This window comes from Silurus meridionalis, chromosome 10 (assembly GCF_014805685.1).
Source record: "Silurus meridionalis isolate SWU-2019-XX chromosome 10, ASM1480568v1, whole genome shotgun sequence".
Classification (NCBI taxonomy): Eukaryota; Metazoa; Chordata; class Actinopteri; order Siluriformes; family Siluridae; genus Silurus; species Silurus meridionalis.
Window position 1 is genome coordinate 19,453,086 of NC_060893.1, and position 144,179 is coordinate 19,597,264.

The following is a 144,179-nucleotide window of genomic DNA, read 5'->3' on the forward strand; positions in this document are numbered from 1 at the left end:
AAGGATGCCTGAAGAGTCGGCACAGAAGCGTCTGAGGAGTTGTCACCGGACCTCGATGAATGATGACAGAGGGGAACAGGAACCGATACACGTCTCCTAGAGAACTCATGGGGATGTCAAAAGGCTATGCTTCTGTAACATAAAGAAAAATAGTGATACACAGGGAACATGTACACACTAGAGGAACACTTCCAGTGGGACATTTCTTGATTCTGGTAGCATGAATCCACTGTGGAAAAAGGTCAGTTAATACAGGAATGACAAGTATAGATTTAGAGATCAGTTCATAGTGTTTTTACAGTGTGTCAATCAGGGCAGCAGAATACTCAGCGATGTGCACATCCAGATCAGCCATGACAGGAGTGGGTATTTTTCAGTACATAAGTCCTGCGTTACCTGCGTTACCTTTGCAGTGAATAGTGTTCCTTTGTCTGAATCAATCCCGTGAGGAACACCATATCTTGGTATGATCTCTTTGGCTAGGATATGTGTGACGACCTTAGCATTTTCACGTTGACAAGGGAAAGTTTCAACCCACCTTGAGAATTTGTCTACCATCACCAGGAGATACTTAAATGGCCCACAGGGAGGCATGTGAGTGAAGTCAATCTGCCATTTAGAGAATGGAGCAGTGGGTAGTGGGAAGCATTCATGTTGCGCTGCACTCTTAGTGATGTTATTCTGGTTGAAATCGGTTCATATCTTCCCTCACCCCCCTTTGCACGCGATGTGTAACACCGTGAAACTCACGCACGAGGAAAGGAACACAGTGAGACGGAAGGCATAGGCGACCATCTGCACTATACCAAAGGCCATCGGAGGCCACGTAGGCATTGTGTGATTGCCAAAAGGCAGAATGATTCGGGGTGGCTGAGGATTGGACGGATGGCAAATGTAAATCAGGAATGAGAGTAAAGGAGAGGAGACAGGTGTTAATAGGAGAGCTTTTTGCCACTCTGTCAGCCAAGGAATTGCCTTTGGCCTCCACATTGTTGTCACATGAATGGGCTTTTCTTTTGACGATGGCCGGTGTGTGAGGAAGACAGCAAGCAGTGATAAGGTCATGAACTAAGGACAAATGAGAAATGGATTTCCCTTTAGCCGAGCGGAAACCACTGGAATGCCAGATGCGGCCAAAATCGTGTGCAATACCAAAGGCGTATCGTGAGTCAGTGTGGACCGTGACATCTTTTCCTTCAGAAAGGACACATGCACGAGTCAAGGCGAAGAGTTCAGCGGCCTGTGCAGAAGAAAAAGGCAAAGAGTAAGCTTCAACAGTGACATCAGGTAAGGAATAGACAGAGTAACCACACAGAAATTTACCATCATACGGCTTCGAACATGAGCCATCCACAAAAAGTGACTCACCCCTGTCTAAAGGAGTGGAAGACAAATCTAGGCGTATACTAGTGGAGTGAATGACCTCGGAGCAGCAATCATGTGTGGTGTCGTGCAGTGTGTCATCTTGTACATTAATCAAACGAGCAAGGGCATGACCTGAAGTGTCGAAAGAGGAGGTGGCCTTGATTTCCAGATTACTGGTCGAGCAAAGGATAGTTTCATAGCCGGATCTTCTCTGAGCTGTCTTGTGTTGTGTGTGTAAGTTCTGAAGGACCTATTTCACCTGATGTGGAGAATGCAAGCTCATAGGATGAGACAACACAAATTTTTAAGCGTCTTGAACCACCACAGCACAGGCAGCCACCGCACGAAGACACGCAGGTAAACCCTAAGCCACGGTGTCAAGTGTTTTGGACAGGAACGCACATGGTCTCATGCCCCTTCCATGCTCCTGCACCAAGACAGCAGACGCAGTGCCGTTCTGTTCACACGCATAAAGGTGAAAAACCTTATGATAGTTTGGAAGTCCGAGAGCAGGAGCTGAACACAGAGCCGAACGGAAAGCCTCATGTGCCTTTCATCTCGGGTGTCCACGTTAGCAGGTGCTGCAAAGGATCGTTGTGTGAGATCGCAGAGCGGAGGCATTTGTCGTGGAATGAGCAGTCAGATATCCACGGACGGCAGTAGTTAATCAGTCCCAGGAAAGCCATGAGAGCATGCTTTGTGGAGGGACGCCTTGTGTTAAGAAGACCTGTATACGGTCTTTAGAGAGCCGTTTGCTGCCCTGAGAGAGTTCGAACCCTAGGTATTTCACAGTGGTTCTACAAAACTGGAGTTTGGTTTTGGATACCTTGAATCCTTTTCTTGCCAGATGATGCAGGAGGCACAGGGAGGATTGTTCACAGAGGTCCTCGGAGACTGCGGAGATCATCTGCATAAGACAACAGAGTCAGAGGGGAGGGCAAGATCACAGAGTGCGTCCCTTACCACAGCGGAAAAGACTGCCGGGGAGTCAATGAATCCTTGTGGCAGATGTGTCCAAGTATATTGGTGCCCCCTGTGCGTGAAGGCGAAAAGAGGCTGCGTCTGCTCTTCTACAGGAATGCTAAAAAAGGCAGAACACCAGTCAATCACCGAGAAGTGTGTATGATTGCATGGAATTGAAGTGATAATGGAGGCCACATCGGGCACAACAGGTGCAACAGGAACCACATCATTATTTATTTTTCTCAAGTCTTGAGTGAAGCGCCAAGTGCCGTCTGTGCTTTACAATTCCTTACACTTATAAACTGACATTCAAGTTCTATTACCACATCACAACCCTGACCAAGATGAAAATTAAGGAAGGTTAATTTCTTTCTATGCTCGATTTGTAGTAGAAAGTATCTCAAAGAATGTCTCTAGGTTACGTATGTAAGCCTAGTTCCTTGAAGGAACGAGACGCTGCGTCAAAACACTTTGGGAACGTGCCCGAGTGTTCATGCTCTAAAATAATTTGTGTAATCAGTTAAAAATTAGATGCTGGCTATCACCGATGAGGTGATGTCACGACCAGGAGTATAAAGCACATATGAGTGAAGGCAGCGGCAGCTTCTATATGGGAGAAGGAAGCGCTGCAGGTTGGTCCACCCCGCTGACCTTTGTCTGTTTTTATAACCTTTCGTTCCCTCAGGAAACTAGGGTTACATATGTAACCTAGAGACATTCCCTTTCAGAAACTCGAGCTGCGTCGAAACGCTTCGGGACCAAGTGTCCAATCACGACAGACTGCCCAGTCACTGCCCAGTCTGTGTCTGTCAACACAGCTAGAGGAGGACCGATGGGCCAGGAGTGGCACTGCGGTCTAGGTTATAAAACCGCACAAAGGTCAGCAGGGTGGACCAACCTGCGCCGTCACATATGTTTTGGAGGGGAACTCAAGAGGACCAAGATTTTGAGGCAGCCACACTTCAGGTGGAGTGAGCTCTGACACCGAAGGGAGCGGGAAGACCAGAGGACTCATAGGATGATGTGATAGCGTCAACAATCCACCTGCTCAGTCTGCTTATTAGCAGGGAGGCCCTCTTGGGCGGGCCGTAGCAGACAAGCAGCTAATCAGTCCTTCTCCAAAGACCCATTCTGTAGACGTAGGTGTCCAGTGCATGCACCAGACAGAGCCAGTTCAGTTTCTCCTGGTCTGGGGCCTGGAACGGAGTAGGATAGAACGGCTGTAATCTAATGGGTTGTGGGACAACCGAGGGCACCTTGGGGATGTAACCCATAAGGGGGTACAGGAAGGCACCAGCCATACCTGGAGTAAATTCCAGGAACAAGGGGGCCTTCTGATAGAGCAGATGGCCAACAAGAATGAGGTCTTGATTTAAAGGTGCCTTTAAGATGCCTCAGAAAGATCCCGCAAAATGACGGCCAGGCACTCTAGGACGTACCGGGGGCCTCAGCCTCCGGGTGCCGAGGAAAAAAATCTTTAAAATTGGGTCTCTGCCCAGAGTTTGCCCGGCCACAGGGGCATGACATGGATGCCATATTTCACCCCCACCCAGAGCTGGGGACGCTGTGGCTGTGGCCCTTGAGGGGGCACAGCTCCGAGGTTCTGGTCTCTCCGCTGAGGTGGTAGAGACCATTCTCCACAAGGAGGTCTTATGCCACCAGGTGGCGTCTGTTCTGCTCATGGATGTAAACCGGCCTCGATGAGAGGAGTTTCCCCTGGTCCCAAAGGAGGATCTGGTGCGACAGCCTGCACAGAGGGTGCGAAAGCAGTCCTCGTTGATGGTTGATGTATGCGCCCACTGCAGTATTGTCTGTACGGACAAAAATGTGGTGACCTCTGAGGTCATTGAGGAAATGCTTCAGTGCTAGAAGCACGGCCAGCATCTCTAGGCAATTGCTGTGCCAGCGTAGATGGGGCCTTTCCCACAGACCTCTGGTGAAGCGACCACTCATAATCGCTTTCCACCCCATGAGGGACGCATCTGTCGTTAGAATTAAGCGATGACCGGGGACTCCCAGCACAGGGCCCAAAGATAGGAACTGGGGATCTCGCCAAACATCTAAGGTCACATCTCGATGCCGGACCGCTAACTGCTCTGTCCTGTGTCAGCACCTTTTCGTCGAGGCCTTCCTGTTGAAGATAACAGTCCTCAGATCTGTCACCTCACAAGGCTTTAACGCCGAGCGCTGCGCAGGATCCCTCACAGGGGGGGATCGCGGCGCTGCTTTTCTGCACCTCCCGACGGAAGACGGTTGAGGCTGTGCCCACCGAGCAGCCTCCTGTGAGCAGCACCTGTTTCTTCTTTTCCTAAAACTTCTTGAGCACCAAGCTTACAGAATCGCCAAAGAGGCCAGAAGGGGTTAACAGGTGTCCAGCAGTTCAGCCCTGTCTCTATCAGACATATCTGACAGTGTGAGCCACAGGTGCCTTTCTGTAGACAGTAAGAGGCTGCCCTTCCTTGACCTTCTTGACGGCTGTAAGGATGGCCACAATGCAGGCAGGGGAAAGCTGCGCACGCAAAGTAGTCGAATCCGATATGACAACTAGATAGGTGGTTCTCTGTAATAGAAAAAGCACACTCTTCCCGGTGTTCAGACGAAACCCCAACACCTTCATGTGGGCAAGAACCACATCTTGATGCCGGACCGCCAACTGCTCTGACCGAGCTAGGATCAACCAATCGTCGATGTAGTTGAGGATATGGATGCCCTGAGACCTCAAACAAACCAGAGCCGCATTCACACATTTTGTGAAGGTACAGGGTGAAAGGACAAGGCCAAACGCAAGAACCAAGTATTGGTAAGCTTCAGCCCCAAAAGTGAACCTCAGGAACCTCCTGTGAGAAGGTAGAATGGATACATGAAAGTATGCATCCTTTAGATCTACAGTGACAAACCAGTCCTCGGATCTGATTTGAAGCACGACCTGCTTAAGGGTCAGCATCTTGAACCTGAGTTTAATGAGAGAGCGGTCCAGCTGACATAGACCTAAGATAGGACGCAACGATCTGTCCTTCTTGAGAACTATGAAGTACCGGCTGTAGAACCCGGACTCTCGTTCTGATGGAGGAACCACCTCGATGGCCCCCTTCCTCAGGAGAGTGTCTACTTCCTGTTCCATGACCAGAGCCTGCTGGCCCTGTGAAAGACCCGAACTGAACGGAGTAGCCTCGCTCTACAGTACGCAGGACCCACCGAGACACATCTTTCCAAGCTGCCAGAAAGTGCCTTAAGGGTATCAGTCTATCGAGACTGACCTCCAGTATGCCCAGAGCCAAGGCAGTGCCCTGAGATGGCTCTAGAGCAGGCGAGATCTCCGGGAACACAACGATGCTGGGTGGAGACCAAGAAGAGAGCTCGCTGGAGCTGGTCATGCCCTGAAGCACCGAGGGTGGCAGGGTTAACAAACCAGGTTCCTAAGGGGCTGGGACAGGGAGGGCACCGGATAAAGCCATGCGGCTAATTACCCCTTCATGTGTCAGGGTTAGCGGGGCTCCAGTAGTACAGCCCTGTCTCTATCAGACATATCCAATAGTATGAGCCATAGGTGTCTTGCTGTAGACACCAGGGCAGCCATAGACTGGCCAATGGCCCCAGCGGTCTCCTTAGTGGCTCTGAGATCCAGATCTATTCTACACAATTGCGGCAACAAACTTGTCTAGCCAGTATTTTGTGCCATGATATTCCAGTTCAATGATGTTTAGATGTTAGCAGACTGCCTCACTGCCAAAGTCAAACATGGAGGTGGAAGCTTAATGGTTTGGGGTTGTTTTGGAGTAGGAAATGTTGAAGACTTATTCCAGGTGGAAGAAATCTTTAACCAGCACGGCTACCATTCCATTCTTCAACACCATGCAAGTCAACATGAGCTGAAGATAACTGAGATTTCACCATACAACAAGACAATGAACTGAAGCATTAAAAAACAATCTGGATCCAAACACGCTATCGAATTACAGACCAATTTCAAATCTCCCATTAATGTCTAAGATTTTAAGAAAAGATTGTCGGTGCCCAGCTATGTTCCTACTTGCAAGAGAACAATATCTTTGAAGAGTTTCAGTCAGGTTTTAGGCCCCATCATAGCACAGAAACTGCCCTAGTTAAAATCACTGTGACAATGACCTGTTTTTAGCTTCAGACCAAGGCTTCATCTCGCTGTTAGTTTTACTAGATCTTAGTGCTGCGTTCGACACTATAGATCATGATCTTCTCCTAGATCGCTTACAGAATTACATCGGCATTCAGGGACAGATATTAAGCTGGTTTAAATCCTACCCGTCCAATCGTTACCATTTCGTAGATTTAAATGGAGAGCTTTCCAGGCTAATGCTAGTGAACTATGGCGTGCCACAAGGTTCAGTTCTAGGACCCCTGCTCTTCACAATATACATGCTTCCCTTAGGAAATATTATTAGAAGGCATGGAATTAGCTTCCATTGTTATGCTGATGATACCCAACTATATATCTCATCTAAACCAGGCAATACAGCTATTTAGCAGCTACGCTAATTGCTCTCCACTGCTTCTCTTTCTCTCCCCATCCGGAGGCTTCCTGAGGTTTGGCCAGCTCCAGTCACCTCCCACCTCGTGAAGATTATAAACTTTAAAGAAGTACTCGCAAACTCGCAAACATCCAGAACTATCTAGGGACGTACCAGTGCCAATTGGATCCCATTACATATGTGAAGTTTTGACATTGGACCCCCAGGAGTGTTTAAAGGCTCTGGCATGGAAAAGGTGTTGCTGGATCTGTGATGATCACAAATGTTGAGCTCAGTAGCTCCTACTTTTATACCAAAGACTGTAGAAAGAACATTTACTTATAATCTTATACTCCTGTACTCATGTTAGTTCTCACTCACCAGTGTTCTGTATTGTTGAAAGATTTATGTTCAAACTCTTGATGTCACCCAAATGAGGATGGGTTCCCCTTTTGAGTCTGGTTCCTCTCAAGGTTTCTTCTTAATAACATCTAAGGGAGTTTTTTCTCGCCACAGTCGCCATGGCTTGCTCATCAGGGATAAATGCACACCATTCACCTTGACTGCTGATTTCTGTAAAGCTGCTTTGAGACAATGTCTGTTGTGAAAAGCGCTATAGAAATAAACTTGACTTGACTTGATGCGTATGTCCAAGTGTTATTCAAAGAGTTAGAATTTTTAATGCTGATAAACGTGTACATGTCTCTGACTGTGAAGGGAGAATACGGAGGCTCTGTCAAATGTACTTGTTCTTGGCTATTCAAGACCACACTATTTTTCTCATGCCTAACACAGAGACAATACTCGTGACAGCAAAAATTCAAAACTGTTTGTCTGCAGTCGTTTTTTTTCAGCAAGCTAAAAGCTTAATGCTTTAAATAAAATGTAAACATCAGTCTGTAAATGTAATGCATATGAATACAATTCTGAAATTCACAAGGCGCAGATTTATAATATATATTTTTATAATTAGGCTATAATTAGGCTGGTGGAATCAAACAAGCCGTTTTGTGACCACCTGCAATTTGATTAAGCGCATGAGTCAAACCGCAGTGTAAGTACACCTAACATCCTGTGTATATGTTTTGCTTGTTTATTTGTTGATTTTGATTAGTTGAACTAATGTGTGAGATCGGTGGCAAGTGCCAGATGACAGAGCAGCAATGCAGTTTGTGCTTGGAATATCTGGGTCACAGAACATGGATTCAGTCCGAAAAATGCTACTGCGTACTGGGGTTTGGGTTTCTGTTTATTTATTAATTATTATATTTATTAACCATTAATTAATGTTTTTAGTTATTTCGGTGCATGGTTCCCTGGTGGTCTAGTGTTTAGGATGCGGTGCTCTCACCGTTGCGACCCGGGTTCGTTTTCCCGGTCAGGGAACCAACCCCAGCCATTAGGGTTGCACAAACCTTAGTGCCGGTATCAAGCCCGGATAAATGGGGAGGGTTGCGTTAGGAAGGGCGTAAAAACATGTGCCAAATCAAACATGCGGATGATCCGCTGTGGCGACCCCTAATGGGAAAAGCTGAAAGAAAGTATGTATAGTTATTTCGGTGCATGTTTAGAGTATTCCCTCCTGGGATAAACATTCATCCCTCTCTCTGTCTTAATTCTAATTGGTGAATAAAAGGTTGGTGATTTTTTTTAAATAATAAAATTGGTAAAAAAAAACTGGTGGTTTAGCTCTTCACGTCACGACTGAGAGCAGGGTGCCTGCAGTGCACATCTCTCAAATCTAAAAGTAAATGTGTGCTCTATAAAATTTGAAGGTATTACTCTATTGAGGCTTGACCCTACGGAAGCACATTGCATTCAAAAAGAGAAAAAGAAATCAAAGAAAGGATCTCATAATTATGACTTAGTATCTCATAATTACAAAATTCTTATCTCATAATTATGACTTAATATCTCATAATTATGAGATCCTGATCCCATAATTATGACTTAGTATCTCATAATTACAACTTATTATTTCATAATTATAACTTAATATATCATAATTATGATATCCTAATCTCATAATTATGACTTACTAACTTATAATTATGACTTGGTATCTCATAATTCTCACACTGGTTCCCTAAACACAATCCTGGTATCTGTTCGGTGTTTAAAGGGTCTTTACGATGTGAGCATCCCAGTCAGCAAACAAATTTGGCCCAGACTTGGCATTCATCTGGCACAGATGGCATTCATCCGGCACTGGCATACAGCATGTGGGCCAAACATGGCTCAGGTTTGGCAGAGGTGGTACCGATTTTAAGGCGGCTCACAAGACATGGGCTAGATGTCATTTGTAGTATTCGGCCCAGATGGTTTTGGTTTCAATGTCATACTTTGACCTGGCCCAACATGAGATAGGGTATACAGGAAGTTTTTATCTGGGCTTACACATCTCCGGTTATTATGTCTTCTTACCCAATCAGGAACAGTTTTAGCTCAGTTTTTTTTCCAGTGTGTGTATATACTGTATACTTGTCTGTTATGGAAAGGTAGAAAGGTACTTGGTGTGACATCTGGAAATAGAAAGGAAGACAAAGAGAGGTGGTGGTGGAATGAGGAAGTGCAGGAAAGCAAAAGGAGAAAGAGGTTGGCAAAACAGAATTGAGATCGACAGAGTGATGAGAAAAGTAGACAGGAGTACAAGGAGATGCGGCAGCAGGTAAAGAGGGATGTGGTGAAAGCCAAGGAATAGGCATATGAGGAGCTGTATGAGAAGTTGGACACTAAGGAAGGAGAAAAGGATTTGTACCGATTGGCCAGGCAGAGAGACAGAGCTGGGAAGGATGTGCTGCAAGTTAGAGCAATAAAGGATGGAGATGAAATTGTGTTGACTAGTGAGGAGAGTGTGTTGAGAAGATGGAGGGAGTATTTTGAGCAGCTGATGAATGAGGAAAATGAGAGAGAAGGGTGGATGGTGTGGAGATGGTAAAGCAGCAAGCGGATAGGATTAATAAGGAGGAAATGAGAGCAGCGATTAAGAGGATGAAGAGTGGAAAGTCAGTTGGACCAGATGACATACTGTTTGAAGCATGGAGATGTTTAGGTGAGATGGCAGTGGAGTTTTTAACAAGATTGTTTAACAGGATTTTGGAAGGTAAGAGGATGCCTGTGGAATGAAGAAGGAGTGTGCTGTACCAATCTTTAAGAACAAGGGAGATGTCAAGAGTCAAGAGGCTTTTTTTGTCATTTCTACTATACACAGTGGTACACAGTACACAGTAAAAACGAGACAACGTTCCTCCGGAACCCTGGTGCTACACTAGCCAACACAAGCTACATAAAGTGCATTGAGTGCAACCTAGTGCAAACAGTGCAGACAAAAAACAGTACAGACAGACAGTGCAGACAGAAAACACAAGACAAGACAAAAAACTAATATAGCGACGACTAGTAAACCTACTGTAAACTCAAATTATACAGTACTGTGCGAGGTGAAATGTTAAATATAAAAACTATAACTGGGAGTAAATATAAACAGAACATACAGAACAAAGTAGTGCAAAAGAACAGCAGCAGTCAAGAGGTGCAAAGACAGCATGTAAACATTATACTATAATACAGTCAAAGGTGCAAAAACAGCATGTAAACAGTATAATAGTGATAAATGTGCAAAAAAACAGCAGTAAAGGAGTGTAGTACGGTCAAGTATAATAAATAATAAATAAATGAATGGTTGTGGAATGGATTGAGATGAGTGTGTGTTAAGTGTTTAGTCCAGGTTGTAAAGTTCGGTACACACACTGAGTGAGTGTGTGTGTGTGTTCCGTTTCATTTCTGTGTATTCAGAAGCCTGATGGCTTGGGGAAAGAAACTGTTGCACAGTCTTGATGTGGCGGCCCGAATGCTTCAGAACCGTTTTCCTGATGGCAGGAGTGTAAAGAGTGTGTGTGACGGGTGTGTGTGATCGTCCACAATGCTGTGTGCTTTGCGGATGCAGCGTGTAGTGTAAATGTCCATGATAGAGGGGAGAGAGACTCCGATGATCTTCTCAGCTGTCCTCACTATCCTCTGTAGGGTCTTGCGATCCGAGACAGTGCAATTTCCAAACCAGGCAGTGATGCAGCTGCTCAGGATGCTCTCAATGGTCCCCCTGTAGAACATGGACAGAATGGAGGGAAGGGAGATGAGCTTTCCTCAGCCTTCTCAGAAAGTAGAGACGCTGCTGGGCTTTCTTCGTGATGGAGCTGGTGTTAAGTGACCAGGTAAGGTTGTCTGCCAAATGAACACCAAGGAATTTGGTGCTCTTGACGATCTCCACTGAGGATCCATCAACAATCAGTGGAGATTGGTCGCTCTGTTCTCTCCTGAAGTCAACAAACATCTCTTTCATTTTGTCCACGTTCAGAGACAGGTTGTTAGCTCTACACCAGGCAGTTAACCGTTGCACCTCCTCTCTATATGCTGACTCGTCGTTCTTGCTGTTTAGACCCACCGCGGTCGTGTCATCTGCAAACTTGACGATGTGGTTCGAGCTGTGCATTGCTACACAGTCGTGAGTCAGCAGAGTGAACAGCAGTGGGCTAAGCACACAGCCCTGAGGGGCCCCAGTGCTCAGTGTGGTGGTGCTAGAGATGCTGTTCCCGATCCGGACTGACTGGGGTCTCCCAGTCAGGAAGTCCAGGATCCAGTTGCAGAGGGAGGTGTTCAGGCCCAGTAGGCTCAACTTCTCGATCAGGTGCTGAGGAATGATGATTGTGTTGAATGCTGAGCTGAAGTCAATAAACAGCATTCGAACATATGAGTCCTTGTTATCTAGGTGGGTGAGGGCCAGATGGAGGGTTGTGGAGATGGCATCGTCTGTGGAACGGTTTGGACGATACGCAAACTGCATGGGGTCCAGGGAGGGTGGAAGCTGTGTCTTAATGTGCCTCATGACGAGCCTCTCGAAGCACTTCATCACGATGAAGCACTTCATCACGATAGTCATTGAGGCAGGAGACAGTCGATTTCTTTGGCACAGGAACGATGGTCATTGTCTTGAGGCACGTGGGAACAACGTTACTGCTCTGGGAGATGTTGAAGATGTCAGTGAAGACATCTGCTAGTTGTTCTGCACATTCCCTATGCACTCTGCCAGGAATGTTGTCAGGACCAGCAGACTTCCATGGGTTAACTCTGCATAGAGCTTTCCTCACTTCAGCTGTGGTTAGACAGAGCACCTGGTCAGTGGGAGGAGGGATGGTCTTCCTCGCCTTCACGTTGTTCTGTACCTCAAACCGGGTGTAGAAGTCACTCAGCGCATCTGGGAGGGAGGCGTCACGGTCACAAGCAGGTGATGTTGTCTTCTAATTCGTGATCGCCTGGATGCCCTGCCACATGCGCAGAGTGTCTCCACTGTCCAGGAAGTGGTCGTGGATTTTCTTCGCGTGTGCACGCTTCGCCTCTCTGATGGCACGAGACAGTTTGGCCATTGCTGTTTTTAAGGCCGCCTTGTCCCCTCTCTGAAGGCAGAGTCTGTTTTAACAGCACACGCACATTTGCAGTCATCCACGCCTTCTGGTTGGAGCGTGTAGTGATGGTCTTGGAGATAGTCACATCAACGCACTTGCTGATGTAGCTGGTTACTGTTGATGTGTACTCCTCCAAGTTTATGGAATCGCGGTCGGTTGCAGCCTCTCTAAACATGTCCCAGTCAGTGCACTCAAAACAGTCCTAAAGAGCAGAAGTAGCTTCTTCTGGCTAGGTTTTCACTTGTTTCAGAACCGGTTTAGAGCGTCTGATGAGCGGTCTGTATGCTGGAATTAACATAACAGAGCAGTGGTCTGAGTATCCGAGATGGGGCGGGAGCTCCGCACGATACGCGCCGGGGATGTTTGTGTAAACAAGATCCAGCGTATTCGCTCCTCTCGTTGCAAAGTCCACATGCTGATGGAGTTTAGGAAGCACAGTCCTGAGATTCACATGGTTGAAATCTCCAGTGATAATAAACAATCCGTCGGGGTGAGCATTCTGCAGGTCGCTAATAGCACCATAAAGTTTACACAGTGCCTCCTTAGCATTAGCGCTGGGAGGAATGTACACTCCAACAATGTAAACAGTTGTGAATTCCCGTGGTAAATAAAAAGGTCTGCATCTAACAGTCACAAACTCCACTAGCGATGAGCAGTAGCATAAAACAAGCACAGAGTTCTTGCACCATTCCGTGTTCATATGAACACACACGACACCACCGTGAGTCTAACTGCACAGTGCTGCGTTTCTGTCGGCTCGAAACACGGTTAGCCCGTCTAGCTGGATGGCGACTTCCAGAAGGTAAGTACACTTTAAGGCTCTTCTCTGTTCTGGCACCGAAGTGGTGGAATGAACTTCCCCTAGATGTCCATACAGACTGAAGACCTACCTCTTCCTGAAATACTTAAATTAGCACTTTCCAAGTTTGTAAAATTCAAGGGTTATATTTATATTAAGTTTGTAATCTGACGTACCAGTATAGATTTATCCATTACTAGAGACTCAAAGCACTTTTGTACGTCGCTCTGGATAAGGGCATCTGCTAAATGAAGCAAATGTAAATATAAATGTGTGCAGTAGGAACGACAGACTGGTTCAAGGTGGAGGTTGGACTGCATCAAGGATCGGCTCTGAGCCCTTTCCTGTTTGCAGTGGTGATGGACAGGTTGACGGACGAGGTCAGACAGGAGTCTCTCTGGACTATGATGTTTGCGGATGATATTGTTATTTGTGGTGAGAGTAGGGAGCAGGTTGAGAAGAGCCAGGAGAGGTGGAGGTACATGCTGGAGAGAAGGGGAATGAAAGTAAGTAGGAGTAAGACAAAGTACATGTGGGTGAATGAGAGGGAGGGCAGTGGAGTGATGCGGTTGCAGGGAGAAGAGGTGGAGAAGGTGGAGGACTTCAGGTACCTGGGGTCAACAGTGCAATGTAATGGAGAGTGTGTTAGAGAAGTGAAGAAAAGAGTGCAGGCAGGGTGGAGTGGGTGGAGAACAGTGGCAGGAGTTATTTGTGATAGAAGGGTATCTGCAAGAATGAAATGGAAAGTTTATAGGACTGTAGTGAAACCTGCGATGTTGTATGGTTTAGAGACAGTGGCATTGAGTAAAACACAGGAAGTGGGGCTGGAGTTAGCAGGGCTGAAGATGTTAAAGGTTTCGTTAGGAGTGACGAGGATGGACAGGATTAGAAATGAGTTTATTAGAGGGACAGCTCTTGTAGGACGTTTTGGAGACAAAACGAGAGAGGCAAAATTCAGATGGTTTGGACATGTTCAGAGGAGGGAGGACATGGCGTATATCGGTAGAAGAATGATGGAGCCGCCAGGAAGGAGGAAAAGAGGAAGGCCAAGGAGGAGGTTTATGTATGTGGTGAGGAAAGACATGCAGGTATTTGGGTTGAAAGAGGCAGATGTAGAGGACAGGGTGGGTATGGAAATGGATGATCTGCTGTGGCGACCCCTAAAGGGAGAAGCTGAAAGAAGAAGAAGAAGCCACGATGCCACAAATGTCAATCTGCAACCCCATATGACGTAAGTTTTTCTCATGCATTCAAGACACTGTTGATTTAAGGACAAATAGAAAGGCATTTAACATCATCATGTAACTAAGGCGACTTCAGGAAGAGCAGAAGATTCTTGTTGCAGAGATGAACCACCATTGGAAATATCTTACAACTCGTGCTGAGACCCTCTGAGAACTATCCTGTTTGTTTGCCAGAGAGAGTCTAAAAAAGTAAGAATTTGTAATATATGGCTCAAACATAAGCATAAACAAAGGGCTGTCCCTTTTTGTTCTGGAAAATGAACTCAAAACACAGTTCCAGTTCCATAGCTGAGAAATAATGAGGCTGTTACCTGCATGTTTTGTCTGAAGCAGAGAACATCCACTTCTTAAACAAATCATCAGCTGATGACTATGACAGTGACAGTGACTTTGAAATTTCTGATGATGAACTGTAATAAACAAGACTGTAACGCATTTTTTTCTTGACAGTGAACCTGGCCTTAACCCTGAATCTAAAGCGTGTTATAAAATTTGCTTTTTTATCACCTTATAAATGTAGTCTATTTTTTCACATACAAATAAATACAACCAGTCAGAGATGGAAATAAAGTGCATTGTTGTAAGTCTAAGTACTGTACTGTACTAAAGTATAGATTGAGGTATTGAGGTACTTGTACTCTAGATGATTTGTTATTTCTCATGCCTCTATGTAGTTGTAAACTACTAGGTAGCAAAATACTTTTTACTGAGCTTATAAAATACAACATTTTGGTATGAATAACACTATTTAGTAGTTTACTTATATATAATAAGTACAGCCAAAAGAATTAGTTATATATATATATATATATATATATATATATATATATATATATATATATATATATATATATATAAAACTCAAAAATAGTCATTAGATACAGTTGTCTACAAAATAGTCCAAAATGACCTCCACCTCCACCAACTCTAACACTAAATAATCATGAGTTTAATGAGTAATAATAATCAAAGGAAATTAGATTCATAGGGGAGTTCAGATGTGAAAGCCTCTAAGTGCCATTTGGAAATTTTCTTCAAAAATTTGCATTTTTTTAGGTGCTAATTTTTATGTTAAGTTCACTTTAATGGCAATGAAAATAACCTATTTAATGCCATTAAAGTGGAATTAATGGACAGACACAAAGGAGCCTGAGAAAATGCCCATTTCAGAAGAAATGTTTAAACAGCAGTTACAGGCTTTTGCATCTAAACACTTTAAATTAAATTTTAGGTCTTCAGCCCTGGGCTGAGGAAAAACAACTGTGGCCACATGCCTGTGTTCTTGTTTAGGGTACTGTATAAAAGCTGAAACCTGTTTAGAGACATGAAATAAGCAGATTATAATAGGGACAAGACAAGCAAGACAAATAAATCTATTATGATAAGGAAGAATCCTTATTTCCCAACTCTAAATGCAAGTGGATGCTGGATAACTTTCTTCTGCTAAACTCAGATAAGACAGACGTACATTTACTAGGACCACATGCACCTAGAAGCAAACTTTCTGATTATGTAGCATCTCTGGATGGTGTTTCTGTTTCAGCGTGTACAGCAGTCAAAGACCTTGGTGTGATTATTGACCCTAGTCTTTCCTTTAAGGCTCATGTGAATAACATTACCAGGATCGCCTTCTTTCACCTTAGAAATATTGTTAACATTAGAAATATGATGTTGTTACAGGAATCAGAAAAACTAGTTCATGCTTTTGCTACATCTAGATTAGATTACTGTAACACTTTACTGTCTGGGTGTTTATGTAAGTGCATAAATAAACTTCAGTTAGTTCAGAATGCAGCAGCAAGAGTCCTCACTAGATCTAGAAAATATGACCACATCACCCCTGTTTTAATCAGTCTACACTGGCTCCCCATGAAATCTCGCATTGATTATTAAATTCTACTTCTGACATAAAAAGCACTTAACAATCTCATGCAGCAGTATGATCCTCCATGCTTAAATCAAAAGGTGCAGGCTATTTGTTGGTACCTCAAATAATGAAGACTACAGCAGGGGGCAGATTTTTTTTCTTATAAAGCCCCACAGTTATCGAACAACCTTCCAATCAGTGTTTGGGACTCAGACACAGTCTCAGTGTTCAAGTCGAGGTTGAAAACTTATTTATTTAGTCGTCTTTTATCAGTGTATTTTTCTTAGGTAAAGTAGCAGATATGGAGGGATCATGAATAGAGTGTTTGGTGAACTGGGATATTTGTATACGTTTGTTGACGGTGGTGTGGTGGGTCATCTCTTATCCCAGAGATCCCTAATGTCAGTGTTCTGGTTCTTCCTTTTAGCTATGCTGCCATAGCAAACCTTGCCAGAGTCCAAACTGCACTGTGACATTAACTTTCATACAACTATAAGGACACATAATAATCCATATCCTTCTCTTCCTGTCACCCCTCTTTCTCTCTCTCTCTCTCTCTCTCTCTCTCTCTCTCTCCTTCTCTCTTGCTCAGTTGAGTTAAACATGCTCCTGAGGTCCAGTGCCTGCCTTTCTTCTCTCTGTGAATCTTCCGACTTCGTTCAGCACTTTGTTCAGGTCTGCCTCTGGATAGTGTTCTCTTTGACTGGAGGCCACTTTGTGCAGCTTGGGACGGTTTCTCATCAATGCCTTTGGTGGTTCCATGAAATTCCGGAGTAAGAACGGGAGCTTTAAGGATGGATTTGGACTGTAGTTAATGTCAACAGACTGCTACATTGACTTAGGACTAGTGCTTTGCTTCTGATTACCATCACTGTACCCCTCCCTCAACATCGTATATCTGCAATAAATAGACATGGGATTTAGATCTGGACTCATTGCTGGCCACTTCAAAACTCTCCAGCGCTTTGTTGCCATCTATTTCTGGGTGCTTTTTGAAGTATGTTTGGGGTCATTGTCCTGCTGGAAGACCCAAGATCTCAGACGCAAACCCAGCTTTCTGACACTGGGCCCTACACTACGCCCCAAAATCCTTTAATAATCCTCAGATTTCATGATGCCTTGCACACAATCAATGCACCCAGTGCCAAAGCAGCAAAACAACCCCAAAACATCTTTGAACCTCCACCATATTTGACTGTAGGTACTGTGTTTTTTTTTTTTGTAGGCCTCATTCCATTTTCGGTAAACAGTAGAATGATGTGCTTTATTAAAAAGCTCTATCTTGGTCTCATCTGTCCACAAGACATTTTCCAAGAAGGATTTTGGCTTACTCAAGTACATTTTGGCAAACTGTAGTCTTGCTTTTTTATGTCTCGGTGTCAGCAGTGGGGTCCTCCATAGCGTTTAATTTCATTTAATGTTGACAGATAGATCACACTGACACTTATGCTCCCTGAGCCTGCAGGACAGCTTGAATTTCTTTGGAACTTGTTTGGGGCTGCTTATCCACCATCCGGACTATCCTGCTTTGAACCCTTTCATCAATTTTTCTTTTCTGTCCATGCACAGTCCATGTCTCAGGAATAAAACAAAACAAACTATTGAAAGAAAATATGTATTGAACTCAACTGACAAACATGTCAAGACCCTATATCAATTATACAATGAGATAAAATAAACATTTAGTGTCACTTCTTTTAAGCTTCCTGGCTGGTTTGTTTAAAATTAGTAGCTTTTTACACAGTGTTAAAGCTAACATATATCTCAATATATAAAGCTACGTAAAACTGCCAAAACGTAAAAGTAGTGCAATAATGAAAGAGCACCCCATACAATAAAGATTGTTCCTATCAGCATACTGTAACATTTCCCTGTCATCTACCCTCATTCACTGGACTACATCACCCATCATCCTTTGCACCCCGTCATCCACCATGTTTGTTTCCCGTCTTCACCTGTCTGTTCACCCGGACTCTATTTATACTCATCACCACTGTCTTCACTCATTGTCGGTTATCATCTTTACTACGTTGTATGTATGTGTGATTTACCTGCTCTTTATTATTAAAGTATTTAGTATTTAATGTTACTATTCATGTCCTCGTCTCTCCGTGTACATACCATGACACACAAAGTTAAACATGCTGTAAAATCTCATTTCAACATTATCTTTGTTGTAGCTCCCCCCAGTAATTTCACGAGCACAAGGATTCTCTGATGACAGGCTATTTATTGACTGCTTCCAACTTAGGATGCCTTGAGAACTAATTACACAAAAAAAAAATAAGAATGTATAAAAACATAAATAAATAAAACAAATAAACATTGTCTCTGTAACCCTTTTAAACAAAGTTAAATTAAATTTAAACAGCCTAACTATAGACTTTGCACAGATATCGCTCTTTTCCACATAGCAACACAATCCACATTAATCACATTTAAATAAATGAAAAACTTACTTCATTGGCTGCTTATTACCAAAGGAGAACTTAATCTTGCATCAGCTGTCCTTTTTTACTCCAGATGAATAAAATATAAACATTTAAATGTGAAAACGCTTCATCTTTACATGTGGTGCAGACATCTTTCCACTTGAGTCGCTCTGAGCTTTTCATAATAAAAGTCTCTATTCAACAACTCTGGTTAAGCAGTTTTAAAGTGAAAAGTTCTTTAACAAAACATTAATAAAAAATTATTAAATAAGCATAAAATATATACTGACTTCTTTGTCAGTTACATTTGTTCTTATTTGAAGGGTTTTGATAACACACTTGTTAAAACAAAAGACGTTATAAAAGAGTTTAAGGAAAATACACAGAAAAAAAGTGAACGTTTGTCCAAGCAGCTATTTTTCCTTATAATCCTTTAAATCCTTTAAAACTTGCTAATTATTCAACAAGAGCAACAGGTAGAGTTACTAAACATTGTGTAACACATTTCGGATACCATATGCCAACTTACACTGCTTGAATTTTTTGTAAAAAGGGAGTGAAGCGTTTTTTGCCGCTTTGAGCTCATCGCAACCGTAAGTTGGAACCATAAGTTGGAACCGCGGAGGCGACTTGAGCTACACTACTAGGGCGCGTGATGATGACGTGACAAGTGAGTGACTGATTGCCATGGATACGTGAACGTCATGTATAGACTATCTTGTCTCTTTGAATTTTAAATCACTCTGCATTTATATACATTGCTCCATTAAAACCTCAACATGTCGTGAACACAATTTTTCACTAAAAAAGTGAGGGGGACGAATTTACTTTTTATAAAAAGTCCCCCGTGTAATCTACACCCCTGACTGTAATGCATTACTGAGTAAATGTCCTGCTCAATAAATATGCTTCAGCTAATTGTGTATGTACAGGAGCAGCTTGAGTACTTGACTACAAACCAAAAATATGAACCTTTTGGTCAGATTTTTAATACAGTTGAAACCAGATATTTACATACACTTTAAAAAACACAAAAACTTTTATTTCTTTACTGTCATACATTAAATCAGAGTAAACCTTTTCTGTTTTAAATCAATAAATATTAACATATTTTTTGCATTTGTTAAATGTCAGAATCGAGCGAGGGAGAATTTTTATGTATTTTTATCACTTTCATCAAAGTCAGAAGTATACATACACATCCATAGTATTCGGTGGAATTGCCCTGAAACTGTTTCACTTGGGCCAAAGGTTTTGGGTATCCTTCCACAAGCTTTCTACAATAGTTTGCTGGAATTTTGGCCGACTCCTTTTGACACAACTGGTGTAACTGGGTCAGGTTTGTAGGCCTTTTCAGTGCCGCCCCCAATTTTCTATAGGATTGAGATCAGGGCTTTGTGATGGCCACTCCAATACCTTGACTTTGTTGTCCTTAAGCCACTTTGTAACTAATTTGGAGGTATGCTTGGGGTCATTGTCCATTTGGAAGACCCATTTGCGCCCAAGCTTTAACTTCCTGGCTGATGTCTTCATATGTTGCTTTAATATATCCACATAATTTTCTTTTCTTATGATGCCATCTATTTTATAAAGTGCACCAGTCCCTTCTGCAGCAAAGCAGCCCCAACATTATACTACCACCCCCATACTTGACAGTTGGGATGGTGTTCTGAGGCTTCAAAGCTTCGCCCTTTTTCCTCCAAATATACCGTTTATCATTATGGCCAAACAGTTCAATTTTTGTTTTGTCAGACCACAGGACATGTCTTCAGAAATTAAGATTTTTTCCCTCATGTGCAGTTGCAAACTGAAGTCTGGCTTTTTTATGTTGGTTTTGAAGTAATGGCTTTCTCCTCCCAGAGTAACCTTTTAGCTCATGGCAGTACAGTATTCGTTTTACTGTGGATAATGAAACTGTCTTACCAATTTCAGCCAGCATCTTCATAAGATCTTTTGCTGTTGTCCTGGGATTGATTTGCACATTTAGCTACAAAAAACCTTCCTCTCTGGGACTCAGAATCTGTCTCCTTCGTGAGCGGTATGATGGTTGTACATTCCCATGTTTTTTATACTTGCGTATTATTGTCTAAACGGATGAACGTGGGACCTTCAGGCATCTGGAAATTGCACCTAAGGATGAGCCATACTTGTGGAGGTCAAAATTCTTTTTTTGATGTCTTGTTGGATTTCTCTTGATTTTCCCATAATGTCAAAGAAAGTGGCTCTGTGTTTGAGGTGTGCCTTTATATGCATCCACAGGTGTGCCACCAATTAACTCAAATAGAATCAATTAACCTATCAGAGGCTTCTTAAGCTCAGAATGGAAACATCTGGAGTTTTTCTTTTTGTTTAAAGGCACGATAAACTTAGTGTATGTAAACTTCTGACTTTAATGAAAGTGATAATAAAAATACATAAAAATTCTTCCTCGCTCGGTTCTGACATTTAACAAATGCAAAAAATATGAAAAAAAGTTTACTCTGATTTAATGTATGACAGTAAAGAAATAAAAGTTTTTGTGTTTTTTCTGAAGTGTATATAAATATCTGGTTTCAACTGTATCTTAACCACGGCCCATGTAAATCATGCAAAGGTCATTATTCTGACATTAACAATAATTGAAGCTCTCCACCTGCATCTTCCTGTATAATTTTACACATTACGCTGCTGCCACATGATTGACTGATTACACAATTGCATCAACAAGCAGTTCTACAAGGGTTCCTAATCAGGTGTTCTCTCTATGCATTATGTTGCTTGGGGTTTTTTTTGTGTTTATTAATATTAGTGATAAATTTCACTAATGCATATAAACCACATAGCTACCGACTCCATGGAGTGCACAGATACAATATATTTGATGTTTGTTTTCAAATACTCTGGAGTTTGCTAAAAATAAGTTTATAGAACTGAACTTAACTGAAGCCTCTGCAAAACAGTGCTACATTTGTGCTACACCATGAAAACACCAGCCATACAGTAAAGCATGGTGGGAGCATAGTGTCCACTCAGGCCTCTACAATGCTGTAAATGTTGGACTTCTGATCGGAAGTCCGAGTAGTCATGAGTTCAAATCCTACATCGATAAAGATGCCACTGCGGTGCCCTTGAGCAAGGCCCTTAACCATCAACTGCTCACACAGATAGAAAAACTGATTGTATTTCGCTATGGAGAATGTACATGATTATTATTACCTGCATCTAGTCTCATCACAATTACAAGTGCTTATGTAATGTGGCCTTGATGGACACTTTGGAAAACATTTTGGGTACATTTTGGAAACAATTAGTGTAATTGTCAATGGCAGTAAATGACAGGATCTGATTCTGTAGTTTGGGCTACACAGATATCAGCCCCGGTCTTCACTTCATATGAGTTTTTTTCTTACCACTACTGTGGGTTCTTTTAATTTGGTTTTATCAAGCCATTTATTAAGACCAAGAAAACTATCTATTTGTTTCGATTTGTTGAAAGAAATTGAACCACCTGGACCTGACTAATTATTTTTATGCCTTTTGCTAGAAAACTGACATCTGATTATTTCAGCTCTTGAACTGATGGAAAATCAATATTCATTTGATTCTGATTTTCACTGAAGCAGCAACATGTGAGTGGAAAGAGTGAATAAGAAATTAGGAAGGTTAAAAAGACTCTAAATCTCTGATGGTTTTATGGCTAAACTCTTATCTCTTCTTCAGTGGCCACATGGCCAACAGGGTCAGCAGTCAGCAGAGTCAGCAGCTTGTGTTTTTTTTTTTTATAAAGCACCTCAGCCTGTGGGGCAGAGTGAGAGAAATAATTTAATAATCAAATAATTTAATAAAATAAAGCAGTCAAATACCTTGGTGTGATTGACTAATCATTAATTTGAGGTATATAACCTATAATCATGTAAATAACATTAAATAGAAAGACTTCTTTCACCTAAGAAATATATCTAAATTAAGAAATATGATTTTACAGGATGCAGAAAAACTAGTTCATGCTATTATCACATCTAGATTAGACGACTGTTACACTTTATTGTCTGGGTGTTCTCGTCAGTGCATAAATAAGCTTCGTACAGCACCAAGAGTCCTTACCAGAACATCACCTATTTTAATCAGTCTGAAATGACTCCTAAATATATTTCACATTGATTCTAAAATACTACTAATGACGTATAAATCACTGAATGGTCTCGTGCCACAGCATCTGAGCAAACTTCTTTACCATTATAATCTCCCATTCCTACATAGATTTCAAAAAATGGCTTTTTCTCTTATGAAGCCCCACAGATATGGAACAGCCTTCCAATTAGTGTTCAGGACTCAGACACAGTCTCAGTGTTCAAGTCACAGCTGAAAACATATTTAGTCAAGCCTTTTGTCAGTAGATTTTTCTCAGGTAAAGGAGTGCATTATGCTGGTCAGCATCACACTGAATTCTGAGCTTATCCCAGGAATACTGAGTATAAGATTAAAAAAAATACACTCAGAGATCATATTTAAGTAGCGTGATAGACACATTATCAGCCTGTATTCCAACAGAAAGTAATGTTTGTGTGACTATATTTTAATAAATACTGCATAGGTAAACACAGCCTTAAATCCAACCCTGAAATCTTGGATAGACAGACAGACAAACAGTAATATTGTTTAGACAGGCAAATAGACTGACTTTCTGCTGAAAAGATAGACAGACAGATAGAACAGACAGTTCATAGGGGACAGTTTCATATTTTTAGAGGCTGCTGTGTGTGTTTGTGTGTAAGCAAACAAGTTTCAGCAGTATTAAACATCACTGTCCAATTAATCAAGTCTTTATTTATTTATTTTTAGTATTTGAGATCCATCTGGAATCCAATAATTAATGTTAGAACACCTGATATTTAGATATCCTTTAATGGCTTTTTCTCTCTCTCTCTCTACGTTAATAAGACATCTGTCATTAGTCAAAGAACAAACTCCTCTCTCTCCTGCCATACAAACTGACTATTAAAAACTCTGACACCAGAGACTATCATCTGTCTCCTCGTTATTTGAGGCACGGTAAATCTCTGGCTGAAGTTCTTTCGATTAAAGATCAATCGCTGCTGCTGAGGATGGTTCCTCATGAGGTTAGTGTGGAGTGTTAAACTCAAGAACCATGAAGATGGATTTAGACTGTAATTAATATAAAGTCTGCTACAAAGGCTTAGAATCACCATGAACAGTTTTACACTCAAGTCTCCATCAGTGACCTGCTGATCACCTCAACAATGATGCAACTATAATAAAGACATTGAGTGTCACCAAGATGAGTATGGGCTTCTTTCTGAATCTGGTCCAGATTTCAGGTTTTGTACTCATACCATCTCAGAGTTTTCCCCTGCCACCATTGCCACTGGATCGCTCATTAGGTATAAGACTAATTCATAATTTTTTTATTTATATTACTAATCTATTTCTGTAAAGCAGCTTTTTGAAATATGCATTGTTAAAAGTGCTTTACAAATACAAATGAATTTAATCAAAAGGTAAGACTGGGAATGATCCAGTCTTTTTTTTCTGATCTCACCTTATCTGTGATTTGGAAGAACTGCAGGTAACCAAACAGAAGTTTTATGTCGTTCAGGCCGGCAAACGCCTGCTTATTCTGATCGAGAGATAGAGAAAGAGATGTGTGCAACAGAATAACTGATGCAAAGATAGACAGAAAGTCACAAATAAAGAGGAATGCAGACAGACAGAGAGAAAGGGAAAAGAGAGAAAGGGAAAAGAGAGAGAGAGAGAGAGAGAGAGAGAGAGAGAGAGAGAGAGAGAGAGAGACTCACCCTGCATACTGACATACTCCCCAATCTGATCAGCCACATCCTCAGAAAGACCTTTTTTGTTGATTAGTTCACTTTTTATATCTTCTTATTGCAACTACACACACACACACACACACACACACACACACACACACACACACACACACACACACACACACACACAGTCAATTTAAATACTGCATATTTAAAACAATTATCCAAATATGTAAAACAAAAAAATGTTCAAGTTCTGATCCCGAAGAGCTGAAACACTATACATGCTCTCTGCTTTATTTACTCAATCACTCTCACTAATTAGTGAATAAGTACGGGGGGGTCACGTGACCCTGAGCAAGATGGCAGCTAAAGAGTTTTGCTCCGCTTTAAAACTCTGTATTATTTTTATACAGCCCTTTCTTTTGTATAATTTGTGCTTATTTAATAACGGAAGGAGATGGAGGTGGGGGGGTAAGGTTTTTCCAATTTTTTTGTCATCAAGATCACAGAAAAGTAAAGAGAAAAAGAAAAACCCCACCACATGTGATGGAGAAGGGGAAGAGGCTAGTGCTAGCCTAAAACCAGACACTTCACTTATTTTGAGCGAAATTAGGGCTGTGGGTACACGGCTGGACGGTTTCAAGGGGCATCTCAGTCAACACTGAACGCGCCGCCGAGTGTTATTGTGCGGTTCCTACGCTTCCCAGTTTGAGAGGCAGTTTTGTGAGCTGCCAGGAAAACACCAGTTAACCATAGCTTTTGGAAACAGCGAGCGCTTGGAGGCGTGTGGAAAAGAATGGTGGATCGAGGGGTATACCGTGTGTTTGCTTATCCAGCTAGACTCCGTTGTTCACAGAAAGGAAAGATCATTTTATTTGACACTGTGGTGGCAGCTACTAACTCTCTGGTGTGCAGCCGAGTGATCTCTTGCTTTTTTCCCATTTCTTTCCATTTCTTTCAATCATTTTAAGGGCGTTTCATATTTCTCCTAGTGAACTTGAACACAAATTATATAACAGAGTTACGTTGTCTTAATCTTACTTCTGTCAGTCCATGGCATTCAAATACTTTGAACCGCATTGATATATGTCTGATCTGACTAGGGTGGTTACATGGACCGTGAAGGGCATGGTTAACATAGTCAAAAGAAAGAAAATTGTAACATCTTTGAAAAAGGAAAAGGTAACTATTGCACTCCTACAGGAGACACATTTGTCAGATACAGAACATTTAAAGTTTAAAAGAGACTGGGTTGGTGAGGTATATTTTAGTTCTTTCTCATCAAATAAACAGGGCATGGCCATTCTGATACATGTACATTTTCCTTTTATATTAGAGCTGGTTGAAAAGGATCCTGAAGGAAGGTTTGTTTTGATTACTGGTCACATCGTGGGAAAGCCTCTTACTGTTTTAAATGTGTTTGCCCCAAATCAGGACAGCTCTGACTTTATATCAAAGATGGTCCTACTGTTTAATCATAGGTGTAATAGTCTGGGGATTATGGCTGGGGATTTTATTTGTGTCATGGATAGTAGGTTAGACAGATTATCTTTCACAAAATCATCTGCCCGTTTTTTTACGAACTCTGCAAAATATGTGTCATGCTTCAGGCTTAGTGGACATATGGAGAGAACTACACCCAGGGGTCAAGGACTATACATTTTATTATTCTCCCCATAACTCTTATTCCAGATTAGACTATCTATTTTTGCCTTTTGGGGTTGTTAATTGTGTAAGATCCTGTGAAATTGGTCCAATGGTTCTTTCGGACCATAGCCCAGTCTATTTAGATTTAACGGAACTTTCAATCACAAAATCTTCTTACTGGAAATTTAACAGCTCTCTTCTTAATGACAATGCTTTTTGCCATTTTTTTAAAGAAAAGATATCCCAGTACTGGCAGCATAATGAATTCTGTCCAATAAACAGCGCCACCAAGTGGGACGCAGTTAAGGACACCTTAAGGGGCCACATTATCTCTTTTACCATGTGGCGTAACAAACAAAGGGCATAGGACAGGAAAAAATTGGAAGAAGAGGTTAAAAGTTTGGAAATAGTTCATAACATTTCACCCACACAAAACAACTGAAATCTTCTGGCTAGTGCCAGATCTAAATTAAACTTAAAATTTCAGAACATGTGAAGAAATTGGTGATGTTCAGCATGCAGAAGTTTTATCAATGTGGGAATAAACCTGGTCTCCTCTTGGCAAATCAACTCAAATGTGAACAGGGTGAAAGGTCCATTAGAGCCATTAAAACCGCTAAAGATTTTTATGAGAATCTGTACACCTCCTCTTGCGCACCCCAAGACCCTGCCGCTCTTTTGGATAGGATACCCCTGCCCTTAATCTCAGACGAAGACTTTCTCAATACCCCTCTAACAAAAGAAGAAATCTTTGCAGCTAATCAATCTATGCCTAGTGGGAGGGCACCAGGGTTGGATGGCTTCCCTCCAGAATTTTACAAGAAATTCTGGCATATGCTGTCCCCTATTTTCTTGCCAGTAGTTGATTATCTTTTGGAAGACAGTCTTACTCCAGATTCCTGGAGGACTGCTTCTATTCGCTGGATCCTCAAAAAAGGAAAGAACTCAATAGACTGTGCCTCATATCGCCCAATCAGTTTACTTAATGTAGACTTCAAAATTGTGGCTAAAGCCTTTGTTCCAGCTCGTCATCTGAAAAAGATTCTACCTAAGATCATTAAACCAGACCAGACTGGATTTATTAAATCCCGTTATGGTTCAGACAACGTTCGTCGTCTGTTGAACATTATACAGCTTTTGACTGTAGATGGTGAACCAGCTGCTATAATATCTCTGGATGCAGAGAAGGCGTTTGACAGGGTTGAGTGGAGGTTTTTATTTCAAGTGTTGGACAAATTTAATTTGGGCTCTAGCCCATTAGCTGTGGATAATACTAACGATTTATTATCAAGTAGGCCTCTGCCGGAAAGTATTCGCGTGCATATTTTTACTATGTTACCGCAAAGAGCCACATTATACACATGAGCACACATGAACATCACCCATCCCTTTCTCTTACACACACACACACGCACACACACCTCAGCTCAGCCAGATTTATTTATTGATTTATTCACACACCAACATAATGACAGAAATTGACTCCTACAGTTATAAGACCACAGGACAGTCATTTTCGACAATGAACATTGTGTGTCTCACACACAAACTCTTAGTTTAACCAAGACCACAAACAAAAATATAATAATTTACAATAACGTTTTTCTTTTACTATGCATGTTACTTTGGCATTCCTTGCCTTCAACAATCCCCTTCAAATCTGGCTCGTATTCCGTTGTTGCCACTCAAAGCAATTCTTTCATATGGGTGTCAGTCAGAACAGATCGATGCTTTGATTTCACGTGTTTCAGGGTAGAAAACACAGACTTTGTGGGTGCGTGTTCACTTCGCTTGAGTTCAATACGGTATTTTCGTCAAATGCGCATGTGCGTGAAATGAATATACCGCAGTGGTGGGCAATTAATTTTTACAAGGGGCCACATGAGAAACCTGAATTGTGTCAGAGGGCAACACCAACGATTATATTTTAGGGATGCACTGAAAATGAAAATTCACTTCAAAAGGCAATGAAATCCATAATTTTTTGTGTTATGCCTTTTGCCTTGGCACCATCACTGGAAAACTTTCCTGCCTTTTTAAAAACGTCCTCTACAGACGGAGTGCGCATGCTCGGATTGACTTTACTTTTCTGCGCCGCGTTCTACTCATATTTAGAATGGCATTTGGGATGTTTGGATTTCAGGTGATAAATTAAACCCGACTTGGAGAAACTCTTTACACATACACCCCCTCTTGAAATTTTAGCATTGCATGTTTTGCAAATCGCTATCTGCACACCGCAGACATGTTGGCTCTTATCCAGATAACCGTGTGCTGGCTGCGCTTTTTTATTGCGTCATTACAATTGTGTTTCTGCTGTGTTGTTTCGGTGATTTAGGTATTTCGGCCGAAGATTTTCGGTGCATCCCTGTAATTTATGATTGGCCTCACGGGGGCCGGACAGGGACGTACAAAGGGCCGGATGTGGCCCGCGGGCCGTAGTTTGCCCAGGTCTGATATACCGCAAAGTTTCTCAGTAGGGGCAAGCTCATTTAAGTCTTAAAAATACCGTATTAAACTCAAGCCAAGCGAACACACACATTAAAAAAACAAACAAACACAAACTTTGATATGAACGTAAGAGCCGCATGAAACCAGCCAAAGAGCCGCATGCGGCTCGTGAGCCGCGGTTTGGCCACCCCTGTTATATGCGGACAATGTTCTTCTTTACTTGAAACAACCACAGTTATCTATTCCCAGTCTGTCGGAGACAATAAATCTATTTGGTCAGTGTACTGGATATAAAATACATTTTGGCCATTTTTTTGAATACCCCACAACCTTTTAAATCGCAAAGTCCAACATGCAGCTCTTTTATTGGGATGCTCAGATTAAATAAATGCTTAGATGGTTTTTAAATGACAAGGACTTGTTGTGGGTCGGTATGGAATCTCTTGCGTGTGCGCCAATAACGTTAACATCCCTTCCATTTATTCGTAACTTTAGGGAGGTCTACCCGGTAGCTGGGAATTTTTTGTTATTGAACAATCTTTTGGTTCGGGATGATGCCAGGAAGTATCTTAATGTCCCCAAGAATTTGTCCATGCAATCCCCAATCGCTTTAAACCCTGATTTCCCCGACTCATTAGCTGGTATTGGCCTTCGGACCTGGGCAGAAAAGGGTGTGTCTAATTTGGCTAGCTTATTTACTGGGAAGGTTTTTAAATCTTAAAATAGATTACCAAATAGACACTTAAAATAGATTACCAAATTCCCAAGACAGATTTTTTCAAATTTCTCCAATTACGTCATTTTAGTCAGTCTGAAGTGAGACAGGGGAAAATTTGTTGGGAACTTTCTGATATCGAAAATAATCTTCTTCTTCCAGGGGCACTGCAGGGTGAGATTTCCAACCTGTATTCTTAGCTATCGGAAGCCTCTTCCCCTTTAGATCCTTTGAGAAATATTTGGCAAAGGGATATGGGCCAATGATTTACTGATGATGAATGGCTCTCTATATGTAAGGAGGTTTTTCATAAATCAACCTCAAGCTCTGTGCATGAGCAAAACTTCAAGTTTATATACAGAATGTATCTTAACCCCGTACACCTCCATAAAATGTACCCAAATTTATCTCAGATGTGTTTTAAATGTAAATGTGAAATAGGAACTTTGTTGCATTTATTTTGGGACTGTAAGAACATTAAACCTTTTTGGCGTATGGTACATGATATGGTTCAGAAAATTCTGGCCAGAAAATTCACTATGTCTCCAACTATATATTTACTAAACTGCAAAGCAACGTTGGATTTCTCTACTGACTCACACTCTTTGTTAAATATCATTACTTACTTGGCAAAGAAATGCATACTTATTCTATGGTCATCCCAACAGGTACCAACTTTACAGATGTGTTTGGCACAAGTGGCTAATCTTCTCCCTTTGGAAAAACATACATATGGCTTGCAGAATAAATCCGATATGTTCTGGTGGGTATGGGCCCCGTTGTTGTATTTACTTAAACAAGCAAGACCCTCGCCCTGACTTATATTCTTCTTTATTTCTTCTTTTTTTTTGTTTTTTTTTTGTTTTTTTACTCTTTTGTAATTGTTTACCTAACGTTGATTTGCCCTTTGCCTTTCCATGGTCATCTTCTCGTATCAACAATATAATGTTGTTATATTGTTATTAATATGCTTGAGTGTATGCTGTGTGTGTTGACTAATCGGCTCTGTTGTTGTTTTGTTTAAGTTTTAACAAGAAATTAATAAAAATATAAATAATAAAAAATAAATAAACACCACAGATGTGGACTGGAGTGAAGACTGAACGTGTCCTGTTGCTGCAATATCTGGTTTAAGTGCAACTTCTTGAACTCAGTTGAAATCTGTTGACCAGGGTCTTCAAAATTACAATTACATCTATATCATCTAAAAGACCTAAATAATCTGACAGATCCCCTTATCCATAGCGACTTACAATCATCACATTTATACAACTTTTAGTTGAGGGTTAAGGGCCTTGCTCAAGGGCCCAGCAATTGATCAAGGACTTGGTGGTACTGGGATTTGAAATCATGACCTTTCTATTATTAAGTCCTATGTAGTTATAAAAGCCTGTAGCCACACCAGGCCCTCTGCAGGCAAGACTGAAGACCCCTGATCTAAATCTTTGTCCTGTATTAGAATTTAAGAAATTGCAACAAAAGTATTTCTTGAGCAAGCCCCCTAACCCTCTGTGCTCCCATTTAGTGGAAATGCAAGTATGTGCATACAGAAAGTGTACAATGTAATTGTACAGTATCTACATATTGAACATGTTCAGTGTGTGATGGAAACATGGAGAAAATGCATGTGCAAAGTTCTGCAGAAGTAAATTCAGTAGTCCATGTATTAATTCACATTTGTAAAGAACTATAAAGAATGATGGCCTCCGATTGGACATGATTTGGAAAAGCTCACACCTCACTATAAAAGCTGTGTGCCTTTCCAAATTAAAGTCAATAAACCTTTACCCAGGTGGACTCTAATCAAGGTTTAGAAACATATCAGCAACGATCAAAAGAAATTTTAGGCACCTGAGATACATTTCATGTGATATTTTTGTTCTTTTTTTTTTTTTTTCTTTTCCAAAATAATTTCTAGAATTCTTTTTATCACTTTGTCACTATGGCATAGTGAGTGTAGATTCAGGATAAAAAAAAATTTGTAATGATTGCAGTTTTAGGCTGCAACATAACAAAATTGAAAAAACTGAAGGGGGTCTTAATAAGTGTTGGGGAAAGTTACTTTAAAAAGTAATGCATTACAATATTGAGTTACTCCCCAAAAAAAGTAACTAATTGCATTACTTAGTAACTTTTTATGGAAAGTCATGCGTTACATTACTTTTGCATTACTTTTGCCATACTTTTTCTTACCTGGCTAAGGCTTGATCTCTTTCAGGCCTTACAGGTGTAACAGGTGAGAAGTTCTTGTACTAGTGTTTAATGCAGTAATGCATTAAAACAGTGTAATATAGATAATTGCCATTAAGAAATAATTTATATTAGGGCAAAAGACATTTCTTAAACATTTAAAATGTTTAATAACTCCTTAGAGAACAATAATATTGTTACGCGGCGGATATGGAGGCGGAAGCCGGAATAGAAGCACACGTGTTTATTAAACAAAAAGGCAGAGCCAACACAAAATACCCGCAGAGATCAGGATAATCCGGCAAAAGGCAATCCAGTAATAATATCCACGGTGCGTTATTGGAGAAAGCGCGGCGACGGAGAAGCGTCGGTAGTCCGAGGTGCGCTGGGGAAGGTAAACGCAGCTGTGGTAAGAGCGAGGAGTCCGGGAGGAGAAGGTATGTAGCGGGAGAAGCATACACACAAACACATACCACCATGAACCTACAATAACGGACCGGGAGTGTGGGTGAATGTGGGGTTTTTATCGGAGCTGGGGATGAGCGAGTGAAACCCGATTGCGAGCAGCTCTGTGCGGGCGGGGCACGCACAGGAGAAGGAGCAAGGTGCTTTGGGGAAACCCGAAGTTTGACAGCCGCCGAAGGGGGCATGGCAGGGGAATTCCTGGCCCCCCTGGTGGGCCAGGGCACTCGGAGGAGGGCCCATCTATCCGTCCAGGGCCTATAGGAACCCGGTAGGCATTGCCACGGAAAGCAGGGCAAGGCCCTAGGCGGAGAGACCACCCCTGCGGTCTATTATGAAATATAGAGGTTGGTGAAACAGCGTTTGGATCGGCAGATAGATGAGAAAAGTAGGTAGGAGTACAAGGAGATGTGGAAGTAGGTGAAGAGGGATGTAGCAAAAGCCAAGGAAAGGCAAGAGAGAACTATTTGTACCGATTGGCCAGACAAAGGGACCGAGCTGGAAATGATGTGCTGCAAGTTAGAGCAATAAATGATGGAGATGGAAATGTGTTGACTAGTGAGGAGAGTGTATCGAGAAGATGGAGGGTGTATTTTGAATAGCTGATAAATAAGGAAAATAAGAGAGAGAGATGGTTGGATGATTTGGAGATGGTGAAGCAGGAAGTGGATAAGCTTAATAAGGAGGAAGTGAGAGCAGCAACTAAGAGGATGAAGAGTGGAAAGTCAGTAGGACCAGATGACATACCGGTAAAAGATGTGCAGATGTACAGACCTGCAGTAAATACAGGGTAATAAAGTTGATCAGTCACACCATTAAGTTAGGGAAAAGAGTAGTGGAAGCCAGTCTGATATAAGAGCTGACCGTCTGTGAGCAACAGTATGGTTTCATGCCGAGGAAGAGCACTACAGATGCATTATTTTCCTTTGAGAATGTTGATGGAGAAGTACAGAGAAGGTCAGAAGGAGTTGCATTCTGTGTTTGTGGATTTAGAGAAAGCGTATGGCAGGGTGCCGAGAGAGGAATTGTGATATTGTATTAGGAAATCTGGTGTGTCAAAGAAGTATGTGAGGGTGGTGCAGGACATGTATGAGGACAGTGTGACAGCAGTGAAGTGTGCAGTAGGAATAACAGACTGGTTTAAGGTTGAGGTTGGAATGCATCAAGGATCGTCTCTGAGCCCTTTTCTGTTTGCAGAGGTGATGGACAGGTTGACGGACGAGGTCAGACAGCAGTCTCCGTGGACTATGATGTTTGCAGATGATATTGTTATTTGTGGTGAGAGTAGGGAGCAGGTTGAGAAGAGTCTGGGGAGGTGGAGGTACACGCTGGACAGAAGGGGAATGAAAGTCAGTAGGAGTAAGACAGAGTACATGTGTGTGAATGAAAGGGAGGGCAGTGGAGTGGTGTGGTTGCAGGGAGAAGAGGTGGAGAAGGTGGATGAGTTTAGGTACTTGGAGTCAACAAAGCAAAGTAATGGAGGGTGTGTTAGAGAAGTGAAGAAATGAGTGCAGGCAGGGTGGAGTGGGTGGAGAAGAGTGTCAGGAGTGATTTGTGATAGAAGGGTATCTGCATGAGTGAAAGGGAAAGTTTATAGGACTGTGGTGAGACCTGCTATGGTGTTTGGTTTTAAGACTTTAGAAGCCTTCTATAGAGAGGTGTGTGCCTTTCCAAATCATGTCCACTCAATAAACTTTTACACAGGTGGTCTCTAATCAAGGTGTAGAAATAATCAAAAGAAATGGTTGGCACCTGAGCTAATTTTAATTTTTTCTTTCATTTTAAAACATTTCTAGAGTTCTATTTATACAACAAGGTCTGAATGAAGTACATTGGACACTTTCATACACACAAAAAAAAGCAGCAGTGACTGATGTCTCTTGAGCCATTATGCCACATGCTCCCAGCTCGTGTCTGATGAGAAGGAATAATCACCAGCCATTTGCAGATATAATTCATGACCAATCATTTTCTCTTGTTTAAAAGGTCAGTTTGGTTAAACTTCATGATTTCAGTTATATCTGGACAGGATTTAAAGTGCTGTATTAATGTACATTGAAAAGGGCATCAGCAGGGACCCCTTGATAAAGGATATTCAAAAATCAATTTCGTGTTTGTGGACACCTACTGAACATTTAATGCTGTGTTTAATGTAGAGTAAATACAGGTTCACTTTAAAAGCTGTTCTGAAGCTTGGTGTTTTGTAATATTAAAGTTGTGTTTTGAATTTTGTGCTTACTTTAAACTTCAGGTCAATTTTTAAATCATCAGATCTAAGAGGAGCATGCTGATCTTTGGATATTGTACTGGTTGATATTTTAGGAGTGTGTCCTCCTGTGCACATTATTGTTTTCTCATCCTCAACTAACGGTTAATTAACTGACATGAACTCATTAGATGTTAATGTATCATTATGTCGTGACTTTACTTAAAGAGGCACATAATTGCTAACTAATTCTTAACTTAATTCTCATGAATTATGATGTCATTGCTTGGAGGGCCACATCATTATAAAATTATCAATTACACATGTACTACACATATTCAGTTAATCTAAATCACTTATTAAGTGCCATTAAGTGGTTTGTCAAGAAGTTAAAGAGCAGAGTTGCTGTGCTTACGGATAGACTGTTCATTATGGTATGAAGACAGGAGACTTGATTAGTATTGACACAAAAAGCTCGTCCACAGAATAGCCACAGTAAAGCAGGAGAAAACCATCTGTAGGCTAAACCTGATTTGTAATTTGGAAAGTAACATCTGCTTTATGAATACATGTTAGTGTTTTACTTCACCCATGAGGACAATGAAGCAGTGCCTTGGGGCCCAAGCCACTGTAACCCATCATGGTGGGTAGATTTGATGATAAAGGTATGAATAAACAGGTGAAAACAGGTGTTTATAATTGTGCCTTTGTGCATTCCAAGAGAAGGAAAATTTGGCATCATCCAATGGTGTTTGTAATGTTTTGTAAATAGTGCATTTTTGATTCATATTCTTTCTCATATAGCAAGTTATATCTAGGTTAACCTAAAGTGTTTATTAATACATTAATTACAAGCATGTATTAACATGTAATTAAGGTGGACATTGTTCATGCATAAATTCATGTTACCAAAGTTTCTCCACTTTTGCTCCAGTTGCTCCAGAGTCCGGACGAGAGCACCATTGCACCCCCAAGCATTGCTGACTATGACTTACCCCAACCCCGTGTTTCTCCAAGGTGTTCGCCTGGACTACGGTGGCCGAGAAGTGCAAAACACATTAACAAATCCGAAAACAAAACAACAAATGCAAAAACAAAACAACAAATTTGAAAACAAATTAACAAATGCAAAAACAAATGAGCAAATCCAAAAACAAATGAACAAATCCAAAAACACATTAACAAATCCGAAACACAATGACAAGTCACACAAAACAGAAAAGGTAGGTATAGTTTTTTAATGGAAACTTGCACAAAACACATTAAAAAATCCAAAAACACAACGACAAAATTCAGACAAAAAAAGGAAAGGAAAAATGGGTAGATGCACTATATTTTTATTATTTCGAAAGTGACCAATAATTTGTGACCAATACTTTATATGTAAATAGATTTTTTGTCACTTTCTAAAAAATAAAAGTATAGTGCATCTACAAATAATTATATATAAATAAATTGGTTTTACTAGGGGGTTTTATAGGACTGTGGTAAGACCTGCTATTTTGTATGGTTTAGAGACTGTGGCATTGAGTTAAAGACAGGAGGTGGAGCTGGAGATAGCAGAGCTGAAGATGTTGAGGTTTTCGTTGGGAGTGATGACGATGAACGGGATTAGAAATGAGTTTATTAGAGGGACAGCGCATGTAGGACGTTTTGGAGACAAAGCGACGGAGGCAAGACTGAGATGGTTTGAAGATGTGCAGTGGAGGGACATGGGATATATTGGTAGAGGAATGCTGAGGATGGAGCCACCAGGATGGAGCAAAATATGAAGACCAAGGAAGAGGTTTATGGATGTGGTGAGGGAAGACATGCAGGTAGTTGGTGTGAAAGAGGGAGATGTAGAGGACAGGGGGGTATGAAGACGGATGATTTGCTGTGGCGACCCCTAATGGGAGAAGCCGAAAGAAGAAGAAGAAGAAGAAGAAGAAGAAGGTTTTACTAGGGGTGTAACGGTACACATTTTCATACCCAACATTTCTCATTTCTGGCCATTGCTAAGGCTATCAATGTGGATTCTTTAGCATTTTATGTACAGGATCAATAATTGCTTTAAAAGGAGAAAACCTGACAATTCTGTATATGAATGGTGTGAATGATTAAGGGATGGAAAACATTTGTTAAAGTATGCTGAAAAAAGTAGTTATATAGAACATATTTATAGAAATTAAATATTAAGTGTAAAACACACACACACACACACACACACACACACCCAACAAATGTAAACTATTTAATTCTTTGGTAAAAATTTAGTTTGTGATAATTTATTCAGTAACTTAATTGATTCAATATAATACAAATTTATTGCATTTATTTATTCCATTTTATAGAATAAAATGGAATATATTTTATTTTTATTTTATATTATTTTATATATTACTTATCCAAGTAGGCATTTTATTTAAAATTGTTTGTAAACTGTGTTAATAAAAAAAAAACAAGCAAATTTATGTTTTGCATTTCTTCCCCCTACAGCAGGGGTGTCAAACTCAGGCCTAATTATATTTGGCCCGCGAGATCATATCAAATGTGTATTAGAGCTGGCCCGCCAGTATATAGCACATACACTCTCCCAGTTTAAGTGTAGATTAAAAACATATCTTTTTAGCAAAGCCTACACATAACACACATCACATCATAACCTTGTGCTCCAGAACATCTGATCACATGCACATTATCAACTTGTGCTGTTAATATCATGAACAGCAGCTACGCTAATTCCTCTCCATTGCTTCTCTTTCTCTCCCCATCCCGAGACACCCTGAGGTTTGGCCAGCTCCAGTCACCTCCCACCTCGTGATGATTACGGACCTTTGAAGAAGTAGATGCCGAACTCACAAACATCCCGAACCATCTAGAGACGTACCAGTGCCATTTGGATCCCGCTACATGTGTGGAGTTTTGACATTGGACCTCCTGGAGTGTTTAAAGGCTCTGGCATGGAGAAGCTGATGCTGGATCTGTGGTGATCACAAATGCTGAGCTCATAAAACTCGGAGCTACTAACCATATAGACTGTATAAGACTGCAGAAAGAACATCACTTATAATCTTATACTCCAGTAATCATGTTAGTTCTCACTGTCCAGTGTTCTGTTTTGTTGAAAGATTTATGATCAAACTCTTGATGTCACCCAGATGCGGATGGGTTCCCCTTTTGAGTCTGGTTCCTCTCAAGGTTTCTTCCTCATAACATCTAAGGGAGTTTTTCCTTGCCACAGTCACCACGGCTTGCTCATCAGGGACAAATTCACACTATTCACCATCACTGTTGATTTGTGTAAAGCTGCTTTGAGACAATGTCTGTTGTGAAAAGCGCTATACAAATAAACTTGACTTGACTTGATACACCGCTAATACTACAAATCCCAGAATGCTTTGTGCGTAGGCGCGTCAGTCGAGACCGCTGAAAAACTCCGCGCTGAAAAACTCCATGTACTCAGCGCTGAATTTATCCGGCGATTTACCGACTTTGAATCCCAGAAATGCAGATTTGAACTGCTCAGTAATCCGATTGTGGTTGACATGGAAAGAGCATCAACTAACCTCCAAATGGAGCTGATTGAACTCCAGTGTAGAGACACGCTCAAGTTAAAGTACGACTCTGTGTGTGCTGCACAGTTTCCATGTTTCCTCCCCGACACACTGCTCCAACTCCGTGCCCAAGCTGCTCAAATCCTCTCTGTGTTCACCAGCCCATATCTGTGTGAGCAACTGTTCTCTTTAATGAAGATGAACAAATCACCACTCAGGAGTCTCACTGATGAACACCTTCACTCCATCCTGAGGATTTCCTCAGCTCAGAGCCTAAACCCAGACATGATGCACTTGCATCTAAAAGAGATGCAGGTATCTGACTTCAACCAGTCAGAGTAAATCAGAGTGTAGCAAACTGAGCTTGAATGAATGTTGTCTTTATGCACTTTTTCTACTCCAAGGCATGGACTGTTAATAGTTGAAAGATTGCTTTTTTAATTAAAGGAAATTATTATTATTTTTGGTTGTTTAGTTGTTGGCCTGTAAAAACTTTACATTAAAAGGGAAGGGAACTTGAAAGGCTACAGATAAAGAGAGAGAGAGAGAGAGAGAGAGAGAGAGAGAGAGAGAGAGAGAGAGAAATAATAAGAAACGAATACCACTGATGTGTGTTTTATTTTAAATTTAATTTCTCATGTGTTTATAATATTAAACTTTGGTTGTTCCAGATTCAATGTTTATGCAAAAAACATGCGACTTCGTCCCAGTTTTTAATTTTGGCCCACTGTGAATTTGACACCCCTGTCCTACAGTAACTGTACCGAAATAAAACCGAACAGTGATTTCAAAACCGAACATCCCCCTGAACCGTGAATTGTGAGTACCGTTTCACCACTAGTTTTCACCGATGCAAATGTGTTATAAACAGTACATCGCTATTTCAAATGCCAACTTGTATTAGATATAAACATTTTTAAATCGATGCATCACATCGTCAACGTTTATGCCGATGCATCAACGTGGACATGGTTCATGTTGGTCCCACAACACAAGAGAGGGAATGCAGATATGGTGAGAAAAATCGTACGTGCAAGAGCGCGCATGCGCAGACGCAGGGGACTTGCAGGCTCTCATTACGGTTTAAGCAGAAGCACCATGGCGGGCAAATCGCATACCCTGGAAGCTGAGGTGGGAAGTATTACTGTATTTATGTAGATTTTTCTGGCATCAGTACTTTTCAGTTCACTGTTTATTTTTTACAAAAAATATCTATACTTTCTTCTTTTTACATTTTCAAAACAGGTTCTTTACTATTTTGGTGAATTATTTTAGCTCATCAACCGATTTGATTTCATTGCGCGCCTTTTTCAATCAACTGTATAATTTCGTGGCTCTCACACACCACAAATGTAGATTTTATGAAGATTTTCATGACAAATTAGATTCCTAAAAAACATTTATCTGAGACTATTTCTGATTATTTTCTCCCTCCCTCTGTTTAATAGCCACCTGCTAAACTCAGAGGGCCATTTATACATTACTGTATATTCATACAGTCTGCTTTGTATAACGTGTACACAGTGACTCAGCGATAACATGCAATCTAGAGTCTAGATCTTTAACTGGGATGACCTGATCCACTTTAAGGTGATAATCTGATCACTGGATCATGATAAAGCTATAATAGAAATTTCGCTATTTAGAAATTTCGCTATTAGAAATTTCCCCAGTGTGGGATGAATAAAGGTTTATCTTTCTTATCTTAATATAAACCAAAATATGTATAGATCTCTTCATCTTCATCTCCTGTTTGCTCATATTGTCTCACATATTGTCATTCTTTTATTAAAGAAATAAAATCCAGTTATATATATTAATCTATAGTAGATTTATTTATTTCGTATTTATTTTATCTACATCTATGTCACTTTGGTTCACCAGTTCCTTCATGACCCATAATTCTTCTTGCTGATTTGATTTGCAAGATAAAATGAGACAGTGATGCAGCGGCTTTAGTTTTTTGTTTTTTTTTCCAGTCCAGCTTCCTTGTCTTCTGATCAAAATTCTGCTGATTATCCAAAATATCTTTGCTCAGTCCAGTTCAGACCAGCCCATGTTTCAGGTTTGTTATTTGATGAGAGGAGGCGTGTTCCTTTGTACAAACAGGGCTCCAGACAAAAAAATTAATTAAGAAGCCTTTGGCCCCTATGAGAAAAACAACAGGCGTCAAATAACATTTAAAGTGCCACACAAGAATGAACTTAAAAAAATGTAAAACACTTTCTTCCAGTTATCCTGTCGTGTGTACATCTGCCATCTTTTTACAGCATGGCCTGGGAACTGAAGCAATCATATAGGCGGTGTTGAATTAAATTTTTAGCTGTTTCCATTCTCTTTCAGCACGCATTTCTTATGCACAAGACACTGCAAGTGCTTTTGACTCTCGTCATGTTTTCTTACTGTCCCTTTATTTAATATTACATGTTCTGGTAATGAAATCAGTTTTCCCTGCAATTTCTCTGCCCACTTTAGAGCAGAAGTCGTAGAACATTTTCTGCATTTCGTGATCGTACCTCAGCCATGAAATCTCTTGAATCGAAGAAGTTTTTCAAATGTCTTTTGGCACTTTAATTTATGTTTTCACTGACTGACATAGAAAGATAGTCCTCAGTGTCTCTGTCATTCTGCCTCTCTCCAACGCTGGCACAACTGCAGCCTGTTTTTTACTAACAGCTGCGTCATCAGCGGAAGAGTTGGACAGAGATGCAGACTGTTGGAAAAAGTCAAATATTTGTAATTTTAAATGTTTCTGATGCTGAAAGGCAAGTTTTGCTTTAACTGTCTGATTATTGCTTTAGCTCAAGGGTAGGCGGCACATGCGTCTCCGTTTAATACGTAAACAAATTATATGATTTATAAATAATTATAAGCTCTGACAAAGCAGCGCTGAGTAAAATATTTTTGGGGTGAACAACAGAGACTTGGGATGGAAAATCTGAGCCTATTTTACATCTGTAAGTTACAATATATATATATATATATATATATATATATATATATATATATATATATATATATATATATATATATATATATATATGTATATATATATGTACGTATATATATATGTATATATATATATATATATATATATATATATATATATATATATACAGTGGAACCCGTTATGTCGATGTCCTAGGGGTCGCCAAAAAGCATCGAGATAACCGATGATCGAGATAAACGAAAATCAAAATGGCGGCAGTATATTAACGTGCTTGAAATTTCTATGTGCGTTAATAAATGAGAATGTGCATGCACGTGTTTTTGAAGGGTTTTTTACACAACAGCGCTGCCGCGATTTGTTTGATGAAGGCATGCTATAAAAATACATACAGTACATGTTTATCTGTCAGGAATCCACCTGCCACGCACCCTTCGGCCCTCTTCAGCGTGTCAGGTGCCGCCGCTTTCTGAAGCTCCTGGCTTCAATCGCGCACATCTGGTGCTCGTTTAGCATCATCAACAGCTCCTATTTAAACTTCCACACTCTCACTGTCCGTTATTGTTGGTATATGTTGGTTCACGGTGGTCGTTGTTATCGGTCATGTGTATCCCGGTACATGCCTTCCCACCGGCACTCTCTCAACGGCTGCGCTTTTCTTCCCAAAGCGCACCGCGGATTCCCCCCGATCCTGCCGGTGTTCATTCTATGCTTTTGCTCCTCCTACGTTCCGCTGCTGCCAAGCGCCGCCTCCGCTCATCGCATAACATTTAACAACAAAAGGCATATGTGCATTAACTAACAGCATATATATATATATATATATATATATATATATATATATATATATATATATATATATATATATATATATATACAGTGGAACCCGGTTATGTCGATGTCCTAGGGGGTCGCCAAAAAGCATCGAGGTAACCGATGATCGAGATAAACGAAAATCAAAATGGCGGCAATATATTAACGTGCTTGAAATTTCTTTATGTACATGATGTGCGTTAATAAATGAGAATGTGCATGCACATGTTTTTGAAGGGTTTTTTTTTTACGTTTTTTTGGTTTATCTGTCAGGAATCCACCTGCCACGCCCCCTTCGGCTCCCTTCAGCGTAGCAGGTGCTTTTAAACAAGAGCCAATGTTTGGTCATGGATTATATCTACAAATGGCTGGTGATTTTTCCTTCTCATCAGACACGAGCCGGGATCATGTGGCATAGTGGTTCGAGAGACATCACAGAGTCACTGCTGCTTTCAATCCAAATCAAAAAGATTGAATTGAATTTGGAAAAAAATAATTATTCAATCACCATTTCCTTTTGATAGTTGCTAAGATGTTTCTACACTACACTTTTTCACTGTAAAAGTATATCGAGTGGACATGATTTGGAAAGGCACACACCTCTCTATAGAAGTCTTCACAGCTGATGATGCATATCAAAGCAAAGATCAGGCTAAGCGGTCAAAGGAACTGCCTGCAGATCCCAGAGACAGGACTGTTACAAGGCACAGATCTGGGGAAATGATTCCCAAAAGCAGAGCAGCCTCCATAAATCTTTATAGTTCTTTACAAATGTGAATAATTACATGAACTACTGAATCTACTTCTGCAGGACTTTGCACATGCGTTTTCTACATGTTTCCATCACACACTGAGCACGTTCCATATTTAGATACTGTACGATTACATTGTACACATTCTATATGCAAACACAGTGGAACCCGGTTATGTCGAGGGCCTAGGGGATGCCAAAAAGCGTCAAGATAACCGATGATCGAGGCAATATATTAACATGCTTGAAATTTCTTTATGTACATGATGTGCGTTAAAAATGAGAACGTGCATGCTTGTGTTTTTGGAGATTTTTTACGCAACAGTGTTACAGTTTGTTTGATAAAGGCATGCTATAAAAATGTACATACATGTTTGTTAACTGTCAGAAATCCACCTGCCACGCCAAAGGGGGCTTTCTCGGCCGCTTTCTCTGAAGCTCCCGGCTTTAATTGCACACACCTGGGACTCGTTTAGCACTCATCACCAGCTCCTATTTAAACTTCCACACGCTCAACGTCCCTTATTGTTGGTATATGTTGGTTCATGGCGGTCGTTGTTATCGCTCATGCATATCCTGTATTCCCCTGATCCTGCCGTTGTTAATTCTATGCTTTTGCTGCTCATCCTACGTCCTCCCGTTGTTTAGCGCCGCGCTTCTACCAAGCACACCCGTGGATTATTTATACAGACTGCCTCTTTCCAGTTTGGGACTTAGTGGACCGCGCTCCCAGAGCGCACCACCGAAATATTCACTTTCAAGGCGAGTGTTTGTGTTTGGCTTTGCCCTGTGTTTCAATAAACTGTTTTGCTTTCACTTCGGCTTTCGCCTCCCGTTCATCGCATAACATTTAACAACAAAAGGCATATGTGCACAAACTAACAGCAGAGATTTACCAGTATACAATACAAACCACCGTCGATTCGCGATACAAACCTTTATCGTATTCTCCAACATTACAAACACAAAGATCGCTCACTAAAAACCTGCGGGGTGTAGTTCGTTTTTACAAAAAGCTAACCAGTGTCAACATTAAATTCTCGAGTAATTTCACTCTGACACAGCTCTAAAAAGTATCCTACACCTGTAGCATCTGTAAGGCTTGATTTTTCCGTCACTTTCGCGAGTTCTTCTGTGGCTGCACAGTGCCGATCGAGATAACTGACGTTCAGTGGCAAATTCCCCTCCCCCCTTGTGCTCGTGATATTAGGGTCCGGCGACATTAAATAATCAACATAACTATTAAAAAATGCTAAAACAAAGCGAGCATTTGGCAGTTCCACTTCAAAAACGTCGACTAAATAGGGTTGGCGAGTTAACCGAGGTCGAGATAAGTGGGTTTGACTGTACTGTACATTTGTACATCAGTCATTTCATAAACCTGTAATTTATGTCTTGCGTCTTTTTGTATTTGATTTATGTCCACACTGTTTCCGGTACAAATGACAAGATATCCTACTTCTGTCTTTGTTCTTGATGTCCCACAATTATAGGTGTAATTTTTATTTGTATTCATTAAATTTTATTTTTCCTGACAGATCGATAAATCCAAACCAAAATCTGTCCTAAAGACAGCGAAGGTAGGAGCAAGAGTGTGTGTGTATGTGTGTGTGTTTGTTTATATACAGTAGTGTTATACTCTAGTTAGATGGTATATTTGACGTTGTAAATGTTTATGTGTGTAGGGGACCAGGGATATTGATCCCATACAAATGAGGAAAAGAGTAAGGGCATTACAAGTGATTGTCAGCTGTTTTAAACGGCATAATGCGGTAAACATCGACACCCCGGTTTTTGAATTTAAGGTATGTACACACGCACATACACACACACAAACCTTGAAAGGCCTGAACATTTATGCATAGGCATTAAGTCACAGTTCGGTATGTACCTTGGATGTTAACTCACAGCTTGTTTTAATTTCGGTACCGTTACTGTAGGGGAAGAAATGCAAAGCATAAAATTGCTTGTCTTTTCTTTTTATTAACACACTTTATTATTATTAACATTTCTGAACATCAACAGTTTACATTTTTAAAACAATTTTAAATAAAATGCCTGCTTGGTTAAATAATATATAAAATAATAATAATAAATATGGAATATAAAATATATTATATAGAAAATATGGAATAATTAAAATTATTGTAAAAATTTTTGTTTTATATTGATTGAATTGAGTAATAAATTAAATTAACAAATCAAATAAAAATAAAATTGAAGAATTAAATAGTTTACATTTGTTAGACCTCATTTGGGTAATACAGATCGGTGTGTGTGTGTGTTTTACATTTAATATGTAATTTCCTATTTATTTATTAATAAATGTTCTTCATTACGCCCATGATTCATTTAGTCACTCCCTCGATATGTGGAAATTTCAAGATGTTCTTCTTTTGACAGAAATTCTTGAAGCTGGACATAAAACTAAGGAATCCACTTCCTGTTTAGCAGCTAACAGTCTCTGTGCTGTAAATCAGTCAGAGAGAGAAATCTGTAACTTTAAGGTTTCACACATGAAAGTTTTCAGAACAGATTTTGTGGTTCCTTCTGTGGTTTTAATGTCAATCGCACAGATGTGTGAGATTCCCTAAGAGGAGATCACTAGATAATACATCAAATATGGACAAAAGTTTGTGGATTCGTATGTGCTCTTTGAACATTGTGTTCCACATTTAGTCCCATTTGCTGTTATAATAACCTCCATTCTTCTGGAAAGATGTTCTACTAGATTTTGGAGTGTGCTTGTGGTGATTTGTGCTCATTCAGCCACAAGGGACTGGGTACTGATGGAGGTGAGGAGGCCTGGGGTGTAGTCAGTGTTCCAATTCATTACAAAGGTGTTCAGTAGAGTTGAGGTCAGAGCTCTAGAGCAGGCCGCTCAAGATCACTTTAACCATGTACATCATATCGTCAAGGAGCTGGCAGGTTTCGGTCTCCTAGTTCGAGTGAAAGGAAAATTTCATGCTACCACATCAGACATCCTATAGACATCAGAGACATTCTTCCAACTTTGTGGTAACATTTTGGGTCATTACCACATATGACTGGAAATGTCAAGTGTCCTAATACTTATAGTGTATTTTTAATTAGTGTACAATGTCTACTGTCAACCCTTCTTCATACATGATTGTTCAAACTCATGATTGTTGTACAACATACAGTATGACTAGACCACACATGCTGGCGATATTAGAATATAATAGTCTGAATAAAGAGTATGCTTGTTTTGTACTTAGAAAACATTGACAGGGAGATATGGTGAAGACTCCAAACTCATCTATGACCTGGAGGACGAGGAAGGAGAGCAGCTTTCTCTCAGATACGACCTCACCGTATCCTAGTTTAATGATTGATGCTGACACTGTGCTCTGATTGGCTGTAAATGTTGGATTTTTATTTAGGAAGTCGTTATGGCCTGGTCTCGAATCAGTTTTTAAATAAAATATAAGGCTCCCTAGCTATTATATATAAACAAATCCAGGTAAATATTATAATTGTAAATAATCTAGTTAAAATTTAGATTCCTTTTTCTCCATGAACCAGATGTGGGCTTTATTCATGTCCACAATGGTTATAGTAATGTGTTAATTCAGCATTATTTAGAAATGGAGCTTGAGCTTCCTGTATTTGTTAGCAATTTTGCAATACTAAAGACATTAAAAACTGATATTTCTGGTAGAGGTCAACTGATACTGATATCTAGGTTGGATTGTACTTGCAAATAACCAATTAATCAACAGATAATTTTTTTAAATGGATTCTGGATAACAAGCCAACTTAACACTCCATATAATATAGAACTGAACCTTTTTACAAACATAAAAAAATAGAGTACTGAATCATGAAAATGTGCTCAAAATAAAATAAAATTATTACTAAATTATAAATAATAAATATAGCCTGCATTCTCGTGTTAAAACAAACAGCACATGGCATCAGTGATTCGCCTCTAGAGGGCGCTCTCGTAATGAAATGACTAATTTATAGAAACTGTTGTGCGTTTTGTGTTTTCTTAACTGGTTACTTTTCAGGTTCCTTTTGCTCGCTACTTGGCCATGAACAATATCACGAACATCAAACGCTACCACATCGCCAAAGTGTACCGCAGAGACAACCCAGTCATGACCCGGGGCCGCTACCGAGAGTTCTGCCAGTGTGTGAGTGTTTCCTGTTTGATACACGTCTTAACACACTGCTGATCTCAAACACCACATGGGAATTTATTTAAATACAGATTATTTTAAAGCACTGCTCCAACAGTTTACAGGTAGTCGTCCACTTACGACCTATGCAACTTACGACCATTCGACTTTACGACCAGTATCGCTAGCCGCGGCGTACGACAGTGCGTACCGGCTTCTGGCATCATTTCACAATACTGTACATATAGCCTACTCTACTTACGTGGTCGTAAGTCGACAACTACCTGTAAACTGTTTAATTGTTGTCATTGATTTCAGATATTGAAACCTCTCTCTCCCCTGTGCTATAGAATTTTGACATTGCAGGACAATACGACCCAATGATGCCTGATGCAGAGTGTTTGCGAATCCTTTACGAGATCCTGAACGAGCTGGAAAAAATTTGTTTTGATTTGATTTGAAAATCTTATTTTTTTTTCGTTCAATTAAAAATAGGTGGTGTAAATTGGACATATTGCTTTCAGTCTTATGTAGCGTGAGCTGGACAAAAAAACTCATTTTGTTTACTTACAGGTGAATGACCGGCGAATTCTAGACGGATATTTTGCGGTGTGCGGCGTACCAGATGAAAAGTTTCGCACCATCTGCTCGGCGGTGGACAAACTGGACAAGGTGAGAAGCTTTATATCATTTAAGTGAAATCAGTGTGAAGTACCAATAAAAAAACTACGCTGGAACCATTCTGATAAAAGCACCAGGAGGCATCCAACCCTGTAATTCACTCTCTAATCTCAAATAGCTAAAAAAATATATATAATTATCTTAAATATATATTACTTCCACAGTAACTGTTCTTACAGAGAAATAAAGGGTAAAAAAGGGCTTTTTATGTGTGACATGTACATTACGACAGAGTGAAACTCTTCACATAACCCAGTGATGTTAGGAAGCAAAGGTCAGAGTGTAGGCCAACCATGTAAATACAGTACCCCTGGAGCACAGAGGGTTAGGGGGCTTGCTCAAGGGCCTACAATTGGCCCATCTGAACAGTTACCCAGAGCCTTAACTACTGAGCTCAGTTGTGAATGAACCAGCTTTAACTTGTTTCAGTAGTCCATCTTGTGTTCTCCGTGTTTATCAATAACTTCTTCAAGGTCAGGTTTTCTTCTACAGCTGTATTTTTATCAGTTTTTAAAATTCGTTTGGTTCCTCTGTCCACCAAATAGTTCTAAAAACCAACAGGGCAAAAACATGATAAAATCATGGGTTGTGATCCAACTTGAAAAATTGTGTCATATTTTTGTTGTAATTTCTTAAGATCTAATACAGGATCATGATTTAGATCAGGGGTCTTCAGTCTTGCCTGCAGAAGGCCTGGTGTGGCTACAGGCTTTTATAACTAGATAGGACTTAATAAATGATCAGTGACTAAGATGAACTGAATAAACAAGTAAAACACTTCTAATAGAAAAGTCGTGAGTTCAAATCCCTGAACCACCAAGCTGCCTTTGAGCAAGCCCCTTAACCCTCAACTGAAAGTTATATAAATGAGATGATTGTTATTGCCTATGGATAAAGGTGTCTCTCAGATGAGATAGATTTAAATGTAATCTTAAAGACCCTTTTTAGCCGATTTCAACTGAGTTTGCGAAGTTGCACTCGAACCAGATATTGCAGCGTCATAGTGTGTTCAGTCTTCACTTCGGCCCACTTTTTTTTGTTTGTTTTTAAAATGTGACACACCTGATACTTATTCACTAATTAGTGAGAGTGATTGAGTGGAGCAGAGAGAAGACGTGAGCATGTGCAATGTTTCAGCTCTTCAGGATCAGAACTTGAAAATTCTGTTTGGATAATTGTTGTAAATATTCAGTTTGTGAATTGTGTGATTGTGTGTGTGTAGCTGCCATGGGAAGATGTAAAGAATGAGATGGTAAACGAAAAAGGTCTTTCTGAGGATGTAGCTAGACAGATTGGGGAGTTATGCCTATGCAGGGTGAGTCTCTCTCTCTCTCCTTACCTCTCTGTTTCTGTCTCACTTTGCATCACTTGCTCTTTCCCTCTGCATTGCACACATCTTTTTCTCTATCTCTCGATACCAAATTGTAGCTCCACCCCTTCTGGAGCTTAGAGCAGGATGTGATTATATACTGTGAAAAAGAGTCCAGATTTATTTATTGGGAATTTTATTACAGTATTAATGAACTAAATATACACTGCGATTGTATCTTCTGTTTTAAGAAACTTTTACCTCGAATCCACTTGAGCACGGTAGTGACCTTTGTGTGTCACAGGTGGACTGGACCTGGCAGAGAAGCTGCTGCAGCACCCGAAGTTGTCTCTGAACGAGCAGGCATGTGCCGGACTGACTGACCTAAAACTCCTGTTTGGTTACCTGCAGCTCTTACAGATCACAGATAAGGTGAGATCAAAGAGAAGACTGGATCACATCAAACTTTTTTCAGATATTTGATTAAATTCAGTTGTATTTCTAAAGCACGTATAACAATTCAGTTAAGTCCAAAGCAGCTTTACAAGGAATAGATTACTAATACAGTGGAACCCCGTTGTACGAGCATAATTCGTTCTTGAAAATTGCTTGTGTGTCCATTTGCTCGTATGTTCGAACTCTTATGTTTTCCCCATAGGAACGAATGTAAAAGTGATTTAATCCGTTCCGCGATGTCATTCGATCGCTTATTTCTGCACTTAAAGTATTTGTAGCCTATTTTTAAAAACAAATACACTGCAAATTACCGTAATATAAACATAATTTAACACTCATGTGGTAGTGGTTGATTGCGAGTGTGAGATGCACCACGCTCGTAACCTCCTCGGTTTCCATGGTAATTATATTTACTTTTGTTTTCACAGCACCATCACTGATTTTCTTGGGAGACATTTTTCAAGATTTCTAGTGAAATAAAAATATAAAACTAAAAAAAGTTACTGTGGGAGAGCGTATGAATACAGGAGCCACTTTTATTTATTTATTTATTTTTTTTTGTGTCGGTCTGCTTAGTGCCCCACGTAGCGCAATCGTGGGGCACTAACTAAATAACACAAACGCACACGCTCTCCTCCTTAAATGCACACTCTGATCACTTGAAAAGAGAGAACAATCATTAGGTCACATTAACTTCAGGTGAGGCAATCCCCTGCCTATCTGCTCCCGGACCCGCCCTCCATTCACAAACCGTCGCTCGGCCACGCCCCCGCTGCCACAGTTACGTTTTTGCTGCACTGAACAATGAGAGCGACTGAGTGATACGTCATCAACTAAGCGACTGATGCGACCCTCCGCCGAAAACGGGGAACTGGCAGCGTGGGTTTGCTCGTGCCTTCGAAATTTGCTCGTGAATCAGGGTAAAATTTTGCGAGCAAGTGTGCTCGTAACTGTTTGCTCGTACAACAGGGTTTCACTGTATACATTTTTAATGTATAAATTAGTTTTATACCTGATGAGCGATCTAGTGGCAACAGTGGCAGGGGAAAAACTCCCTGAGATGGTATCAGTAAGAAACTTTGAGAGGAACAGACTCTGGAAGGCAACCTATCTTTAACTTGGTGACACTCAATGTTTTTATAATAGTTGCATGAGGCGAGCAGAAGGACACAGATGGAGACTTGAGTGTAAAATTGTTCATGGTGATTCTAAGAATTTGTAGCAGACTCTTTATATTAATTACAGTCCATATCTTTCTTCATGGTTCTTGAGTTTAACACTCCACAGTAACCGCATAGATCTTTAGGCTGTTAATGAGAAATCATCCTTAGTAGCAGCAGCAAGTGATCTCCAATCAAATGAACTTCAACCAGAGATTTAGAACTTCAGTCAGAGTTTTGTAATAGTCAGTTTGTATGGCAGCAGAGAGAGGAGTTTGTGCTTTCTCATGACAGATGTCTTATTAACTCAGAGAGAAAAAAAGACAGACCACTGAGGGATCTCTAAATATCAAGGGTGTTTAAACATTAATTATTTGATTCCGGATGGATCTCTGATACTGAAAATAAACAAATAAAGGCTTGATTGATTGCCTGATGTTTAAAACGTCTGAAGCTTTTGTGCTTGCATAGTGGTGTGAAAAATATTTATGCCGTCCTGGGAAAACACGGTGCTTCCTCTGAAAATAATTTAATTGATAATATAGTGAAATTTTGCTGTTTCTTAAGCTCAGGGTATTCAGATCAACCCCACTTAATTAGATTTATTTTTATTTTATTTAATGAGGTGAGAAAATCTAGAGCTGATCTGTTTGTGTTGATTCGATTTTACAGCAGTGTTTAAACCAGTAACTTTCTAAATCGATTCTCTCTTTGTGTGTGTAGGTGGTGTTTGATCTTAGTCTGGCACGTGGATTGGACTATTACACCGGTGTGATATTTGAGGCTGTGCTGTGCCAGGCGCTGCAGCCAGAGGTGCCGGCGGCCACGGAGCAGAAAGGGGCTCGGGTGAATGTGGGCAGTGTCGCAGGCGGGGGGCGATACGATGGATTAGTGGGCATGTTCGACCCCAAGGGAAGAAATGTCCCCTGTGTGGGTGTCAGCATCGGATTTGAGAGGATCATTTTAATAATGGAACAAAAGGCGGAGGTGAGCCGAACACATAATACAGTACACACAGAAAGAAGGAGAATAATTAAAACTCATACTTCAAATGTCTCTGTTCTCCAACCTGTCTGTCAAGCTATCCACCAAAATGTAAGTCTGTCTGTTCTGTCTATCAAGCCACCAACCTGTCTGTCTGTCTATCTGCCTGTCTAGACAATATTTCTGTCTGTCTATCAAAGATGTCAGGGTTGGATTTAAGGCTGTGTTCACATGTGCAGTATTGATTTAAATATTGTCACATAAATATTATTTCCTGTTGGAATACCTGCTGATAATGTGTCTAACACGCTACTTAAATACCCAGTATTCCTGGGATAAGCTCAGGATTGAGTGTGACGCTGACCAGCATAAAGCACTTGATGATGAATGAATGAATAAACACTGTTCATTCTGGTGTTTTACGCTCTGCTTCATCCCAGACTTCTGCAGAGAAAATCCGTACCACAGAGACACAAGTGCTGGTGGCTTCTGCACAAAAAAATCTCCTGGACCAGAGATATCAACTTACCACTGAATTGTGGACTGCAGGTATTAAGGTAAGTGCACATGTGAAGATGGGAGACAGTATTCTCCATTTTTTGGCATGTTTATTTATTCAATTAATTTTTAGCTGTATAGTGCTTTTATCATTGTACATCATCTTAAAGCAGCTGTATATAAATAAAGTGATAAAGAATGTTCAAGTTTGTACCTTATAATTGTTTGTTTCTAATGACCCTAATGTGGGGAATGTGGCAAGGAAAAACTCCAAGATGTCATATGGAAGAAACCATGAAAGGAACCAAACTTAAGATGGAACCCATCCTCATCTGGGTGGCACTGAATGCCTATTTATTACAGTTCATTATTTTTGAGGTGTGCAGTGATGGACGATTACATGCAACTTGTCCTGAGCCATTATAGTTGACTGTAGACTTTAAGTACAGTCCAAATGCATCCTTAAAGCTCCTGTGTTGCTCCATAATTTGGATCTCCAGGCCACTTACGCAAAACCATCCCCAGTTGCACAGAGTGTCATCCAGTGGAATAGAGGATTAATTATTGATTTCTCTCACTCTGTCCAACAGGCTGAGATGCTTTTTAAAAAGAACCCCAAGCTGCTCACACAGCTTCAGCATTGTGAGGAGATGGGCATCCCCCTGGTGGCTATTTTGGGGGAAAAAGAAATCAAGACTGGAGTTGTAAAACTCCGTAATGTGGCCACCCGTGAAGAGGTACGAGTTCAGCCATAAAATCATAAGAGCATTAGCGACTTTTTACACTTCCTTATTTATTTTTTCAACTTACATGGTGCTACTTCAGTTAATGTCAGAATTAAATGAATATTGATTTCCAATCAGTTCAAGAGCTGAAATAATCAGATGTTAGTTTTCTACCACAAGGTATAAAAATAATTAGCCAGGTCCAGGTGGTTCTATTTCTTTTAACAAATCGAAATAAATACATCAGTTAGTTTTCTTTGGTCCTAATAAATGGCTTGATAAATGTTTTGGTTTTACATCAACACTATGCTCCCACCATGCTTTACTGTGGAGCACAAATGCAGCTCTGTTTTGCAGAGGCTTAAGTTAAGTTCAGTTCTGCAAACTTCTTTTTTTTGCAAACTCCAGAGTCTTTGAAAATAAATATCAAATATATTGTATCTTTGCACTACATGGAGTCGGAAGCTCTGTGGTTTATATGTTGAAATTCTGATCAGAAGGCCACAAATTTAAATTCCAGCAACACCTCGCTTTCACTGTTGAACACTTCAGCAAGGCCTTTAACCCTCAACTGCTCAGTTGTATAAATAAGATAATTATAAGTCACATTGGTAAGGGTGTCTGCCAAAAGTAATGTAAATGTCTGTTCTACACAGGTGGATGTGTCCAGGGAAAACGTGGTAGAGGAGATCAAGAGGCGGACACTGAAGAGTTAGATTGTTAATTATTTTTAATTGTTAGTTTTAAACTAAAATTATTTTAAAATGTTCCAATTCAATAAAAATGTTCTAATGTTCTATTGGCATTTATTTAGTTTGACAATAAATTTGTTTGTTGGTCAGTTTTAGTCATTTTTTGCAGTGTTTGTTTTCTAACTTGATTGTTAATCATACTAGCATGTTTTATTTTGGTCTGTTGCCAAGTTATAACTAAAGTTAAAAAACACAAAAACCCCAACCTACATGACACATACAGGGGGAACACGTAATTAGGAGCCCCTTCAAATCTCCTTGTTCATGCAATTATGTAATCAGTCAATCATGTGGCAGCAGTGTAATGTGTAAAATTATACAGGAAGATGCAGGTTGAGAGCTTCAATTATTAATAGAATGAAGGTAAACAAAATCTGATGTGATATTTGACCTTTGGCCATGGTTAAGATATTGGAAGTCTGACCAAAAGGTTGAGTTCAAAACTCAAGGCTCCCAAGCTGCTACTGGGCTCTTTAACAAAGATTTAACCCCCAACTGCTCAGTTGTATAAATTAGTATTTATATTTAGTGTATAAAATGTTGATTTGCCATAAATGTACAGTTGTGTTCAAAATTATTCAACCCCCAATGCTGTAAATGGTTTTAGGGAATTTAGTGTACATTTGTAATTGTATTCAGAATGAAATCCTACAAGGACTTCTTAAAGAACCATATGCAACTAAAATGACATCAATTAGTTTTGTAATACAGTAGTAAATGTTTCTTTTGTGAATTCTTCATTGACATAATTATTCAACCCCTTAAAGACTACCACTCTGAAGAACAGAGGTTCAATGAAGTGTTTTCAATCAGGTATTGAAAACACCTGTGGATATCAGGGAGCTGCAATAAAGCCTAATAAGCACCAATTAGGCAGCTTTAAAATGACTGTGATACTCAGCTCCTTCTAGACATTTACTGGTGTGGTTACAAACATGGTGAGGTCAAGAGAATGGTCCAGGAAGACAAGAGAACAGGTGATTACTCTTCACAGGAAGGGCAATGGCTACAAGAAGATTGCAAAGATGTTAAGCATACCAAGAGACACCATAGGAAGCATCATTCGCAAATTCAAGGCAAGGGGCACTGTTGAAACGCTACCTGGTTGTGGCAGAAAGAAGATGCTGACTTCGACTGCTGTGCGCTACCTGAAGCGTAGAGTGGAGAAAAGTCCCCGTGTGACTGCTGAGGAACTGAGAAAAGATTTGTCAGATGTGGGTACTGAAGTTTCTGCTCAGACAATACGGCGCACCCTGCGTAATGAAGGCCTCCATGCCAGAACTCCCAGGCGCACCCCCTTGCTGTCCCCAAAGAATAAGAAGAGTCGACTGCAGTATGCCAAAAGTCATGTGGACAAACCACAGAAGTTTTGGGATAGTGTTCTGTGGACTGATGAAACAAAATTAGAACTGTTTGGGCCCATGGATCAACGCTATGTTTGGAGGAGGAAGAACAAGGCCTATGAAGAAAAGAACACCTTGCCTACTGTGAAGCATGGCGGGGGGTCAATCATGCTTTGGGGCTGTTTTGCTTCTGCAGGTACTGGGAAGCTTCAGCGTGTGCAAGGTACCATGAATTCTCTTCAGTACCAGGAGATATTGGATGACAATGTGATGCAGTCCGTCACAAACCTGAGGCTTGGAAGGCGTTGGACCTTTCAACAGGACAATGATCCCAAGCATACCTCCAAGTCCACTAGAGCATGGTTGCAGATTAAAGGCTGGAACATTTTGAAGTGGCCATCGCAGTCACCAGACTTAAATCCGATTGAGAACCTCTGGTGGGACTTAAAGAAAGCAGTTGCAGTGCGCAAGCCTAAAATGTGACTGAACTGGAGGCTTTTGCCCATGATGAATGGGCGAAGATACCCGTAGATCGCTGCAAGACACTTGTGTCAAGCTATGCTTATAACTGTAAAAGGATGTTGTACTAAGTACTAAGATTGAATGTCACTTGGGGGTTGAATAAAACTGATAATGATGTGAGCTCAGAAAAGACATTTGTGGTTATTTCATTATAAATGTTATGTTATATTTGTCTGACCTACACGTGCCTCTTTGATTTAATTGTAAGCAGGATGACTGAATGATCATAATCAATGTCAAACCGACCAAAACAATCAATTTCAGTGGGGGTTGAATAATTTTGAACACAACTGTAAATCAGTTGGTACCAGATTATCTGATTTGGAGGTTTTCAGAAATTGCTGATCTCCGCAAATCACCACACCAAGTCAAGTTTATTTATATAGCGCTTTTCACAATAGACATTGTCTCAAAGCAGCTTGACAGAAATCAACAGTCAAGGTGAATGGTGTGTATTTATCCCTGATGAGCAGAAGCAGAGAAGCTGTGGAGAGAAATTAGCGTAGCTGCTGTTCATGATATTAACAGGACAAGTTGATAATGTGCATGTGATCATATGTTCTGGAGCACAAGGTTATGATGTGAGACGTGCTATGTGTAGGCTTTGCTAAAAAGATATGTTTTTAATCTGCACTTAAACTGGGAGAGTGTGTCTGAGCCCCGAACACTGTCAGGAAGACTATTCCAGAGTTTAGGAGCTAAGTGTGAAAATGATCTACCGCCTTTAGTGGACTTTTCTATTCTGGGAACTACTAGAAGCCCAGATTTTCGAGATCTCAGTGGTAGTTTGTAGTCTATTTAAAACTGAACAGGAAGCCAATTTAGGGATGATAAGATTGGGGTTATATGATCATATTTTCTTGACCTTGTAAAAACTCTGGCTGCCGCATTCTGAACTACCTGAAGCTTGTTTATTAATGATGCAGGACATCCACCTAGTAATGCATTACAATAGTCTATTCTGGAGGTCATGGACGAGCTTCTCCACATCAGATATAGATAACATGTTTCTTAGCTTAGAGATATTTCTAAGGTGAAAGAAGGCTGTTTTTGTAACTTGGTTGATATGATTATTAAAAGACAAGTTGTCTAAAATGACTCCCAGGTCTTTTATAGTTGAACCAGTGGTTACAGAACATCCATCTAAATGCAGGTTGCGATGCTGGAGTTTTTGTATACTGGTTTTCTGGGCCGATGAGCAAAATCTCCATCTTATCAGAATTTAATAGTAGAAAGTTATGGGTCATTCAATCTCAAAACACACATCTTAGATGAGCTATATAGCTGGGTATCATCAGCATAACAATGGAAGCTAATTCCATGCCTTCTAATAATATTTCCTAAGGGAAGCATGTATATTGTAAAAAGCAGGGGTCCTAGAACTGAACCTTGTGGCATGCCTTATTTTCCTTGCATTAGCCTGGATAGCTCTCCATTTAAGTCTACGAAATGGTAACGATCTGACAGGTAGGATTTAAACCAGTTTAATGCCCATCACTGAATGCCAGTGTAATTCTTTAAGCGATCTAGGAGGAGATCATGGTCTATAGTGCACTAAGATCTAGTAAAACCAACAGAGAGATAAAGCCTTGGTCTGAAGCCAAAAACAGGTCAGTAGTGATTTTAACTAGAGCAGTTTCTGTGCTATGATGGGGCCTAAAACCTGACTGAAACTTTTCAAAGATATTGTTTTCTTGCAAGTGGAAACATAACTGAGCAGCGACAATCTTTTCTAAAATCTTAGACATAAATGGGAGATTTGAAATGGGTCTGTGATTCGATAGCGTGTTTGGATCCAGATTAGGTTTCTAATCCAAGTGCTTTAAAATTAGGGAAGTTTGTTTATGCTTGATTTGTCATAGAGACTATCTCAGGATATTACAGTAACGTTTAAAGTAAATGAAGATCAGAAATTCTGCAAATCCCTTTTCATGCATATCCCATCCAGTACACATGAAAATAACTTTGACTTCGTTTCAGTTATTTATTTAATCTTAAATGACCCTCTGATTTGACACCATTCACTTGCAGCAGTTTTGTGATTGTTATCGCCAAACTGAGGTGTCATCATTCTCCCTGACAAATAGATCAATTTCACACTCTGTAGGATTTTTTAATTTTTTACTCTGCCTTTGCCGTTTCCTCTCAACAAACAGTTTTTCTAAGGAGACCTCGCCCTGAATATATCTTAATATTTCTAAAGGGGATTTTTTTCAAACAAACATTTTTAACCCATTATCACCATCAAATTTATAAATACAGAGATGGATAAAATATTGAAATTAAAAATGTATGTAAAAATTTACTAAAAACATTTTCATCTTTTATAGTTTATAATTTTAACTCTTAAATTTACTCAAATGTACTACATGGACAAAAGGATTTGGACACATTCAGCCACAAGGGTTTTAGTAAAGTCAAGTACTGAGGAAATTTGGGGTGCAGTCAGTGTTCTCTCATATCTTCAGAGAGCTTGGCATACAATAGCATTTATTGACATTAGCACACTGGAACAAGTTTAGGTTTCCTCATTCAAGTGAAGGAAAAATATAATGCAAACAAATTCAAAAACATTCTATAAAACTGTTTCCATCTTTTTGGTAACCATTTGGGGAAGAACTGCATATGGTTGGAAAAGACAGGTGTCCCAATACTTTTGTACATGTAGTGTAATAATATGAATGACTAATGCTAATTCCACTGTTAGCAAAAACATATTGTTGAGGGTGTACAGACACTTTGCTATTAGGGCCAGAGAAACTTTGGTGTAATGCACTTTTTCTGAAAACTGTTTTCCAGTATTCAACAGTATATTCTGGAATCTTCCCTGAAAATGTATTTAATATCAATAAAAAGGACACATTTAAACAATTTTTAAATAAATGCAACACACAAAGCAACAACACAACCACAGAGAAATCACTCCAAAAACTTAGAAAACCAAACATATCAAACATCACACAATGCTGCAAAAGAAGTGAACCAAAGAGCAAAACACAAATAAATAATCATAAAAAATATTAAAACTTACTGTATCAAAAAAACACTATAAAAAAACATCAGGTAATTAAGATTACAAAAAATAACACGCACAAAAAACAACTTTTTAACTCCCCCTCACTTCTAATTGGAATACTAAAGATGAACATTTAGGAAAATGCATTATTATTTTTTCAATAAAGTGATTCCTGATCAATGTCTTTTATCTTTTCTTTTTATAGTAAATGCGCAGCCAATCATTAGACTATCATCAGTGTAAGATTGGCCACCTTTCCAAGTGAGCGTGGCTCTGTCCCAGGTGAAAAAGTAATATACTTGAGTTGTAATCTTTTGGATGCACTTATTATATTTTTATTATACTATACTAAGTGCATATTAAATGTGTTGTTTTCGAACAACTTCAAGTATATTAAGTGTTTATTGATCTGTGTTTATTATTTAAATACCTTTAAATTAATCTTAAACTAAGTTGTGTTAAAATGGAACAACTTTATATTTATATTTAATGTACTTTTAGTGTACTTCTTTAAAGTATATTTATAATATACTTTAATGCTATACTTGAAGTACAGCTGAAGTATATTTAAAGCTTCAAATTAATGTGTCTTCCCAGTATATTTACATCATATCAGCTCACTAGGATTGTATTAGCAGAACATTAAAAGTGCTGCATTAGTATATTAAGAACATGTTTTGCTAAATCATTCAGAATTATATCAATATAATTTATTGTATTAAAAATACAGTGCAATATACTCCTTTAGTACAAAAAAAAAAACATTCAAAATTGTATAAAATGCACACCGTCTTGGAAAACTAAAAAAACTTTCACAAGATAAAGAGTACTGTATTTTCCGGACTATAAGCCGCTAATATTTTCCCCACGCTTTGAACCCTGCGGCTTAAACAATGAAGCAGCTAATTTATGCATTTTTCCTTGGTTTTCCTGGTTTCACAAGCTTCAAGCCAAAAAACTGAGCCCCATAACATTAGACCAGTGAGATTGCTGAATGGGTTTAAGGTGAACCAATGAAATTCTTTATATTAAATCGGGTGCGCTCCCATTGAATCGGTACGCACCACATCATAAATATGGATCATGTTCCTCTGACGTTTGACCTGCTTCTTACTCGCACTGTCAACAGGAAAGGCGAATCATTCACACTGAAAACAACCGGGCATGAAAAAACGCACTTCACCTGTGTTCTGAGCTGCACGACATCGGGAGAAAAGCTTCCACCGATGGTGATTTTTAAACGCACAACAATGCCAAAAGATAACCTTCTGAGAGAAATTATTGTGAAAGGAAGGAGGAAGACAGTGAACAATGACTTTCTTAATAGGCTACTGTTTAGATACAAGCCGTGTAACAGACACTGTCTTTCGTTAAAGCCTGTGTGAAGTTAATTAGTTTCAGTGTAGACAATGGTTAGGCTTATAGACAGGTGCGGCTTATTTATGTTCAAAATAAAAATCTTCGTAAAATTCAGTGGGTGCGGCTTATATTTGGGTGCGCTTAATAGTCCGGAAATTACGGTAATAATAATCTTTGTAAATAGCATCATACGACCACTTTAAATATTTGTTTCCAGTCTGAATAAAAAATCAGAAAGTAGACAAATGGAATGGAAGATTTTGCTGCTTTAGAAATCTCCTTCTTAGACAAACTGACAGCTAACATTGCTCTATTAGGTCAGATTTTAAAATCTCTAAAATAGAGGCGGAAGAATCCAATGTTAGCTTGCCTTTTTTAATAAATAAATATATCAGAGAGAAATATACCTTTCACATTATTTGATATGAAATTTAAATCTTGCTTATTGCTCTCTTCCTTGATCTTCTCTGTTCTGAAAGAAGTCAATTTCAGTGTCATCAAAGCCATTTGACAATGGAGTGGCGGTAACAGAAGCTGTTTTTTTTCCTGTGCAACATCTCTTTTAAGTTGGTCTTCCATTGCAACATTAGCTGCATTTTGAGATACTTGCAGTTGTGGTTAAGATTTGGAGGTACCTTTGACCTAAAAACAACATGTACATTTCCAAAATTAAAATTGTATCCCACCCCAGGTAAGTCAAAAAGGAAGGAGGAAAAAGGCAAGCAAAATATTGCTGTTAAACAGTACAACAACCCTGAATGGAAGATAATCGCAAACGTTTACAGCCTCAATGGGTTTTTTCCTTGCTGTGTACTGGGCTTCCAGATGTCTTCTACTCTCATCTCATCAATTTTTTCTTTGTACACATCTGTTGTTACAAATATATATCAATCAAAGAAAGGCATTATAGTTGTCAGACTGGGCTGAATGAACATAAACACCAATTAAAAGTATATTCCACCCAAAAATGTAGATTCTGCCATCCTTTATTTGCCCTCATGTCAATACAACCTGTATGCATTTATTTGTTCTTATGAACACAAGCAATATATTTAGAAAAAGTTTTTTTTATGTCCAAACAATGGAAATTATATTTAATGGAAGCTAAGAGGTCACATAACGATTTGACATGGGACGGGATGCATCCAAATTGTTGGGGGAAATAAAGAACATATTACTTCATTTACAATTTCAAATGAAAATAATATATCTGCATCACTGAATGCGATGCCTGATCAATATTGCCTTTTTCAGTTATTAAACCTTGTGGTGGTTTTGTGGTCGAAGGGAAAAATGTACCTCACTACGTACATTACGAGCTGCACTTATGGTTGCCTACTTACATGGCAAACATTAGCACATGCACATACTTGTACACAGACCTAACACATAACATGGGTCTGTTCACTGTTACCTTTCTGTTTTACAGTTGCACTTATGACAACTGTGGAAAGGGAGATGACACAAACAGTTATCTTTATGTTTAGTCTCTGGTCGTTAGCTAGCAGTTAGCTAAATTACACGCTAAAACATTAGCGTTAAATGATATACCAATTCAGTTGTTGTCCAATTTCTGAGTAGGCATGCAGGCATGATAATTTGACACTTAAGCAAACCATATCAACAAAAGACAATAGTTTCTTTACTGTTACCTGATATGAATTGTGCTCTTTTGATGATCTTTTCAGACCAGTCCGCTCGTTTCCTTGTGTTTAAGCAAAAGCTGTCATTTATTATTATTTTTTTTTTGTCTGGCAGTGGCAGCAGGTATGCAATAATATTTAAAATGAAATCCTGTACTCCATTGATTCAGGCACCAACAACACAAGATGATGTTTGCATTCCTTGTTAATCGACTCTGTGCTGGTTTGTATTTTTTCCCTGTGCTGGTTTGTATTGGCCGCCTCCAGCTGGCACTGTTAAGTAATCATACAGTCGGCACTAAAAGGGTCTATAGAGAGGTACTTTAGGTCATATACTTTATATGCCACCGTGCGACTGGACAATTTCCTGTCTATTTGAAAAGCTTGGCTTTGACTGGGGAAATCGAATGAACCGCAACATTTAGTTTGAACTACAAAATACGTATGAATATGTAATGATTGCCCAGGTGAAAAAGAAGTACTCTTTAATGTATTAAAAATATACTTGAGATTCAGATAGTATATTTATAGCACAATTGTACTCCTAACATGCTTACTTCAAGTGTGTTAAAATGTACTTTTTTGCATTTGAATGTATTATTAAAAAGTATACTATAAGTTTTTGGATAGTAAACATATACTTAGTTGCACTTTTAAGAAATATGCTAAAACACACTCATACTTTTAATGACACTTTAGTGTATTTACAGAAAGCATACATATTTTATTGTTACTTAAAATATGCTTTATGTTTACTTTGTGCAGTACAATAATTAGTGCGTTTAATGTATCCATAGACATACTGTGTGTGTGTGAACCTACATCATATATATATATATATACAGGGAGTGCAGAATTATTAGGCAAGTTGTATTTTTGAGGATTAATTTTATTTGAGGATTTAATTTGAACAACAACCATGTTCTCAATGAACACAAAAAACTCATTAATATCAAAGCTGAATATTTTTGGAAGTAGTTTTTAGTTTTAGCTATTTTAGGGGGATATCTGTGTGTGCAGGTGACTATTACTGTGCATAATTATTAGGCAACTTAACAAAAAACAAATTCATACCCATTTCAATTATTTATTTTTACCAGTGAAACCAATATAACATCTCAACATTCACAAATATACATTTCTGACATTCAAAACCAAACAAAAACAAATCAGTGACCAATATAGCCACCTTTCTTTGCAAGGACACTCAAAAGCCTGCCATCCATGGATTCTGTCAGTGTTTTGATCTGTTCACCATCAACATTGCGTGCAGCAGCAACCACAGCCTCCCAGACACTGTTCAGAGAGGTGTACTGTTTTCCCTCCTTGTAAATCGCACATTTGATGATGGACCACAGGTTCTCAATGGGGTTCAGATCAGGTGAACAAGGAGGCCATATCATTAGATTTTCTTCTTTTATACCCTTTCTTGCCAGCCACGCTGTGGAGTACTTGGACGTGTGTGATGGAGCATTGTCCTGCATGAAAATCATGTTTTTCTTGAAGGATGCAGACTTCTTCCTGTACCACTGCTTGAAGAAGGTGTCTTCCAGAAACTGGCAGTAGGACTGGGAGTTCAGCTTGACTCCATCCTCAACCCGAAAAGGCCCCACAAGCTCATCTTTGATGATACCAGCCCAAACCAGTACTCCACCTCCACCTTGCTGGCGTCTGAGTCGGACTGGAGCTCTCTGCCCTTTACCAATCCAGCCACGGGCCCATCCATCTGGCCCATCAAGACTCACTCTCATTTCATCAGTCCATAAAACCTTAGAAAAATCAGTCTTGAGATATTTCTTGGCCCAGTCTTGACTTTTCAGCTTGTGTGTCTTGTTCAGTGGTGGTCGACTTTCTGCCTTTCTTACCTTGGCCATGTCTCTGAGTATTGCACACCTTGTGCTTTTGGGCACTCAGTGATGTTGCAGCTCTGAAATATGGCCAAACTGGTGGCAAGTGGCATCTTGGCAGCTGCACGCTTGACTTTTCTCAGTTCACGGGCAGTTATTTTGCGCCTTGGTTTTCCACACGCTTCTTGCGACCCTGTCGACTATTTTGAATGAAACGCTTGATTGTTCGATGATCACGCTTCAGAAGCTTGGCTATTTTAAGACTGCTGCATCCCTCTGCAATATATCTCACTATTTTTGACTTTTCTGAGCCTGTCAAGTCCTTCTTTTGACCCATTTTGCCAAAGGAAAGGAAGTTGCCTAATAATTATGCACACCTGATATAGGGTGTTGATGTCATTAGACCACACCCTTCTCATTACAGAGATGCACATCACCTAATATGCTTAATTGGTAGTAGGCTTTCCAGCCTATACAGCTTGGAGTAAGACAACATGCATAACGAGGATGATGTGGTCAAAATACTCATTTGCCTAATAATTCTGCACTCCCTGTATATATATATATATATATATATATATATATATATATATATATATATATATATATATATATATATATACAGTGAGGAAAATAAGCATTTGCAAGTTCTCCCACTTAGAAATCATGGAGGGGTCTGAAATTGTCATCGTAGGTGCATGTCCACTGAACCCAGCCATTATGGATGCACAAGCCAGTGCACTCTTAGTGCCGGTCCCAAGCCCGGGTAAATGGGGAGGGTTGCGTTAGGAAGGGCATCCAGCGTAAAAACATGTGCCAAATCAAATATGCTGGTCACAAATAAGAATTTCATACCGGATCGGTCGAGGCCCGGGTTAACAACGACCGCCACAGGTATCGTTAGCCGACAGGGTACCGGTGGAAATTGGGCTACTGTTGGCCGAAGGAGGAGAAGGAGAGGAGGAAGACGTCTACAAAGATGGCAGGGAAAGGAGCAGTGTAGGAGACTGGAGGTTCGGGTTGGTACGTTAAATGTTGGTACTATGACAGGTAAAGGAGAGAGGTAGCTGATATGATGGAGAGGAGAAAGGTAGATATGCTGTGTGTTCAGGAGACCAAGTGGAAAGGGAGTAAGGCCAGGAACATTGGAGGTGGATTTAAACTTCTCTATCATGGTGTGGATGGAAAGAGAAATGGTGTAGGGGTGATTCTGAAGGAAGAGTACAGTAAGAGTGTAGTGGAGGTGAAGAGAGTTTCTGATAGGGTGATGATCGTGAAGGTGGAAGTTGAAGGATGATGATAAATGTCATCAGTGCCTATGCTCCACAAGTTGGCTGTGAGATGGAGGAGAAGGAAAGATTCTGGAGTGAATTAGATGAAGTGGTAGATGGTGTACCTAGGAAAGAACGATTGGTGATTGGGGCAGACTTTAATGGGCATGTAGGTGAAGGGAACAGAGGTGATGAGGAGGTGATGGGTAGGTATGGTTTTAAGGAGAGGAATGTGGAAGGGCAGATGGTGGTAGATTTTGCTAAAAAGATGAAAATGGCAGTGGTGAACACTTATTTTAAGAAGAAGGAGGATCATAGGGTGACGATAAGAGTGGAGGAAGGTGCACACAGGTGGACTATGTGCTATGCAGGAGATGCAACCTGAAGGAGATTGGAGACTGTAAGGTGTTGGCAGGGGACAGTGTAGCTAGACAGCATCGGATGGTGGTCTGTAGAATGGTTTTGGAGGTGAAGAAGAAGAGGAGGAGAGTGAGGACTGAAAGAAGAATAAGATGGTGGAAACTGAAGGAGGAAGACTGTAGTGTGAGGTTCAGGGAAGAGGTCAGACAGAGGCTCGGTGGTGGTGAAGAGATGCTGGATGATTGGGCAACTACTGCAGGAGTGATGAGGGAGGCAGCTAGAAAAGTACTTGGTGTGACATCTGGAAATAGAAAGCAAGACAAGGAGACGTGGTGGTGGAATGAGGAAGTGCAGGAGAGCATAAGGAGAAAGAGGTTGGCAAAACAGAAGTGGGATAGACAGAGTGATGAGAAAAGTAAGCGGGAGTACAAGGAGATGCGGCAGCAGGTAAAAAGGGATGTGGCGAAAGCCAAGGAAAAGGCATATGAGGAGCTGTATAAGAGGTTGGACACTAAGGAAGGAGAAAAGGATTTATACCGATTGGCCAGGCAGAGGGACCGAGCCGGGAAGGATGTACTGCAAGTTAGAGCAATAAAGGATGGAGAGGAAATGTGTTGACTAGTGAGGAGAGTGTGTTGAGAAGGTGGAGGAGTATTTTGAGCAGCTGATGAATGAGGAAAATCAGAGAGAGAAGGTTGGACGATGTGGAGTTGGTGAAGCAGGATGTAGATAGGATTAGTAAGGAGGAAGTGAGAGCAGCGATTAAGAGGATGAAGAGTGGAAAGTCAGTAATTACAGGGGAATTAAGTTGATCAGTCACACCATGAAGTTATGGGAAAGAGTAGTGGAAGCCAGGCTGAGAGAAGAGGTGACCATCTGTGAGCAACAGTATGGTTTCATGCCGAGGAAGAGCACCACAGATGCCTTATTTGCTTTGAGGATGTCGATGGAGAAGTATAGAGAAGGACAGAAGGAATTGCATTGTGTATTTGTGGATTTAGAGAAAGCGTACGACAGAGTGCCAAGAGAGGAGTTGTGGTATTGTATGAGGAAGTCAGGTGTGTCAGAGAAGTATGTGAGGGTGGTGCAGGACATGTATGAGGACAGTGTGACGGCAGTGAAGTGTGCAGTAGGTACGACAGACTGGTTCAGGGTGAAGGTTGGACTGCATCAAGGATCGGCCCTGAGCTTTCCTGTTTGCAGTGGTGATGGACAGGTTGACGAACGAGGTCAGACAGGAGTCTCCCTGGACTATGATGTTTGCGGATGATATTGTGATTTGTGGTGAGAGTAGGGAGCAGGTTGAGAAGAGCCTGGAGAGGTGGAGATATGCGTTGGAGAGAAGGGGAATGAGAGTCAGTAGGAGTAAGACAGAGTACATGTGTGTGAATGAGAGGGAGGGGAGTGGAGTGATGCAGTTGCAGGGAGAAGAGGTGGAAAAGGTGGGGGAGTTCAGGTACCTGGGGTCAACAGTGCAAAGTAATGGAGAGTGTGTTAGAGAAGTAAAGAAAAGAGTGCAGGCAGGGTGGAGTGGGTGGAGAAAAGTGGCAGGAGTGATTTGTGATAGAAGAGTATCTGCAAGAATGAAAGGGAAAGTTTATAGGGCTGTGGTGAGACCTGCGATGTTGTATGGATTAGAGACAGTGGCATTGAGTAAAAGACAGGAGATGGAGCTGGAGGTAGCAGAGCTAAAGATGTTGAGGTTTTCGTTGGGAGTGACGAGGATGGACAAGATTAGAAATGAGTTTATTAGAGGGACAGCGCATGTAGGTTGTTTTGGTGACAAGGTGAGGGAGGCGAGATTGAGATGGTTTGGACATGTGCAAAGGAGGGACATGAATTATATTGGTAGAAGAATGCTGAGGATGGAGCCACCAGGTAGGAGGAAAAGAGGAAGGCTAAGGAGGAGGTTCATGGATGTGGTGAGGGAAGACATGCAGGTAGTTGGTGTGAAAGAGGCAGATGTAGAGGACAGGGTGGTATGGAGACGGATGATCTGCTGTGGCGACCCCTAATGGGAGCAGCCGAAAGAAGAAGAAGAAGAAGGTGCATGTCCACTGTGAGAGACATAATCTAAAAAAAAAATCCAGAAATCACAATGTATGATTTTTTAACTATTTATATACAGCTGCAAATAAGAATTTGAACACCTGAGAAAGTCAATGTTAATATTTGGTACAGTAGCCTTTGTTTGCAATTACAGAGGTCAAACGTTTCCTGTAGTTTTTCACCAGGTTTGCACACACTGCAGGAGGGATTTTGGCCCACTCCTCCACACTCAAACTTTAAACTTAAGACGTGCCTGGACATGTGCTGGTTTAAGCAGGGGAACCTTCCGTGCCATGCGTGATTTCAAAACAATGACGACTTAGTGTATTACCAACAATAACCTTGGAAACGGTGGTCCCAGCTCTTTTCAGGTCATTGACCAGCTCCTCCCGTGTAGTTCTGGGCTGATTTCTCACCTTCCTTGGGATCATTAAGACCCCACGAGGTGAGATCTTGCATGGAGCCCCAGTCCGAGGAAGATTGACAGTCATGTTTAGCTTCTTCCATTTTCTAATGATTGCTCCAACAGTGGACCTTTTTTCACCAAGCTGCTTGGCAATTTCCCCGTAGCCCTTTCCAGGATTGTGGAGGTGTAAAATTTTGTCTCTAGTGTCTTTGGACAGCTCTTTGGTCTTGGCCATGTTAGTAGTTGGATTCTTACTGATTGTATGGGGTGGACAGGTGTCTTTATGCAGCTAATGACCTCAAACAGGTGCATCTAATTTAGGATAATAAATGTAGTGGAGGTGGACATTTTAAAGGCAGACTAACAGGTCTTTGAGGGTCAGAATTCTAGCTGATAGACAGGTGTTCAAATACTTATTTGCAGCTGTATCATACAAATAAATAGTTTAAAAGTTATACATTGGGATTTATGTCTGATATGTCTCTCACAGTGGACATGCACCTACGATGACAATTTTAGACCCCTCCATGATTTCTAAGTGGGAGAACTTGCAAAATAGCAGGGTGTTCAAATACTTATTTTCCTCACTGTATGTATATACAGTGGAACCCGGTTATGTCGATGTCCTAGGGGGTCGCCAAAAAGCATCGAGGTAACCGATGATCGAGATAAACGAAAATCAAAATGGCGGCAATATATTAACGTGCTTGAAATTTCTTTATGTACATGATGTGCGTTAATAAATGTATGTGTGTATGCACGTGTTTTTGAAGGGTTTTTTTTACACAACAGCGTTGCCGCGATTTGTTTGACGAAGGCATGCTATAAAAATACATACAGTACATGTTTATCTGTCAGGAATCCACCTGCCACGCCCCCTTCGGCCCCCTTCGGCGTGTCAGGTGCTTTCTCGGCCGCTTTCTCGGCCGCTTTCTCTGAAGCACCCAGCTTCAATCGCGCACATCTCGTTTAGCATCATCACCAGCTCCTATTTAAACTTCCACACTCTCACTGTCCGTTATTGTTGGTATATGTTGGTTCACGGCGGTCGTTGTTATTGCTCATGTGTATCCCGGTACGTGCCTTCCCACTGGCACTCTCTCAACGGCTGCGCTTTTCTTCCCAATGCGCATCCCGGATTCCCCCCCGGTCCTGCCGGTGTTCATTCTATGCTTTTGCTCATCCCACGTTCCGCGCCGCCAAGCGCGGCTTTCGCCTCCCGTTCATCGCATAACATTTAACAACAAAAGGCATATGTGCACTAACTAACAGCAGAGATTCACCAGTATACAATACAACACCTGAAGCAGCTGTAAGCCTTGATTTTTCTGACACTTCCGCGAGTTCTTCTGCGGCTGCACCGAGATAACCGGCGTTAAATGGCAAATTTTTCCCCCCTTGTGCTCGAGATATTAGGGTTCGGCGACATAAAAAAAGGCGACATAACCGATAAAAAATGCTTAGAAAAAGCGAGAATTTAGCGGTTCCACTTTAAAAACGTCGACTTAATAGGGTTGTCAAGGTAACCGAGGGCGAGATAACTGGGTTCCACTGTATATACTGTATATACACACATATATATATATATATATATATACGTATGTATATCATTCATATACATATACATATACATACACGTATATATATACGTATATATATATATATATATATATATATATATATATATATATATATATATATATATATATTTCTTTAGTTTGGCAAACATCATCAATTCATGTTTTTAGGTATATAATTGTCTGGACCTCAAGGGTTCCATTACTGGACCTCAAGGAATTTCAGTTGAAGACTCCTAGTTTACGCCAAACATGTCCTTTGTTCCTCTGTCCAAATAATTATATTTTAAACTCATTTGTCCAAAGAACATCATTCCAGAAGTACAACACTTCATCTATGTTCTCTCTGGCAAACTTCAGTGTGGCCTTCATGTTTTTCATAGAGAGCAAATGTTTTCTCCTTGCACACCTCCCACAGAGGTGGCTACACTTGTGATTTGTGACTAAATGTGTGTAGTCTCTTTCTGATTGTAGAGGCATGCACTTTCACATCAAAAGTAGCAAAAGTCTGCTGTTGGTCCTGTGATGATATTTTAATGTTTTTGGTAACTATTTTTAGAATCTTGCGGTCTGCTCTTGGGGTGAACTTGCTTGAACGGCCAGACATGGGCATGTTGGCAGTTGTTTTGAATGTCCACCCCTTGTAGACTATTTTCCTGATTCAAAATTTTTTAAAATCCTTTTCCAGACTCATAAGCCATTTCAGTGTTCTTTCTAAAGGCCTCAGACAGCTCTTTTAATCTCACCATGGTGTTCACTTTCACTTCAAAAGTCAGAAGCACAACAAACTAAATGTCTGAGTGTCAAATAGGGCAAGCTTCTTTCAAAAAATTTTATAACGATGTTCTAAACATGTGTCCTGATGTGATAAACCTGTGTGTGATTTTAGCTATTTTAAGTGTGAATAAATGTGGGGATGTCCTTTGATTCATTTTATTCCTCACTAGGAATTGTTTGTTTTTTAATTACATTTTACCAGTGGTGGGCCATTCATTTGGTACCTATAGAAACCATCAATACAATACATACACACAATACAACAACGCGCGGCATTAAACAGAGAGAGTTATTTTACATATGGATGGTGAAAACCATTTTACTAAAGCAAGAAACCCAGTTAAGACTCCAAACCTCTACACTACCACCGCAACTGTGCACCTACATCATCTGTAGCAGTTCAGAATCAATATTTGTCTAACAACCTGACAAAAGCAAAAAAAATCTAAATAAAAAACAACCTACTAACCTGAGATGCAGACTCATAATTTGCAGCGCTACAGAGCCTGTAATCCAGTGGTACCGCTCGTATTCACTGGTCTGGAAGTGGAGAACAAACCCTTTCCCGGGCTGAGACACGCTAGCTGGCTTTGGGGTTGGCCAACCTCCTCACCATGTCAAGCTTTGTTTGAAATTTAATTTTTTTAGTATGTTCAAGACTAAATCAATTTCTCTTCCTTTGTAGGCATAAAAAATTATCTCAGATGTATTCATGTGTGCAGAGCGCTACAGACATGTTTTGCTAGTCAAACTTGGCTGTAACACAGAGGACGGAAAAATGCTGATGCTATTTTGCTGAGGCGAATTTGAAATGTGATTGGTTAAAGAAATGGATCCATTGCTAATATTTTCTATGGTAAAAAGGCCAGCAGTACTGATTTTGAAGGCCCTGGGCAGATTAGATTGACATGGCAGCACAAAGAGGCTGAAATCTGATTGGACAAAAAATCTAACAGCCACATACACATACTGGAAGCAGTGCAGCCGAGAGAAACACTACGAAATGAAGAGAATAAACTGTTGGGAATAAATTAATAATATTTCATGGAACAAATATTAGAATTTAGGTTGTAAATGTAGGTCAGTGCTTCTGATAGTGTTTAGGCCAGCAGAGAAGGATTTGCTGCCCCTGACGGCCCACTAATGCATTTTACAGAAAGTTGAAAAAATATTTTCTTCAGTTTAATTGTTAATATTCAAGTATTATACATAAATTGTTTAATTATATTACTATTTATTGTTTAATTGTTTAGTTATATTACTGGAGTATTATCAAAATTTATATTAAATACAAAGTGTCCTAATTTGCACATGACTGTATATTGCAGTATGTGTATTATTTTATATAAATATTAAATATTAACATAATAAAAATGTGCTTCATCCTGCTTTACATGATCTTGAAAAAACAAACTGTATTACAAAGTGTATTAATTTACTCATACATAAATACATTATACATATAAAATATACAAATGTACCAACTTTTAATATTAAATATATTAAGCAATCTACTTTTAATAAGTACCTAACTTCTAATCTTAATACTATAACATTAATGAGTCAATTTGCCAAAAATACACTTGAATTGTGTAAGAAAGAAAGAAATTGGCAAACATATTTTACATTCTTTGTACAGCAGTGCATTACATTATGGACTATACACAGTCAGAAAGTAGTGATATAAAGAATTTACTGCAGATTCACTGGTGGCTTCAGTCTTCAAACACTGTGGAAAATAACATTTTGCTTAATTTTTCATTTAAAAAAGTAAAAGAAAAGTTAGTGTTACATCATTATTTTTGTTCAGCTTCTTTAAGCGTCGAAAAGATCAAATTCAAGATATAATTTGTATTTCTTCATTTTGTCACTTTAGTGCACAATTGCAATCATGACATAATCATACTTCTTTTTGTAGTTCAAACTAAATGTTGCGGTTCATTCAATTTCACCAATCAGAGAAAGCTTTTCAAATCAACAGGTAATTGTCCAATCGCATGCTGGCATATAAAGTATATGACATAAACGATCTCTCATAGATCCTGTTAGTGCCGATGTCGTGATGACGTCACGGCGCCAGCAGGAGGCGGCCAATACAAACCAGCATAGGTAAAAAATTCAAACCAGCACAAAGTCGATTCAGAATGTAGCAGAATGGTCTGATGTCATCTAGTCAGCTGAGGCTGATTATGCTCATTTACCTGCCTATAAAGTCGTTTCGGTTTGTGTTATGGGTGCGTTTGCTCTTTGTCCGCGAGCGAGCCGCCGTACTTCCGGGTTTACGTGCGGATAGTGGCAAGGTAGGAGCTGTTGGCAGTGAATGTTTTGTAATATGGTCTATCACACTGGGTCTTTATGAAATTATTTCATTTAAGGGTGGACTGAGGAGCTTTGTGGGGAAGCCGCTAAGCGTTTAGGAAGACGTGTTTAATAAACGTCTGCATCCGTGCCTCGTGAGTCGCCGTACAGGTATGTGTGGACGCTGACATTATTATTAACGATATATGGGCTTTAACAATCAGCTGATTAAAGTGTGTTTTCCCTATTTAAGGTGCGGGTCAATGTGCAAGGGACGTTACAGTGGGCTGCTGTAGTGGGCTTTTCGCTTGCTGTGTGGCTTTCCTGCGCTATGTGCATCGTTTACACCGCTTTGATGTTGGCTTGATTGTCTGCGTTATCCGACTGCAGCTGCTCCGCGTTACATCATCTGTGCTCTACTTTGCCTGCTTCGCTCTGCGTTGTCTGCTTCGCTGGGTTCAGCTGGGCATTGTTAACTTACGTTCTAGTTCTCTGGAGCTCCGTGTTACTTCCATTTGGCACCAGCGGATTGACATTTTGCTGCTTTTGTATGCTAACAGTTTCTTGTTGCAGCATTTAACTACCTGCAGGATCAGCTGGACCGGGGGCATGGTGATTATTTCCAACGGTAGTGTGAGTAATTGATTGAGAAGTGGCGTGTTACAGGGTAGTCATTACCTGATTCTTTGTGTTGTGATTTAATTACTCTTTTTTGCATTAGCTTTATTATTGTTTATTATTTTCCTAATTTTATTGGGTTGAGGTTTCCCTACTTTAAAGGGAATTCATTCTTTTTGACTTCTATTCTTTTTATTAGTTTGAATTTGTGGTATTTTTTTTTTTTTTTTTTTTTTTTCTTATTAATAATTGTAGTTATCTTTTTATTTTGTGATCTGTTAAGCGCCCTTTCCTCTGTTCATGTGCCTCTGTATGAATCAAGTAACGAGCAGTTTTTGGGGATGTTGACTGTGTCAAGAGCCAGGCTGTTGTAATGCGATTTGTGTTTTAAATTATTTTTCTGTCTTTTTTGCCTTCAGGAGTGGGGTGGCCAGTGGCAGCAGATTAGCATCTTGTGGTGGTGGGTTCCTTATCTGATTGCAGTGCAGTGTTCACAGTGAGGTGTGGTGTGCTGTAGTGCGTGTGTGCACGTGTGAGTGTTCTCTCTGCTTAGGACCCTGTGTGCTCTCTGCTTAGGACATCAGGCCTTCTCCCACCCTGAAGTGTTTGTCCTCTTTTCTGTTTTTTACTATTTGATTATTTTAAATAAAGTTTTGTTATTCACTCAACTCTGGTCTGATACCTGACCCAGTCATGACGAACCTGTGTGCTTTAAGGTTGAGGGCAGTCCCGGAAATAGCCCCCGGGTGGCGTAGTCGGTACAAATTATTAGTTGGTAACGCCGCAGTTGGCGTAGCTGGTACAAGTTCCGAGTCCACAACGCCGCATTTGGCGTAGTGGGCAGGATTTATTAGTTAGTAACGCCGCAGTTGGCGTAGCCGGTACAAGTTACGAGTCCACAACGCCACAAAAAGGAACACGAACATTATCTTGTGCTGGAGTACAGTACAATGGAGTACTCATTTTAAATGTTATCTCGTACCTACTGCCAGAAGAACCAAAACCATGACAGCTTGTGCTTAAACACAAGGGAACGAGTGGACTGGACTGAAACGATCATCAAAAGAGCACAATTCATATCAGGTAAGAGTAAAGAAACTCTTGACTTTTGTTGATATGGTTTGCTTAACTGTCTAAAAAATTTTCATGCATGTGCACCTACTCAGAAATTTGACAACTGAATTGCTATCATGTAATGCTGTTTTAGTGTGTAATTTAGCTAACTGCTAGCTAATGACCAGACATTAAACATAAAGAAAACTGTTTGTGTCGTCTCCTTTTCTGCAGCTGTCATAAGTGCAGCTGTACAAACAGAAAGGTAGCAGTGAACAGAGCCATGTTATGTGTCAGGTCTGTGTACAAGTATGTGCATGTGCTAACGTTTGCCATGTTAGTAGGTAACCTGAAGAGCAGCTTGTGATGTACATAGTGAGGTACTTTTTCTCCTGTACCTTAGCCCTGCCCTCAAAACCACCATAAGCTTTAATAACTGAAAAAGGCAATATTGAGGAAACATCGCATTCAGATTTATTTCCACAACAATTTGGATGCCTCCCTTCCCATGTCAAGTCATGTAGCTCATAGCTTCCATTAAATATCATTTCCATTGTTTGGACATTAGAAATTTTTTTTTTTTTTTTAAATATGTTTGTGTTCATAAGAACAAATAAATGCATACAGGTTGTATTGGCACGAGGGCAAATAAGGGATGGCAGAATCTTAATTTATGGGTGGAATATACTTTAATTGGTGTTTATGTTCATTCAGCTCAGTCTGGCAACTATAATGCCTTTGTTTGATTGATATATATTTATAATTTCAGATGTGTACAAAGACTTAATTGTAAAAATGAGATGCTTTTAAGAGAAGACATCTGGAAGACCAGTACACAGCAAGGAAAAAACCTATTGAGGCTGTAAATGTTTACAATTATCTTTCATTCAGGATTGTTGTACTGTTTAACAGCAATATTTTGTTTGCTTTTTTCCCTCCTTCCTTTTTGATTTACCTGGTGTGGGATAAAATGTTAATTTTGTAAATGCACATGTTGTTTTTAGGTCACAAGTACCTCAAAATCTCAACCACAACTGCCAGTATCTCAAAATGCAGCTAATGTTGCAATGGGAGAACTTAACAGAGACCTCCAGAAGTTGCACAAGAAGAAAACAGCTTCTGTTACCTCCACTCCATTGACTGATGACTTGGATGACACTGAATTTGATTTGTTTCGGAACAGAGACGATCAGAATATAAAGGAACAGAGCAGTAAGCAATATTTTAATTTCATATCAAATAATGAATTTTGAAAGGTATATTTCTCTTTGGTTTATTTCTTGTTAAAAAGGCAAGCTAACTTTAGATTTTTCCACCTATTTTAGATATTTTAAAATCTGACCTAATAGGGCAATGTTAGCTGTCGATTTGTCTAAGAAGGAGATTTCTAAAGCAGCAAAATGTTCCATTCCAGGTGTCTAATTTCAGATTTTTTATTCCGACTGGAAACACATGTTTAAAGTGGTCATTTGATGCTATTTGCAAGGATCATTGTGTATTGGGTATAATATATTTTAGCACGCCTTAATGTTCAAAAATCTTTTTTACACATACTGCTCATTATTGTAGCTCTTTATGATCTGTGTTTCTCAGACACATTGATTTTGACACTTTCCAAAAAGTGCAGTGTGCTCTGATTGTCTAGTGATCCAGTGGGTTGGGATTTGACCTCTTTAAATTCAAGCAGTGGGCTTGAATTTGCTGTTTGCATATCATGTTTTGATAGACATCTGGTTTTCCTATGTTTTTGCAAAAGAGGTAAATATTATAAATTAAGCATGACCCATAGAGTCGAAGTAGACAGTTCAATTAGAAATACCATATTTTAAAATAAATTACTCAATGAATCGTTACAGACTTACTGTGAATACTTTCCAGATGCTCTGTAATTAACGGTATTCTAACCTTTTATCCAATGCAACACACAGGCTGTGCTGGATAGTGACCGTGAACAAGAAGATAAAGATGGAAGAACAGAATTTGAGAACAGCCTGCTGCAGGGGACGTCTCCCCAGAAAACTTATGTAGTGCTTGATGTTGTTAAAGGTTTGAAAGGTAAATGCACAGAGAAACTGGTAACCTAAAAAGGTAAATTTAACAAATAATTGTTAATAACTGAAGGTCGGCCAACAGTGGATTTTATGGATACCAATCACTAGGTTGGATCATACTTCCTGATAGCCAATTTAGCACCGGTAGTTTTGGATACCGGATAAAAAACAAACCAAAATTATCCATGTAAAATAATAGCTACTGAACTTTTATTTAAAAAATGGTGCTGAAGAAAATAAATATTTTTAAATTAAATTAACTAAATAATTCGCTTTTTTTTGTAGAGCTTTCTTGGATTGTAGAATCTCAATCCAAGAAATGGATTGCACGTCTGTATCGCTCTGCACACATGAATACATTTGAGAGACTTTTCTATGTCAACGGAGGAAGAGAAATTTATTTGGTCTCGGACATACTTCAAAATACATTTTCAAGAAAAGTTAGACGCTGTGATAAGAGGTCGGCCATCCCCGAAGCTAACTAGCTTGTCTCAGTCCAGGAAAGGGTTTGTCCACCACATCCAGACCAGTGAATATGAGCGGTATGTGAATAACAGCCTCTGAGTAGCGGTGCAAATTATGAGTCTGGATCTCTGGTAAGTAGGTTGTATTTTATTTACATTTTTTTTTTTAAATGTTTTTGTAATGTTATTATAAACTGCTCCAGATAATGTAGGTGCACAGTTGCGGTTGTAGTGCAGAGGTTTGGAGTTGTCTTAACTCGGTTTCTTGCTTTAGTGAAATGGTAATCACCCCCAATTGTGAAATGCCTCTCTCTCTCTAATGCCCTTTTTTTAATATTGCGTTTTTGTATCATATTGATGGTTTCTATAATCGTGAAGTGATAGTGGTGGTATTAAGAGGTGGATTAAGTCGGGTAAGTCCCCACTGAAGGCCCTTTGTGCATTTTGTGAATTTCATTATTGAATTTGTGTGCATTACATTTACAGACTGGTGTTTAGATTTCATTTAAAGCATTATGCCTTTGCCTGGTTGAAAAAAACTGCAGACAAACACAGGTTTGTATTTTTGCTGTCATAAGTATCATCTCTGCTTTAGGCATGAGAAAACAAATACTGTTCTGTTGAATAGCCAAGAACAAGTACATTTGACACAGCCTCCGTATTCTCCCCTTACAGTCAGAGACATGTACACATCATCATTAAAAATACAAATCTTTGAATAACTCTTAGACGTACGCTTCGGCTCATTGTCTTGTTGTATGGTGTAATCTCATTTATCTGCAGCTCATATTGACCTGCATGATGTTGAAGTATGGAATGGTAGCCGTGCTGGTTCAAGATTCCTTTCACCTGGAATAAGAGTTCAACCTTTCCTGCTCCAAAACAACCACAAAACCATTTAGCTTCCACCTCCATGTTTGAGTGTACCTCCAAAGGTACACACTCGCTGTTTTCTGGGTGCTTGTGTTCTCGATGTAACTGCCGGAATGAATGACACCAGGCTGAAGCAAACAGATCTTAAAGAGGGATTTCAGGATCCTGCTGGGGGCGGTACGCAGCACATCACCCACATCAAGGATCAAGGTGTCAGGACCTCTTTCACGCAACCAGCAAAGAATTTAGAACTTTAGTAGACTTTTTGCACTAAATGAAGGGCTGCAGTCAAGATGTTGAGAGCACAAACTACTCTTTATTGATAATTGAAATCTTTTCTGGGAGTGTCCTATGTTTTTCCACCCTGATGGAAAAATCCTATCAGACAACATCTCTAGGATGCTGAACACCATCTTACTGAAAGTAAGACATCATGCAATTCACAACAATGATTACATTTACACACCAAATAGTTACAAGTACACACACAGCCCACTTTATAAAAACCATTTTTATTCGTGTAGTAAAATCAAGAAATAAAAACACAAGATCCAGAAATAATCTTATTGCTGGTAAAACTGGGAAATGCCAGATCAGCAAAAACAAAAATGTTCTAAGCTCTTCTAAACATTTTCATTTGCACCCAAAGCACCCATTGTAAATTTGATTATCACAGATAATCCTGATGCACTCTGTCTCACTGAGACCTAAATTAAACCAAATGTTTATATGGGTCTAAACGAGTCTACACTGTCAGGATATGCTTATAAGCCTAAGCCCCATCAGACTGGTCATAATGGTGGTGTAGCAACCATTATAGTGTCATTCTTAATGTTAGTCAGAGATTAGTATTCAGGTTTACATCATTTGAAGTGCTTGTTCTTAAATTTGTACTTTCAGATCCTTATAGAAAACCCCTACTATCTCTTGCTCTGGCCACCATGTACAGACCCCTAGGGCCCAACTGATTTTCTTCAAGAGTTCGCTTGTTTCTTTCAGTCCTCTTGATCAATTTTGATAAAGTGCTGCTTGTAGGAGATTTTAATATTCATGTAGATCAGGGGTGTCAAACTCAGGCCCGCGGGTCAAATTGTAAATATATTTGGCCCGCAAGATCATATCAAATGTCAAGTCAAGTCAAGCCAAGTCAAGTTTATTTCTAAAGCACTTTTCACAACAGACATTCTCAAAGCAGCTTTACAGAAATCAACAGTCAAGGTAAATGGTGTGCATTTATCCCTGATGAACAAGCCGTGCCAACTCTGGCAAGAAAAAACTTCTTTAGATGAACCAGACTCAAAAGCGGAACCCATTTGGGTGACATCAAGAGTTTGATCATAAATCTTTCAACAATACAGAACACTGGAGAGTGAGAACTAACATGAGTACTGGAGTATAAGATTATAAGTAAATGTTCTTACTACAGTCTTGGTATAAAAGTAGGAGCTACTGAGCAACAACATTTGTGATCATCACAGATCCAGCAACAGCTTCTTCATGCCAGAGCCTTTAAACACTCCAGGAGGTCCAATGTCAAAACTCCACACATTTTAAAAGACTGGAGAGATACATGGGAGCTAAACCATTTAGTGCTTTATAAGTAAGAAGTAGTAGTTTGTAGTCTATTCGAAACTTAACAGGAAGCCAACGTAGGGACGATAAGATTGGGGTTATGTGATCATATTTTCTTGACCTAGTAAAAACACTTGCTGCCAAATTCTGAACTAACTGAAGCTTGTTTATTAATGATGCAGGACATCCACCTAGTAATGCATTACAATAGTCTATTCTGGAGGTCATGAACGCATGAACGAGCTTCTCTGCATCGGATACAGACAACATATTTCTTAGCTTAGAAATATTTCTAAGGTGAAAGAAGGCTGTTTTTGTAACTTGGTTGATATGATTTTTAAAAGATAAGTTGCTGTCTAAAATAACACCCAGGTCTTTTAAAATGAAAATTTTGAAATGGGTCTGTAATTCGATAGCGTGTTTGGATCCAGATTAGGTTTTTTAATGAGGGGCTTAATAACTGCTCACTTGAGGAATTTAGAGACGTGACCTAAAGATAGTGAGGAGTTAATAATATTCAGAATAGGCTCACCAGCTCTATATAACACATCCTTCAGTAGATTTGTTGGAATTGGATCTAACTGACATGTTGTTGATTTTGGCTTTGATAACATTATACATCAGCACTTTATCAAAATTGATCAAAAGTTCTGAAAGAAAACAAGCAAACTCTTGAAGAAAATCAGCATAGGGCCCTGGGGGTCTGTACATGTGTCAGGCTGACGGACAGGATGCGGAAGCGGAAATAACTCAATCATCGTTTATTCAAAATCAGTTCAACAAAAAGAAACACTCACAAGTCGCGAAGAAAAGGCAAACAAAGAATATCCGCTCGGGACGAGTAATCCAACACGAATGTAAATGTCCAACGGAAACCAAAACCTGAACTGAAAGCAACTCCACGGCAAAGGGTAATCCGACTCGGAGACAGACCCAGCAGGAAGGCAGGCAGTCGCGGAATGACCAGCATGACACTTTAAGAACCGACAGCCTGTGACTCGAGAACGTGAGTTTATATAGTCTGATCCGTAACGAGCCACAGCTGTCAGTCGTTCAGGCAGGCACGGGATAAGGAGGAACCATGACAGCTACTGGGGGGGGCGTGGCAGGGTGCATCTCTGACAGCTACTGAGGGGGGCGTGGCAGGGGAATCCCTGACAACATGGTTACCAGGGCGAGTTTTCTATGCATGTCTGAGAGTACAACTTTAAGAACGAGCATGACCAGTCTGACGGGGCTCATGCTTATAAACATATCCTGATGGTGTAGACTCGTTTAGACCCATATAATCACCTGGTTTAATCCAGGTCTCAGTGAGACACAGAGTGCATCGAGATTATTATCTGTGATCATCTCATTTACAATCAGTGCTTTGGGTGCAAGTGATCTAATGTTTAAAAGACCAAACTTTAGAACTTTGTTGTGTTTGCTTATCTGGCATTTTTCAGTTTAACTGTAATAAGATTATTTCTGGATCTTGTGTATTTAATTCTTGGTTTTGCTACATGAGGAATAGCTGTGTGCTCACTTGTAACTATTTGGTCTGTTGTATGCGTGTTCTCATAGTCGAAGATTTCCTGATGTCTTACCAGTCAGATGGTATGAAGTATCCTAGAGATGTTATCTGATAGCACTGCTGCTCCAACTCTGCTGGGGTGCAGGCCATCAGGGCGGAAGAACCTAGGACGCTCCCAGAAACAGTTCCAGTTATTAATAAAAAGTTTGTGCTCTCGACACCATGACTGTAATCATTCATTTAGTGCTAAAAGTCTACTAAACTTCTCAGCCCCTCGCTGGTAAGTGACACTATGATCCTTGTTGTGGGTGATGTGCTGCGTACCATCTCCACCAGGATCCTGAAATCCCTGTTTAAGATCTCTGTTTGCCTCATCCTGGTGTCGTTCGTTCCGGTGTTGTGCCTAATTCAAACCCCGGTCTGAAATTAACCCCCCTTCGCGTGCACGCTGACAGTACCGTCGTATTTCCTGTAGATGGCACTAAAAACACGAAAGGTTGTGTATCCAAGTAACTAAAATTTAAATAGTTATTTTATTTTATTTTATTAACATGGACATAACCTGAACCCCCTCCTTGCTGTGATACACCTACACAAGTAATAATGTATGTGTAAAATACTACATTTAATCTAACATGGACAGCTGTATTATTTAGGGGGGTATTATTTAGGCAAGCTGAGTGTAAACCACCATAATTTACTTCAAGGCACTAGACAGACACTGTAACCAATTATTAAATTGTGATAGATAGTGAATAATCTTGCCCATAGAAAACAGTAAATACCCAGTTATTATCACCACTTTTCTCCCCACAGACATGCCACAGCTGGCTCAAGACATCTAAATTAACCAATTCAATTGAGAAGATTATATGATTTGCATTTAATGTACATTCAAAATGTACATTGCAAAAGAAAATATATCCTATTTCAACCAAACATACGGGTACATTTCTGCTAAACAAGCAGGTAGTCAAATGAGTTGGTGAGGATGATGGTAGATAGGTGTGGTGATTAAAACGGATGTGCAGTTAATGACTAGGGAGGAAATGTAGAGAAGAGAAAGGCATTCTTACTGCTGAATGGTGATCATGAACAGTTGTGCTCCTTTTTTTTAGAGGCTGCTATGATTTTATCAGGATTCATTTATGTAAAAAAAAAAAGCATTTATCTAAAATGGAAATCTTTTCTAAAATTTTAAGCCTTTACAATCACTTTTTATTTATTTAACACGTCCTTGCTGAAAAAAGTAGGCTATATTTTCAAAACAAAAAAAATAAAAATTCAACACTGACCCAAATTTGTAGTGTATTTTCTTAAAAAAAACCAAAAATAAATACAAATTATATATACATATATAATCAGCACAACTGTTTCCACCATTGATAATAATTCAGAATATTAGAATGAATTCTAAAGGCTTGGGTAAAATAGAGGGGGTAGAATTCAGGCAGGGGGCTTGCCTAAATTTCGGCTTGCCTAAATAATACCCCCCCTAAAATAATACAGCTGTCCATGTTGTTAGATTAAATGTAGTATTTTACACGTACATTACTTGTGTAGGTGTATTACAGCAAGTTTGGTAACTCTGAGTATGGAGGAAAAAGAAATAGAGGGGGGGGGGGTTGAATTCAGGCAAGGGGTTTACATTCAGATTGTCTAAATAATACCCCCTAAATAATACAGCTGTCCATGTTTTTAGATTAAATATAGTATTCACACATACATTATATACACATACATTATTACTTGTGTAGGTGTATCCTACTTGTCTCCTCCGTCGCTGCCGCATCCAGGGTCCGTGTTGCACCGGTGCCGGAGTTGTAGGTGCGCTGGGGCTGGGCAGAGAAACACGCGGAGTTGAGGTGCTGGGAGCGTTAGGTTCAACCCGGGAATTTACCTGGGACGAGTGCGTGTCCGCCTGGGATGTTTCCAGCGCCACTTTCCGCTCTCGCAGCTGGGCATGCACACAGCCGGTGTTACACCAGAATCTGTGACCACCGTATGTTGTGACCATAGAGGGCGCTGTTGCTAAAATGCAGCTTAAAATAGATCGTCTAGAGAAGTTCACTACGCAAACAGCGTAAATGCAAACATAGGCGTCCATTGGTCATTAAATGTTCTTGCGGGAACGCGCCTAGCGCCGTGCACGTTACCATGAACGCGCGTGCAGAACATTGCCGTCGTGCTGCAAAGAAACAGTTGCATGCGCCACGAACTTAAGACTCATTTACAGTACTTAAAAAGCTAAGCTTTTCAAATGCTTTTGATATTTAAAAAAAACAACCCTGAATGTTATTTATTTATTAAGGCTAATAAAAAGCATTGACATGCGGATGCTTTAGACTGTTAATTGTATATATATATATATATATATTTCATTATGTTAACATTATAAATGAAAGTGTGTGTGTGTGTGTGTGTGTATATATATATATATATATATATATATATATATATATATATATATATATATATTGTATAGAGTTATTGTTATTCGGTAATAAAGTGCTGTATAAAAGACTGAAATTTGTTATTGTTCTCCATATTCATTCTAGTGATACCGAACCCTCTCTCTCTCTCTCTCTCTCTCTCTCTCTATCTCTCTCTCTCTCTCTCTCTCTCTCTCTCTTATATCCTGAAAAGTGAACAGTAACAAACTTACAGCAGGGTCACCAAATTTGATAAGGCATTAATACAGGCTATCAAAATCCGTTACCTCCCTATATCTCACATGCAATGACTTGAATGTTCTTCATATTCACTTTGATGATGCCTAACACTCTCTGTATTATATCCTAAAAAAATATTCGGGTCTCATGTCAACAGTAACAAGCTTACAGCAGGGTCACCAAATTCGATAAGGCATTAATACAGGCTATCAAAATCCGTTACCTCCCTATATCTCACATGCAATGACTTGAATGTTCTTCTAATTCACTCTGGTGATGCCTAACACTCTCTGTATTATATCCTGAAAAATATTCGGGTCTCAAGTCAACAGTGACAAACTTACAGCAGGGTCACCAAATTCGATAAGGCATTAATACAGGTTATCGAGATCCGTTACCTCCTTATATCTCACATGCAATGACTTGAATGTTCTTCATATTCACTCTGGTGATGCCTGACACTCTTTGTATTATATCCTGAAAAAATATTTGGCTCTCATGTCAACAGGAATGTCAACACCCCCCTTTCACACAGAAAGCTTGCCCTTTTGGTTTCTTTGTTTTTTTTTATTAAATTTTTTTTTTTAGTTAATATTACGTTTTTTTTCGAGTTTATTATTTTTTTCATCTTATTATGGACTTTTATTTGTTTATTAACTACTTTTTAAAAGGTCTTCCACGGTCTGCCCATGTATCCCACACGCTGATCACGTGGGGTTCTCCAATTTCACCAGCATTCACTAAAACTTAGAGTGTCCACTTAATTGTCGGTCATTAACTGCAAGTGATATCTGTTAAAAATGGATCATAACATGGTTATGAAACTTAAAAAGCTTCTTTTAGAGGGAGAATATCCTAAGGACGCCGACAAACATCAGCGTTACATCCTGAAATGGAAAGCCTTGAATTTCTGCATGATCGGTAAGTAATTAGCAGAGGAGCAAAATGTAAAGTTTGTTAAGGACATTACTATGTTTATAAAATAAGCATCATTTAATCAATATAAAAATAAATATTTTTTATTGATTTTAACAGTTCCATCCTTGACGTTTCCAGCTGTATGTGATTTTCTCCCGAATAGGAAGCATAAAATTGGAGATCTTTAAATATGGCAGCATTTAATTTTTCCTTTATTTCAACCAGGAGTCTAAAACCTGTAACAGCATGATAACAAAATCAGCTATATAATATATGACAAAGCCAGCTAAAGAGAGTCTTTACATGGTTTGGAGTGAAATATCTCCTGCTATAGAGCTCGAACTTTATTGAACAACTTTGGGATGAATGTGAACAATGACGGCAGGCCCCAGGCCTCCTCACCTTCTCACCTACATCAGTACCAGACTTTACTAACCTTGTGGCTAGATGAACACAAAATCCCTGTATATACAGATGCAGAGAAAATTGTTGGTACCCTTCCATTAAAGAAAGAAAATCCCACAAATGTCGCTGAAATAACTTGAAACTGACAAAAGTAATAATTAAATAAAAATGTGATGAAAATTAACTAATGAAAATGTGATATTGCTTTTGTGGTTCAACAGAAGCATTTAAAATAACAAAATAATCACACTGGCCTCGATAAAAATTATGGAACCCGTAACTTAATATTTTGATGCACATTCTTTTGAAGCAATAACTGCAATCAAGCGACTTCTGTAACTCTCAATGAGACTTCTGCACCGGTTAACAGGTATTTTGGCCCACTTCTCATATGCACTGCTCCAGCTGTCTCAGGTTTGAAGGGTGTCTTCATGTTACAGCTCTTTCCACAGATGTTCAACAGTATTTAGATTAGGGTTTAAGGAAGGCCATGTAAGTCCAATGTTTTCTTCTTTGTTGTTTCTTTGTTATTTTTAGCTGTGTGATTAGGGTCATTTTCCTGTTGAAGGACCCATGACCTGTGACTTAGAACAAGCTTTCTGACACTGGGCAGCACATTTCACTCCAGAATGCCAGTATAGTCTTAAGATTTAATTGTACTCTGCACAGATTCAAAACACCCTGTGTCAGATGCAGCAGAAAACATAACCAAGCCTCCTCCATTTTTCACAGTAGGCACGTTTTTTTTTTCTATGTATGCTTAATTTCTGCATCTGTGCACATAGAGCTGATGTGACTTGTCAAAAAGTTCCTGTTTTGTCTCATCTGTCTGAAGGACATTCTCACAGAAGCTTTGTGGCTTGTCATTATGCATTTTGGCAAATTCCAGTCTCGCTTTTTTATGATTTGCCTTCACTAGTGGAGTCCTCCTTGGTCGTCTTCCATTAAGTCCATTTTGGCTCAAACAGCGACAAATTGTGCGATCTGACACTTAAGTGTACCTTGAGCTTGGATTCCAACTCTAATCTCTTTGGAAGATGTTCTGGGCTCTTTGGTTCCCATTCGTAATATCCATCTCAATTTGTCCTAAATTTTCCTTTAGTGGCCACGTCCAGGGAGGTTGGCTAAAGTCCCATGGACCGTAAACTTCTGAATAATTTGTGCAACTGTAGTCACAGGTACATCCAGCTTCTTGGAGATGGTCTTATAGCACTTACCTTTAAGATGCTTGTCTATAATTTTCTTAATAATCTCCTTAGACAACTCTCTCCTTAGCTTTCTGTGGTTCATGTTCATGAAACCTAAACAGCACAGTGACAACTTTTCATCCTTTAAATAGGCAGACTGACTGATTACAAGTTTGAAAACACATGTGATGCTAACTAAAGGGCACCCATTAATTTATTAATCAATCAATCAAATTTTATTTATAGAGTGCCTTACAACAACCAAAGGAGCACAAGGCACTTTCCAGTAAAAACATCAATAGACAACAAAATATAACAACACATTGTACATAAAATAGCAGTCGAATCAGAGGCTATGTGTTAAAAGCTTGTATAAATAAATGTGTTTTCAACTGCGATTTAAAAACACTCAACAAAGCACAGTGATGCTTCGTAGGTGTGCTGGAAGTACGTTCCACATCTTTGGTCCCTGGACGGAAAATGACCGTTATCATGTACATGTAGTCAATTATTTTCAGTCGTTTTTAGGTGTACCATCATTTTTGACCGGTCCAGTTTCATTTAAATTATTTTTTTTATAAATGCTTCTATTGAACCAAAATTCAAAGACAATGTCTGATTTTTATTAGTTAATTTTCAGTACATTTTTATTTGATTATTACTTTTGTCAGTTTCAAATTATTTTAGCCACATTTGTGTGTTTCTCTTTTTTTTAATGGAAGGGTAAAAACAAATTTGTCTGCATCTGTACGTATACATGCACTTTGATCAGGGATAACATTGTGACCGTAGAACATTGAGTGGTGACGTGAATAACACTGATTATCTTTTGTATTATTAGGATATTATTAGGATTAGAATATTATATGGCAGCAAGTAAACATTTTGTAATTAAAGTTGTTGTACTATAATAAAAAAAACAACAAGTGCAAGGTTTTAATTGAGTTTGACTGTTCATACTAGTTTTAAAAAGGATCTTATGATTATGATAATTTACATTATTATTATTTTTTTTCCAGATGACAATTTGTTTTACATTAGACACAAGGGATCCAGCAACACTAAAAAATGTCGAGTTGTTTGTAGTGCAGAAGAGGCTGACAGCCTGTTTAAGGAGTTCCATAGCAGCAACATAGGTGCACATTTCGGCCAGCTTAAAACCAGAGATGCCATTTCTCAACGGTACTATTGGCCTGGCATGTCAGCGGACATAGAGAAATGGGTAGGTTAATGCACTGCATTAACATTTTCCTCATTGACTTCATAAATTCAATACCTTTTTAATTGTATAATAATAACAAATTCATATAATTAAAATGTCCAGGTATCACAGTGTACAGTGTGCCAGAAAAATAAAAAAGATATAAAGCTTAAGACAGACCTCAAACCTATCAAGGTAACAAGAGCAAATTTATATAATAAACTATATTATAATAATATAAATTTTACACTTTATTTCTTGATAATACATATTTACAAAATATGTTAAATATAATTTTTTTATCATTATAAATGCTTTCTATTCATGTCTGTTTTTGCAGGTCAAGACTCCATTTGAACTGGTTGGAATGGACTTAATTGGAAAGTTGGCCAAATCTGACCAGGAAAATCAATATATATGCGTAATAATAGATTATTGCACGAGATGGGCACAGGCATATCCTCTGAAATCAAAGTCTGCTGCAGAAGTTACTCAATCAATATTAAAATTTGTTTACCAATTTGAAGTGCCGAAACGAATTTTAACAGATCAAGGCAGAGAGTTTGTCAACACAGTAAGTATATTATGCTTCACAAATATTTTTATTTATGGAATATTCTTTGTTGCGTAAACAGATTTATGTAAAATGACAAAAACCTATGTTATTAACATATTATATAATTATTAATACATATCTTCCGTAGATCAACACTGAGGTCTGCAAAATGCTTGGCATAAAAAGAAGTCTTTGTGCCCCATACCACCCTCAGACCAACGGATTGGTGGAGAGGCTCAATGGCACTTTACAGAGGTGAAGAATGCATCCACAACAGTTAATAAACATAATTACAGAAAAACTTTTCAATCAATGCATGTTCCTTTTGTTTAAATACAACAAAATAGGTGAACAACACAAACACAAAAGAATTTCACAGTGAATCGCTGAAGCATGTTCTGTTGACAGAATAGTCCAAATGTGAGATTTTGGTCTCTAACAGCTGTATGTTATTTAAGACCGAGAACAGGAGATATAATAATAGTGGACTGTCTCAATTCCATAGTCAACCATTGAGATGGAAGCTTAATGGTTTGGGGTTTTGGAGCATGGAAGGTTGGGGATACCAAGGTACATTTTCATCATGCAATTCCATCTGGAATGTGGCTCATTGGAACCTACTTCTCCGTGCAACAAGATGATAAGCCAAAGCGTACGGCCAAGCTCTGTACACATTTTTTATAGAGCAAACAGTTGGCTGGAATTTTATCTATCATGGCCAGTTACCGCACCTAAATACTTTTGAACTGCTCTGGGATGAACTAAATCACACAATAGAAATTTTCAATTTGTGACAAACAACACTTTGGCAAGTTTTACAGGAGGCATGGCAAACTATTTAAGCAGAATGTTTGGAGAAATGAACTATTCAGATGCAGAATCCAGGGTTGTGATGTCAAAGAATGTCATTATGCCTGCAGAAACAAAGTCAGTCCTTTCCAGGAAGTCACAGCTAAAACAGAATTTTTATACACAGTCTATATAACAGTTTGTCAACTGTTACCTCATCTGCCACCATTATCTTCACAATTTCCGGTACATTAGGTTTAATAACCGAATGGTGTCCCTTCCACCCTTCTTTTTCATTATCAATAATAACATGATTCAACCAGATTCAGCATGGTCCAGGCTGGAAAGGCTCGATGTCATTGCACCTGCAGTGGTAGAGTCTAAGGCTAGAAATTAATGCTTTACACATTTGCACCCAATCACTTATTATTTATATACCGATTATAATTTATCACTTTCTTTGGTAATGATGAATAATAATAAATTAGCAAAAGGTATCAAAAGTATTAACAGTAACAAAAATAAACATAATAAATGACAATGTGATATGAAGAATATAAAAACATTTTATATCTGTAAATTTTTGTTGTTGTTTGGACAAAGAAAATCTCATAACGTTATATTAACTTGTCTGTTGTATAGAAACAAAAGAAAACATGCACATGTTTTACAAAAAAGTGTTTCCAAATTTTTGACACTGTCATTTGTTCCTGTCATACTTTTAACACATATTTTTGTAGAGCCCTTGCAAAACTGGTTGAGGACAAACCCAATACCTGGGACCAATATTTGGACGCAGTCATGTTTGGGCTGCGGACAAAGAAACAGCTCACAACCCAGTTCTCTCCATTTTACCTTATGTTTGGTAGAGAAGCACGATAACCGTCCGAGGTTCCAGAACATTATGAGGTGAAACAAAAATTTTTTATGCCTACTATTTCTTGTAAATATTTAGGTACAATGACCAGGCATAACAATATGACATAACAATCTGAGCAGTGAAGTGAATAACACTGATTATCTCTTCATCATGGCTGATAGACAGGAGGTGGAACTGGAGGTAGCAAAGTAAATGATGTTAAGGTTTTCGTTGGGAGTGACGAGGATGGACAGAATTAGAAACACGTTTATTAGAGGGACAGCGCATGCAGGATGTTTGGGAGACGAGGTGAGGGAGGCGAGATTGAGATGGTTTGGACATGTGCAGAGGAGGTACATGGGGTATATCAGTAGGAGAATGCTAAGGATGGAGCCACGAGGAAGGAGGAAAAGAGGAAGTCCAAGGAGGAGGTTCATGGATGTGGTGAGGGAAGACATGCAGGTAGTTGGTTTGAAAGAGGCAGATGTAGAGTACAGGGGGGTGTGGAGACAGATGATCAGCTGTGGCGTTCCTAATGGGAGAAGCCGAAAGAAGAAGATCCCTTCATCGTGGCACCTGTTAGTGTGTGGGATATTATTAGGCAGCAAGTGAACATTTTGTCCGCAAAGTTGATGTGTTAGAAGCAGGGAAAATCAGCAAGCGTAAGGAATTGAGCGAGTTTGACAACAACCATATTGTGATGGCTAGACAACTGGGTCAGAGCATCTTGAAAACTGCAGCTCTTGTGGGGTGTTCTGCAATGGTCAGTATTATCAAAGGTGGTCCAAGGAAGGAACAGTGGTGAACAAGCAACTTTGTCATAGGCCAAGGCTCGTTGATGCACGTGGGGGAGCGAAGGCTGGCCTGTGTTGTCCAATCCAACAGACGAGCTCCTGTAGCTCAAACTGCTGAAGAAGTTCATGCTGTTAATGCTTGACAGGTCAGAACTGTTTGGGCAGAAAAAAAGGGATCATCACAGTATTCAGCAATATAATGTATTAATCATACAAAATTATGCCTGGTCAGTGTACATCATTTAAAAATAATATAGAATATTGTATGGAATTTAGATAAACTAGTTATCATTATTAACATGTTTCCATAGGTTGATGGTTCCTTCGATAATGACTGTGAACAGGAAACAGTTGCAATTGACATTGAACGCCATAGCAAAATTATGGACATTGTTGATCTTAATGTTGAAAAATCACACAACAGAAGAAAAAGAAGGCTATCAGATAAAACCCAACAAAGCCTTCAGGTGGAAGACATGGTGTGGCGACGTAATGTGCGCAGTGAACAGCGCAAAGGAGGAAAGCTCGACCCTGATTATTTTGGCCTATTTATGGTCACCAAAATAGAGGGGAAAAGTGTTGATCTTGTTGATTCAGATGGCCGGTCAACATGCAAGGTCAACATTGACCATCTCAAACACCATCATGAGGAGACTCCACGAATACCTCACAAGTTGAGGAGGCATCAACAATTTGCCCCCTTTCAGCCATCTAATAAAACCTCATCTCCTGCACCACCTGCAGACTCCTCTCCTCGTCCACCTGCAGACTCCTCTCCTTGTCCACCTGCAGACTCCTCTCCTCGTCCACCTGCAGACTCCTCTTCTCCTCCACCTGCAGACTTCTCTTCTCCTCCACCTTCAGACTTCTCTTCTCATACTTTTGCAGGCTTCTCTCCTCCTCCATCTGCATTCTCCTCTCCTCCTCCAGCTGCCGACTCCACTGCTCCTGCAACTGCTGACCCCTCTCCTCCTCCAGCTGCTCACTGCTCACCTCATGCATCTGCTGAAACATATCCTCATGCCGCACAGCAATTATCTTATGATGTTACCTCTTTTCATGAAAATTTTAAGTATCTTGGATAAACTAACTCTGCACAACATTTCTGTTCATTCAGTCTATGTCTTAGCGAAAATAATTAATCTCTTGTACTTCACATCATTTTTTACATTTCTTTTTACATGGAAACAGATTTGATATGCAGGTTTTATACACTATATTGCCAAAAGTTTGTAGACACCTGGTCAGACTTCTGTAAAGATTTTGGAATGTGCTTGTGGAGATTTGTACTCATTCAGACACAAGGGTGTTAGTAAAGTCAGGTAGGTAGGTGTGGTGAGGAGGCCTGGGGTACAGTCAGCATTCACATTCATCCCAAAATTGTTCATTAGGTTTGGCTTTCACTCCAACTCATTCTAAGCATATCTTATGGAGCTGGCATTGTGCACAGAGGAATTGTTGTGCTGGAACAGGTTTGGGTCTACTAGGTACAATGAAGGAAAAATGTCATGCTACTGCATGCAAAGACATCCTATACAATTGTGTGCCTTTAGCTTTGCGATAGCAGAATGACTGGGCAAGTCAGGTGTCCCAATACTTTTGTCTATACAGTGTATATAAAGAAACAACCCACATTTTGATAAACTACATAAAAGTTATTTCAATTTATATTTTTTGTCACACAAAGGCATACAAGATGCATGGGGAGGCAACAAGTCACATGTGCTCCTGTCAAAAATAGGACCATATAAACTTTTTTTGGGACATTGCCAGAACTGCTCCCAATCAAGAGCTCGAGAGTGAGGTGAGCTGAGTTGTATATGCAAGTATACAATACAGAATTGTACACTTGTGCTGTATCTAAGTTTTATTTAAGGTTATGCTATCCTTAACTTGTTAACATTTATGTTATGTAATTTTCCTGCCTCAGGTGATCAATGCATACATGGCCCACACTGTAAAAACCCACAATCAGATACGAGAAAAAAAAGCACTTCACATCGATTCATTCGAAATGACACGTATATGGGAGGGAAGGGGCTCAAGATTAAAGGTAGGCATGGTTATTTCTCTTGTAAAGCTTTTTTTAAGTGTATTGTATTAAATTGAATTGTAATTGTATTTTTTTAGTGTGATCCAACAAAATACAATATTATTTTGGGAGCTGGACATTGGCTGTAAGATGACTGCTCTTTTTTTTGCCAACCTTTGATAAGAATTTAAATATATCCAATAGATGTGAAAGAATATATGAGTAATAACAATTTTTATAGGCAATCTTTCCATCTGAAAGAAGAAGCCTTATATTGGATCCCCTGGGAAATGATTCGAAAAAACTTCAACAGTGTTTGCAGTCCACAAGGTAACCACTGAATTTACACAGACCAGACATAACAATGACATTGTAACATTGTCATCAGTGAATGAACTGCACTGAATAGCTCTTCATCATGGCACTTTTTTGTGGGTGGGATATACTTTACTAGGCAGCAATTGGACATTTTGTCCACAAAGATGTTGTGTTAGAAGGGGCAAATTGTGATGGTTTCCTGGTCTGCAGTGGTCAGTATCTATCAAAAGTGGTCCAACGAAGGAACAGTGGTGAACTTGCGTCTCATTGGCTACTTGATTAAAGACTGGCCTGTGTGGTCCGATCCAACAGACGAGCTACTGTAGCTCAAATTGCTGAAAAGTTCATGCTGTTTATGACGGTTTACGGCTGTTTTAGCAGCAAAAGGGGGACCAATATGTGTAAACATGTAATTGGCATATTTTTACTTTTCTTACACCTTTAAGGGCCTTCATCAGAAAACAAGGCTGCCATGTATCCAGGTGGGCATCCAGCACAGATGCACACTGTTGTCAGAAAGATGGCACCTCATGTGGGATATTTGTCCTGAAAGTAAGTTTATGTTTTTGTCATTTCGTTTGTCGTTTCAGTCATTCTATGTCTACCGTATTATTATTTAAACAATGTTTTGATGTCACACATTCTTTGGTTTCTATTGTATTAACAGTTTGGTGGTCTATATTTTAATTATCTTCTAAACACTGATAAATCAGTTATAAATTTGCCATATTAGTATGCAGAGAAACTACTGTCAGAGGAGCTTCTGACATTTGCTAACAACACTGAAGCAGTAAATCTGTATCGAAGACAGATTGCAATGACCCTGCTAAATGAGACTGGTACTTTTCTTTAATTCTATGGTTTTAACTTATGTAATACATTATTTAAATGATTAACACATGCATGCAATTATTGACAAGTTGTATTGTTTTTAATGGTGACCAGATGACCTAACTGAGCTGTGCCACAACTGTGGGGAGAAGAGCAATGGGCAAAAGAAGACAGTGAGGAAAAAATGAACAACCCCTATCATCTACTTGGGTAAAATGCTGTTAAAATAAGGCAGTTCATGACAGTGTTCTGACCATTTTTAACCCCTTGTACATAGCATCTGTCTTAAAATAGAATATGGTGTATGTGGATCCCAGCTCAGATGTTTCAGATATTTACCTTGAAATGTTTCCTTTGTTGTTACAGATTCAGTGTGACGTGTGTGACCGGTGGTTTCATATGCAGTGTGTTCAGGAGCCCGATCCCTTCAAGTCCTACAGCTGTGCGGCGTGCACATTTTAAAATTCTCCTTCCTTTCCCTGTTATTATTTGCTATTAATATTTTGGTATTCAAGTTACCATTAAAACAAATAAGTTGTAAAAATGTGTCATTATTATGATTATCATTTTTAGCACAAGAGTATTAAAGTACACAGAGTACACACTATACAAGAGAATAAAATGGGATGTATGTTTTACATTTGTGGTTAAAATTTGTGGTTACATTCATGAGATAATTAAGGACACTTAATTAGATTTAAACAATCATACTGGTGTGTTAGACATTATCAAACACAAAACAGTATGGTATTAATATTATTATGGCTTTGTGGAGAACATTCAAGTCATTGCATGTAAAATATAGGGAGGTAACGGATCTCGATAACCTGTATTAATGCCTTATCAAATTTGGTGACCCTGCTGAAAGTTTGTCACTGTTGACTTAAGAGCCAAATATTTTTCAGGATATAATACCGAGAGTGTTAGGCATCACCAGAGTGAATTTGAAGAACATTCAAGTCATTGCATGTGAGATATAGGGAGGTAACCGATCTCGATAACCTGTAATAGTGCCTTATCGAATTTGGTGACTCTGCTGTAAGTTTGTCACTGTTGACTTAAGACCCAAATATTTTTCAGGATATAATACAGAGTGTTAGGCATCACCAGAGTGAATATGAAGAACATTCAAGTCATTGCATGTGAGATATAGGGAGGTAACGGATCTTGATAGCCTGTATTAATGCCTTATCAAATTTGGTGACCCTGCTGTAAGCTTGTTACTGTTGACATGAGACCCGAATATTTTTCAGGATATAATACAGAGAGTGTTAGGTTTTACCAGAGTGAATATGAAGAACATTCAAGTCATTGCATGTGAGATATAGGGAGGTAACGGATTTTGATAGCCTGTATTAATGCCTTATCAAATTTGGTGACCCTGCTGTAAGTTTGTCACTGTTGACTTGAGACCCGAATATTTTTTCAGGATATAATACAGAGAGTGTTAGGCATCATCAAAGTGAATATGAAGAACATTCAAGTCATTGCATGTGAGATATAGGGAGGTAACCGATCTCGATAACCTGTAATAGTGCCTTATCGAATTTGGTGACTCTGCTGTAAGTTTGTCACTGTTGACTGAGGACCCGAATATTTTTCAGGATATAATACAGAGAGTGTTAGGCATCACCAGAGTGAATATGAAGAACATTCAAGTCATTGCATGTGAGATATAGGGAGGTAACGGATCTTGATAGCCTGTATTAATGCCTTATCAAATTTGGTGACCCTGCTGTAAGCTTGTTACTGTTGACATGAGACCCGAATATTTTTCAGGATATAATACAGAGAGTGTTAGGTTTTACCAGAGTGAATATGAAGAACATTCAAGTCATTGCATGTGAGATATAGGGAGGTAACGGATTTTGATAGCCTGTATTAATGCTTTATCGAATTTGGTGACCCTGCTGTAAGTTTGTCACTGTTGACTTGAGACCCGAATATTTTTCAGGATATAATACAGAGAGTGTTAGGCATCATCAAAGTGAATATGAAGAACATTCAAGTCATTGCATGTGAGATATAGGGAGGTAACCGATCTCGATAACCTGTATTAATGCTTTATCGAATTTGGTGACCCTGCTGTAAGCTTGTCACTGTTGACTTAAGAGCCCGAATATTTTTCAGGATATAATACAGAGAGTGTTAGGTTTTACCAGAGTGAATATGAAGAACATTCAAGTCATTGCATGTGAGATATAGGGAGTTAACGGATTTTGATAGCCTGTATTAATGCTTTATCGAATTTGGTGACCCTGCTGTAAGTTTGTCACTGTTGACTTGAGACCCGAATGTTTTTCAGGATATAATACAGAGAGTGTTAGGCATCACCAGAGTGAATATGAAGAACATTCAAGTTAATGCATGTGAGATATAGGGAGGTAACCGATCTCGATAACCTGTATTAATGCCTTATCAAATTTGGTGACCCTGCTGTAAGTTTGTCACTGTTGACTTGAGAGCCGAATATTTTTCAGGATATAATACAGAGAGTGTTAGGCATCATCAAAGTGAATAAGAAGAACATTCAAGTCATTGCATGTGAGATATAGGGAGGTAACGGATTTTGATAGCCTGTATTAATGCCTTATCGAATTTGGTGACCCTGCTGTAAGTTTGTTACTGTTCACTTTTCAGGATATAAGAGAGAGAGAGAGAGAGAGAGGGTTCGGTATCACTAGAATGAATATGGAGAACAATAACAAATTTCAGTCTTTTATTCAGCACTTTATTACCGAATAACAATAACTCTGTACATTATATATACACACACACACACAGACACTTTCATTTATAATGCGCGTTCATGGTAACGTGCACGGCGCTAGGCGCGTTCCCGCAAGAACATTTAATGACCAATGGACGCCTATGTTTGCATTTACGCTGTTTGCGTAGTGAACTTCTCTAGACGATCTATTTTAAGCTGCATTTTAGCAACAGCGCCCTCTATGGTCACAACATACGGTGGTCACAGATTCTGGTGTAACACCGGCATAGTGCTTATAATCGCGAACAGAGTTAATATACAGAGATATGAGTAAGAGGCAATGAATATAGTAAAAACAATTTAGGATTATTAAAAGAGAAAAAAAGGATAGGTAAATAGTAAATGTGTATTAGAGCTGGCCCGCCAGTATATAGCGCATACACCGCTAATACTACAAATCCCAGAATGCTTTGTTTGTGTTCGTAGGCGAGTCAGTCAAGACCGCTGAAAAAGTCCAGGTACTCAGCGCTGAATTTATCCGCGGTTTACCGACTTTGAAGCCCAGAAATGCAGATTTGAACTGCTCAGTAATCTGTTCGTGGAAAGCGCACCAACCAACCTTCAAATGGAGCTGATTGAACGCCAGTGTAGAGACACGCTCAAGTCAAAGTATGACTCTGTGTGTGCTGCACAGTTTCCATGTTTCCTCCCCGACACACTGCACCAACTCCGTGCCCAAACTGGCAAAAACTGTTCAAGCTGTTCTCTTTAATGAACATGTACAAAACACCACTCAGGAGTCTCACTGATGAACACCTTCACTCCATCCTGAGGATCTCCTCAGCTCAGAACCTATAACATGATGAAGGCTGGTGGCAACTATAAGACGTGCACTGAATAATGAAGGACTTCATGGCTGGACCCCAAGACGCACTCCACTCACGACCTCAAAGAACATCAGGCGTCGACTAGAATATGCCAGGAGGAATTGGGATTAAACTACGAGTTCTGGGAGACAGTTCTATGGACTGATGAAACCAAACTGGAACTTTTTGGACATATGGACCAGCGGTTTGTCTGGAGTGCAAAAGGTCAGGCTTATGACCAGAAGAATACCATCCCTGCGGTCAAGCACGGAGGTGGGTCAATAATGATGTGGGGCTGATTTTCTGTGGCAGGAACTGGCAATCTTGATTGTGTACCTGGCATCATGGATTCCCAGAAATACCAGGTCATTTTGAAGAAGAACGTGATGCCTTCTGTTGACAAATAAAACCTTGGTGATCATTGGATCTTCCAGCAAGACAATGATCCCAAGCACACCTCCAAATCAACCAAAGCTTGGTTGTGGAAAAGATGCTGAAGTGTCCTGGAGTGGCCTTCTCAGTCAACAGATATAAATCCAATTGAAAATCTTTGGTGGGATTTGAAGAAGGCAGTTGCAGCACGGAAGCCGTCAACATCCCTGAGTTAGAGGCTTTTGCACGTGAAGAATGGGCAAAGATTCCAATCGAGAGGTGTAAGAAGCTTGTCAGCACTTATCGAAAACGCTTGTTAGAAGTTATAAAAAATAAAGGGCACTCCACAAGGTACTGAAGCTGGGAGGTTGAATAATACTGCATATGCTCATGTGTTATAAGACTTAAAATTTTCATTTGAACTTCAAAGTTAAGTGAACTTCTGTTGTCAAAATAACTCATATTTATCAATAAATATTGTTTGTTATTTCATGAGTATTTTTTTTTTTCGTTTATTTTCATTATCTTTCATCAACATCACTGTATCGTCTATTGAGGTGAGGGGGTTGAATATTTCTGATTGCAAGTGTAGATATATAGATAGATAGGAATTTAACATTTAGCTAATAAATTTCTAAATAAAAATTGTCTCGTTAATTTATTGAGTGTTTAAATGTTATTTTGATTATTAATTAAAAAATGTAATTTTAATTGAACTTTGAAATGTGAAATAAGATCCGTGTTTTTGTAATAACGTCCGTGTTTTTGTAATAACAAATTGCTACCCTCCAGTGGTGATATGAGGTATTTCACCCACACTGGTGTGCAGCGGCGCATTTCATTTAAATAATCAAAGTAATCGATATATCAATTAACAAAAATACTTTTTATATGTATCTTTATCATATGAAAACTTGTTATTTTAAATTATGAAAACCAATAAAAGAAAAATCTGCTTAAGTACAGTAACGAAGTACGAGGTATCGACGAACGAGTGAGGTTTTTTGTCGAACGTCCGCCCTCTTGTGGCCACTGTGAGCTTGTACACGCATATATTAAGCAAACAGTGTTTTTTTGTCGGATGTGCGCCCTCCTGTGGCCACTGTGCGCTCGTACACTCATATATTAAGCAAACTTTTAGATAGATAGTTGGTTTTTTTTGTCGGACGTGCGCCCTCTTGTGGCCACTGTGCGCTCGTACACATATATTAAGCAAAATTTTTAAATAGATAATGGGTTTTTTTTGTCGGACGTGCGCCCTCTTGTGCCCACTGTGCGCTCGTACACTCATATATTAAGCAAAATTTTTGAATAGATAGATAGTGGGAGTTTTTGTCGGACGTGCGCCCTCTTGTGGCCACTGAGCGCTCGTACACTCATATATTAAGCAAACTTCAGATAGATAGATAGATAGATAGATAGATAGATAGATAGATAGATAGATAGATAGATAGATAGATAGATAGATAGATTAGGGGCTCCACAGATTGTGTTTAAATGTTATTTTGATTATTAATTCTTGTGCATCTAAAGTAAAATTTTAATTCAACTTTGTGAAATGTGAAATAAGATATCAAACTGAAAAACGTTTTTTGTAATAATAAATTGCTACCCTACAGTGGTGATATGTGGTATTTTACCCACAATTATGTGCAGCGGCGCATTTCATTTAAATAATCAAAGTAATCGATATATTAATTAACAAAAATACTTTTCATATGTATCTTTATTATATGAACATTTGTGAAAAAGTTGTGGTATTTTAAATTATGAAAACCAATAAAAGAAAAATCTGCTTAAGTACAGTAACAAAGTATTTGTAGTTCTTTACTTCCGATCTCTGGCTGTTAAGGGCGAACAATGATGGGTATCGGCGAACGAGTGAGGTTTTTTTTGTCGAACGTGCGCCCTCTTGTGGCCACTGTGTGCTCGTACACTCATAAATCAAGGAAAAATATTTCTGCCAGGTAACATAATTTTATTACGAATTAATCATCTGACTGACTAAAATATTGTTAGATTTTTATCATGCCCAAACAAAACTTAATTCTTGGAGAAGTTTTCCATACAATCTACGATGCCTGCGGTGTGATCATGGTAGAATCACACAGCACACAGAATGGCGCATATGTTCTTCTTCAGCTTAATGCTTGCCACTGATGCCACCGGCTTGCTCATTAGGGACAAACTTACACTTATAAAGAACATCTTATTAATTTTTATCACCACATTATCTGTGTTAAGCTGATTTGAGACAATGTTCATTGTTAAAGGTGCTATACAAATGGAAATGTATTGAATTGAATTGAATGTGTGAGCCCAGACAAAAACTTTCTGTATATCTTACATACTCAACTTAAAGATCCTATAGACACTGAACATAAGAATGTGTTTAGAGAACCAGTGTGAGGCACATCTTAATACTAACAAATATTGTTAGAATATTAGAATAGAATGTTAAAATTGACATCACCTAAAATCACAAGAGTTGATTAACATGGCATGTTGGATGCATTTGATATATGTATACAGTGAGGAAAATAAGTATTTGAACAGCCTGCTAATTTGCAAGTTCTCCCACTTAGAAATCATGAAGGGGACTGAAATTGTCATCAAAGGTGCATGTCCACTGTGAGAGACATAATCTAAAAGAAATCCAGAAAATCACAATATATGATTTTTAAACCATTTATTTGTATGATACAGCTGCAAATAAGTATTTGAACACCTGTCTATCAGCTAGAATTCTGACCCTCAAAGACCTGTTAGTCTGCCTTTAAAATGTCCACCTCCACTACATTTATTATCCTAAATTAGATGCACCTGTTTGAGGTCGTTAGCTGCATAAAGACACCTGTCCACCCCATACAATCAGTAAGAATCCTACTACTAACATGTCCAAGACCAATGAGCTGTCCAAAGACACTAGATACAAAATTGTACACCTCCACAAGGCTGGAAAGGGCTACGGGGAAATTGGCAAGCAGCTTGGTGAAAAAAGGTCCACTGTTGGAGCAATCATTAGAAAATGGAAGAAGCTAAACATGACTGTCAATCTGCCTCGGACTGGGGCTCCATGCAAGATCTCACCTCGTGGGGTCTCAATGTTCCTAAGGAAGGTAAAAATTAAGCTCAGAACTACACGGGAGGAGCTGGTCAATGACCTGAAAAGAGCTGGGACCACTGTTTCCAAGGTTACTGTTGGTAATACACTAAGACGTCATGGTTTGAAATCATGCATGGCACGGAAGGTTCCCCTGCTTAAACCAGCACATGTCCAGGCACGTCTTAAGTTTGCCAATGACCATTTGGATGATCCAGAGGAGCCATGGGAGAAAGTCATTTGGTCAGATGAGACCAAAATAGAACTTTTGGGTCATAATTCCACTAAACGTGTTTGGAGGAAGAAGAATGATGAGTACCATCCCAAGAACACAATCCCTTCTGTGAAGCATGGGGGTGGTAGCATCATGCTTTGAGGGTGTTTTTCTGCACATGGGACAGGGCGGCTGCACTGTATTAAGCAGAGGATGACCGGGGCCATGTATTGCGAGATTTTGGGGAACAACCTCCTTTCCTCAGTTAGAGCATTGAAGATGGGTCGAGGCTGGGTCTTCCAACATGACAATGACCCGAAGCACACAGCCAGGATAACCAAGGAGTGGCCCTGTAAGAAGCATATCAAGGTTCTGGCATGGCCTAGCCAGTCTCCAGACCTAAACCCAATAGAGAATCTTTGGAGGGAGCTCAAACTCCGTGTTTCTCAGCAACAGACCAAAAACCTGACTGATCCAGAGAAGATCTGTGTGGAGGAGTGGGCCAAAATCCCTCCTGCAGTGTGTGCAAACCTGGTGAAAAACTACAGGAAACGTTTGACCTCTGTAATTGCAAACAAAGGCTACTGTACCAAATAATAACATTGACTTTCTCAGGTGTTCAAATACTTATTTGCAGCTAAAAAATCATACATTGTGATTTCTGGATTTTTTTTTTTTTAGATTATGTCTCTCACAGTGGACATGCACCTACAATGACAATTTCAGACCCCTCCATGATTTCTAAGTGGGAGAACTTGCAAAATAGCAGGGTGTTCAAATACTTATTTTCTTCACTGTGTGTATATATATATATATATATATATATATATATATATATATATATATATATATATATATATATATAATCATGTTTTCAAAATTATTATAAAGTATCTCCATAATTTATTAGTTCTGCATAGTGCACAAAGTACATATATGTTGCTATTTATGTGCACTTATAAAATGAGTGAAAAAAGAAAATGATCAGGGTCACAAGACAGGAAGTAGGAGCAGGAAGCAATATAATTGCTCTATGTGTGTGTGTTTACATATAATATTTAATGTTCTAAAGATATGTTCTACATAAATATGTTACTTATTTCTGTATATTTGAACAAATGTCTTCAACCCTTCATTCATTCACTTCCATTATGTGCTGAATTGTCTAAATGTTTTTCTTAAAAGAAATTCTTGAAGCATACGCTAAATAATCCATATTGCATCAGATCAACTATAGTTCAACTAGAACATTTTGTCCTCCAAGTTGACCTTTTAAAAGCAGGAAAAATGGCCAGACATAAGGATTTGGGAGAGTTCTACAAGAGTCAAATTGTGAAGTCTAGACGAGTGGGTCAGAGCATCTCCAAAACTGCAGCTCTTCTTGGGTCTTCCCAAACTGCAATGGTCAGTATTAGGGCTGACCCAATACTTTTGGGAATATAGTGTAGATACACTTGCAATCAGAAATATTCAACCCCCTCACCTCAATAGACAATACAGTGATGTTGATGAAAGATAATGAAAAAAAATGAAAAAAAAAAAACTGGTGAAATAACAAACAATATTTATTGATACATGTTTGAGTTATTTTGACAACAGAAGTTGAATTAACTTTGAAGTTCAAATGACACATGAGCATGTGCAGTATTATTCAACCCCCAGCTTCAGTACCTTGTGGAGCGCCCTTTATTTTTTATAACTTCTAACAAGCGTTTTTAATAAGTGCTGACAAGCTTCTTACACCTCTTGATTGGAATCTTTGCCCGTTCTTAACATGCAAAAGCCTCTAACTCAGTAATGTTTGAAGGCTTCTGTGCTGCAACTGCCTTCTTCAAATCCCACCAAAGATTTTCAATTGGATTTAAATCTGATGACTGTGAAGGCCACTCCAGGACACTTCAGCATCTTTTCCCCAACCAAGCTTTGGTTGTTTTGGAGGTGTGCTTGGGATTATTGTCTTGCTGGAAGATCCAATGATCACCAAGGTTTAATTTGTCAACAGAAGGCATCACGTTCTTCTTCAAAATTACCTGGTATTTCTGGGAATCCATGATGCCAGGTATCCAATCAAGATTGCCGGTTCCTGCCACAGAAAAACAGCCCGACATCATTACTGACCATGGGGATGGTATTCTTCTGGTCATAAGCGTGACCTTTTGCACGCCAGACATACCGCTGGTCCATATGTCCAAAAAGTTCCAGTTTGGTTTTAACAGTCCATAGAACTGTCTCTCAGAACTCTGTAGTTTTATCCAAATTCCTCCTGGAATATTCTAGTCGTCTCCTGATGTTCCTTGAGGTCAAGAGTGGAGTGCATCTTGGGGCCTGGTCATGAAGTCCTTGATTATTCAGTGCACTTTGAAAAGATGTTCATTTATAAATCCCTCAAACTCTTTAGGGGTTAAATATTTCTGATTGCAAGTCTATCTATCTATCTATCTATCTATCTATCTATCTATCTATCTATCTATCTATCTATCTATCTATCTATCTATCTATCTATCTATCGATCTATATATCTAACAATTGTACACAATCATTTAAATGAATGTACCAAAGCACTCACAATTTGTCCAAAGCAATGGGTAATGCTTTTATGATGTGCACATGTGATAGGATAACTTTAGGTTACTTACATAACCCCAGTTCTCTAATAACAGGAGTGAGGTATATCACTATGCGAATCGCCTCGGGTGTGACCAATCCTGGAAGCATCAATCACACCACTTCTGTCGGCTGACAGACCAATCACGACAGTGATGCGCCCAGCTTGGTAGGACTACGACTAGCCGCTGCCGCTGCAAAATAGGCCTTGCTCCTGGCGATCTTAACAAAATATGCTGTTACACAAAAATACTACATCATTTTCTGTGTTGATTTTATGTATCACTAAACTCATTAAGAAGCCATCCAAAGCAGAATCCTGCACTTTAAAAATATTTTTATTTATAAATCCTTAAAACTCTTTAGGGGTTAAATATTTCTGATTGCAAGTGTAGATAGATAGATAGATAGATAGATAGATAGATAGATAGATAGATAGATAGATAGATAGATAGATAGATAGATGTGAAATAAGATATAAAACCGAAATAAGATATAAAATTGTAATAATAAATTGCTACCCTCCAGTGGTGATATGAAGTATTTTACCCACACTTACGTGCAGCGGCGCATTTCATTTAAATACAGGTAGTTGTCGACTTAAGACCACAATTGGGACCGACAGATCGGTTGTAACACGATTAGGTCATAAGTAGAGTAGGCTATATGTACAATACTGTGAAATGATGCCGGAAGCCGGTACGCACTGTCGTATGCCGCGGCTAGCGATTGTGGTCGTAATGTCGTAAGTTGCATAGGTCATAAGTCGACGACTACCTGTAATCAAAATAATCGATATATTAATTAACGAAAATACTTTTCATATGTATCTTTTTTATTTAAAAAAAAATGTAAAGTAGTTGTGGTATTTAAAATTATGAAAACAATTTAGTTGGAGAAACTTTTGCTATATTTGTTATGTTTCCAGACAGACAGTTTTGAACATAACGGACCTGCGCATCATGACGTGTCATTAAAACAAATGTTTAAAAATTATTTTTTGTTGCAGTTTATTTTTTAACAACTGAGTAAAGTAAAAACTTGTGTGATAACCTACACATGCACCTGTACAACAAATTAAGTAACACAGCAGAGTAGATTGACACACCAACACTGGCAAACATTTGGCACTACTTTATCGTGGCACCTTAAGCAACAGCCACATTCCATCAATATATACTACATAAATTTTCTTCATGCTGCTCCTTCTGTCCTGCTGTCATAAATGGGTAGTATACACACATGTACAGTATGTACAGTATACCCCTGTGCACTATAAAGTACAGTCTTCACAGGTCTCGCGCAGATACTAATGACACTTGACACTGTAGAGGTGGAATCAGGTAAAATGCCATGAACTAAGAACCCAGTAAAACAAAGAGCAAGCAGAAGACAGTTTTCTACTCGCAAATTTCATTTTTCCTTCATCCTGAAACCTAATCATGGCCGGCTCGTGGCATAGGCAACATAAGCTGTTGCATACACAGGTGGCAAAAGTACACAGATATTTGACTTAATAGAAAAATCAGATACTCATGTTATAAAATACTCTGGTAAATGTTGATGTACTGACTGATTTTTTTCCCATTTAAAAGAAGTTGAAGCAAATGCTAAATAATCCATATTGCTAGTATTAGCAATGGCAGAAAGGGGCATTTTGCACATGTGAAAAACAAAATCTGAGCTTTGCATCTGATTTTTGTCATGCCCAGACGAAACGTAATTCTTGGAGAGGTTTTCCATACGACCTGCGATGCCCGTAGGCCTTTCTGATCAGGAAAGAATTACACCGCACACAGCAAATGTTCTTCTTCGGTTTATTGCAGGCAGCAGAACGTATATATACACACAGAGGAGAGAAATCTGGCCTAAAGTTATTTCCTGTTTAGACAAGAGGATATACTAGCCAGAGATGTGTGAGCACAGATAAGACTCCCTGTTTACCTTACATACTAACATCGTAAATATTCTATAGACATTGAACAGACAAAGGAATGTGTGTGAATCAGTGCACACACTCCAGACCACTCAATTGGGAGAGCTGTATACACTGTATGTCTGCATATCCAATACCAATCAATTGATTTTGTTGGGCAGATATACATACAGTTTACAACAGTTAAGGGGTCGAGTTTCCGTAATATTCCAGTAAACTGATGGAATGGTTCCTAAAACTTTACTTCCTCCACTTCGGGAAACACAAGAAAGATTGGAGTCCAATGCCTAGACTAACAGGTGGCACAGAATCAAAACTAAGAGTTAAATTTTTCTGCCTATAATTTATTGAACAAGTAAGACAGAGACTAGTGGAATCAGAAGCACCTTGGAACACTTTGCATGGACACTGCCAGACAGTGTCAGGACTGCTCTCTGAAGACACACACTTCAACTCATGAGTGGAACGAGGTCCGATAGCAACATTTGGAAGCTCATGTGTGCTGTGAGGGATGAGTGTACATACATAACAATCTCCCATCCCACCCACAGATTTAGCAGTGTGATTAGCTAGTCTTCACCACATGTTGGTTGCATATGCATGAGGTGGATCTGGATGCTCTAGCCAAGTCTCTTCTCCTTGCAGGTGTGGGGCTTGCTGAATAAAATATTCAAAGGGGTTAAACAACATTAGGAGTGTAATTACAACTATGCACATATTGTTATAGAATTAAGACCTAGACCAGGTATCAGGGTAAGCTAAACAAAACAGTCGAGTGAGTCAGATCTTCACCCCGAAGGTGGCCCCCTTTCTTCTATAAAGAAAGGATCTTCCCGTGGGCTCTCAACTGTTTTAGCCCGAAATACTCACCTAGGTAGGCTTCTTAGGCCAACAAACCAATTAGTGCACAGATAAAATGGGTGCTGTTTTGATCCTGCTTGCATGTATGTGGCTGATAATCAGTCAGAACTCCAGTTCTGGTTACAGCTAGAACAGTCGCTGGACCCAGATACTTCGGCTCACCGACCTTTGTAGGCTTCAGACTTCGTATCAGGACCTGCTGATTAGGCACAAATGGGTGTGTTGGCTTATCTGTGGGCAGAGGAAGAGTTAGTGAGACATCAGCACTGATAGAGTTAAATTTCTCAACCAGGGCAGAAACGTAGTCATACACCATCACTTCCAGGTTACCTAAGGAAGAAATGCCAGTGCATCGCTTGACCCATGGGGTCGGGAAAGACCGGCCCATTAGAATTTCAAAAGGTGACAGTTTAGTAGTTGAAGATGGGGTCATTCTCATTTCTGTGAGTACTGCCGGGAGAACAACCGTCCAATTTCAGCCTGTTTCAATGTAGGGTTTAGTAACACGTTCCTTAATGGTTCTGTTTGTTCTCTCTACCACTCCAGCTGACTGTGGGTGATAGGGAATATTAAAATGCCAGCTAAGCTTTTAGGCAAAAGTTGTGTTGTGTTACCTTCGAAGCAAAAGGTGTGCCATTATCACTTTCAATCACACTAGGTGTACCATAACCAAACCTAGAGATGATCTCTTTCGTTAATATTTTGACAACCGTTTTAGCATTCTCTGCTGAATCTGTCAACTATAAGCAACAGGTATCTCAAATTTCCTACAGGTGGCATATGTGTGAAATCTATCTGTAGGTGTTGGAAAGGGTCTTCAGGAAAAGTAAGCGCAGTATGTTGTACAGGTCAATGTACGTTAGTTTTGGCACAAGTCAAACATGAATCAAACACTAGCTTGGTTGTTTTAGCTACATCAGCAATACAGTATAATGCGTTTATAGCCTGTATGACTTTAGCTATGCTAATGTGTGACATCCCATGGTAATGTTTCACCAACACTATTAAAGCTAGTTTAGGCAGAGCAATTTTACCATCTACATCTCTATTGATACCAGCAGAATTTGATTTACATTGTTTGGAGGCCCAATATTTTATGTCCTCCTCTGAAGTATTTTTAGATCAATGTCTGGTATATTGGAGATATGTGACATCATCGAGATCTCAGGATTTGTATGTACTGTGTCCAAATCTACTGGGTGTTTTGCTGCGTCCCTAGCTACTTTATCCACTAATGTGTTTGCCTGAATTTCCTCTGAATCACCTACGGCATGTCCTTTATCCTTCACTATGGCCACTTTGGCAGGGAGTTGAACAGCTTTTAAAAGGTCGCCTATGAGATTAAACTGTGCTATGGGCTTTCCATCAGCTGTTTTAAAGTCTCTTTGCTTCCATGTTTCTGCAAAATCATCCACAACACCATAAGCATACTTAGAATCAGTATATATATTCACTACTTTACCTTCAGACAACTGACATGCTCTTGTAAGTGTGACCAACTGTGCTGATGTGTATGGTAATGATTTAGCTTCAACTACATCAGGTAATCTTACAACCGCATATCCACATAAATACACACCACCAGAAGGTTTTGAACATGAACCATCTACACCAGACATGGGCAAACTACGGCCCGCGGGGCACACACGGCCCGTTGAGTTTATTAATCCGGCTCGCCGACGTGACCAAATTCTATTAATATAGGTACGGGTAAACCTTGTTCAATTTACCTTACCCCTGTAATGACCACATTTCCCCTAAAGATGTCGCACTTCAGCTCAATTGACGTTGTTCGAGTGCAATACTCTCTTCTTCTCTTAAGAGAGCTTAATCTTAATTTAAAAGCTGACAGTTTCTGACAAACACCTCGCATCTATCCTGAGAATTGCCACAACAAAACATTCTCCAGACTTTGTTGAACTAACAAAATACGGAGTTCAACAACACTGTTCCTACTGAAACTGAACTTGGCAAATGTTTTATATATATATATATATATATATATATATATATATATATATATATATATATATATATACTTTCTTTTTGTGTGTGTGTATACATGTATGTTTGTATATATATATATATATATATATATATATATATATATATATATATATATATATATATATATGTGTGTGTGTGTGTGTGTGTGTGTGTGTGTGTGTGTGTGTGTGTGTGTGTGTGTGTACATGTATGACCCGGCCACACTGTCAAATTTTAGAACCCATTGTGGCCTGTGAGTCAAAAAGTTTGCCCATCCCTAATCTACACAGTGTTGGGCAAAGTTACTTTTAAATTTAATGCATTGCAATATTGAGTTACTCCCCAAAAACTAATTACGTTACTTAGTTACTTTTTATGGAAAGTAATGCGTTATATTACTTTTGCGTTACTTTTGCGTTACTTGTATCTCCTTCACGCCTTACAGGTGTAATATGGATAATTGCCATTTAGAAATAAGTTATATTAGTGCAAAAACATTTCTTAAACATTTAAAATGCTTAATAACTTCTTAGAGAACTATAAGATGATCGACTAACTTTTGACCACAAGGCTGAACACTTTCCAGTCGCTCTTCTGTACACTGCTTAGCAAACTGCCTTCGCCGTCAGGAATGAAAGTATTGTTCGTGTATATAAGGTTATGGGTGTGGGCTGCACACCGGTGATGTGGAGGGAGAACATACCTTTCGCTGTCATCTCCTAAAATGTGCAATTCCGTAAATATGACCTCGTCCTCGTCTACATCATTCTCTGCTTCATCATCATCAAGTTTGCGCTATTATCAGTGAACGGGTCAGTTTATTCTACCACAAAGAGCAAATGAGCTGTTAATTTGCTCTCTCTCTCTGCTGCGATGGCATCGTACATGTGTCTCCCACGGAGGACCTTTATTCTGAGCAGTACATAGATCTGCAGAGGTGGAAAGTCGGCAAAAGTTTTCTATATTTCTGTCTCCATTTCCATATATGCAACATTGCATAATGTTGCATACATGCAACATTATACAGTTGTGTTCAAAATTATTCAACCCCCACTGAAATTGATTGTTTTGGTCGGTTTGACATTGATTATGATCATTCAGTCATCCTGCTTACAATTAAATCAAAGAGGCACGTGTAGGTCGGACAAATATAACATAACATTTATAATGAAATAACCACAAATGTCTTTTCTGAGCTCACATCATTATCAGTTTTATTCAACCCCCAAGTGACATTCAATCTTAGTACTTAGTACAACATCCTTTTACAGTTATAACAGCTTTTAAACGTGAAGCATAGCTTGACACAAGTGTCTTGCAGCGATCTACGGGTATCTTCGCCCATTCATCATGGGCAAAAGCCTCCAGTTCAGTCACATTCTTAGGCTTGCGCACTGCAACTGCTTTCTTTAAGTCCCACCAGAGGTTCTCAATCGGATTTAAGTCTGGTGACTGCGATGGCCACTTCAAAATGTTCCAGCCTTTAATCTGCAACCATGCTCTAGTGGACTTGAAGGTATGCTTGGGATCATTGTCCTGTTGAAAGGTCCAACGTCTTCCAAGCCTTAGGTTTGTGACGTACTGCATCACATTGTCATCCAATATCTCCTGGTACTGAAGAGAATTCATGGTACCTTGCACACGCTGAAGCTTCCCAGTACCTGCAGAAGCAGAACAGCCCCAAAGCATGATTGATCCCCCGCCATGCTTCACAGTAGGCAAGGTGTTCTTTTCTTCATTGGCCTTGTTCTTCCTCCTCCAAACATAGCGTTGATCCATGGGCCCAAACAGTTCTAATTTTGTTTCATCAGTCCACAGAACACTATCCCAAAACTTCTGTGGTTTGTCCACATGACTTTTGGCATACTGCAGTCGACTCTTCTTATTCTTTGGGGACAGCAAGTGCGCCTGGGAGTTCTGGCATGGAGGCCTTCATTACGCAGGGTGCGCCCGTATTGTCTGAGCAGAAACTTCAGTACCCACATCTGACAAATCTTTTCTCAGTTCCTCAGCAGTCACACGGGGACTTTTCTCCACTCTACGCTTCAGGTAGTGCACAGCAGTCGAAGTCAGCATCTTCTTTCTGCCACGACCAGGTAGCATTTCAACAGTGCCCTTTGCCTTGAATTTGCGAATGATGCTTCCTAAGGTGTCTCTTGGTATGTTTAACATCTTTGCAATCTTCTTATAGCCATTGCCCTTCCTGTGAAGAGTAATCACCTGTTCTCTTGTCTTCCTGGACCATTCTCTTGACCTCACCATGTTTGTAACCACACCAGTAAATGTCTAGAAGGAGCTGAGTATCACAGTGATTTTAAAGCTGCCTAATTGGTGCTTATTAGGCTTTATTGCTGCTCCCTGATATCCACAGGTGTTTTCAATACCTGATTGAAAACACTTCATTGAACCTCTGTTCTTCAGCGTGGCAGTCTTTAAGGGGTTGAATAATTATGTCAATGAAGAATTCACAAAAGAAACATTTACTACTGTATTACAAAACTAATTGATGTCATTTTAGTTGCATATGGTTCTTTAAGAAGTCCTTGTAGGATTTCATTCTGAATACAATTACAAATGTACACTAAATTCCCTAAAACCATTTACAGCATTGGGGGTTGAATAATTTTGAACACAACTGTACACACACACACACACACACACACACACACACACACACACACACACACACATCTGTGTGTTTTTTTTTGCAGTTGACAAGAGTTTTTCACCAAAACATAATCTACACTTAACCATTATTCCTTTCTCCTTTTCCTCGACTATTTCGAAATAATGAGAATACTTCCATCACAGTAATGTAATGCTCTGGCCTGCCATCGCCACTTCTGACCAGCTTCTGTTCCCGCTGCTCGCACGTATGAGTGTGCGATTCTACGTGACTATGTTCATTTTAATTCACTATTTGTTTTTTATGCAAAATAATTTAACTGAAAAGTAACTCGCATTACTTTTTTAAAAAAGTAACTCAGATATTAATGTGTAAAATTATAAAGTAAAGCACTACTTTACTCGTTACTCCAGAAAAATAATATTATTACGTAACGCACATTACTTGTAACGCGTTACCCCCAACACTGCCTCTACATTTAGGCAACCCCATCTTCCAGGGCCGTGTCTAAAAGATCGGGCCTAAAAGAGGTCTCTTGTTCAATGTGTTTAAGGCAATCATGTGCGTCGTCAAAACCATCTATGTCAATATCGTCTAGCAGATCACGCAGAGCTACTACAGCTGAATGAGGCTGAGAAGAAGGCTTAATAGTTAAGTTTTCCGTTGCCAAGAGTGTGGTCTCATAACCAGATCTACGTTGTGGTGTCATATGTTGTGTGTTGAGGTTGTGTAAAATACCTGTTACCTGATGTGAGGTGTACAGTATCAATGGATGTGACAGCACCGTTTTCTCAGCATCAGCAAGGTGCCATCAGAGCCGCAGCAGCCACTGCACATATGCAACCCTTGTGCTATGTTGTCTAAAGATTTGGAAAGATATGCAACAGGGCAATATCTGCCACCGTGTTCCTGGGCTAGGATCCTAATGGAGCTAATGGAATAACTATTTTATTCATCTCACGTAAATCTTGTGTTAGCCTCCAGCTTTTTTTATTTGCCTTCAAGACAGGATTAATCGGTGTGTTATAAGGTGAATGTGTCTCGATCAAAACACCATGTGACAATAAATTGGCAATAACTGAAGCAATGCCAACATTCTTTTCTTTTGACAATGGATGTTTGTGGGAGATCGAGTGGGAGGGAGGAAAAAAAGACAGCCACAACAGGTCGGTTCACAGGCGTCACCGCCGTTCTTTATTCAGAATTTTATTTATCTGTCACACTGGTATCTGGTCGCTCAGCGCTCACGTGGCACTACTGGCACACACACACACACACACACACACACACACACACACACACACACACACACACGCCTCCACTCCCTCGGCTTTTATGCGCCTCCTGATCACTGAAACGAGAGTACAGACATCAGGTTTAATTAGTTGCAGGTGAGGCAAATCCCCGCTTACCTGCGTCCTGCCCCGCCCCCCATTCACAAACCAACGCTCGGTCACGCCTCCGCTGCCACAATGTTGTTTAACAAAAATCGGATGGTGTGTTTTCATGATTGCATGATACGGTTTTACCTGCATTAAACCTGTCTCATCTTTGTAAGAGGCCCATAATTTAGGGTTAACTTCACCTAAATTTGGTTCATTAGGCAGGACCTCTGTACTACCCTGGAAGAAATCTTCCGGATGTGGCTGTGGCTCGGTTGAGAGGATGAGGACAGAAGGAAAAGACAGTGAGACATTGGTTTCAAAAAACAGAATTTCCATTCCCATTTTGTGCATCATATATCTCTTTCTAAAAGGTTTAAAGGTGAGTTTGGAATTATTGTAAAGCTATGATAAAAATTTGTACCAGTCGGTGTCACTACAGGCAAAACGTGAGTTAGAGGACATGAAATTGGAACCCCATCCATTCCCACGGAGCGAATACTTTTTCCTGAAATTGGACCATAATATTCACCCCCAGCATTTGAAGAACAGGTAGCGCCAGTATCAACAAAAAAACAATAGTCTTTATTGTCTATGCGCAAAGTGACATTAGGCACGGTCGAAGAGTGATTACTGTAGGATAAAATTATCATTGAAAAATCATGGGGTTCATCGCTCCATAGGCTGCCCTATGCAGAAGTCCACTGAGTAGGATATTGCTACTGTGTGGGCCTCTGCACAACTGTATACTGGTCTGCATTCTCTACTCACTGAGTGGCTACTCCCCTTCTCTCATCTTCCATTCTCTTTCTAAAAGTTTTAACCCAATGACCAGACTTCCCACAATAATTGCACCTCCCCTTTTTCCTAAAACCTCCTCCTTGAGTTTTGTACTGTGGCTGGAATGCACCACTTCCTGTTGCAGCAAAGAACATAGTGGGTTCAGACTTAACTAAACCAGAAGCGGACTGAAAACCTCCAGTGGCATCTTAATCTCTAATTCTAGCACAGAACTGATCTACCGACTTCTCGAGTAATCTGTCTGTCGTGATGCGAATCAGTTGACCCTGAGAAGCTTTCATGATATTCAAACAAGTATTTATAAACAACACATTGTGTGTATCATCAGTTGGCAGTTTAGAATCATTCTCCCATGCTGCTTTAAAACGCACCACAAAGGCAGACAGCGTTTCTTTAAAACCCTGCTTAGTGTTAGCTGCATGTGAAATGTCACGCTTGGATGCTATTCTGTTATCCAGAAAATGCTTTAACTCATTATACATTTGCATTACATTTGCATCGTTTTCCCAAAAAATCTGGTGACAGTTCGCGGCCGTGCCCTCGCCTGTAATGGCATCATTAACTCGCGCGAGGGTCGGGCATTTTTCGATGATCAACTCTTCTGTAACATCATCTCCCGAAATAAAAAGAATAGTTCTAAAATCAGGGCCCGTTAACTGTGCATACCAAGTGTGGCTTTTTAAGATCTGTATATATTTTGTGGGGTTAGTTAAATAAGAAGACTCCTACATATAGCATCAATATTACTAGCTTTTGCTGGTTTAACATGTATTTCATTTCGCTCCCGTACAAATGCAAAAGCGGGCTGCAAAGACGTAGCAACAGGCAGCGCAGGATAAAGACCAGGGCTAGTAGACGGTGTCGAATTGTATGGTGGAGGTGATTGTTTTTTATTCAAAGAGCATTTAGAAGCATTGACTCTTTCTGGACCTTTGTCCCTGTACTTCTTCATATTTACCCATTTATCATAGGACTCACATATAAGTGTAGTCCCAATTCAGATCGCCCCATCCACCGTTCACCATAGAATACGCATTTTCCATATCACAGGTCTTAAATGACCCATGTCTAGGAAAATTATCTACCTGCGACATGCAACACTCAGACAATACACACAACACTAGGCACCAGAGGGATCACAGTCTTCAAACAAAAAAAGTAATCCAGTCTCTCCAATTGGATCACAAATTTTGTAGTAAACAAAAAATTTTAAAGTCTTTTCAAAATGTCCGTTTTTCTTTAGTTCCTTTTCTCTTTTCTCTCACTTTTTTTTTTTTAAACAATTAATTTTTTATTAATCAATTTTTTCGGGCATAAAAAAATTATCGTGGATTCTTTTGGATACTTCAGACAATATCGCCTATATTAGACAGACCGTAAAAAAAGTCTTCTAATCTTGCATTTTACATCTAAGGTAAGGAAAACAATGTCACGACGAAATCATCCCACCAAAGGAAATTGTTATCATTAATTAAACAACTAATGCATAACCAAGACACAAACACACATGCAGCTCTTTTGGCTGGCAAATGGTACAATCCCCGCAAACAAGGAAATATCCTAAAACTTACCTTGATGCGTGATCTCCCTTCGGCTATTGCCGGAAAGTATCTCGCTTCTGACACAAAAACTGTTAGATTTTTATCATGCCCAAACGAAACTTAATTCTTAGAGAGGTTTTCCATACGACCTGCGATGCCCGTAGACCTTTATGATCAGGGATGATTTACACCGCACACAGCAAATGTTCTTCTTCGGTTTATTGCAGGCAGCAGAGGAGAGAAAGCTGACCTAAAGTTGTTTCCTGTTTAGACAAGAGGATATACTAGCCGGAGATATGTGAGCCCAGATAAGACTCCCTGTTTACCTTACATACTAACATCGTAAATATTCTATAGACACTGAACAGACAAAGGAATGTGTGTGAAACAGTGTGAAAGCCGTCTTAACACTAACAGCAACGAGCTTCAAATCGTATTTCTGGTAAAAATTAAGTAGCTACAGTGACACTGCGATAACTGTAGTTTCCTTTTTATACCTCTAGCATTGTTGTGTATGTTTCCAAGATTAATACTAATAAAAGAAAAACAGTGACACTAAATAACAGTGCGAGGCTGTCAGGCAAAGAAAGTGCCGGAAACCGAAGTAGATTCCACAAGGCTTTTAATGAGAAAAGCACAAAAAACTAAGGAAACCCCAGGTTTGCTAAACCAGGTAAGAGCGGTGATCAGGCAGAAGCAAAACAAATACACAATGCAAAGTAGTCCGATAGTGTTCTATCGCCTAAGCTGTAGAACGGACAATGAGCTGGTGGAGGGACGGAGGTTATATAGCATGGGAGCTGATGAGGGCCAGGTGTAGCTGATCAGTAAGTGGGAGAGTGGCTTGGAGTGATAAGTGAAGGTGTGGCTGGTGGATCCCTGACAGTACCCCCTCCCCCAGGGGCGGCTCCCGACGCCCTAACCCTGCGCCTGGGTCGACCCCGACCCCGGGGCGCTGGCCGAAGTGGATGAGCAGTGTGGAACTCCTCTAGGAGCGCTGGATCCAGGATGTTCTGCCTCGCTACCCATGACCGTTCCTCAGGGCCGTAGCCCTCCCAGTCCACGAGGTATTCCAGCACCCTGCCTCGACGACGAGTCCAGCACCTCCCGTGCCGTATAGACCGAGGGTTGTTCCAACACTTCAGGCGGAGGGGGCCTGACCTCGCTGGGGCGTTGGGCAGTCGGTGGATGGTGTGGCTTGAGAAGTGACACGTGGAAGGTGGGGTGTATCCGGTACTGTGGCGGGAGTTCCAGACGGTATGCCACCTCGTTGACCTGCCTTTCAATCCTGAACGGCCCGATGTACCGGGGGCTCAACTTCCGACAGGGAAGCCGCAGTCGGAGATCTCTGGTGGATAGCCAGACCCAGTCTCCGGGCCTGTGGCGGGGCTTCCGACCTTCGTGCATCCGCATGTCGCGGGTTTCCCTCACTGCCCTGCGCAGCTGAGTGTGTGCAGCATCCCATGTCCGGACGCTCTCCGAAACCAGTGGTCCACAGCGGGCACGTTGGAGGGCTCGTCGGACCAGGGAAACAGTGGGGGTTGGAACCCCAACACGCATTGAAAAGGCATGAGACCTGTGGTGTCTTGGCGAACGAGTTTTGGGCGTACTCCGCCCAGGGCAGGAACCGGCTCCACTCCTCCTGGTCCTGATGGCAATATGACCTCAGGTACCTCCCCAGCTCTTGGATCTTCCGCTCGGTCTGGCCGTTCGACTGGGGGTGGTAACCGGACGACAGGTTGACGGTGACTCCCAGTAGCCGGAAAAACGCCCTCCAGACATGTGAGGTGAACTGAGAGCCCCGGTCAGACACTATCTCCTCAGGGAGGCCGTAGTTGCGGAAGACGTGATGGAAGAGCGCCTCCGCGGTTTCCAGAGCTGTGGGAGGCCTCGGAGAGGGACAAAGCGGCAGGCCTTGGAGAACCGGTCAGCGACCACGAGAACGCAGGTGAAACCCTCCGACCGTGGCAGGTCTGTGACAAAGTCTATGCCGATATGAGACCATGGCCTTTGTGGAGTAGGCAGGGGGACGAGTTTGCCTATTGGGAGATGTCGGGGAGTTTTGGAGATGGCACAGATGTTGCAGCCTCGGACAAACTCGGCCACTGTGTTGCTCATACCTGGCCACCAGTATCGTCCCTGAACCAGACGCAGGGTCTGCCTCCTGCCTGGGTGCCCTGAACCGGGACTTCGTGGACTGCTCTAAGTAAGGCCTGTCGACACTCTGGAGGAACAAAGGTCCGGTCCTCGGGACAACCAGGGGGCGTCTGTTCTCCTCGTGTGGCCCTGCGGATGTTCTCGTCTAGCTCCCATATGATCGGGCTCAGAATGATCGTCGGAGGCAAGATAGGCCCAGGCTCGGTGGGTTCCTCAGGTCCATACACCCTGGAGAGCATCGGCCTTGCCGTTCTTTGATCCTGGCCGATAGGTGATGCTGAAATTGAACCGGGTAAAAAAGAGAGCCCACCGTGCCTGGCGAGGATTTAGGCGCTTGGCCTCACGGAGGTACTGAAGGTTCTTGTGATCCGTGATGACTATAAAAGGATGGACAGCCCCCTCCAGCCAGTGTCTCCACTCCTCCAGGGCTAGTTTGATGGCTAGGAGTTCTCGGTTGCCGATGTCGTAATTCTGTTCCGCTGGAGACAGCTTTTTTGAGAAGTAGGCGCAGGGATGGAGTCGAGGGGGATTCCCTGAATGCTGGAGAGGGTGGCCCCTACGCCCGTGGAAGATGCGTCCACCTCGACAACAAGCGGGAGCTGGGGGTCAGGATGATGGAGAAGCGGGCGGTACAGAACCTCGTGCGTAGCTCCTCGAAGGCCCTTTGTGCATCCGGGGTCCAGGAGAGTCTTGGCTTTTCCTCGCAGGAGAGGCGTGAGTGAGGCGGAAACCAGGCTGAAACCTCCAATGAACCGGCGGTAGAAGTTGGCGAAGCCAAGAAACCTCTGGAGTTCCTTGATTGAGGTGGGAACGGGCCAATCCCGTACGGCCATCACCTTCCTTTCATCCATCCTGATGCCTGCTGCGTTGATGTTGTAACCCAGGAACTGTATCTCCGGCGATGGAATTCACACTTGGGAAGGTTGAGAAACAGTCGGTGTTCTCGCAGCCGGTCTAGGACCTGGGTGACGTGCTTGTGGTGTTCTTGCAGCGTCCTGGAGTAGATCAGGATGTCGTCGATGTAAACAATTACAAACCGATGGAGGAAGGGACGGAAAACCTCGTTCATACAGTTCTGAAAGACCGCCGGAGCAATGGAAAGGCCATACGGCATGACCCGATACTCATAATGACCAGAGGGAGTAATGAGCGCCGTCTTCCACTCGTCCCCTTTGCGGATGCGCACCAGGTTGTACGCGCCGGAGGTACAGCTTGGTAAAGGCGAGCCTCACGTAGTTCTTCCAAGGCTGCTGGGACCAGGGGAGGCGGGTATGGAAGCGGGGCGATCTGTGCATTTAGGCCCCTGTAGTCGATACAAGGGCGCAGACCCCCGTCCTTCTTAGCCACGAAGAAGAAGCTAGAGGCCGCCGGGGAGGAAGACTGGGTGATGAAGCCCTGTCGGAGGGCCTGTTGGATGTAGCCCTCCATGGCTTGGTGTTCCGGGGCTGACAAGGGGTAGACCCGCCCCTTTGGTAGCTTGGCCCCCGGCTTTAGATCAATGGCACAGTCCCACGGCCGGTGTGGGGGTAACTGAGTGGCGGCCTCCTCACTAAAGACGTCAGAAAAGGCCCGGTATTCATGCGGGATCTCTACCTGAGCGGGTTGGGGAGCTCCTTCCACTTGAGTAGCTGCCAGGGTTAAGACGGTCCGGAGGGGAGTCGGGAGTGGAAGTAAGCACTTATGCCGGCAGGCGGGGCTCCACTCCAGGATGTCGCACGGGTCCCAGGAACAGGTGGGGGAGTGCTTGGCTAACCAGGGACGACCCAGGATCACGTCCACTGTCGAATCCTCCAGTACGAGCAGTTGAATCTCTTCTTGGTGTAGCACTCCGACTTGGAGGACAATAGGTGGAGCACAGTACTTCACCTTGCCCTTCCCTAATGGTCGTCCCTGGATGGTCTGGACGGCCAGTTCCTGGGATCCCCTCTGCCGGCGTAGCTGGAGGCGTTCTAGACACGCCTGGGAGATGAAGTTCCCCGGATCCTGAGTCGACTAGGGCAGAAGCCGATAGAGAGAGAGCAGGGGTTACTAAGGTGACCCTGAGCGTAGACAGGTGAGTAATGTCAGAAGAAAGGGTGACCGTACTCACCGTCCGACGAGGAGGCCTCACTGGGCATTGGGCCACGTGATGTCCTCTCTCTCCACAGTAGAGGCAAGCTCCAGCCGCCCACCGCGCTCCCTTTCTTGCCGAGACAGCCGCTGTGACCCGAGTTGCATGGGTTCTGGTTCTGGAGTTGTTGGTACTGCCATAGCCTGTGCTGGTTCGACCTCGGGGGATTTGCAGGCTGCCAGGTGTTGAGAGACTCGGATGGATCTCTGAATAAAAGCCTCAAGCCCCAGAGAGTCATCATAAGTGGCCATCGCCAGCCTGAGCTCCTGATTTAGGCCTCTGCGGTATACAGCCAACAGCGCTTTCTCATCCCAACCAGCAGATGCCGCCAGAGTGCGGAAGCGGAGGCTGTAACTCAAACGCTGTCTGTCCCCTGGTGGAGATTGAGCAGCTGATCAGCGGTTGAGGTATCCCGGGCGGTGCTAAAACCTCGCGAAATGACTCGTGAACGCGGCGTATGGCGTCAGGGCGGGCTCGCTGCGCCCAGAGCGCTCTTGCCCACGCTAGCGCTCTTCCGTGAGCAGCGAATCAGAAACGCGACCTTTGCTCGTTCGCTAGGAAAACATTGTGGTCGCATCTCGATGTAGACGGCCGCCTGGAGCAGGAATCCTGACATTCCGCCGCGTTCCGGAAAAGACGCTGGGAGAGCCATCGGGCTGCCAGATGACGGAGGGGTTTGGTGCGCGGCTTCCGCCGGAAAGCCTCTCGCGCGGCGGTGAGCTCCTCACAAACTCGGACGTGGCAACGGGCTGGTCCTCCGCTGACCCGGACGCTGCAGCGAGCTGGTCCTCCATGCTGAGGTAACGCGTTTCTTTTCTTCCGTGTTAGGTGCCCCTCCGTTTGTGAAAGGTCCGTTCTTCTGTCAGGCAAAGAAAGTGCCGGAAACCGAAGTAGATTCCACAAGGCTTTTAATGAGAAAAGCACAAAAAACTAAGGAAACCCCAGGTTTGCTAAACCAGGTAAGAGCGGTGATCAGGCAGAAGCAAAACAAATACACAATGCAAAGTAGTCCGATAGTGTTCTATCGCCTAAGCTGTAGAACGGACAATGAGCTGGTGGAGGGACGGAGGTTATATAGCATGGGAGCTGATGAGGGCCAGGTGTAGCTGATCAGTAAGTGGGAGAGTGGCTTGGAGTGATAAGTGAAGGTGTGGCTGGTGGATCCCTGACAGAGGCAGAAACTAAACAATGGAACTCGTATTTTAAATATTACTGTGATACTGTGAACATGTGAAGTTTTCAGGCTCTTTTGTATCAGTGCTTGAAAATCTTGTTTCGGTTCAAACATATTTGATAAAGTTGGATAATAGTTTTAAATATGCAGCATGTAAATTCACTTTGAATGTGTGTGGGTATGTGTAAGTGTGTGTGTGTGTGTGTGTGTGTATGTCTAGGTATCTAGATGCCATGGGTATATTTAAAGAACAAAACAAAACAAATGCTTTCTCTTTGTCTCTGAAAGAAGGAACCATCCTCAGCAACAGCAATCAAAAGAACTCCAGCCAGAGATAGTGTGCCAGGATGAATCAATCAGATCCAGAAGGGACAGGATCACTGGTACCTCAGGAGCATTTACTGTACCTCAAATTACAAAGAGACAAATGATGGTCTCTGGTGTCAGAGTTTTTAATAGTCAGTTTGTATGGCAGGAGAGAGAGGAGTTTGTTCTTTCTCATGACAGATGTCTTATTAACGTAGAGAGAGAAAGAGAGAGAGAAAAAGACAGGCCATTAAAGGATCTCTCAATATCAGGTGTTCTAACATTAATTTTTGGATTCCAGATGGATCTCTCATATTAAAAATATACAAATAAAGGCTTAATCCATTGCACAGTGATGATTAATAAATCTGAAGCTTTTGTGCTTGCATATTGCAGTGTTAATGATATTTTGCAGATGCCATTCCTGCAAATCACACACACACACAAACACACCTTTGATCCTCTGAAAATATTAAAATTTATAGCTTAGTTTATATCTGCTTTTTCTCAAGCTCAGGGGATTCATATCAACCCTAATTAATAAAATGTAATTTCATTTTTACAGCAGTGTTATTACACAGCATCACAACTGTTTTGAAATTGGAGTTGTACAAAGTATAAAGTGTGAATTGTTTAAACATCGGGTGAGGTATGTGGGACGTCTAGTTTCAAGCGAGGGTGTCCAGGTTGATCCCAAGGATCTGAAAGCAGTGCTGCAATGGAAGGAACGGAAACCAAAGAATGTGGGAGAAGTTTGAGCTTTATTGGGTTTTTTAGGCTACTATAGATCGTTCATTCAGGATTTTTCCAGAATAGCCCGCCCACTGTTTAAGCTTCAAGAGCATCCTGTTGAGTCTGAAGAGAGACAAGTCAAAACTGGGCCAACCAAACAGAGTGGTAAAAAAGGTCAGTTGCCATCTAAGACACCAGTTCAGTGGACACCCGAACACAGCGCTGTTGTTGCTCGCCTTGTTGACATGTTAACCTCCTCTCCTATCCTGGCCTACCCAGACTTTGATTTACCTTTTGTCCTCCACACCAACGCATCCAATGAAGGTCTAAGGGCTGAACTCTATCAGGAACAGGGGGTAAATTACGTGTAATTGCCTATGGCTTAAAAACACTCACGCCCGCTGAGAAGAATTATCATCTTCTTTGCCTTAAAATGGGCCATCTGCGATAAATTTCGTTATTACCTATACTATGCCCCCACGTTCACAGTATTCACAGATAACAACCCACTTACCTATATTCTGAGTATCGCCAAGTTGAGTACTGTCGGGCATCGATGGGTGGGTGAACTGGCCGACTTTTACTTCACCATTAAATACAGGCCAGGCAAAACCAACACAGACGAGGACACGCTTTCTCGGTTTCCAGTGCAGCTTCAGGACCACATCAGAGAATACTCTGAGTCTTTACCTCCAGATGTTATTTCTGCCATATGGCAGGGAGATAAAGCAGAGAGAGCAAAAGAAGTACCATGGGTTGCGGCCCTTCAGCTTTTTTCCAGTGATGATGTTTTTGCTGCCAGCCCACCCGTTATCGCTCCTGAAGACATTCAAGCTGCCCAAAAAGAAGACGCTTCCATCTGTGACGTAATTACAATGAGGGAGAAAGGATGGAACCCCAATAACAAAGACAAGAGACAAATGGATCCAACCACACGACGACTTATACATGAATGGAACAGACTTAGATTCGACAGGGGATTTTATACAGACAGACAGGGCATCGTAGACAGCTGGTTCTCCCTAACTCCCTCCGGTCTCTCGTGCTCAAACACCTTCATGATGACATGGGGCATATCGGGGCTGACAAAGTTATCCAGCTGGCAAGGCAAAGATTTTATTGGCCTTTCATGCAGCGTGACATAAAAGATTATGTCATTCGTCAATGCCCATGTATCAGACAAAAGCGACCTAATGTTCCTCAGAAGGCACCAATGGGCTCAATAACAACTAGTGCCCCATTTGAGCTATTGTCTGTAGATTATCTGCACCTTGAACCAAGTAAAGGAGGCTATGAGTATATCTTGGTTCTAGCAGACCACTTTACTCGGTTCGCCCAGGCCTATCCAACGCGGAACAAATCAGGCAAAACGCTTTGGGTATCCGCAAAAGCTTCATCATGATCAGGAGTTCGAGAATAAATTGTTCCAACGACTTGAGCAACTGGCTGGCATTACTCATTCTCAAACAACCCCCTATCACCCACAGGGGAACCCTGTTGAGCGTCTGAATAGAACATTGCTTCAAATGCTCAGAACACTCGTAGAGGAAAAGAAATCAGAGTGGAAAGAACATTTACCACACATTGTCCATGCGTACAATTGTTCTAAGCACGAAGCTACGGGCTATTCCCCACATTTTCTACTCTCTGGGAGAGCCCCCCGGCTACCCATCGATTTGCTCTTTAACCTTGAATCTGAGCCACAGACTGAGACCCGTCAGGAATATGCACAGAAGTGGGCATCTCGGATGCAGGAGGCATATAAGATTGCCTCTGAAAATAGTAAAAGGTGTTCTGCAAAAGGAAAAAATACTATGATCGTGGTGTCAGAGGAATCGTGCTTCAGCTAGGTGATCGTGTGCTTGTCCGCAACCTATCAGAGAGAGGTGGGCCTGGTAAACTGCGCCCTTACTGGGAGAACAAAGTTCACAGTGTTGTTGAAAGGATGGGAGATGGCCCTGTATATCAAATTCAAGCTGAAACCGGTGATCGCACTCTTCGTGTACTGCACCACAATCTCCTTTTGCCTGTGAACGATCTGCCACTTGAACATGATGGTCAGGACAATCAGACACAGAAACGACAAAGACAGAAACTACACCGCATGAACAGCCAGCATAAAATGTCTGACACCCTCGAGCCTGAAACCAGTGATTCTGGGGATGAGGAAGGATATGTATGTAATCCCAGATTAGTACCAGTGTATGAAAGAAAAAGAGTAATTCTCAAACAGTTCCAGGGTGAGCCACACAGTCATCTTCGTGTCGTAGCACCAGAATTTTACCATGTACACTACAGGGCAGAGTCAGATAACCTTGAGACATATGAGCAGCACCCTCAGGTTGTGACATTAGAACCATCGCAAGCACTGACAGAATCATGAAAGTCATGAAAGACTAAGATACATGAAAGATACTGGTCATTCTAAAACATGCATATAAAACTCATACATTGTTTAAGTGATAATCTCAGTTCTAGATGTCCGGAGACATCTCTAAAAGCAGGGGAGAGTGTAATGGGTCAAAAAAAAAATTTTATTTATAAGTTAGATTCCCCCCCTATTAATATGCGAATACATTTCCTCAGGGTTTTTTTTTATTACATTTACAAAATTAGAGCTTTCAGTAAAACATCTGTCATTACCCTGCCACACCACTAGATGGAACATGCGAGAGAGATACTTCCCCCTGTTTGGCGTGCTCAGTAATAAACTGACTGCCGCTGTGGAAACATCTAACTTTGGTTCTCTTGTGTTTCTCTCAGTTTGTTCTCTGATTCACAGTGCACACTGCCTGTGTATCATTTGCTGTCGGCACAGATATCCCCTAGGTCTGAGGCCGGTAACAATAGCCCAAATTTCTATTAATATTAGCTGCCATGTTTGGCACATTTTGTATTGGGGGTACCTGCCTCATGTCTCTATCACCTAAAGGGCCCTTGACCTAAAAACATTGACGATCCATTATCTATAGGGAAAGTGGGAGAATTGGTGGTACTCAGTGATTAAGGGCTCCTTGACCATTAAGCCTCTGCACTCCAAGGGGTGTTGTAACTTGGCTATGACTACAGCTTCATAAAAAAACCCCTATTACAATGCAGTGCAATCAGATTTCTATATGATTCGATGCAAAATGATGCAATGGATAAAATATGTTGCTATGTAATTTAATATTACAAAAACAACTTTCTTCCACCTTAGAAATATTGTTAAGCTAAGAGACATGTTGTCTATATCTCATGCAGAGAAGCTCGTCCATGCGTTCATGACCTCCAGAATAGACTATTGTAATGCATTACTAGGTGGATGTCCTGCATCATTTATAAACAAGCTACAGTTAGTCCAAAATGCAGCAGCCAGAGTTCTCACAGGGTCGAGAAAATATGATCATATTACCCAAATCTTATCATCCCTACACTGGCTACCTGTTAAGTTTCAACTACAAACTACTGCGTCTTACTTACAAAACAATACATTAGCATTTACATTTGCGGCATTTAGCAGACGCCCTTATCCAGAGCGACGTACAAAAGTGCTTTGAGTCTCTAGCAATAAATAAATCTACACTGGTAAGCCAGATTACAAACTTAATATAAATTAAACTCTTGAATTCTACAAAGCAAACTTGAAAAATGCTAATTTAAGTGTTTCAGGAAGAGGTAGGTCTTCAGTCGTCGCTTGAAGATAGTCTGGGACTGTACGGACTATAGGCTGTACGGACATCTAGGGGAAGTTCATTCCACCACCTGAATTCCACTTCTTACTTACTAAATGCCTTCTAACTTCTTTCACAAACAGACCTTTGTAGTGCAAAAAAAAGAAAAATATTAAGTAAAACCAGACTTTAATTTCCTGTTCTGTCTCCAGGAAGATGCAGTTCTACCTCTACCATGTTAATCTATATATTCTATATGACTTTCAAGACACGCCTTGGTCTCTGTAGTGTTGTGATACATCATATTCACCTATCAGCAGTGGTACTGAGACATCACGCTTAAGAAACTGTTTGGTGAGGAAAAATCACTCTCCATACTGTAAAGCAGGGGTTTTCAACTGGTTCTGTGCCAGGGACAACCATTCTGACTAACAAGTAATCCGTGGCCCACTATTGTAAAAAGCGATCCATGCTGGTGCTGACTAGCAAACTTCACCTTAGTTAGAAACGTTAGCTAACAGCTCCACTCCAAATTTCAATTCACCAAAACTATTAAGCGTTTATTCAATAAAACCTAAATAATGTGTTTTCTTAACTCCGAGATGCTGGTCTATTTCACGCGCAAGATGAATGTGTACATATATGACGCAAAACACAAGGTTAGCAAAGCATAGGCCTGATAGGTGCAAAGCTAGCCTATCCTGTGTCAGTTTAAATATTTTAGATATTTTCATTAAATTCAGTTTTCTTACTAATGTGCAAATATTCTGGAAATGTTTGGAAAAATAAATTATGGGAAAAAAAGTGATTTTAATAGTGAAATTATGTAGGCTGTCACGGACCACATGCAATGCCGCCGGTTGAAAACCCCTGCTGTAAAGTATTGGTCAATTATTGATCACTTTCATAAAAAACAAAAGTATAATGCATCTACTAATAATTACATATAAAAAATAGTTTTTTAATAGGGGTGTAACATATTTATACCCATCTTTTCCAACTTTCAGCCATCACAAACGCTAACGTTTATTTAGCATTTTATGTACAGGTTCAAGAATTTCTTTTAAAAGAAGAAAATCCTAACAATTCTGCATATTGAGGGAGTGGATAAATAAAAGATGGAAGGAATGAAGACATGACTTTAAAGAATGCTGAAATAAGTAGCACAATTGTATACTATACTTTAATTTTCTAAAGAACTTATCTTTAGAAAATAAAATAATAAATGCAAAACACACACACACGTAGATTACCCAAATAGGGTCTAACAAATGTAAACTTCAATTTTTCCTTCAAATTTATTGATTACTCAATTTTACCAACATAATTAAAAAGTGTATTGCATTAATTTTATTAATTCCAATGTATTTTTATATATATATATATATATATATATATATTTTATTTGTATCTTCTTCTTCTTCTTTTGGCTGCTCCCATTAGGGGTCGCACAGCGGATCATCCGTCTCCATAACACCCTGTCCTCTACATCTGCCTCCTTCACACCAACTACCGGCATGTCTTCCCTCACCACATCCATGAATCTCCTCCTTGGCCTTCCTCTTTTCCTCCTACCTGGTGGCTCCATCCTCAGCATTTTCCTACCGATATACCCCATGTCCCTCCTCTGCACATGTCCAAAACATCTCAATTTTGCCTCCCTCACCTTGTCATCAAAACGTCCTACATGCACTGTCTCTCTAATAAACTCATTACTAATCTTGTCCAACCTCGTCACTCCCAACAAAAACCTTAACATCTTCAGCTCTGCTACCTCCAGCTCCGCCTTCTGCCTTTTACTCAATGCCACTGTCTCTAGACTGTACAACATCGCAGGTCTCACCACAGTCCTATAAACTTTCCCTTTCATTCTTGCAGATACTCTTCTATCACAAATCACTCATGCCAGTCTTCTCCACCCAATCCACCCTGCCTGCACTCTTTTCTTTACTTCCCTAACACACTCTCCATTACTTTGCACTGTTGGCCCTAGGTACCTGAACTCCTCCACCTTCTCCCTGCAACCGCACCCCTCCACTGCCCTCCCTCTCATTCACACACATGTACTCTGTCTTACTCCTACTGACTTTCATTCCCCTTCTCTCCAGCGTGTACCTCCACTCAGGGCCGATCCTTGATGCAGTCCAACCTTCACCTAGAACCAGTCTGTCCTTCCTACTGCACACTTCACTGCTGTCACACTGTTCTCATACATGTCCTGCACCACCCTCACATACTTCTCTGACACACCTGACTTCCTCATACAGTACCACAACTCCTCTCTTGGCACCCTGTCATACACTTTCTCAAAATCCACAAACACACAATGTAATTCCTTCTGTCCTTCTCTATTCTTCTCCATCAACATTCTCAAAGCAAATAAGGCACCTGTGGTGCTCTTCCTTTGCATGAAACCATACTGTTGCTCACAGATGTTCACCTCTTCTCTCAGCCTGGCTTCCACTACTCTTTCCCATAACTTCATGGTGTGACTGATTAACTTAATTCCCCTGTAGTTACTGCAGGTCTGCACATCTCATTTATTTTAAAAGTTCGGCACCAGCAGACTCCTTCTCCATTCCTGAGGCATCCTCTCACCTTTCAGAATCTTGTTAAACAATCTGGTTAAATCTCCACTGCCATCTCTCCTAAACATCTCCTTGCTTCTACAGGTATGTCATCTGGTCCAACCGACTTTCCATTCTTCATCCTCTTAATCGCTGCTTTTACTTCCTCCTTACTAATCCTATCCACTTTCTGCTCCACCAACTCCACCTTATCCAACCTCCTCTCTCTCTCATTTTCCTCGCTCATCAGCCGCTCAAAATACTCCCTCCATGTTCTCAACATGCTTTCCTTACTAGTCAACACATGTCCATCTCCGTCCTTTATTGCTCTAACTTGCAGTACATCCTTTACAGCTCGGTCCCTCTGCCTGGCCAATCGCTACAAATCCTTCCTTAGTGTTTAAACTCTAATACAGCTCCTCATATGCCTTTTCCTTGGCTTTTGCCACCCTTGTACTCCTGCCTACTTTTCTCATCACCCTGTTGATCCCACTTCTGTTTTGCCAACCTCTTTCCCCTTATGCCCTCCTGCACTTCCTCATTCCACCACCATGTCTCTTTGTCCTCCTTTCTATTTCCAGATGTCACACCAAGTACTTTTCTAGCTGCCTCCCTCATCACTTCTGCAGTAGTTTCCCAATCATCCTGCACCTGTTCACCACCACCGAGCCTCTCTCTGACCTATTCCCTGAACCTCACACTACACTCTTCCTCCTTCAGTTTCCACTATCTTATTCTCCTTTCAGTCCTCACTCTCCGCCTCTTCTTCTTAACCTCCAAAACCATCCTACAGACCACCATCTGATGCTGTCTAGCTACACTGTCCCCTGCCAACACCTTAAAGTTTCCAATCTCCTTCAGGTTGCCTCTCCTACATCTCACAGCCGACTTGTGGAGCATAGGCACTGATGACATTTATCATCATCCCTTCAACTTCCAGCTTCACGTTCATCACCCTATCAGAAACTCTCCTCAGCTCCACTACACTCTTTCCATATTCTTCCTTCAGAATCACCCCTACACCATTTCTCTTTCCATCCTCACCATGATAAACAGGTTGAACCCACCTCCAATGTTCCTGGTCGTACTCCCTTTCCACTTGTTCTCCTGAACACACAACATATCTACCTTTCTCCTCTCCATCATATCAACTACCTCTCTCCCTTTACCAGTCATAGTACCAACATTTAAAGTACCAACCCAAACCTCTACTTTCCTACACTTCTCCTTTTCCTGCTGTCTCTGTAGACGTCCTCCTCCTCTCCTTCTCCTCCTTCGGCCAACAGTAGCCCAATTTCCACTGGTACCCTGTTGGCTAACGATACCTGTGGCAGTCGTTGGTAACCCTGGCTCCCTAATTGCTGGGTTAGGTTGCAACATTACAAAATTTAAAAAAAAAATGAATGGGGTCTTAATACTTTCTTAATGCACTGTACTGTATGTGTGTGAGCAACATAACCAGAGGTAAACTGTAGTCTATGATGTAACTTCCTGTGTGTGTGTGAGAGAGAGAGAGAGATGTAAAGATGGGGGTTGTAGACACCTCTCAGGATATGTCTCAGGATATTAAATGATAACTAGTGGAACTTTTGTGATCACTAATATTCTCTACAAAAGAAAATATGCAGATGTGAAGGACTGAATGAAGTACATTCGACACTTTCACAAAAAAACAAAATGACATGCATTTTTTGCACATTAAATTATATCTGTTGTATATGATCTGGGAAACTGATACTGAATGAATGATGAAATATGACTACTTTTTGGTCCTAAGCAAAGAAGCTAGCTAAAGTAGGAACCCTTGCTTATTTTGACAAGGCAACACAGACTGAGGTTATTCTAGATGCAAATCCTGTAGTCATCGAAGCTGTGCTGATTCAAGAACAGTACAAGAAAGTCCCCATGTGTTAATTCAGCTTAACTGAATGTGAGCAAAAGATACTCGAGTGTGAATCGTATTTAGATTGAGAAATGCGATAGACTCCATCCATACATACAGTATATGGAAAAGGTTTGACTTGATTACAGAGTATAAATTGCTTGAAACTATATTTGTCCTTCGGTCAAATCCATGCAAATTCGAGTTGTCTACATTCCTGGCGAGCAAAACACAACAGACCTGCTTTCACAACTTGTCTGTGGAAAGAATAGACAACAGACACATAAGCATGAAGCTGAAGAATATGTGAGATCTGTGGATGGGAATGCCACTCCAAGAGCACTTACGACGAGAACTGTGGAGGAAACATCAGCAGCAGATGATAAATTAAGGGAAGTCAGAAACACCATGCAGACTGGTTATTTTGACGAATACAAGTTCTACATTCCCACTGCCAAGGAGTTAAGTATGATCGGACAGGTATTCTACAGAGGTACATGCATTTATTACCACAATCACTTATAGTGAGAGCTCTAAACCAAGCTCATGCAGGGCATTTGGGCATAGTAGGCCATGTTTTTGCCATTTGTTGATATTGGCTCTCACTTTGGTTCGCTGGAGTCCCAAAGCTTTAGAAATGGCTTTATAATCTTTTCCAGACTGATGGATCTCAATTACTTTCTTTCTCATTTGTTTCTGAATTTCTTTGGATCTCAGAAGATGTCTAGCTTCTGAGGATCTTTTGGTCTACTTTACTTTGTCTGGCAGTTCCTATTTAAGAGATTTCATGATTGAGAACAGGTGTGGCAGTAATCAGGCCTGGATGTGGCTAGAGAAATTGAACTCACATGTGATAAACCACAGTTTTAACAGAAGGGCAAACACTTTTACATACAAAGCCATGTAGTTTTGGATATTGTTTTCCCTCAAAAAATAAAAACCTTCATTTAAAAACTGCATGTTGTGTTCACTTGTGTTATCTTTTACTAATATTTAGATTAGTTTGATGATCTGAAGCATTAAAATGTGACAAACATGCAAAAAAAATAAGAAAACAGGAAGGAGGCCAACACTTTGTATATACACTCACCGGTCACTTTATTAGGTACACCTGTCTAACTGCTCGTTAATGCAAATTTCTAATCAGCCAATCACATGGCAGCAACTCAATGCATTTAGGCATGTGGACATGGTCAAGACGATCTGCTGCAGTTCAAACCGAGCGTCAGAATGGGGAAGAAAGGTGATTTAAGTGACTTTGAACGTGGCATGGTTGTTGGTGTCAGACGGCTGGTCTGAATATTTAAAAAACTGCTGATCTACTGGGATTTCCATGCACAACCATCTCTAGGATTTACAGAATATGGTCAGAAAAAGAGAAAATATCCAGTGAGCGGCAGTTCTATGGGCGCAAATGCCTTGTTGTTGCCAGAGGTCAGAGGAGAATGGCCAGACTGGTTCGAGCTGATAGAAAGGCAACAGTAACTCAAATAACCACTCGTTACAACCGAGGTATGCAGAAGAGCATAGACAATAGAAGATTGGAAAAACGTTGCCTGGTCTGATGAGTCTCGATTTCTGCTGCGACATTCGGATGGTAGGGTCAGAATTTGGCGTCAACAACATGAAAGCATGGATCCATCCTGCCTTGTATCAACGGTTCAGGCTGGTGGTGGTGGTGAATTGGTGTGGGGGATCTTTTCTTGGCACACTTCGGGCCCATTAGTACGAATTGAGCATTGTGTCAATGCCACAGCCTACCTGAGTATTGTTGCTGACCATGTCCATCCCTTTATGACCACAGTGTACCCATCTTCTGATGGCTACTTCCAGCAGGATAACGCGCCATGTCATAAAGCGTGAATCGTCTCAGACTGTTTTTTTGAACATGACAATAAGTTCACTGTAATCAAATGGCCTCCACAGTCACCAGATCTCAATCCAATAGAGCACCTTTGGGATGTGGTGGAAGATTCGCATCATGGATATGCAGCCGACAAATCTGCAGCAACTGCGTGACGCTATCATGTCAATATGGACCAAAATCTCTAAAGAATGTTTCCAGTACCTTGTTTAATCTATGCCACGAAGGATTAAGGCAGTTCTGAAGGCAAAAGGGGGTCCAACCCGGTACTAGTAAGGTGTACCTAATAAAGAGAGAGTGTGTGTGTGTGTGTGTGTGTGTGTGTGTGTGTGTGTGTGTGTGTGTGTGTGTGTGAGAGAGAGAGTTTTTTTACGACAGTCTAGAAATTTAATAAATTTTATCGCATTTTATGTCCATCTTCAAGAATTACTCTTAAAAGCAGAGAATCCTAAAAATTGCACATATCATGGAAATAATATAATAAGTGTATTGCATTAATAAGATTTATTGTATTTAATTTTTATACATTTGATTTTTATAAAATATAAAGAAGTTGGTGATCGGCAGAAAGATGAGAAAAGTAGGCAGGAGTACAAGGAGATGCGGAAGAATGTGAAGTGGGATGTAGCAAAATCCAAGGAAAAGGCAAGTGAGAAGTATTTGTACCAATTCGCCAGACAAAGGAACTGAGCCGGAAAGGATCAGCAATTAGAGCAATAAAGGATGGAGATGGAAATGTGCTGACTAGTGAGGAGAGTGTGTCGAGAAGATGGAGGGAGTATTTTAAGCAGCTGATGAATGAGGAAAATGAGAGGGAAAGAAGGTTGGATGAGGTGGAGATGGTGAAGCAAGAATTGAATAGGATTAATAAGGAGGACGTGAGAGCAGCAATTAAGAGGATGAATAGTGGCAAGTCAGTAGGACCAGATGACGTACTGGTAAAAGCGTGAAGATGTTTTGGAGAGAGAGCAGTGGAGTGCATGTGATTTCCATAACTAGTTACATCACTTAACGATATAGTCTTTGAATTTAGATTTTTCTCCTCATACATCATTTGTGTAGCTACAACACTATCTAATGTCTCACTCTGGATCACTTTTACCTGTCCCTGACTGTTATCTCTGTCTCTGCTTCCATCTCAAATGTGATTTTATATTGTGTTAACAATCTGAATAGTTAATGGTCAGAGTGTTTCCTTTTCTGTTTACAGTTTACAGGACTGGGCTGAATGTGGTGGTTAGTTTGTCTGTCATTTCCTGTGTCATCAGGACTTCATCTCCTACTTCCTGCTTCCTGATATCTAACACTAACCCTACTTGTCCTGCAGTAGTGAACAGCTTAAAACTTGTTTTTATCATGTCCGCTCAGCATTATGAACCATTATCTCCTGGTCATTTTGTGGCATTGTAAAATCAGTTTTCCTAACGATTTTCCGATTGAAGATTAGTTCTGCAGAACTCTTTCCTGTAGTGTTATGGTCCACAAATCTGGGCGGGGGTGAACCAGGGTTCTGCCTGCCATCGAGGTGCTACCAGGAGGAGACAGACTCCCTCCCGGCGAACTCTTTCCAGAACTCCCGAGAGCAGCATAATCAGGGGAAAGGCGTACAGGCGTAGCCTCAGCCAAGACCGTCCCATGGCAGCCACTGTCTCGACAGGGCGTCTGCTCAGACATCCAACTGTCCTGGGATGTAAACGGCTCTAAATGAGAGGAGTTCATCCCGGGACCACAAGAGGACCTCCCGCGCCAGTCGTTTGCAAGGGGCGAGACCGGAGGCCCCCCTGGTGGTTGATGTATGAGACCAACGCAGTATTGTCCGTGCGGACCAACACATGGCGATCTCTCAGGACTGGGAGGAAGTATTTTAACCCCAACAACATTGCCAGCATCTCCCGGCAATTTATGTGCCACGAGAGACGTGGGCCGCTTCACAGACCCTGGGCAGTATGGCCACTCATGACCGCTCCCCACCCCATGAGGGAAGCGTCCGTCGTTAGCGTTACGCGACGACAAGGAGTCCCTAAAATGGGGCTTCGGGACAGAACGTAGGGTCCTCCATGCATACAAGGCTCAAAGGGCATACCGCGAGACCTTAATGGTACGATACAGACTCCCTCTGGGGGAGAACCCTCCTGCCCTGGAGCCACCATTGAAAGGGGCCTCATGCGGAGAAGGCCGAGTGAAAATACACTGGATGCTGCCGCCATGAGACCCAGCAGCCTCTGGAACTGCCTCACAGTGACTGGCTGGCCTGCTCCTACCCTCCTGACTGCGGTGAGGATGACTACAAACCAGACGGGAAGCAACCTGCCCGCAACCCGGCCGAGTCCCACACCATGCCGAGAAAGTGGTTCTCCGCGCTGGAGAAAGTACACTCCACCCGGCGTTTCAGTCTGAACCCCAGTACCTTCATGCAGGCGAGAACAGCATCTCAATGCCGAACTGCCTGGTGCTCTAACAAGCCAACATCAAACAATCGTCGATACAATAAAAAATGCTTATGCCATGAAGCCGCAGCGGGGTCAGTGCCACATTCACGCACTCTGTGAAGGTACTGGGTGAGAGCGCTAGGCCGAACGGAAGGACCGATTGTGGCAGCGTGGGCGTGGCCGAGCGTTGGTTTGTGAATGGAGATTGGGGCCGGGAGCAGGTAGGCAGGGGATTGCCTCACCTAAAGCTAATGTGACCTAATAAGTGTTCTCTGTTTTCCAGTGATCGGGGGGTGCATTTAAGGAGGAGAGGGTGTGTGTGCATGAGACACTAAAACAAACATACACGCAAACCTATAATAAAAGTGGCTGTAAAGCCTTTACACTTGACCTGTTGTGGCGTTCCTTCTTCCCGCATCTATACGCTCTCCCACAGTGGTGCCGAAACCCGGGATTGAGAAAGGACGCAGGTCAGGAAATGACGGAGCCTTCACCATTTGCGGAGCTCGTTAAGGCGATCGCCGAGCTCCAGCAGACCCAGCACCAGGCCCTCCTTCAGGTGCGTGCCGAGCAAGAACAGCGGTTCGAGGAAGTAATCCGAGCACAGGCTGAGGATCGGGCGGCATTCCGGAGCGCTCTGAGCTCAAAGGAGGATCCAGTGAATTCCCCCCCCGTCCGCCGCCTAGCATCCCTCTGATGAAGATGGGCACTCAGGACGATGTGGGGGCTTCCCTGGAGCTGTTCGAGTGCGTAGCGGTCGCCGGGGAATGGACCGGGATGGAGAGAGCTCCGCCTGCTGCCGCTGCTTTCCGGGGAAGCCCAGCTCGCTGCTCAGCAACTGCCGGCCGATCGTATGCTGGTATATGATGATCTGAAGCGGGCGATCCTCCAGCGAGTGGGGCGGACACCGGAGCAGCACCGACAGCGGTTTCGCGCGTTGACGCTGCGCGAGGTCAGCCGAGCGTTCGCCTTCGCCCACCAGCTTCGCGATGCGTGCCGGAGATGGCTGCAGGACGAGGACCGGAGCACGGACGAGGTTATGGACCGCGTGGTGTTGGAGCAGTTCATCGCCCGTCTTCCGCCGCGGAATGGGTTCAGTGCCAGCGACCGGAGACCGTGGAGAAGGCGGTACAGTTGGCAGAGGACGACCTGGCGGCGTACGCGGGGGCGGGCGGATCCCCTGGGTCTCCGTCCGAATGTCCTTCTTCCCTGTCCCCTGGCTCTTCTCTCTCTCCTCCCATTCCCTTACCCTGGAAGCGGGCACCGATTTCCCCGAAGCCGGTCGCTCGGCCGCGAGCTCCTCCCTCTTCCTTTTCCTCTTCCTCCCCTTCTGCTCTCACTCACAGATCTTTGCCTTCGACTCAACAGGTGGGGGAGACAGTCCGCGCAGGTGCGGAGCGGAAGCCTGGGCCGGTCTGTTGGCGCTGCGGGGAGCCGGGGCATTTCCTGGATCAGTGTCCCGTCATGGAGCTGGGGGTGATGATCCGGATTCCCGAGGCGCCACAGGCTGCCCCCGATCAAGCAGGAACATACCGTATACCTGTGAGTATCCAAGGGGGTACACACCAGGCGTTGGTGGATTCGGGCTGCGAGCAGACAGCCATCCATCAAAGCCTGGTGCGATGCGAGGTTTTGAATACTGCACGCCGGGTGAAGATGAGATGTATGCATGGGGACGTTCACGAATATCCCCTGGTGGCCATTTCGGTTCGTTTCAGGGGAAAAAATCATAGAGTGGAGGCGGCGGTTAGTCCCCGCCTCAGCCATCCGCTAATCTTGGGTACGAATTGGACCGCTTTTCCTCGCTTACTCAGGGAAATGTGTGTGGATGGGTCCTGCGATAAGGTGAAGCGGGGGGGGCGTGCGCTATGTTGGCTGGGGAGGCAATCGCGGGACGAAACGCTCCGACACGCCTTCTACCAGGTGAGAGCAATTGATGGTCAGCGAATCCAGCCGGATAGCGCGCTTTCCTATCCCTACTTCGCCGTGATTAAAGATAGATTATACAGAGTGATGCAGAACACTTGAACCGGATAGGAAACGACCCAGTTGTTGGTCCCAAAGAGCCGCAGGGAACTTTTATTCCATGCGGCTCATCATAATCCAATGGCCGGGCACCTGGGCTGTGTTAAAACATTAGACTGCCTAATGGACCGTTTTTATTGGCCAGGCATTCACGGCGATGTGCGTAGGTAGGTGATATCCGGAAGCAGTGGCTCTTCGTAACATCTCCGCATGCAGTGTTGCAGAGGCGCTCTTCCGCGTTATCTCCCGAGTTGGGATCCCGAAAGAGATCCTGACTGATCAAGGCACGGCGTTCATGTCATGAACACTTCGCAAACTGTACGAGTTGTTGGGGATTAAATCGATTCGCACCAGTGTCTATCATCCACAAACCGACGGCCTGGTGGAGCGTTTCAATCGAACCCTTAAAAACATGATTCGGAAGTTCGTACACGGGGACACGCGGAATTGGGATAAATAGCTCGAGCCCTTGTTGTTTGCAGTACGAGAGGTCCCGCAAGCCTCCACGGGGTTCCGCCTGTTTGAATTATTGTACGGCCGTAAGCCGCGCGGAGTACTGGACGTTCGCCGGGAAAATTGGGAGGAGGGACCTTCGAGCGCAAAAAATGAAATTCAGTACGTTCTGGATCTGAGAGCAAAACTCCACACATTGGGGCAGCTAACAATGGAGAATTTGCTACAGGCACGAAATTACTTTGCCAGGTGGCAAGGGCCGTTTGAGGTTACACGGCGGGTGGGGGATGTCGACTATGAGGTGCGGCGCACGGACAGGGGCGGGGCGCTCCAAGTATATCACCTGAACCTCCTAAAATTATAGAGCGAGGTGGTGCCGGTGTCTCTCGCAACGGTAAATCCAGAGAGGGCGGAGCTGGGGCCGGAGGTACGACTAAAAACCTGTGGAGACCACCTCTCGCCATCGCAGAGAGCGCAGGTCGGTAAATTACAGCAGGAGTTTGCGGACTTGTTCTCTCCTCCTTATAACAAACAAACCTTATAGAACACCATATTGAGACATCTCCCGGTATTGTGGTGCGCAGTCGCCCGTACCGGCTGCCCGAACACCAAAAAAAAATGTGGTTCGGAGGGAACTTCAGGCGATGCTTGACATGGGGGTGGTCGAGGAGTCCCACAGTGACTGGAGCAGCCTGGTGGTCTTGGTTCCCAAGAGCGACGGGTCGGTCCGGTTCTGTGTGGATTACCGAAAGGTCAACGCGGTGTCTAAATTCGACGCGTATCCAATGCCTCGCATCGACGAGCTGCTTGATCGGTTAGGCACGGCTCGCTTTTACTTGACACTGGACTTAACCAAGAGATATTGGCAGATCCCCTTGACCCCAATGTCCCGGGGAAAAAACGCCTTTTTCCACTCCGTTTGGTTTACACCAATTCGTTACACTTCCGTTCGGTTTGTTCGGGGCCCCGGCGACGTTTCAACGTCTAATGGATCGGATTCTCCGTCCTCATAACGGGTACGCCGCTGCCTATTTGGATGACATAGTCATTTATAGCAATGATTGGCAGCGGCATCTACAGCATCTCAGGGCGGTCCTGCGGACCTTGAGACGGGCAGGGCTCACAGCGAACCCGAAGAAGTGTGCGGTTGGGCGGGTGGAAGTATGGTATCTGGGTTTCCACTTGGGTCACGGGCAGGTGCGTCCCCAAATCGATAAGACGGCAGCGATTGCAGCCTGTCCGAGACCCAAGACCAAAAAGGTTCCTGGGGCTGGCTGGCTATTATAGGAGGTTCATCCCTATGTTTTCGGACGTCACCAGTCCGCTGACCGACCTCACTAAAAAGGGAGCGCCAGATCCGGTTCAGTGGTCTGAGCCGTGCCAGCAGGCTTTTATGTGTGTCAAAGCCGCACTCTGCAGTGGTCCGCTTTTACATGCTCCTGACTTCTCTCTTCCTTTTGTTTTACAGACCGATGCGTCGGACAGAGGTTTGGGGGCCGTGTTGTCCCAGGTGGTGGAGGGGGAGGAACGGCCGGTGCTGTTCATTAGCCGTAAGCTGTCAGTGCGGGAAAGCCGGTACAGCACCATCGAAAGGGAATGCCTGGCTATCAAGTGGGCGGTCCTCACCCTCCGGTACTATCTGTTGGGACGGGCCTTCACCCTCTGTTCGGACCACGCCCCGCTCCAGTGGCTCCATCGCATGAAGGATACCAACGCGCGGATCACTTGGTGGTATCTAACGCTTCAACCATTCAAGTTCGAGGTGGTCCACAGACCGGGGGCGCGGATGGTCGTGGCTGACTTCCTCTCGTGCCAGGGGGGGGGGAGTCGGTTGCGGGCCGGACGGCTCCCCGGCCTGAGTCGAGCGGTGGGGGTATGTGGCAGCGTGGGCGTGGCCGAGCGTCGGTTTGTGAATGGAGAGTGGGGCCAGGAGCAGGTAGGCGGGGGATTGCCTCACCTGAAGCTAATGTGACCTAATAAGTGTTCTCTGTTTTCCAGTGATCAGGGGGTGCATTTAAGGAGGAGAGAGTGTGTGTGAGACGGTTGGTGTGTGTAAGCGTGTGAGCCAGAAGACGTGCTGCATGAGACACTAAAACAAACATACACGCAAACCTATAATAAAAGTGGCTGTGAAGCCTTTACACCTGACCTGTTGTGGCGTTCCTTCTTCCCGCATCTATACGCTCTCCCACACCAATATTGGTAAGCTTCGCCCCGAAAGCAACCTCAGAAACCTCCTGTGTGTGGTGAAGGACGGCTGCGTGGGAGCATGCGACCTCCAGATCTAACGTATGACAAATCAGTCCTCGGACTCGACCTTAGACATGACCTCTCTAAACGAGAGACCTGAAACTGAGCCTTCTTTGGAACAATGAAGCACGGGCTGTAGCAGCCTGACTCTCTGAACAAGGAGGAGGGAACCACCCCGATGGCCTGTTTCCTCAGGAGAGCACGCACCTCCAGTCCCAGGACCAGAGCCTGCACGGCTCCCACCAGGGTGGGACACACCCCGTTGAACCAGGGAGGAGAAGATGCGAACTGAATCGTGCAGCCCTTCTCCACAGTACGCAGGACCCCTGAGAGACTCCTGGCAGCCCTCCAGACTGACAAAGTTTCCAAAGGGAGAACCCTCGGTGGTTGGCCCCTGACCCACTCAGAGCGGCCGGAGAGGTGTTCAGCAGCCGACTACACCTTTGGAGAGGCGGCGGATCCCCCCATCCGCAGCGTTCATACGGGCGGAATACGGGGAGCAAACCACTGGAGAAAGCTGCGCCCTGAACAGGACCCGTGGCAGGGCTGGCAGACAGTCCTCCTGAACGCGAACGGCAGGAGCAGTGAACTAGCTAGCATCTTCACCACAAGCGGCATCGTTCTGTAGCCGCGCTAAAACGAGCACCGCCAAACGAGCACAATCCCCGGGGAACGGGAGCTCGGCTCTTGTCGCAGCTGGGAGCGCATAGCCACACGGCTAAAAAGCTAACAACCAATACCCTCGAAAGCCGACTAAACACGCTCCTAAGCTAAGCAAACAACACATCGGCTGCGTGTCACCCCCCCGAAATGAATCGGGGCAAGCAGGAAACACGCAGACGGAATTCTAGATAACACACTCAAAGCGCTCAAAGACAAAGGAGCTTCCACAAAATCTGAGAGAGGAAATTATTTCATCACATCTGAAGGGCCTTGGGTATAAGAACTATTTATTTGTATAATACAGCTGCAAATAAGTATTTGAACACCTGTCTATCAGCTAGAATTCTGACCCTCAAAGACCTGTTAGTCTGCCTTTAAAATGTCCACCTCCACTACATTTATTATCCAAAATTAGATGCACCTGTTTGAGGTCGTTAGCTGCATAAAGACACCTGTCCACCCCATACAATCAGTTAGAATCCAACTACTAACATGGCCAAGACCAAAGAGCTGTCCAAAGACACTAGAGACAAAATTGTACACCTCCACAAGGCTGGAAAGGGCTACGGGGAAATTGCCAAGCAGCTTGGTGAAAAAAGGTCCACTGCAATTGTAGCGGCTGTTCCTCTGCGTTGTGTTAATTTTTGATGGTAAATAAGGATTTTCCACACAAAAGCTGGTTTGGCGGGAAGATTTATTTCCTGTGCCTCTCTCTCTGTGTAGCAAAACATAACCAGACAGGCACTGTTATCTGCAATTCTCATTTAGTCTGCCTCTCTCCTCTAGTGCCATTGCGGGAAAGAGCGCAGAGTAACACAAACACTCACACTTTACAAAACACATTATATAAAATTAATTCACAACCTTATAATTATCAAAGAAATATGCAACAGCATTGTAATTATTAGGTAGAAATATACAACAGTATTATTGTCTCATAGATACCAATTGACATACCTGTGTAGCAAAACATATAACCAGACAGGCACTGTTATCTGCAATTCTCATTTAGTCTGCCTGTTAACCACAAAATGTATATTAAGTACACCAGGTAATTACCAACAGAACTCACAATAAATGCAGAGTATAATAGATATCAATAAACTAGGATTTATCGTTAGTGTGCCCCGAAAATACACGTAACCAGTACTTATTTGAGATGTTAGCTTAGCTGCTAACACATCTCTCACACGTGCAATGCACACGCCTCATTGCAATCTCACAATGCTCTGCTCACTTGTTAACAATACTCAAATAAACTACATTTACCACATTAAAAACTTGAACTAATGGTCAAATATAACATCACATAGAATACTCTCTCACATTTAATCATTTAAACATAACATGAACACTTATAACACTGTTTAACACCAGATAAACCGGGCTCATGAAATCGTACCTCTCTCCTCTAGTGCCATTGCGGGAAAGAGGACGAACTGCTAATTGCGCTGCGAATTGAACCGCTCACTACGTATGACGTGAGCTGGCGTACATACCTTATTTAATAAAAGCCCGTAACGATTTCAAAATAAAATACCCCAAAACAGATGGTAATAAAAACAAATAATATAATAAAAAAAATAACAAAAATTATAATCTGGTGTAACAACATATCCCTGCTACACAATCATTAGAAGGAGCAATCATTAGAAAATGGAAGAAGCTAAACATGACTGTCAATCTCCCTCGAACTGGGGCTCCATGCAAGATCTCACCTCGGGGGGTCTCAATGATCCTAAGGAAGGTGAGAAATCAGCCCAGAACTACACGGGAGGAGCTGGTCAATGACCTGAAAAGAGCTGGGACCACCGTTTCCATGGTTACTGTTGGTAATACACTAAGACATCATGGTTTGAAATCATGCATGGCACGGAAGGTTCCCCTGCTTAAACCAGCACATGTCCAGGCACGTCTTAAGTTTGCCAATGACCATTTGGATGATCCAGAGGAGTCATGGGAGAAAGTCATGAGGTCAGATGAGACCAAAATAGAACTTTTGGGTCATAATTCCACTAAACGTGTTTGGAGGAAGAAGAATGATGAGTACCATCCCAAGAACATATCCCTACTGTGAAGCATGGAGGTGGTAGCATCATGTTTGGGGGTGTTTTTCTGCACATGGGACAGGGAAATTAGAGAACAATTTATAAACAATTAAACAATTCTGAAATAATGTCATCTTCACTGCTCAACAGTTGAAGGAGTTTTTGTTCTGTCTATACCATGCTACCAAAACACCTTTTTCACAAATTAACTAAGGCATTTCCAAAAAAAAACATTATTTTGCAGAAAACACACTGATCAAAATTAGAGAACACTTTCCAAATCTGTGATTTCAAGAATATTGAATCTTTACAACATCACAAACTCATTCAAGTCCGCCAAGAAGGCTGGTCGTCCACGGAAGACAAATAGATAGATAGATAGATAGATAGATAGATAGATAGATAGATAGATAGATAGATAGATAGATAGATAGATAGATAGATAGATAGATAGATAGATAGATAGATAGATAGATAGATAGATAGATAGATAGAACTTTATTGTCATTGCATAGTACAGGTACACAGCAACGAAATGCAGTTTGGCATCTACCAGAAGTGCAAAATGTAGCAGTCGTGCAAAAGTGCAGATAACTGTCTAGCATATTTACTGCAAGTGGTATATATGAAAGTATATACAGTGAATAAATATAAAGGCTATTTCAGTGCAGAGATGTGTGGACATTCAGAAGCACAGTGAATAAATATAAAGGCGTACAGTGATTAGGAAGAATGTGCAGAAATGAAAGGTTACAAGATCACAATATCATGGCATTTAAGGAGTTAGCAAGCTGAATAAACAGTCTACTATATATATAAAAAAAAAAATATATATATATATATATATATATATATATATATATATATATATATATATATATATATATATACACATATGTTATATACACAAATGAATGTGAAATGTTGGGCAGAATATACAGTAATGAAAAAGGTACATATAGATAAAAAAGGTGCAGAAGTACTGAGGAGTGAAAAAGATATACTATGTAGTATGTACATGTATTGTACAAAGGTTATATACAGTCTTTTGTTTGTGTTTGTGTTTGTTTTTGTAGTGATTTAGCGGTGTATTGTAGAGTTCAGTAATGTGATGGTGGTTGAAAAAAAGCTGTCCCTGAACCTGCGGGTTCTGGTGCATAAGTTCCTATATCTCCTTCGTGATGGAAGGAGGTTAAACAATTTATGACTGGGATGTGAACAGTCCTTGAAAATGTTGTGAGCTCTGCGCAGACATCTGCTGTGGTGAAGGTGTTCAATGGCAGGTAGTTGGGTGCCAGTGATGCGTTGGGCGGTTTTGACCACCCTTTGCAGTGCTTTACGTTCACACACAGTGGAGCCTCGGTACCATACAGTGATGGAGTTGGTCAGGATGTTCTCAATGATGCATTGGTAGAAACTCATTAAAATCCCCGGGGGCAGATGAGATTTCTTGAGACTTCTCAAGAAGTACAGGTGTTGTTGTGCTTTTTTTACCAGAGCTGATGTGTTCTGCTGCCAGGACAGATCCTCAGAGATGTGAACTCCCAGGGACTTAAAGCTGGAGACTCGCTCTACCTCAATTCCATTGATGTTGACTGATAGATATCTCCCGCTGTCGGATTTCCGGAAATCCACAATTAGCTCTTTGGTCTTTGTGGCGTTGAGGGTCAGGTTGTTGGTGGCACACCATGCTGCCAGATTACGGATCTCTTCCCTGTAGGCCGATTCGTCGTTGTTTTCGATCTGGACGACGACGGTGGTGTCATCTGCATACTTGATGAAGATGTTGGAGTTATACAGAGGAGCACAATCGTGGGTGAACAGGGAGTAGAGCAGTGGGCTCAGAACACAGCCCTGCGGTATGCCAGTCTTCAGAATGAGGGTTGAGGGTACCTGGTTTCCCAACCTGACAGATTGAGGTCTGTTGTTGAGAATTCCAGAATCCATCTGCAAGTGGAGGTGCAGATACCCAGTTCACTGAGCTTAGTGATCAGTACAGTGGGGAGGACTGTATTGAATGCAGAGCTAAAGTCAATGAACAGCATTCTGATGTATGTGTTGCTTTTATCCAGGTGGGTGAAAGCTGAATGAAGAGCTGTGGAAACTGCATCCTCTGTTGACCTGTTCGGGTGATAGGCAAACTGGTATGGGTCCAGTGTAGGTGGTAGGCCCGCAGTGGGGTGATTCAGTACCAGTTTCTCAAAGCACTTCATAGCAATGGGGGTGAGTGCAACTGGGCGAAAGTCATTTAGGCATTTAGCAGCTAAGTGCTTAGGCACAGGTATGATGGTAGTGGTCTTCAGGCATGTAGGAACTGTGGCTTGGGCCAGTGACAGGTTGAAAATGTCAGTAAAAACCTGTGCCAGTTGTCCAGCGCATGCTCTGAGAACACTTCCCGGTATGCCATACGGGCCAACTGCCTTGCGTGCATCCACTCTGCTAAACACTGAATAGACGTCCGTTGTTGAGAGTGAAAGTGGGCTGTAAGCAGTAGAAGAGTCCGTGGTTGGTGTAAAATATCCTGTGCTTTGGTCAAAACGAGCAAAAAAGTGATTGTTCGTTCGGTTGGAAGGCACTGCTGGTTGGTTGAGCTGTAGGTTTGTAGTCTGTGATGAGAGGACAGGAGGAGAGAGGACAGGATACTGTGGAGGATCTCAATACGCAATCGTTTCCACACTGCAGCTGGAATTGCTCACCAGTTCAGCGCTGAACAGGGTAAGGATCTGTCTCTTCATACAGTGTCTCGACGTTTCAGAGCATTTGGACTGAAATATATATATATATATATATATATATATATATATATATATATATATATATATATAAAGCTGGAGACCGTTTGTAGCTCAGTTCCATTGATGTAGGCTGGGAAGTGTCTCTTGCTGTTAGATTTCCAAAAGTCCACAATGAGCTCTTTAGTCTTCATGGCGTTGAGGGTCAGGTTGTTGGTGTTCAGGCTTTGGATCTCTTCCCTGTAGGCAAATTCTTCGTTGTTGTTGATCTGGCCGACCATGGTGGTGTCATCTGCATATTTGATGAAGATGTTGGAGTTATGCAGAGGAGCACAGTCTGTAGCAGCCCTTGGCATCGCTAAATGAACAGAGAGTCTTTATACGGGTGTAGATCATTTATTGTGACATGTCTTCAGTTCATGAGTCGTATTCTTTAAAATGAACCATCCAACCAATCACCGATCACCACCATTCAACACCGTGAAACTTAAATTAAAGAAAGAAAAATACACATATATATTCAAAATGTAAACAAATGACATTCACTTGTTAAAAATTATAAACTTAACAGAGTGATAAGCTTTAAGCTATCATAGCCAGATTCACATTAAAACAAAAAACATACCTCGCTCCGCTTTACCAATGGTGCAAAACATTACCAACTCTGCTAAACTCCGACAATCCAGTAACAGTGTTCAAAAATAAAGACTTACAAAAAATGGAATTCACACTATTGCTCAGAACAAAACCAATAGCTAACCAAAAAAGACACATGCTGTGAACATGCGCATCATAGATAAATTCCTCCGATCAATCTTATCCCGAACACAGGTTCCGCCTACACACACACACACAACCCTGCACATGAACAATGGTTCCAACAAATGAAAACCCAAGGCCACTTACACAGTCATTGGTGAACAGGGAGTAGAGCAGTGGGCTCAGAACACAGCCCTGTGGGATGTCGGTGTTCAGAATGAGGGTTGAGGATATGGATAGGTTGTTTGCCCAACCTAACAGACTGAGGTTTGTTGGTGAGAAAGTGGAGGTGTAGATACCAGGTCACTGAGCTTAGTGATCAGAACAGTGGGGAGGACTGTATAAAATGCAGAACTGAAGTCAACAAACAGCATTCTGATATAGGTGTTGTTTTTATCTAGGTGGGTGAGGGCTGAATGAAGAGCAATGGAAACTGCATCCTCTGTCAGGCTGTTCGAAGCTGAATGAAAGTGATGGAAGGACTAATGTAGCTGGAATAACCCCTCTTACTTCTATGGTGAGCAGAAAAGCATCTCAACAATAGATTTAAGATTGTGGCTACAGGGGGAACAGGATCACTGACAGCTGAAAATAGGTAGATGGCTTCACAAAAAAATTGGACAGTGAATAAAGTTCTGTGGACAGATGACTCCAAATGTGACATATTGGGCTCTAACAGAAGAATTGTGTAGGATAGAGAAGAGGAGAGACGATGTTAGCAGACTGCCTCATCCCCAAAGTCAAACATGGAGGTGGAAGCTTAATGGTTTGGGTGGTTGTTTTGGAGCAGGAAATGTTGAAGACTTATTCCAAATGAAAGGAATCTTGAACCAGCATGAGAGAGCAAGTGATGCAAAGTTAGACAGAAAGATACAAATAGAGGCAAGGACAAAAAGAGAGATTGAAAGAGAGGGGCATCCTTTAAGAGATGTAGAGGGAGAGAGACTGAAAGAAATATAGAATAAATACAGACAGACAAAGAGAAAGCATGTGATAGAGAAAGAGGCTCACTCTGCATACTGACACTATCAGTAAGACCTTTTTTCTTTTTTTTCAAAAACACTTCACATATCCCTCACGGTATCCCTCTGCTCCACTCACTCCATCACCCCCCTCACGGATAAATAGGGGTGTAACGGCACACATATACGTAGCAAACATTTTCGGTGCAGGGCTTTCAGTTCAGTACACATGTGTACCGAATGCAATCCTTTTTAGGTGTGAAAAATAGTTCAAATCATAGTTCCCTCGAGAATTTATTAAGTGGACTGCAAATTTATTTAGTCTCTGCCTCACACTGTTGCTTAGTGTCACTGTTATTCTTTTATTATTATTAATTTTGGAAACATACACAACAATGCCAGGGGTATAAAAAAGAAACTAG

At 41.1% G+C, this 144,179-nt stretch overlaps 2 long non-coding RNA genes and 1 pseudogene across 3 annotated transcripts; 2 read left to right on the top strand and 1 right to left on the bottom strand.

The window, feature by feature from the left end:
• Positions 1 to 38,662: 38,662 nt before the first annotated feature.
• LOC124392828 lies at positions 38,663 to 52,901 on the top strand (annotated as a pseudogene).
• Positions 52,902 to 71,071: 18,170 nt separating this feature from the next.
• On the top strand, positions 71,072 to 92,533 carry LOC124392215. 2 transcript variants are annotated; one of them, XR_006927128.1, is made up of 10 exons: positions 71,072 to 71,282; positions 71,358 to 71,451; positions 90,496 to 90,612; positions 90,739 to 90,861; positions 90,939 to 90,985; positions 91,082 to 91,170; positions 91,605 to 91,710; positions 91,892 to 91,997; positions 92,104 to 92,199; positions 92,356 to 92,533. It is a non-coding gene; the product is annotated as an uncharacterized LOC124392215 (long non-coding RNA). The 2 variants fall into 2 exon arrangements; XR_006927129.1 differs by lacking the exons at positions 71,072 to 71,282; positions 71,358 to 71,451; positions 90,939 to 90,985 and having other exon boundaries at positions 90,498 to 90,612.
• Positions 92,534 to 137,842: 45,309 nt separating this feature from the next.
• On the bottom strand, positions 137,843 to 138,728 carry LOC124392214. The gene is made up of 3 exons (XR_006927127.1): positions 138,659 to 138,728; positions 138,214 to 138,273; positions 137,843 to 137,971 (listed from the first exon to the last, which is right to left on the bottom strand). It is a non-coding gene; the product is annotated as an uncharacterized LOC124392214 (long non-coding RNA).
• Positions 138,729 to 144,179: the final 5,451 nt, after the last annotated feature.